The following is a 132,074-nucleotide window of genomic DNA, read 5'->3' as shown; positions in this document are numbered from 1 at the left end:
TCCTGGTCAGGGCTCATTTTGTTCTTCTAAGCTTTGTGAGAACAATTTAAATGTCTTTCTCTGTTCACCAACAGATTTGTATGAAGGTTCGCTAGAAACTCACAAGCAAGTGAGCCTTATTTAAACACAAAGGCTATGTTAGTGTGCAAGTCAGTCTGAATACGTCCAGAAAAGACAAGGTGATAACAAGTTACCTTCCAAGTCCACCCACATAGCTGGTCTCTGCTTTGTGCTCCCCTGTTAATCTATGTTAAGATCAGTACCTTAGCACACAGTGAATAATGGGTATGAATCTGTCTTCTGACACTCTGTGATGTGATCTTAATAAACCAGCGGCTGTTTCAACAGGGTCACCGAACCTCAAAAACCTCCATTCAAAATCTTGCAACTAGACGTGCAATTTCATGCCCAATGTAATCAGGGAGTAAAGTCACAGACGCTTGCTTGCTTTGAGAGCAAAAAAGGAATTCAAAGTACAGTGTTCAAAGCTACTGCTAAAAATGAGTTGTAACCTGTATTATAAAATATAAATAACAGCGAAAAGTCACTCAGAAATAAACAACACAGATTTTCCCTTAGATTGAATTAAGTTGTAGAGAAAAAGATTTGAGAAAGAATTACTTTATTCTTTATAACTATTTTATCAATTCAGCTGAAGCAGTATATTATTAAAGTTCAAAGGCCGTCATTCAGAATGCTACAGATCTGTGAAGATAGGTTTATGAGAGTGTAGGCAGCACAAAATGAAGTTTCTGATTTCATTCTCTTTTATTCTTAAATGTCTTCAAGCGTGAAAATAATAAATATATACAGTATTATTTATCTTAGGGGCTGGCATGAGCATCACGACTGGAATTCCTGAGCATCAGAAATCCGGCAAGTTGCTTGACTCAACTCAGCCATAGTGGTACCATGCATTGCTTTAATTTCTTAACTGGTAACAGAGCCTGAGAAGAAATATCAAAGCCAATTGCAGTGCTCCAGAAGCAATCTTTAGATACAGTGAGTCTGTGTTGAGTGGAGTATACATCCTAATAACAAAGCTGATAATAAGGGAAAACTGATGCTAACAATGCTGTAGTAGACCTCAAGGGAGAGAGTTGGCAAAATAGGTCAGGAGTGGATTTGGAAACAGCCCATTAGCTCTTTGAATGAGAGTTTGATTGCAGCCTATGTATAGATGACTAAGATGATACCACTTTCTGAAAGATAACACTGTACTACAGCTGTTTTGCATTGTGTTATATCTTAGGTGCTGGGGTCCTTTCTTCACAGAATCAGCATTTTAGTCATGTTTGCTTCATTGCTTTAATACCATAGCTGGCTGCCCTATTGTCTTTTACATTGAATATCTCATCCCAGGCAGCAATCTGGGTTTTTTCGTGTGCAGGGAATTTACCCCCCTGTACCACCCCCCCCCCCACCCCCCACCTCTCCTGATCCCAACCACCAGCTCAGGTGTGGATCCCTGACCATCCAACGGCTTGGAACATCCTCCTGACATGAAAGGTGCTATAACAAATGTAATTTGTTGTTGTTGTCAGCTCTTCAGAGACATGCTGTAATATTGGAACAGGCTCCTTTGGCTGGTCAACTGATTAAACATCAGCAAACCTCGTGCTTAGTATATTAGTTTCCTTTTAGAAACACCAGCTTTCTCTACTTGTACTAAATGAACCATATTTTCCTCATTTGAATGGTACTCTTCATTCCCTTCCACAATATTTTCCTTCCACTGGCAGGGTTTTTTTTGTAGGATTTAAATATGCAAAATGCTTTATCATCAGTATTCAATTCAAATTCCGTTTTATTATCTGAAAAAATGTTCCTTCTTTCAGAAATAGAAGTAATTATGTTTTGGGGGTATGATTAATTGTCATTTCAGACCAACATCTGAAAGCAACTGGGATGAGATTATTCAAACTGGAGGGTTTATAAAGCCAGAAGAGAGTAAGTTTGCATCCTATCAATCTGGATTTGCACCCCAGTCCAAAGCTATGAAGAGATCATGGCCTAACAACACAATGGATCCAATCCCCTAATGGATGTCAACAGCAATAGGAAAACTGAAAATTCAGCAAAGTCCCTCAGTCTCAATTTTTTATTTGATCAGCACGTGTTGTTCTCAGGCAGCTGCTGTTATTGGAAGTACAGTTTTTAATCAATTTCTTTGTGTTTTGGAATTTCTCTAGTAGCACTGATCGGTTGACAGGTTCATTCCTGGCGTATTCCCCTGCTTTCGCTATTATTGGAAAGGTCTCATCTGAGAAGGCTGGAAGATTAAAACATGCGCTAGGTTACTTTCAAAACCATAGCAGCTCTCAATGCAACTTCAGAAGTCAAAGGAAAGAAAATTCTTGTAAAATTTATGAAGACAGTGGCCCCAAAATGAGGTCAGCAATGATGAGAACTAAATTATTAATTTCTCATGCCCTTAAGGAGAGCCCTTTCTCCAGTATTATTACTGAAGCTTCTCAAAACGTTTCAGAAGTCAGCTGTAAGTTGTACTGAAATGTATTTGGAAAGTGCACTCGGGGATTGGAGGGAGAGGAGGTTTCTTTTCAGCCACAAATGATTATATTTAACGAAAAGCTGAAACCAATTCACTGAAGTATGATGAACCTGGATCTATATTTTCAGAAAGAACTATTGAAATTGATAAGTTGAAGATATTGGGTAGAGCATCTCTGAGCATCTAAGTAGCATTTTTTTCTCATTTAAAAAAAAGCCTCCAATGCTTAGGCTTTCAGTGTATAGCTAAAAAGAAAATTGATGGAAGCACTCACAGTGAGAAGATATATAAAGGGCTAATTTCTTCATCAATAATGACAGTAAATGGACAGCAATATTGTACAGATGTCTCCATGCAGACGTTATACAAGAACCTTACAACAGCACGCAGGCAAACCTTTGTGACTTGCCACAGCTTGATTTTTTTAATTTTATAATTAAATCTGCTTCAGGAGGTATAATTACAGTACTTTAGCCACTGCAAAAAAAAAACACAGCAGTATTTGTGTTCAATTCAAAGGCAAGGGCAAGAGTTTCAAGGTACTGCTGGCATTACTTTTCTTCAGCATTCACTTTCCGGCTTAAGTACAATACTTAGAAAATCCATAGCACAACTAGCAAATTATTAAAACTGTTCAAGCAGTGACTAAGTAATTTATTGTGACTATTCTCATTGAATTGTGACTTTTTTTTCTAGATATCTTAAAATCAAAGTAAAAGACAACACTATGGTTATATCATGCTGGAGCACCAGGGTCAGGATGCTTCAGGAAATGAGCATTTAGTGCCTATGATTCTGGACAGAGCAACTTGCTGACCTTGCCACGAGAGGGCAACGGAGGGTGGTATTGGTATTATTATTTCATAGGATAACAATAATACAATAATAATCCTTGCATTTATTATAGCGCCTTTCACATCAGGTGGACGTCTCAAATATCTAAGAATATATCTTCACAGATATACTGCAAAGTGCAGTGACTGTGCGTTTTGCGGGCGAATGCAGCAGCCAATTTACACAGCAAGGTCCCACAAATAGCCCTGACATGAATAACTAGTTCTACCTGGAGGGGATTGTTAGCCAGGACACACTGGAAAATAACCTCCCTTCTATTTTTGAAGAGTGCCATGGGATCTTTAACATCAATGTGGAGTCTTATAGCTCAGTGGTTAGAGCACTTGCCTCGCAAGTAAGAAATTTGGGTTTGATTCCCAGCAGGGTGAAATGTCGGGCAAGTTTCCAACCATTTCCTTCCTGACCTGATTTCCATTGTGATCAATGCTTTTGTTTCCTTTCCTTTTCCCACCAATAACTGGAATAAACTTTTGTGAGAAGGAAAGGGAAATGAGGAAAAAGTGAAAATGAACATCATTTGAGACTCTGAGATTTTTAATGAGAATATTGTGCTATAGAATTGCAGAATTATTGGATTTTTTGTTTGGGTTGAGGAATTACCCTAGTCATCTTTAATTGATGATAGATTATTTATGTAAATTGAAAATGTACATGGTTTGACTGATTTTCTTTCCACCCGCACACAGTGGGGTTCCTCTGCATTGCATCCAGTCTGTATTTAAGATTGCTTTCGAGAGTGGTCTGACAGGCCAGATGCTGGTGATAAATGCTTCTCTCACAAACACACTTGGCTGCTTGATGAAATTAACAATCTGTGTGCATGAACCACATTTTTATGTTTTTTNGCATAACTTAATTGTTAATTTTTGTCACCTAGGATCTGCTGAGTAAACAAGAAAACCTAGTTGCAATGGATGAAGAATTTGCTCGTACTAATCTTTTGCTCAGGTCTTACTAATGTAAGATGAATTCCAACATTCATAGTATTACAGTGTAAATGGCAATTGCCAAAACACAAACATTCATATAGTCAGCAGTGGAAAGATAGGTAGCGCAGTTAATATTTCTGTGCCGACACTTGCAGATAAACAGCAAGTTACTAGAATACAATTTGCAGACTCCATTGTGTTCATTTTTGCTCATGTGGAAAAATGGTAATCAGCCAGGAGTCATTGTCTCCCCTTCTTCCCTTTCAGTCTCTTTTTCTTTTGGTTCAACACAGAAACTCCCGGAGATATGCCATTCCAACAATCTATCTCGGGAATTTCCATTCGTAGTAGGGATGCATGGAATTCTTAGTTTGGTTTGGATACTCTTAAGCATGGTGATGGGTTTCCGCATGTATCAGATATCCAGCTGACCAAAAAAACAAAGTAGATCAGTTTAAATCTAGAATCTTTCCATACAAAATACACTGTCACTACACTCTACAGTGACTTTCAGTAAAACGCTTTAAGGCATTCTCCCGATGTGAATGGAATTATGTTAAATGGAAGCATTATTATTAACTTATCAGGTTTTGCCCTTGACAGGGCAGATTTAGGAAGAAAGGGTTGGGGTAAGAGAGAGAGAGCAGACTCTTGCCACATGCCCAAAACATAGGGAAGTAATCAGAAAAATAAACATAGCAGAGTTTGTCTTTATGTGTGTGTGTATCATCCTCTAGAAGCCATCATGGCAATACTCAAACAATGTTACTTAAACAAACCTTCTGATATGAGAATAGACATTTATATTGGGGCTGAGTGGATAAGAGAACAAGGAGAATAGCATGACTTCAGACAACAACAGCACAAGAAGGCCTCAGTGGCAGGCAGAGAGGATAGATTTTCCACAGTCAGTAAGATTGCTGCTCATTGTTAATAGAATTTGAATCAGTTTAGCCCTGCCCCTTTTTTGTAGTATATTTTAACACCAGGCAGTAATGGTTAGCAAGAAAATAGCAACCAGCCAAATAAAAACAAAGGGAACTTGAGTTTCTTGAAAACTTGCCCAGTTATTACTCTTCACCACTTTTGGAGGGTTAAACATCTGACAGGGGTAAGACCGTTTTAATCCGGACTTTATTATATTTTAATTGGAAAAGTCCTCCCAGAAAAAAATCTCTTACACCGTTGTGTTCTGACACAGGAAATCATTTCAAATGGCTATCAGGCAATGTCTAAGGCATTGTATAATTTATATGCAACCCAAAATTTATTCAGATCAAAATAAAATAAAACAGAAAAAGGAGGTTTATGATAAATGTCAGGTCCAAAGTACAGAAGATAATCAAATAGAATGTAGAAAGCACAGAGGAGAACTAAAAAGGGAAATAAGAGTGGCAAAGAGATTGTATGAGAAAAGATTAGCGGATAATATAAAAGGGAACCCTCAGGTATAAGCATATAAAGAATAAAAAGTTTGTCAAAGATAGGGTGGGGCCAATTAGTGACCAAAGAAGAAATCTTCTTGTGGAGGCAGAGGGCAGGGCTGACGTACTTTCCATCTGTCTTCACAAAAGAAGAGGATGCAGCCAATGCCACAGTATTGGAGGGGAAAGTAGAGAAATTGGATAGGATAAGAATAAACAGAGAGGAGGTACTAGAAAGGTTGACGTTGCTCAAGGTAGATAAGTCACCGGGTCCAGACGGGAAGCATTCTAGGTTACTGAGGTGCAAATAGCAGAGGCTCTGGCCAAAAATCTTTCAATCCTCCTTGGACACCGGGATGGTGGGAGAGGACTTGAGGGCTGCAAATGTTACTCCCCTGTATAAAAAGGCTATGGGGAGAGGCGGGGGAGTGGAATTGATTTGGATAGCTCTTCTAAAAGAGTTGGCACAGATACGATGGGCTGAATGGCCTCTTTCTGTGCTGCATAATTCCATGAGATTAGCATGGAATTATACAAGAGCTGTACAATTATACAAGTGCAAGAGCTGTACTAGAAACCAAATATAATTTGTCCTTAAAGGTGCTGTAACTAATGTTTCATGAAGCACATTTGTAACCTGATGAATTATTTGGCATATTTCTGCCCACGCTCTTTATCACACACAAGATGAGCATCAACAACACAAAAATTATAACAAATCAGGAACATCTCATGATATGGTGTAGACTCTTCAGATTTTGCTTTGTTTCTAAAATTCTTCACTTCAAGTAAATGCAAGGAAATTGGTAGCCATGAGGCAATCCTTCAGATAATAATAATAATAATCCTTGTATTTGATATAGCGCTTTTCACGTCGGAAGGACGTCCCAAAGCGCTTCACAGAACACACTGTAAAGTGAATTGACTGTATATTTGTGGGCGAACGCGGCAGCCAATTGTGCACATCAATGTCCCACAAACAATCATAGATTGAAAATGACCAATTTTATTTTTGGTTTTGGAGGGATTATTATTAGATGTGTGGAGTAAGGAAACTTGCCCAAGGTTTCGCCCTGTCTGGAATTGAACTCAGGACTCTCGCTTGCAAAGCGAGTGCTCTAACCACTGAGCTACAGGACTCCACCTGAGACGAAATGAGACGTAAAGCCAAGGTCTTGTCTGCCTGTTCAGGTAGATGTTAAAGATTTCATGGGATTATTCAAAAAGGGAAGAAAGTTTCACCCTGTGCCCAATCCAACATTCTCCAAATTGGTCATTCACATCATGACTGTTTGCGGTACATTGCTGTGCAGAAATTGACTGTTGCATTCACCTACAGAATGCACATACCACAATTTACAGTAGATCCTGAGAAGCGCATTGAGACATCCTCTGACGTGAAATGCCCTAAATCAAAATTCAAGAATTATTATAATTCATCTATTCCTAATCTTTTTTCCTCCCTCTATGAAAACCTTTGCTGTATTCCCCAACTTTGCTGCAACAGATTATATCCTTCAATGCGCTACGTCATCTAGATCCCAGGAACACCATTGTTAATAGGACATGATTTATGTGAACATCTCCTCTGTCTTCTACGAGCCATTTAAATCATGCTGTAGTGTAACACAGGAGGCAGTCCATTTTCTGGTTGGGAGGAAATGAAGGGCTATTTCTGGATACATGAAAAAAAATCAGTTTAAAATAAAAATCACAAACCTGAACCCTTTAGTTAATTGAAAAACGGATGTTTGCATGTTCTATTACCCACAGGAAAAGAGGTTCTTCAGGGCTCTACGTCAGCAATCTGTACACAAGTATTCAGGTACTCAAGTATGCACATCCCATCCCAACCTCAAATACTTGTTTTGCATTCTGAGAAGCTGCCTGCGTGAAGGTGCTATATAAATGCAAACTGTTGTTGTTGTTCTGAGAACCATCTACATTTACAAGACTAATTTTACTTTAAAAGAAGCCATGTTCCAAGGAGAATCATATTGATCTGAAGGAATGTGTCTCAAAAGAGTGTGTCAGCAATTTCAATATTTATAACATTAGTGGGCCTTGATGCTTGATCTTTCTGTCATAGTCCCACTGGTAAATAGTTTATTCCAAGAGAGAGGGAACGAGAGAACTATCTTACGGAAAAGAGGCCTTCAGATAATGTGGACTGTTAAATCAATAATGAGAGAAGTGATCAAGCACACTGCCAAGTCTTAGATATGTATTAAATGCAAAAGGCATGCTAATGTAATCTCTCATATAAACAACTTGTTATTTAGTAGCTCCTGACAAACGTTGCCTATGCTATGGAAGGCAGCTCATCGTGTTGCATAGTAAATACCCAGAGGTAACAGCAGGAACATCGCACACAATGATTCAAATCTGCACTTGATGTTTGTTTCTCTCAAAATACACATCACCTTTATTTTTCAAGTGAATCATTTTATTTTTTCTTAAAAATCAATGCAATCCCATTATGCAGCAAGAAGAAAAAAATACATTTCAGTCCATTATGCCCTCTGTTTCCAATAGATTACATTGGGTCTTGGAATTCGTATAGTCTAGGCTGACGTTCTAATGCATTGCGGAGGGTCAGGAGGGTGGGGAGAGTGTTCCGTTGTTGGAGATCCTGTCCTGAAAGTGAGGTCCCCTCTGCCTGTTCAATTGGACTTTAAAGATCCCATGGCACCATTCGAAAAGGGAAGGGAGTTTCTCCTGGCCAACAATCCCCCAAATTAAATTGATCACTCACTTCGTGGCTGTTTGTGGGACACAGCTGTGTGCAAATTGGCTGCCACAGTCGCCCGCAAATTCTGTCACTCCACTTTACAGTACATTGTGACGGCCTCCCTCCCTGAAAGGCGCTAAACCAAATGTAAGGATTATTATTCCTGAAGGAGGTGAAAAGCACAGGTGAAAATGCTGCAGAGGATAAAACTCTGGGATTTCTTCCCAACTCCTTGAAGGTTCTCGAGCAAAGATTTTGTGATACACTCCAGCATTATTCAACAGTAACACATTCTTTTCATAGAGAGTATTCTCAAGCTAAGAAATTGTTGGGGGAAAATTCCACCTGGTCTAGATTTATTTTGTTAATGTAAGATTTTAAAACAACCAGGATTTAGCAAATTGTTGAATTAAGCTTTAACCTTGAAGTTGATTTTCTGTAGTATTTTTTTAAAAAAATTACAGGAATGCAGCTTCACAACTGAAGCTGTTTCTAAGAATTTTACGAATTCTGGATGCTCTGAAATGCTGCATGAACACAGTAAATATAGACTGAAATGGCATTTCTTTCCCAGGAGTGTTCCATAGATCATTCATTGCATCAATGCGGTCTTTACTTATTTTCAGAATATTTAATCCAGTGCATCAACACTATTTCAAAGAAGCTAATCTGCAAGCCCTTTACCGTTTTACACAGCAAACCTTCTCTAGTACTCAATAGGAAGAAATCTGAAGAAATCTTCTAACCTCTAATATGCTTTTTTAATGAACTTTCTAGATACATTGAAATAAAATATAAAAGGGTTGGCATTTCCTCCCAAGTTGGGCAGTAAAATACTACGGAACTTGAACAGCCTGTACTTGATTACAAAGATTACAAAGAATGTATAGCTTGGAAACAGGCCACTCAGCCCAACCAGTCCATGCCAGGAGTCTTCAGACATCCTTATACCCCTCTCCCTCATGTGAAGGTCTAGCTTCCTCTTAATGCATCTATCAACTACCACTTCAGGCAGTGAATTCCACAATCTCACTACCCTCTGCGTGGAGTAGTTCCTCCTAAATTGTCCTTTACATCCTTTAGTCACTATCTTATATTTGTGCCCCCGGTTAATCCTCCTGCATTATATGGTGCATATCTATTCATCATTCTTCTGCTTGTAAACTGATAGGTTATTCGCCCCAACTAGTCTGATTTGGCCGAATGGCCTTGGGTGTCCAGCCATCTGCTATGAAGTGCTTTGAGATATCTTCCTGAGATGAAAGGAAGTATATAGATGCTTACCTTATTGCATTGTAACATTATGAGTGTGCACTCCAGGCTTTGCCTCTAGTGTGCTCATATTTAAATGAGGATTTGGCACCATTTTCCACATCAAATCAATGCAAAAAGTTCAGTTTAAATAGAACATTATAGTGTAGCTAACAGAACCCTTGCTCTCTCTGCTTATCAATCTCTCCTACACATTCATTAGGTGTTAGACAGTTTGAGGTATTTGGGCATATCCACAAACACAGCTATTTCACAGTCCTGCTCAGGAAGCTCTTACTTAATCTTTCTCTGTCATGAACAATTATATTCACATGTCCATAAGGACTCCCTTAATTGTTTACCTGGGCAATCAGACTTCAGCACCGTAATTAACTAGAACATTCTATAACTGAAGGAAATAATGAAGCAGCTTTCACCGGAACACTTATTAGTATTTTACCAACTCAAGCAAACTCTCCACAGTGCACAGTTTATTCAAATAAGATTTAAAGCCGTAGCTTATTGAAATTCTATTTAAAACGCTTATTATCTGGGAGTAGAAAATTTGTCAGAGGCAAGTTACTGCCATACATGTTCTGGTGAGATTGGAGAGAGTAGAGTATGAAAACAGGGAAATAAGGTTAGTTAATCAAACAATGTTGAAGTGATGTTGAATTTATGCAAAATCTCAGTTAGACCACATTTGGAGACTGTGTGCAGTTCTGGTCGCCATATTACAGGAAGGATGTTGTAATATTGGAGAGATATTAGGCATTCTGTGTTCTGTGGATTGATGAGACAATAGGTATGAGACATTGGGCTAAGCCTTTAAACGGCTGCAATTAGGCTGGTGACAGATGTTGCAGGCCTCATTTTAAACAACCTTGATGATAATCAGTAGATGACAATTTCACAGTCTGTTAGAGTCTGTTCAGCCTGAATGGCTTTGATGAAGGGTAATGTTTTGTAATTGCAGTTGAGTTTTACATACAGGACAGTACAAATGTGTTTGAAGTGTGGCGTGTTAGTATAATTTTAACACGTTCTCAATAATGCTTTTTTTTGGCCGGGGGGAAAAGCGAAATGCTGATGGTCTATAAAACACAATACATTTCAAAGTTCACGTGATACATCACCCAGACCCAATATCCCACCATAAAGCCATTGCTTATTACCATTGAGTGTGCCAAAGTTAGGAAATTCCATCAGCCAGCCTCTGGGTACAATATTGAAGCACTTTGAGACATCTCAAAGACATGATAAGGTGCTATATCAAATGCAAGGATGATTATTATATGATTATGATAATATTGAGCAATTGGTGTTTTTAGCTGTTTAAGATGAAAACTCTTTTCAGGTTCTTGGAACGCCTTGAAGCCAGTTTCCAAACGCTATTGACCAAAGTAAAATTCTATCAGCTGGAACATAATAGCACATCAAAGAAAGAGTCAACTGGGCAAAGATATGCACCATTGAAAGATCCATGGAGAAGGTTAAATGTAACTCCAGGTGCCTTTTCAATTAGAAACCAATTAGGTTATGCTCCAGGCAGAATGACACGTGTAAATCCATGTGGCTTTTCAACTGAAAACCAATTATGATAGGCTCCAGGGGAATGGGAAACTCTCCTCCATATGCACATTTAATTACAAATTATCAAAACTATACTGACCCACACTCACTCGATTTCAGAAGCACAATCAGGCTCCTTTATAGCTCTTCCCTCTTCTGGCATTACTAAAAAATGCAGGGATTCCTACACTCCATGGCAGAGGACATCAAGAATTTGTAGAGAAAGAGCAGTAGGTGGACATACCAACACTTAATTGCCATGGAATGGCACAAGTTTAATTCTCGACTCCCACACATGCAGTTTGTGCTATTGAAGAAGACGCCAATTGGAGACTTGTACCTTCCTTACAAGGGAGGTAGGATTGTGCTCACATACTTTATCCAGCTGGAAGGAAGCATGTTGCATTGACTGACCTGATTCGGGTTACTGCCTATTTTCTTGGGTTTCCCTCGGAGTGCAAAGCATGGCAAACAATAAAGTAAAATAATATTGCATTTGATATAGTGCCTTTCACATCAGGACTTCTCAAAGCACTTCACAGGATATAATGAAAAGTGCAGTTGGTGTGTATTTCATAGATGAACAGTCAATTTGCACAGAGCAATGCCCCATAAAGCGAATGACCAGTTTTATTTCTGGGATTGTTAGGTACTGGGAGCACCTTCCTTCTCTTTTCAAATAAATGGAGCGAGAAACCTGAATCCCTATCAAAACAAGGACTGTACCTAGGCTAAAGAAATTACAACATGGATTGTAATCAGGGGACTCACATTGGTTAGGCCACATTAAACAAGATAAAGATTTTTGGCATCTTTGGAATTGTGCCATTGTTCTCTCTGGCCAGTGCTTTCTCGTAGCGATTTCCCTGGCAGAATCTGGCAGCAATAACAATAATCTGAACTTTATCCTGCTTCATTGCCACTTCACACTGAACCTCTGGATATTAACACTGAGAAGCTCAGGCCACCTTTTGGTTTGGTTGTGAAACCAATAGCCGTACTGGAACACAACTTTCCCCAGTAAGCTGGTTATTCACCTACAAATCACAGTCACTATACTTTGCTTCACGCACAAAATATACAGTCAATTCACTTTACAGTATATTCTGTGAACCATTTTGAGATGTCTCAAAGACGTGATAAGGCGCTGTATTAAATGCAAGCATTATTATTACTATTTACAGTATATACTGTGAAGCACTTTAAGACATCCTCATGACATGAAAGGCACTGGATCAAATATAAAGATTATTATTAAATTAGTAATAGTAGTAGTCACTTTCTGCTGGAACCATTTAAGAACTGAGGGGAAACAGCTTCCAAATTAAAATGGAATTTGCAACTTTTCCAAAATTCTGCACAATCTTAAATTTTAAGACTAACTGTCAAGACTGAAAGCTAAGGCTCAAGCCTTCAAGAACCCACTGTACACAAGTTCACACCCAACCAATCTGCTACGCTCTGAGCCTTCCTTCAGTCAGGTATTAATTTAATTTTATTTCAGAAGCTTTCTGCAAAGTATATATATTGATAACTTCAAGCACCCATGAGGCAGAGCTATTCCTGGTCCTGAAGTTTAAAGACAGAATTCAATCTCAAAGAATGAAGCTGAAAGTATCTTACCCAATGTTAACTAAAGTAGTCCTGTTCACTGAGGTGTAACACTTCATTACAGCAGCTATTCTCACACATTTATCCAAAGTTAATCTGTACAGGATTAAAAGCAATATGAAGTGCTTTAAAGCACCGGGAAGCTATTAAGTGTGGATTGGAATATCTAAAACCCACCAATATGTCACGGACAGTCAATATCTATGAAAGATGTACATTCATTCTGCAAATTCAAGTTTAAATCATAACAACAGCGCTTCCATGTGACTGTAATTCTTGTGAAATAAAAAATAAACCAAAAGTATATTTTTGTTGCCCAGATGAGTTCTAGCCAAGCCTTATGTGATAGTACAGTCGCTTTGGTGATTATCATGAATATCTTTCTACTTCAGACGCTACAGCAATGGTCTGTCCTTGAACCCAAACTAAAATCCTGATGAAGAGTACAAGAGCATGGTCCTGCTGTTACAATGGGAGAATAAACCAAAAAGCACTGAACGTTGGAATTGTTGTGGACTCCACAACAAAATGGGAAAAGAGGGAAGGAAATAAGAAACGTAAAATAAGACTCCAAGCTGCTGTTAATTTGTCCATTTGGCTAATTTGTCTATTTGATTTCTGCAGGAACACTTTTAAAATGATCAAGACTTCACACAAGGCAAAGGTCTGTGTGAAGAAAGTCATGAAAAATGCCCAACTATCGAATTTATCAAAGAAGACGACTGAGTTACTCGAGTGAAATGCAATCAGTAACGGCAGATCAGCCCTTCGTAGAGCTGGTTATGTGTACTTGCACGAATTATATCACATTAAGTGGAGATCAGCTCAGCGATGCTTGGCTAGTAATCTGAGCCTGCACAGCACCAGTGTGCTGAGAGAAGATGGTTTAGCATCACGTTAAGTTTTACATAGAATTGCATAGAATAATACAGCACAGAAACGAGTCATTCGGCCCAATTAGCCCACACAATATATTCCATACAAACCCCTACTCCTCCTGTTCCCCTCTCCTACTCCTTTACCCTATTCCCTTCTCCTTTATATCTACCGATCATATTTCCTCTTAAATATATTGATGAGTTTGCCTTCACAAAGAGTCTTCACATGTGATAGTAATGACTATCATGCACTTGGAGTCATTTGGAGGATATGAGCACTATAAAAATGCAACTTTTTTCTTTCTTGAAGAAGATTTGTGCTGCTTATGTCTCAGCTTCAATTCCGTGGCAGATTTGCATGTCCTTCACAATTTAGACTCCAGTAGCCACCTGATACTCCACGCAGACTGACTACTCCAAGCACACTTGCTGCTGTATAAGGGAGTTTCCAGGTCTAACTAGGCTGCCAATTATGGCAGGATTTATCCACTGCAAAGTCAGAAATCTGACAAAGAAAAGCCACTGGGTTGAGATGATTTGTCCTAATTGGGCTGAGTAAGTGATCTACAACTACTTGATTTTTAAAATGGTTCATACTTAGTGGGCAGAGAAGAAGGGATTTAACTATGTATTCTGGTACTGGAAACTCAAATAGCAATTTGATCAATTGACCAACATTAACATTTATCCACAAAGTTGGAGGTGGTGTTCTTGTGAGGGTCTGCAGGATTACTGTATGTTAACCCACAAATTACACAATCATTTTACCGTAAAATCTTGTGAAGTGATTTGAGCCAAACCCTGGAGCGAAAGGTGCTATATCCAATACAAGGATTATTTTAATTAAAATGCATTGCAGCACATGTAACATAAGCTGCCTAGCAATACTGATTAAAGGCACTGCAGAGCCTTATTCTAGAAGATTCCTTCAAATTGAGTGTGGACATCAGCAGTTTCACAAACGTCGCCTTTATTTATAATAAAGCACTGACAGTGTTATCAAGAGTGGTGACACCAATGCTGCAACATCAGTTCCTAGTTCTGTAATTGTTTTGAGAATTGAAGGAATTGGAGTCACAAGATTGACTGTGTCAAATGATTGACATTTCTTGGCTCTCTGCACCAACTTCTTGTGGGAAATTGGACAGGCTCAATGAACCGATGGTTTACTCCTCCCTGAAAGCATTACTGTGTTACTGCTGTAAAGTGTTACATAACATATGATCTGGAAATGGTCCATCTACACAGTCCATTTATTTGGTAACTAACCTTTGACTATTTGTTTTGGTCAGCTGGGTGTCTGACACATGCGGAAACTCATCATCATGGTTATCACTATCCAAATCACACTGAGAGTATAACATGTATAACAACTACACAAGAAAATTCCCGTGTTTGGAATGGAACATGCTCTCTCTCTCTCTGCATCCTGCTTATCTAATTCCGAAAGTGCAGAAGGCATAGGTTGGCAAGAGCCAAGTTTGGGGGAATTGCTGCAGTTTAACCAGCTAAAACTGCATAACTGTGATTGCCTCGCTTCCTCCTTTGCCTCCTTCAAGGCCAGTCTCAAGACTCTCCTCTTCGAGCGTGCCTTCGGTCGCCCTCCCACTTCTCTGTCTTCCCTCACCCCTACCCCACGCTTGGATACTGACCCCTGACTGTCCTCCCGACGTGAAAGGCGCTCTATAAATGTAATTTTGTTCTGTTGTTGTTGTGATAGCATTGGCTGGCAAGCTTCCCACTGCTTAATATTTAATCATGGTATAGAAGCCATCAATATTACAGATAGAGATACAAGTAAGGATGGTCGAGGCAAGGACACAGGACTTATTTAAGAAATGGCTTGATGATGTAACGGAAGGATGGAAGGGTGAATATTCTGGAAGGATGAGATCAAATGGCTGAAGTCAGTCAGTCAACCGGGATGGTTGGCTTCATCCAAACTTCTCCTTGATCCTGGGAAAAATAATGGCAATTCCTTGAATGTCTGGATTGATTGTTCAAATATAGTCTGTAACTATCCCCTAGAACCTCTCTAACAGGTACTTAAAGAGTTCCTTATCGCAGCATCAATTGCTTTTGTTGGCACTCTGTATATAACCATTTTCTAAACTTCAGATTTACGAGAAGCTTTTTCATTTTAAACCTGTACTGTCTTGTTTAGTTAGTATCTAAACAGTCTGTTCACATCTAAGGAGCTCATCATTTTAAAAGCCTGGAATCAACTGCTATTTTAATCTTTTTCCCCCGTAGAAAAATACATATTCAATTCTGCTCATGATTTCAAAGCTCCAGATCTCAATTATCCTGGTTGACTAACTTCGTAAGTGATAAAAGTATTTTTTTTAAAAAAGGCTTATTAGGTTAAAGTGATCAGTGTTTTTGTGGAGCAGCAGCAACAATCGCAGCAGCAAGTAATTATGAAAACATTTATTAAATCATTTAATTCAGATGAAGAACCAATGCAAGGGATATTAACAACCTATTCAGCCTTCGATAGCTTTGTTATGTTAATACTCTGGATTTTCAATGTCTTTTTTTAAAAAATATTTCAGAAAGTTCAATGTGAACAAGTAAGAAAAACTTCTATCATAATGGGGCTGGTGATGCCATAGGGAGTGTTCATTCTGGCTCTATTCCAGCAACAGCAGGCTCTAGATACTATACTGAGCAGACAATGAGTACCAGAAGGCCATTAGAAAATGAGGAAACATCACTGCTAAACCATTTTGGGCATGATGCATACTACTCTGCTACAGACACTAGATCTGCCACACCAAAGACCTCTTCAATTTCTTAAACTCAAGACTTTTTAATCTTAGGATTAAAAAACAAAGATAAAATGAGTTGACGCAGCCAGATATAATCAACCTTGCAAACAGCTTTGCCACAAGCTTCAGTTTGTATAAAGACAAGTGAAATGGTTTTAAAAGACAAGCTACCACACCGGTTCTAGAGCAACCACCACAAAATTATATTTGTAAAGCGCTCTTCACATCAGGAGGATGTCCCAAGGTGCTGAACAGTCGGGGATCAGGACCCCAGTGTGGGTGGGCAGCATTGGAATGAGGGAGGGTAGGAGGGTGGCTGAAGGCACAGTCGTAAAGGAGGGTCTTGAGTTATACCTTGAAGAAGGCAAGGGAGGGAGCGAGGCAAAAGGATTGTGGAATGGAGTTCCAGATGGTGGGGGCAGAGAGGCTGAAAGCCCGGCCACCGATGTGGCGGGGGAGACATGGAGCAGGCGGTGCCTGCTGAGCGGAGGGAGTGGACAGGTTCATGGGGGTCAGTAGGTCAGAGATGTAGGAGGGGGCAAAGCCATGAAGGGTCTTGAAAGTGAGGATGAGGATTTTGAATTCTATCCCCTGAGGGATGGGGAGCAAGTGGAGCCAGACGAGGGTGGGGGTGATGGAGTCACGGAGCCTGATGCGGGAGAGGACATGAGCTGCAGAGTTCTGGATGACAGATTCTTACAGAAGGTAAGAAACAAATTCTCATTTAACTTCTAACACACAACGGAATTGTGTATTTGGCATCATCTAACTCAGCCCAGCCCTGGGAATTATAAAACTCGGTCCATCCCTAGTGTATATGTGTCAGGCTCACACTAGGCAGTGCCTTTATTGCGTGAACAACTAGCAGAGCTGTGAAACATCAGACTCCTTCTATACCTCAGGTTGAAGTAAACCTACCTGGAAGTGATACTTGGCAAACAAAAGTCATCTCAGCCAACAATGGAGTAAACATACATTGTGATTTAAAATCGCTTTAATGTCATTAGAAAGAGAAGAATACAGAGCTAAAGATCTGCACAAACATTACTACAGTGACAATACAATATTTAGTCAGGGAGGTTGTTTTTGCTCATGATGTCAGGCAGCTTAAAAGCAGTAATTAAAATTTGCATGGATATCAACTTCAATTTTAACTTAAGCAAGATACACAAAACATTGCCCACATCTTTAAAATTCACAACTTTACCTTGAGCCCTTGGATATCCTTGGATAAATGTATTATGTGAAGGAGGAGATCAAATAGGCAGAAAAACCTTCTTCATCCAAACCAATCTTATGATGACTTGATTGATATAGGAAGAGACTATTCAACTCATCCCTGTTGTTTATTTTCCATGCACTCTACTCTCACAATGAGGTGTAAAAAACTAGAAATATAGAAAAAACTCATTTTGATAAACGCACAACAAAATCTATGATTATTTACAAAGAATTGCAGCCCCAACATCTAAGTTTGTGTTGTCGATCATTAATATATAACATGACTACATTTAGATATTTGGTCTATTATCACAGTCCATCTCCATGCTTTACACTTACAAATACACAGTCACTACACTTCACAATAAAATCTTTTGTTTTACGTGTTTGCTTATTATTTTTTTACTTGTAGCACTATAAATTGCAAGGATTATTTACTTTTACTTGCACAGAGACATCCTCCCAACATGAAAGATACAATATCCGATGACATACCTCATGTCCTCATAAAAGTCATATTCTGACCATCGCAATATATGAACTTACGTTTCTTAAAACTGAAGGATCAAAAAATATAAACTATCAAGGATCAAAAAATATTCAGTCAATTAATTTTACAGTATATTCTGTGAAGCAGTTTGAGACGTTTCGAAGATGTGATAAGGCGCTATATCAAATGCAAGGATTATTATTATTATTATCCCTTTAAACGCTTACATCCCTGTCCAGAGCACATTCGGATTTGTCGCACAGCCCGATGTTGACTGTAAACTTTGAGCATTCTACAATATCCTCTTAGAGGTCATTAATAAATATTATGAACAGCTCTGTCTCGGGACTTGATCTGAAGGGAGCGTGCTGGTCACAGCTGTCGAATTAAAACCATTACCACCAATAACTGCCTTCTGTTTCCTGTTATCTGGCCAATTCACTCTCCAATTTAAAGCGTTTACAGCTTGCTCTCCACTGACACCAAATACCTTACAAATCCCATTATTGTTCTAATATCCTATGCCACAGAGTGCAGGGCACAGACAACAAGGGCACAAGCCAATGCTCTACTCCATAGAGCAGTTCATTAGCAGATTGACCTAATGGGTCACTGAGTCAATTAGTAGCAAAATGAATTTGAAAGAAATAATGGAGAAAGATTCTATTTGCAATCTCTCCTGCAAGAAGACTGCTCCCTATTCCCAGCTCATTCTAAATGCCTTCAGCGCTGTCAGCAGAAATGTTAATACTCCGCAAATGCCAAACCTTGAGAAAAGACAACAAACAGCTCGGCAATGCATTCCTCTTCACACCTTTAAACAATCTCTTGCGGCATACAAATATGTGCCTTTGGTGCAGCTTTGTCTAAATATTCTCCTGGGATCATGCAGGCTGTTTGTTTGACGACCGAGCAATGGCACAGTTTACACGGGGCAGGACCTCATACAGTTGTGGAGCGCTTTATAACTCACTTTCTGCAAAGGTGACACATTTTGCTCTGCAGAGACTGACTATCTGTTTACTCAGCATTATTGTATTTACATGAAAAGCGTTTGATTTGTACATTTGCAAAACAACACAGGAATTCAGCTTGATCCACTGTGCAGGCCAGGAAGCAGGCAAATCACATTACTGAATAGTCTGATGTGATGAAGCAAATGCTGAGGGTTAGGACACCTGTCCAAATTGACAGGTTGCACAACAAAACAGATGTTCAGTAACTCTAATAGAGTGTTCCTGAAACACGCCTTGTGTGTCAGCCTGGCTCAGTTGGTAGCAATCTCACTTCTGGGTCATCAAGGTTGTGGGTTCAAGACCTCTGCCGAGATTTTGAACTCACAGAGTTTAAGTTGACACTCCAATGTAGTGCTGGTGTGCATTTGTATTGTTGGAGGTGCTGTACTTCGGATGAGACCTCAAAACTGAGAACCCATCTACCTGTACAGGTGACTGTTAACGATCCCATGGCGCTTCTTGAAAAGAAAAAGGAGTCTCTCCTGGTGTTCTGGCCAAGAATCCACCAAATAAAATCACACCATGGATGTTTGTGGGACGTCACTGTTCATAAATTAGCTGCCCCGTTCGTTTACAAAATACACAATCTCTGTAATTTACAGTATATCCTGTGAAGCACTGTGAGATACCATTTCTGATCTGAAAGGTGGAACATCAAATGTTAGGAATATTATTATTATAAATCACTTTACAGATCAATTTTGTCACTATTTGTGGTATTTCAAGGGCTAATCCAGTGCTGAACTGGCATTGTATACTCCCATTTAGTAGCCAACATTGGTAAATTATGACATTCTCCAATTGACATGTTAATGAAAGGTAAGTCTGAACATTCAACAGAAACATTTTCTCTGCAATCTCTCTCTTTGATTAAAAATGCAATAAAAGATTTTTTCAAACCTGAAAGTTTATTAAACATGTGACGGATGCCAGGCATTTGTGCTTACATTGATCTGATTGCAAAGCATAATTCAGTAGATGATTCTTAATGATGCATCCCAGTGAAAAGAAAAATAGTTATTTTATCCAATTGCCCCAAAAGAACAAATTGGTGACTGAGTATATTCCTTTTAAGTGAGTGTTGCAATCCTCGTTATGATTCCTCTGACTAAATTGGTGTGTAATTGGAACAGTTTCATGCAAGTTTATCATAGGTTTGATCAGGTGTTAGTTAGCCTGGCTCGGTTGCTAGCATTCTCACCTCTGGAATTAGAAGGTTGTGGGTTCAAGCCTCATGCTGGACCTTTGAGCTCACCGTCTCAGCTGACACTCTCGTGCAATCCTGGGGGAGTCATTGTTGCAGGTGCTGTCCTTTGGATGAGCCATTAAATCAAGATGTTATCTGCCTGCTCAGTTAAATATCACCTGAAAACAGGCAGAAAAATCTAAGAAGATTACCAGTAAGAGTACAAATGCTTTTTATAATATTATGGAGCAATTCAAACAAATTCACATTCCCTTTGAGGGTTTTCCTCTGTGACGGGAAAAGCCTATCAAACAACACGCATATCACCTTAAAGCAATCTGCAAATATATTTATTAATATTCATAGAGAACTAATTAGAATCAGAGAATTATATAACAGGTCTGCCATACATTATAAGCTTTCACACCCTAGAGGTATTATTCCGTTATACCGGCAGATGGTTTGATCAGTGTCGAGAATATTGGCCAACTGAAATCCTGAATCAATGTATTATCTCTTTGAGATGTCCTTGACAGGCGCACTCAGGACCAGGATGATATCCATAACTGTTGTCCCCACAAACTATAGTAAGTTCCTGAAGTCAGGTGAGGGGTCTGACAGAAATTAAGCTTAGAACTTAACTCTGTGCAGCAACTCAAATCTGGTTTTAAAGAGAAGCCAAGGGTAAGGAAGAGGCTGTCTGCGCATCAGGTTGAGTTTCTTACAAAACACAACCTAATGATCCAAAGAAAAATAACTTTCTAAATAGGATGAGCAAAATGAGGCTAAGATATTAAATGTAAATATAAGATGTTATATCAAATACAAAGAACATTAAATCAGGCTCGCTTGTGATACCTTTCATGGTTATGGAATGGCCATCTCATTATTTCAGATTAGCCACAAGTGGCCATGGTCATGGTCAGAGATTGTCTGTCTGGGCAAGGGACCAGAGGGAGCCTGTGTAACTGTAAAACAGCAAGAGTTAGCAGTCTCCACGAACAGAGATGGGGAGAAAAAGTGGGGGGGGGAGGGGCAGAAATTGGCAAATACCCAATTTAATTTTAAAACATGCTCTGAAGGGAACTGATGTTGAAAGATCTGAACAAGACGTGGTATAATTGCACTTAATTACGGTGTAGTAAGTAGGTTACTTGGACAGCATTTTACTTTGGGTTTTATTCAAACAATACATCATGAGCATTTCTACTGTAGAAATCAATTACTGCAAACATCAGAAATGAAAAGAAGGTGGGTAATTAAGCCCCATTAACAGTTTGAGGACTGAACACCTGGGACTATGTGTTAGCGTGGGTGACCATCACTCTCAGATCTGAACATTGCAAGCATTTGACACTTTCTCATGTAATTAAAGTATATTAACTCAAATTACTTGCATTCTCTCTCTCTCCCCTATTAGGGAATGTTATGGAATTGATTTGTTATGGAATTGATCCATAGTCTCCAGTCATATAATGAAAGGTTACGTTATTGTCCAACACATTTGTTCATTTGCTTTTCGGTTTTTAAAATCTGTTTCAATTGTTCCTTTATTTTGCTTCTGCGAAAGATATCCAACTATCAGTCCGGGGAAGATAGCCAACTATTGCAATTTGTTACTGAGAGCAACACAATGCACGGTCACTGCACTTTACAGTATATCCTGTGAAGCACTTTGGGACATCCTCCGGACGTCAAAGGTTGTTCCAAATGTAAGGAGTATTATTATTCTTAACACAATTTGAGCCTCTCAAAGATATAAATAGAATTCAGTGCAAGTTGTTAATTTAAAAGTATTCAAAAATATTCAAACAAAACAATAATAAATTGATTATTTTCAATCTACGACTGTTTGTGGGACACTGCTGTGTGCAATTGGCTGCCACATTTCGTCCACAAATATGCAGTCAATTTACTTTAGAGCATATTCTGTGAAGCACTTTGAGACATCTAGAAGACGTGAAAAGCGCTATATCAAATGCAAGGATTATTATTATTATTATTAAAGGCTTTTCTTTGGACGAATTTGTAGGAGTACCAAATAACCATTTCTAATGTGAAAAATATTAAACCCAGGAATATTTAAAATATTAATATATATGATAATCAAAGGGACAGGCAGACCAGGCTAATAGCTGTAAGAAAAAATCCAATGAGTGACACAGACAATGCCTAAGACAATGTTAGTCACTGTTGAAATTGGCCCCATTATAATTGTGCAGCACCAAAGGATTTTTTCTTCAAAGATACAGTATTATATGCCAGATGATTTAAGAGATGTCAGATGTAGGAGATGTCAGATGTAGAGAAGAACTACAGGTAACTAAAGGGCTTGGAATATCAGAGTGTTACTTAATAACACACGTGGATTGGGGCCTTGTGCATAATAAACACTTTGAGACACTATATACATGAAGGGTGCTATATATATATAAGCAGTTTTTGTAATAAAATTTTATATTTTGAGCATTATACATAATAATACTTGCATTTGATATAGTCCCGTTCATATCAGGAGGACGTCCCAAAATACTTCACGATACCAAAGTATCTCCTCTTTATGATAAATAAACAAGTACGTTTCAAAAGACTGATCTAATTCGATATTCTGATGCATTTGTAAACCACTCGAGCTGAGCTCTGTGGAACAAGGATGCTATCAGTCTCCTTCAATTTAACGCTGCATTGAAACAATCTGCTAGATATCTATTACCTCACAAGCATAATTCATAACAAAAGATAACTGCTGAGTTAAGTCAAGATGACACACCAGAAAATAGAAACAAAGTGTGGAAAATGTAACATAGCACTTCGTGCCATTGTGAAGGAACGTCTCAGAACTCCTTTGATTTGCTTGTATTATTAATTGAGGATGAGTTTCACACGATGTGAAGTGCATTCACTTCTTTGTCTAATGCATTTCCACATAAGTCTGTTTATTATAACACCCTCGCCACAACATTTTTAATTAAAAAAGGCAATTCAGCGTTACTCCTTTGGCAAGGATAACATGACAAAAAAAAGGAAAAGTGTAAACATTTGAAAGTGTTACGATATTGTAGGCGAGCTGTTGGTCAGTTGTGTGATGATTCTCACAAGATCAGCTGGGATAAAGAACGCCCTTTGGCTCATCTGATCTCATCCTTCCAAAATACCCTTCCCACAATCCTCACATCAAGCTATTTTTTTTTGCAAGAGAATCTAGGGTTGGGTAACCTGTTCCAATTATTGGGTAAAGAAAAACTTCCTGGTGTCTGTCCTGTAATTCCCCTTTGTAATTCAAACCTGTGTCCCCTCTTATGTTCTACTGACACGGTGTATCTGAAAGTATTGCTAGGGGCTTACTTTACAACACATCAAATGTATTTAACACACAGTTTCCTTTTCATTCAGGCACCCGTTGATCGAGGAAACGAGATAATGATAATAGTAATAATGGTTCTTGCATTTGACGTAGTGCCTAATCACATCTTCGAGACATCTCAAAACACTTCACCTAATATACTGAAAAGTGAATTGACTGTATATTTTGTGAGCAAAACGCAGCAGCCAATTGCATACAGCAGTATCCCACAAACAGTCGTGGATTGAGTTACTAATATTTTTTTAAAAAGGGCTTATTATCCTTAGCAAAGCAATTTGACTAACAACTGGGTTTCTACTTACTGCTAGGTACAGAGAGGCATGTGGAGTAAGGAATCTTGCCTAACATTTCACCATAACCAGGAATCGAACCCAGGTCCTCTCGCTTGCAAGGCCTCTAATTAATATGCTATAGGACTCTACAAGGATGCGGAAGATCTCAGAATGGATCCACCTTGGCCAACTGAATGCTTGTGGCAGGTAGATATCCCTGGAGAGGCCTGTTCACATTAGTGTGCAGCTGGTGCATTCCTGCTGAACGAGAAACCATGCTGAATAATAATTGAAGCGAAAATTCAGGAAGTGCTCACATTCCCCATGTTAAATTGCTTATGGTTAAACTCAAATTGCTCACAAATTGCACAATTCTGCTGGGTTCGAGTTTCAATAGACAATTATTTATTTATGCTTTAAGTTTAAATGATGTAGGAATTACAAAGGTTCATAACAGAGGAATGAAAATGTAACACAATGCACTGCAGAAAAGAACTGGATAGGTTATCATATTCTGACCTTCCTCATCTGAATGCTGCGTTTAGTTGCACCAATTTGTCATTCACACGTTTGGGGGTGGGGAGGAGGGAGAGAGAGAGAGAAAAAAAGAGAGGGTCGATCATTGATAGAATTATTTCCATGAAATAAAATTCTTTGAATTGTTGCTGTAATACATTCCTTACGTTGTAAGGTTTGATACAGTTAACTTAACTGGTATTTATCAAAGCATAGGCTGAACTAGAATAGGCAGAGTCAAGTTTTCTTATGAAATTGGCCCTCTATTAAGTGCTGGAAACAAGGCTCAGTAATCATGTTGGTGGACTAAATTGAGCGCTTCTGTACCTCCAAACAGCTCCATGGCATTTGCAGATTAATGGATCTGGACATGTGCACACAACTTATGTGGCCTTGAAGGGACAATTCAAGATTATTGTTTGATTGAATAACTACAAGAGGACACTGTAGCCTGGAAGCAGGAGAGGAAGGAAGAAGCTAGTGTGTGTATGGGAAGGCAGGGGACCCACATTTGCTCATTTACTGGCATGCAATCCAATTAAAATTAGAAAACACACCCCTCTGAGGTGGGTCAGTTTCACATTGATGCCATTCCCCTGGACTGTTTGGAATAGAACCTATACACTGTATTTCAGGATGAATCAAAACTTTGTTTGCCACGACAAGAAGGGCTTTGAAGAACTCTTCGCTAACAGAGACCATTGTGAGTATTTAATGCCAGTCACAAATGAAACAAATCAGACTCGTGCATTAGGGGATGTTTTAGGGGACGATGCCAGATGACGACGATTCTTTGCATTGAGTTCCCCGGCACCACACAGGAGACAGGGAAACAATTACACATCACCTGCCAGCCATTCACATCAAGGACAAGGTGGCGAGTAACCAATCTACAACATGATCCACACACAGCATGCCTTAGAAAGTTATTTTGAAAGCTGGAAAGTAACCATAAAACTGGTTTGCAAGTTGTAAAATCCTGTTGGAAACAAACTGTCCACTCAGTAGAATTCAATACGACAACAGCTTGCGTCCACCAAAACCTTTGAATAAAGTTATTCTTTAAGAGTTGTGACAGCGAGGTCTTAAGTTCGGAAGATGCAGTGTGAAAAAGTCACGTTTAAAGACTTGGAAAGGCAGAGTTATTGAAACAAGCAGAGCAGTCTGGCGTCTACTGCCACCCCAACTGGTAGCAACCGAGGTAAGTAACTTCATGTGTTCAGCTTAGTGGCTCATCCCCATTCTTCACAGCAGCAGGAATGACAGCACCTTTTGTTTACTAACAAGATGGGACAACAGAATAAGTGAGAAAAAAGAAAGTTATTTACATATTGCTTCAAACCTCAAAAAAACTGGGCCGAATAAGGTGACAACTTGAGTCCACAGCAGTGTATGTCATTTTATTAAACTGTTACAAACGAAACTTTTTTTTTGTATCTCAGAACCACTTTGTACACTTGTTGGAGTGCAGATCTGCACAAACTGGACACTCACTGGTCTTCATGATGACTCTCCTATCACTCTGTTCTCCCGATAATGATACAGACTGGTTGAGTCCAGCTTTCCACACTGTTTAACAGCTTCAGCAAAGAGTTTAACCACCTGAAAACAAAATAAGAATAATAATCATCATTGCATTTGATATGGCACCTTTAAAGTCAAAGTGACGTCTCAAAGCACTTTTACTGTGAAGTGTGATGACAATTTTGTCGGCAAACACAGTAGTAATAATCCTTGCATTTTGATATAGCGCTTTTCACGTCAGGAGGACGTCCCAAAGCGCTTCACAGAACACACTGTAAAGTGAATTGACTGTATATTTGTGGGCGAACACGGCAGCCAATTGCACACAGCAATGTCCCACAAACAGTCGTAGATTGAAAATGACCAATTTATTATTGTTTTTGGAGGGATTATTATTAGGCTCTGTGTGGAATAAGGAAACTTGCCCAAGGTTTCGCCCTCTGCCTGGAATTGAACTCCGGTCTCTCGCTTGCAAAGCGAGTGCTCTAACCACTGAGCTACAGGACTCCACTAATCAATATGCATACAGCAATGTCGCACAAACAGCCATGAAGTGGCCAATTTTGTCTGGGGATTATTAGCCACCTAGAAAGTTCCTTCTCTTGTTACATAGTGCCATAGGATCTTTAATATCAACCTGAACAGCTAGATGGGACCTCAGTTTAACATCGCATCTAGAGGACAGCACCTCCAACAATGCATATCTCTCCTCAGCATTGCATTGAAGTGTCAGCCCAGACTGTGAGTTCACAGTCTCAACGTGGGGCTTGAACCCACAACCTTCTGACTTGGAGGCAAGTCTGAGCTAGGCTGTTGTCAGCTACACAAACCTATTTTGGAAGAAGAATAAATTCTTGGATGCACTATTCCTCCCCCTGAAATTAAGGTGCTTGACATCAAACTGATGTCCATGGTCAGAGAATGAATCACAAGGAATCATGATTTCAGACTTGATTCCTGTGTGCAGCATCCTCAATTATTTTTCTTTGTGAAAACAGAATGGTTTTCAATTCGGGCAAAATGCTGTGTTTTTGAGAATCGTTCTCAGATCTTACAGTTGGCAAAAATTGCTCATAAAAATCCACAAACTTCTTTTTAAAAAGGTAATGCCACTCAGGTCAAGCTCATTCAGAAAGGTGGAGAGCGTGCCTTATGACTCTGTAAGTAAACATCCCATTTAGAGTGAAACTAAGTGTATAGACTAGGAGATGTTCCTTGTATGATCATCTTTTGTGTTACTGATATCAATGAGTAAATGGGAGCAGCAATATAACTATTTTGTGCCTTTGGAATGGGAAGAAGAGGGAGGTGGGGAGTGGGGGAACCAGGCAGGGTTCATACTCCAGATAGTTATCCAGTAACCATACTCAAAAGTCTTATTGCGATATGGGGGTTGGGGGTATGACGTGTAAGGGAAGTTCATGGGCACAATTTCTGCATAATTTCGATGAAAACATAAGCTTATGTTTTTTTTTNACAGCTGCTGATTGACCCGCTCTGGATTTGCAGCATTTTCTGTAATTCTGTATTTTGGATTCCCAATAGTCCCCGCGCAAAGCACTGAACATCTGTGCAACTGTGGATAATCTTCTGGTTGGGAACAGGATTACAAAGTAAAGGGTAATCTTCAGTCTTTGCAGGGGGGTTGATCGAAAGGTGATGTGCTCCACAGCATTTCTACACTTCAATCTGGCAATAGCTGGAGTTTAGCTGAATTTTTATTATGTTGATCTCAGAATAATACTTGCATTTGATATATAATAATACTATTAACCATCCTTGCATTTGTAAAGCATCTTTTACGTCAGGAAGATATCAGCCATAAAGCAAATTAGAAACATTGTATCTGGGGGATTGTTGGTAAGGACATTGGGAGAAATTCCCTTCTCTTCTTGAATCGTGCCATGGGATCTTTGACATCCACCTGAACAAGTGTAGGTCCGCACCTCTGACAATGCAGCATGTCCTCAGCTGGACTGTTAGCCAGGACTGTGAGTTCTAAGTCAGGACATGGGGCTTGAACCCACAACCTTTTGACTCAGAGATGAAAGGACTAACAACTAAGCCAGGATGATACCGGTTATCAGAAGAGTATAACAAATGCTTTTACCTGGAAATTGGTAATGAGCGGCACTCCGTGATCTATGGCCATTCTTCTGATCAAGTAATTTTCTCTCACAAACTTGGTGTTGTTATTGGGTAGGTTTACCACAAGGTCAATGTCTCCATCGTGGATTAGTCTGCAAAGGGAGTGGAAAGGAATCAGCGGACATCATACATATTTTAAAAAAACCTGCTACAGAAAATGTATTAAAATATTTGGAAAGGAGTTACCAGATGCTAATCAGCAAAAATAGCCATCCTTCTTTTACTCTTTAATAAAGCAAAGGGAATATGGGACAAGCAGTAAACCCAGCTCAGAAGCATGGAGGGTTCAGGCTGGGACATAGGACCACACAAAATTATACAGTACATGTGACTGTGGAGATATTCAATAGTGACAACCTTAAAATTAATTAACTGAGGTGCTGGGAACCAGTGGAGCTCGAAGGGCAATAGCTGTGTTGGAGCTTGTGCGGGACAGAGTTTCAGGCCACAGAGTTCTGGAAAGGTTGGTTTGTGTAGATTAAGTCCAGGGATGAGAAGATTGGAGAACTTTATCCCAGAGATGATGAAGAAATGGATGAGTTTCAGAAGGTGGTCATGAAGAGGTGTAAGCAGCCAACATCCCAGGGATGGAAGAAGCCAGATCTGGGAACTGAGCAGATGTTTGACACCAGCTCAGGGTCAATTGGTAACAAGCAGCACACTGATCCAAGGCCAGAGAGCAGAGGTGCATGTGGCACTTAAGATACTTAAGCTACCACTTGAGGTTGTGTAGGTGTCAAGGAGTTGGCAAAGGGGGTAAAAGGGACAGTGAAGAGTGAAGAGAGAAGAATTCAAATGTTCAGAATTGCATGATAAGGCTGATATCGCAATGTAAATGTAAACATTATTATATGCACATACACTGTATGCATACGTATCCATATTTTAACACTAATTATCAATGTGGGAGACTATACTGTACTGTGGTAAATGTGTTACTGAATTGTTAAATAATTAAGACTTGGAATAAGTACTACAAGAAAAGTATTACAAAGTTTACTTAATCGTACATAGACATTCGTTAAAACCAATTAAGTGGGCACCATACGTTAAGGATAAAAACCCATAGAGGAAGCCAGCGTTCCACTGCAGTTCACAGCAGTAGAAGGAGGTTGTTGTGTACATTGAGAATGAGTAAGTATGCCTAGCTTTGGCGTCTATAAAAATGCGAGCATGTATTCTCTCCCCGGTAAAGTTAATTTCCAAGTGAACGAGACGGATTTATGCTGTTATTTAAACACATAAAAAGCAAGAGTTTGGTTCTGCTGACTTGTACTGCAGTGAAAGAGCAGATCTATGGCCATTTTACCAATAGACTCTCATGTACTGTGTGTTTCACAGAAATACAGTCAAGATCAGACCCCTGAAATTCCATCTGGCCTTAGCCTGTAAGTCAATTTTGTCTCAAAATTTAAAACAAGCAGAATTTTGGATAATTCTTATATCCAGTCTTAATTTGGAAGATAGTTTTCTCCAGTTAGAAAAGAACCTGCTTCCCAATTAAGGCAGGATTAAGGAATTTTCCACAATTTATTTACCCCAAATTCCACAATCTTAAAAATATTTTGTCTGAAAACTTAACACTAGAAGGAATTCAGGCCTCTAAAAGTACATGTAAACACTGAGAATTACTCAACGTGGCTCAGTATTTATACATACATATAATGAAACCAATGACTGTACACTTGCCGCACATTCAGCTTAATGATGGCAATTGTCTTACTATTTTCAGTTTACTCTAAGCTAATTTTATAGTTTTAAAAGATTCCTCTTCCATTTGCTGATCCTCAAACAAACAATAAATAAGATAAACAACTACTTATCCTAAGTCCCATAAGTATATGGTTAATATATAATCTTTGCATTTGATACAGTGCCTTGACTGGTGAAATAACCTGACTCAACATGTTAACATCAAACACAGGAGATGCAAATAATAATAATCCTTGCATTTGATATAGCGCGTTTCACGTCTTCTAGACCTCTCAAAGCACTTCACAGAATACGCTGTAAAGTGAATTGACTGTATATTTGTGGGCGAAACACAGCAGCCAATTGCGCACAGCAGCATCCCGCAAACAGTCGTGGATTGAAAATGACCAATTTATTATTGTTTTGTTCTTTTGGAGGGATTATTATTAGGTGTGTGGAATAAGGAAACTTGCTCAAGGTTTTGCCCTGCCTGGGATTGAACCCAGGTGTCTCGCTTGCAAGGCGAGTACTCTAGCCTCTTCCTCTGAACCTCAGGTGGAAACACAACCTATTTCAAAAACAACCGCAGCAGCTTGGATTAACGTAACGCCTTTCATATGGGGTAGCTTCTCAGAGTGACGAGTTATGGTAGAGATTAGTTAATGACTTCCAGTCTGAAATCAAGTTAATGGACAGTTTTTGTGATCTATAAAAATAATACTTAAGTATAATAACAATACTTATTATCTCATTATTAAGAATAATTATAATCAGGAAAGGCTGAACATGCTTGGACTCTTCTCTTGAAAAGAGGAGGTTAAGGGGTGACCTGCTAGAGGTCTTTAAAATGATGAAGGGTTTTGATAGGGTAGACATAGGGAAGACGTTTCCACTTGTGGGGGAGACCAAAACCAGGGGCCAACAATATAAAATAATCACAAATAGATCAAAAGGGGAAGTTGGAAGAAATGTCTTTACACAGAGAGTAGTGGGAATGTGGAACATGCTACCACAAGGAGTTGTTGAACCAAATAGCATAGATGTAATTAAGGGAAAGTGAGATAGGTACATGAAGGAGAAAGGAATAGAAGGTTATGCTTGAAGGCTTAGTTGAGGAAGGGCAGGCGGAGGCTCATGTGGAGCATAAACACGGTATAGATCAGTTAGGCTGAATGGTCTGTTTCTGTGCTGTATATTCTAGTGTAATATTATTATTATCTAATGATACAATCATAATCTCAGGGATGCTTCAGCATCAATCAAGGAGACCACAACCTCTAGCCTAGTCAGGCTCAGGAATCCTCCCAGACCAATGCCTTTAACCATAATTCTTTGCAACTTTGTCAAAGGTGTGACTTCCCGTTTAAAGCTCAGGTCCAAAACGCTGACTGTCCAGTGCCTTGGGATGTCCTCCCGATGTGAAAGGCGTTATACAAATGTAATTTTGTTGTTGTTGTATGTTCATTGGGTTTACATGATGGAGAAAGCACACATCGTAGTTCCCAGCAATAGTTTAAGGATTTCAGTAACATGTAGGCATCATTTTCCACATTATCTGTGTCCATCACCTCTATTTCTTAATAGGTCCACGGTTGCGACATGTCCCATTTTACCTTGTAGGACGAGTGGGTGTGGGGCACAGAAAGGCATTGGTGCCTTGAGCTTAGCTCAGTCGTGCGCTTCTGTCAGGTGCAACAGTTCTTCCTCATTCAGCATTTCCGACAAATACAACGTGACAGTAGAGGCTGACTGTATTCAGCCATCCTCATTTACCATTCATCTGGAGGCTGAGCAGCAGCATTTCCTGAGCAATAAGGGCACTACCCTCAGCCTGTATGACAGGAGCAGCTTGTCCATTTCCTTTGCATTCCCATCCAACGTGAACCGCTCCAGCTAAGTACAGTATCTCACCGCAATATGCCAGCATTCTCCGGATAAATATGTCGTGGGTGACAGTGAGTTACGATGTTCTATGCGTAGATATGAAAGACCCATCGCTCACACTTGGCACAGGAATGAGGGGAGCTTACTTACAATGATCTTTTACAAGAGTGAAAGCCATGGAATTCATTGTGACTAAATATTTTCTTTACATGAAGGGGGAGGGAGCGTGCGGGAGTAAAGCTCCTGGCAGTACAGCAAATAGCCCTCAAAATACATTCCGATGCACAGAACACCAATTCAGACATGAATCAGTTTCGCTTTCCAACCCCTATAATGTCAGTTCCCCAACTAATCACATGTTTACAGGAAAAAAAACCGAAATGGTGAAATTCCAAATGAAAGCAACGCACACCTTTGAGCAAAAATAAATAATTTTTCCTTGATGTTATACGGAGAAAAGGCAGCATTTCTGGCAGAGAGATGCTCCTGTCTTTCACTTTAGTTGAAATAACAGGGAGCACAATGATTGACATTGAAAATGATAAAAGAGAAGGAAGCTTTCTTGGATCAGGAGTGTACTTTAAATTGAATCAAATACACACAAAGAAAGGATCTGCCTCCTACACTCAACAAAGTAACTTCGACAACTTATTCTTGGAGGGGCAAGAAGACATAATAGTTTACAGTTATTAAAACGTCTCTCATCCTGGAAGTTACAAGGCAGATCTGACAGCAACTGGCACCATTACAGTGCTCTGTAGAATAACTACTCATTTCCTCGGATTTCCTGAATACACTCACAGCAAAAGACTAGCCTCAACTGCGAGTGCTATGGTTTAGTGATGGAAGTGAAGCCATGACAACATTCACTTCGATCTGATCACAATAATCATTTCTTAAAACCCAATGGTCCCAGAGTTATTTATTGGAGGGAGGGGGGCGGGGAGGGGGAGGGATTGCAAATTGTTTCAAATGCTCCACCTCAAACAAAACATTATTGGCATTTCAGACATTAGACAGTGCTGATTCAAAGCAGCAATCTGCTCAAAGGAGGGTCTGATGGTGCTAAAATCATGAATTCAAAGCTGGAGTTATTCTCTAGTGTCAGTGTTCCTGAGGTTAGTCTTTTCTTGTGGTCTTAGCCTTATTAACAACAGGATAGTGTTTCAGAGCGCTGCACAGTGGAGGGGTTAAATGCCAAGAAAGGGAAGGTGATGATAGATGCTGAAATTTAGAAATGGAATTTAAAAATCAACTAAAGAGTGGGCAAGGCAGAGGGATTGAGGCAGGGAGTTCCGGAGATTAGGGGTGACCATTGCCCATGAATTTTAACTACTCAGAATTTTGAAAAAATAATTCAGTCTTAATTAAACCAAATGACGACTGAATTCGAAAATGTTTCAAAATCAGAAACAGGCCATTTGGCCCTTCCAGTCCAGCCAGTGTTTATTCTCCACAGGAGTGCCCATCTTGGTCCCTATTCTCAGTCTCATATTCTGGCCCTTTTCTGCACAATCTTAAATCCTTAGATGGGGAAGGTCGATAGAGGGTGCCCAGCGCATGGAGAACTTTTCCAACAGTGAGCATCTTTAGGCGGGAAAAAAACCAATGGAAAACATGGCAATAAAAATAACCATTTTAAAATTGTATCAAAATGTATGTACATCTGAGTGTTTAATTTATTTTGCAGGCAAGATTGCACACCTTAAGTAAAGTCATTTTAGTTTATTTCTGAGCCATGCATGGTTGGACTTTTAAGTCTTGCAGCCTGTCCCTAGAAGCTTATGTAACATTTTGGCGCTGAGAGACAAGATGGTCTTTGATTGATAGCAGCACAACACATCAGAGGGGCTGTGAGCCGTACATTCAAGTCATTTTAGTATCACTTTTATTGTTACTGCTGCCATATAGCTCTGGTGGGCGGCTACAGTTGTAAATGAAGGTTCCACTAACATAATGATATTTAATGCTGAAAACTTCAGCTTTGGTGAGATAGCCACAAGGAAGGCAAACATTTTAAGAGGGATAGAGTATAAATCACATAGCATTGCTATATTACCCGCACATGATCATATAGCAACAACTTGTGTTTATATAGCACCCTTCACACTCAGTAGCATCCTGGAGGGCTTCACAGAGACCATTGTGTCTTAAAATATAAGGTGGTGTAGAATTGCCGAAATTCTTAATACAGTTTTAATTTGGAATCCACTTTTCTGTTCAAGCTGACCAGTGTTCCTGGTGAGAGCAGGCCTGGCGAACAGCCCCCGGTGAGAGCGGGAAAGTGGGTTGCACAGCTAGCTTTCAGAATCAGGAGCTGTACTGAGTGCAGTATCATTACATGCTTGCCTATTGCTATCAGCGTCATTACAATTGCTAGGCAAGACCTTTATTTATACAGCACTCTTTGTTTGAGCAAACCTTTTTGGCTGGCTCCCAAGTGGCGGATCTAATGAGGCACTGCCCTGGACTAATCCTCGAAATTATTTCATAAAGAAAATACATTTACATTATTGTCTCATTTCAGCAAAACTCGACGTTGAAAGGAGCTGCTGGAGTCTGGGAAGAACTGTTCTATCTATACATTAACGATACATACTATCAAAGCATAGGCTATCCAATAGTAACAGCAACATCCCACCCTGCGGAGCTGGGACACTGCCCAGTGGAATGAGAGAACACAGCCACCATGTCCAGCAACTCTTAATAATAATACTTCACAGGAGTTACTGTAAAATGTAGTGGTTGTAATTTGTAGGTGAATTTAGCAGCTAATTTTTGCACAACAATGTCCCACAAACAACCATCAAGTGAATTACTGGTGCCCTCAGTTATGTAGTGAACAACCAATGATTCTGTACTCCCTTCTCGTTTGGTTAATTGCATAACTGAGGCCACACTGTCCCCCAAGAACAGTGACGTGTCACACGTTTCCCACCCCCAGACCTGTCTCACCACCCCCAGACCCTTTCATCATTGCCACACTGTATCCAACAACTGGGTGACCACTCAAGCAGCCAAGGAACATCCAACCCATCAACTACACAGTCTCCACGCCATATTTACTTGCAGTATCATGGGTGTAACTCACCCTCTCAATGTTGAGTTCTACTACATACCAGTTATAGCACCAGCATCCTGCGAGTTGCATTATTTGTACCTTACCAGATAGAATCACTGGGATTGACAGAAGCTGACCAGCACTTACTTTCTAATGGAAGGAGCTGCGGAGCTATGATCATCTGTAGTTGGCCAGGATACCGGGGCTGTTGGCACATCATTGGCATTCAACCAGGCAGCTGTGCCTTCTGTAGCAAAAAGCTTTAACGAACAAGATGCATAGGTTAGAGAGTGTCAAACACTTTTGATTTTATTTAGACCATACAAATGGATTTGTTATAAGACTATCTGCTTGTCATGAGTTTTTTTTTACAGCTTCTCAAGGTATCTCTCTTTACTCCTCCCTTCTCTGATGCCAGCCTATTCACTGCGATCCCTGCTCTTCAAGATAAAAGTGCCAATTAGTGCCCGGAATTCGTCCGTGACTGTCAACTGTGTCATCAGTGGCTGGGAACCAGACCGTGTTCTCTCTTGCTGCCCAAGATTTAGCAGCTCATGTCCTTCTATCCAGAGACCCCGCAGATCACATACATGCACACACGCCAACCCAGTGAGACAAGTGAATCTGAATGACTGGCAGCCACCAGGCTCACTCCCCTAACATTATACCGTAGGTTGGCAAACATTCTGTATTAGCGACAGGTCTATGAGCAAAGGGTTTGGTCTTGAAGGGAAGACAGATTGTATGGCCATTGGAATATCATAGCCTTTGTCTGTAAAATGCACATATATTGGTACAGGTGGTTGTAACAGTGGCTTACCTACAGTAATTATAGGGTGAATAGTATTGAGGGAAGGGCACTGCTTACAGGAAATATACATGAACAGTGTTAAAGTACAGATTAATGAATAATAAGTAGCTCCATTGCTCCCACAGCCCATGCGCTTTACCTAGTCTGAGTCAGGAGTTATTGATTTGTTTGCATAACATGCACAGGTTGTGTAAATGTCACCTAAATGCCGTGTCAGTGAAGAAGGAGTCATCCCGATTGATCCACAGCATGTGTTGTGTAAAACCCCAGACCGTGTGTTAAGAAGCTGAACTGCCCATTTCATTTTAGAAAAGGGAATCAAGACTTACCTTATATCCCTGCTCATGCAACTGCTGAGCACTGTCGAGGAATTTTGCTCGGAATGAATTCTGGAAAAGAACAGAAATGCAACATGAGAACCTAATTTACACCAATGACACCCAATTTATACAGTAATGGTGTTCCTGAAATTGCTACCCCTAATCTCGGAGCGCTGAACAATAGCAGAGTTTGACGCCGAGCTGGGGAGAAAGGAGAAGTGACCATAAGCACGGTCGAAAGGAAAGTCTCAAGTTACGATGGCATTCAATATTCAGGCAAGAGCTTTGGAATTTGTCAGTAAAAGGTTACTGACAAGTAGTAAAAGCAGGTTCCACTAGGATGGGAGACTTTCTTAGAATAAATGTGTAAGGGCGTCAGTGGATGCACACTTATGTGTTAAGAGGTACTTTGCGATTAGGTGAAACATTCCTCTAATGCTGAATAGCTTTCTGTTGGTTTATAAACATTGTAATTGCAAATGAGCTAAATGTTAACATCCTGCATATTTTGAGTCTAAAGGATCAGCCTATAAATATCTCTTCCTGCAGTTGCTTCTGCACTGGAATAGAGTGTAATTAGGAACGCTGCACTGTACAGCATCTCCTATTCCAGTAATGATTCACTTTTGTATCTGTCAGACTCGTGTGTTCAAAGGGTTCCAGGCATCCAGCTAAATGCTTCAATTGAAGTACATTGCTCCTATTAACAACTTCACTACAGAGATACTATATAGGTGGCTAATAAGTGGTATTTCTAATGGGATTTCCTGAAGGAGAAATTGAGTGGGGACTTCTTCCAGCAACAAAAAATGAGTCAGGCAGCCCTATAGCTCAGAAAGATCACATCAGAGTGACATTCCATCACTTGGATATATATCAAATGTAAGGATTATTATTACCACTATTATTATGAACCCTGTTAGAAATCATCGCATATTACAGCCCAGTGACTCTCACAGCAGATTATTGCATCTGACCAAGGCAGAGAATCATTTCTCAAATAAACAAATAAAAGGGGAGGGCAGTACACCTCCATCCACAGGGAGAGAGGATGTGAAAGCACTTCATCATACAAAGCTAATGGCCTTTGTTTTACAAAAATAAATGGCACTTAATAAAGGTCAGCTTGTTTTGCAGTAAAAGATTTTAACTCTTGCTGTGTGATTTAACTCTGTCCAAGGAATCCAGCCACTGCCACCATTTGTACAGCTGTTTATAACCCAAGGTTCCAAGTCCCAATCGTTTTACACAGACACTATCCATTGAGCTCTCAGGTTTCATCCTGGGACGTGCTGAGTTTGGTGAACTCAACTAGGGCAGAAGTGGGACTAGTTACAATTAGCCTCAGAGCCCCTGGACTACAGAGAATAAAAAACAAATTACACTTCTGTAGCCCCTTCACGTCAGAAAGATATCTAACACACACAATTGGCCATGTGACTGCCCAGTGTCCAGCGCTGGAAAAAGCATGTGTGTGGATGCAGGACAAGATCAAGATCAGGGTGGGCTGTGATTCCCCCTGTAGTTGAATAGCTTGTCAACACTAGATACACGTTACAAATGGCTACTTAGGAAAATAGTAAAACAGGAACATGGAGGCCATTCAGCCCATCAAGCCTATTCCACCAACTTATTGAATCTTGGCAGACCCTTTCGCGAAACCCCTTTAATATGACTATTATCCAAGTCTGTCTGTCTCTCTGTTAAACATTCCTATTGATTCTGGCTCTACAGCTTTCTGGGGCACAGGGTTCCACCCAGGACAGACGTACCAGATAAATGTGAGTGCCTGTGTATGCTACACCTACAAGAGACACAATGTACAGAATTGGGAAGAAAAAAGAAAATGCAGGGAAATATCATCTGCAGTACTGCTCATGATAGAGGAAGGGAACACAGATGAGTATTGGCATTTGTGATTGAACAAATGGTTCACTTTCTAAGCTGTAGCACTTCATGCTTTGGGGTTATATATTTCTATTAACAAATGATGAGGCAGTATGACATTCACAATGAATCTTCAAACAAGTTTCTTATAAGAAATTACCGCTGTCAGTCTGGTTACAAATGGAACATCAAAGGGGGGTTGAAAGCTATGTCAAGGATGTGTTGCAAGAACATTAGTAAAAAAAAGCAGCACCTTGGCATTCAAGCCAGGGATGGGAGCTGAGGGGATGGGGAGGGGAAAAATGACTGAAGCATGCTCAGAGATAGGTTGTGAGACAGACCTTGAAAGAGGCGAGGGAGGAAGGGAATCGGATGGAGTTCCAGAGAATGGATGCAGTTAGGCTGAAAGCCTGCCACTGATGGTGGAGCACGTAGGGTGGGGGACCGAAAGCAGTCTGGTGGCTCGCTGAGCAAAGTGAGCGTTCTTTCCTTCCACAATGCTAAAGGCAGTCTAACTGACTGAAGCTTCCAGGTATACATGCATTCTTTATGTCTCTTTAGGTTTGAAGACATACTTCTCCAAGTGTGCCAAAAGTCACCTCCCCCACGCTCCTTGCACGGAGTCCAACACCACCACTGTACAGAGCTCTGCAATGCAGCATGAAGGATGCTATAGAAATACAAGATGCTGCTGTTGTTGTCCCTCATCTAAGGGGATCCGAAGCTCAATCCACTCTTACCATGTTGTTTCACTTATTCACACACATTAGCAATAAACAAGGTGCTGATGCTTTTCTGTGTGAGGGGTTTAACCCAATGCTAAAAAAAAAAGGATTCTGCTTGCAGGCAAATATTCTCCTACACAGTAATTCATATCACTTGGCCCCTCATATAAAATATAATCTTTTGAAAGTTACACTAAAAAAACTTGCAACTGACACAGAACCTTTCACGTCTGGAGCCCATGAACTGGCACTTCACTGGATTTACTGTCAGGTGTGACGACTGTGAATTTTGATGGCTTCGTACCAGCTAGGTTTGTGAGCTGTATCTATCCAGTGTCACACACAAAACTGCAGGTTTTCCCACATAAGGGAAGCCTGCAGTGGGAACTTTTGAATTTCCTATTTGGTTACATTCTCTCGTTATTTTCCACCATGGCCACCATCTATATTAGAAATTAGAGGATGTTCCACCTGCAGCGAGTGCACCAGACACTGAACGCTGGCAGCAGATCACAGCTTCAGATGGTGACTGAGTAACTCTCAGCACAGAACGCATTATAAATAGAAAAAACACCTGGCTTGGAGCACGAGAACAAACTGCGACTCTAATCCTCCTCCAAGAGAGATGGTCATGCAGCTTACAGTGTCATCAGAACGGCAGCACCTTGCTTGCCGCTGAGGCAGGACATTATCCAAACTTTAGTATTCTAGGCCATTGTTTCAGCCTGGCTCAGGGTGGAAGCATTGTCACCTCTATGTCAGAAGGCAGTGGATTCAAGTCCCACAGCAGGGCTTTAAGCTCACGGAGGCTAGGCTGACACTCCTATGTGCTGCATTGTTGGAGGTGCTGTATTTTGGATGAGATGTTAAACTGAAGTCCCATCTGCCTGTTCAGATTTTAAAGATCCCATGGCATTACTTGAAGAGAAGAGAGTTTCTCACCATCTCCTGGCCAATATAAAAATATTTTTATATTGGCCAGGAGATAAAATAAAATTGGTTACTCGCTTCATGGCTGTTTGTGATACATTGCTACGCACAATTGGGCTGTCTCATTCGCCTACTGTAAGTAAAATCCTATGAAGAGTTTCGAGGCATCCTGTCGACATGAAAGGCACTATAACCAATTGCAAGGATTAGTATTATAATTCAATAATTACTGTTTGATAATGGAAATGAAACAATGCAACCAATAATGAGCACAGTCGAAGGTTTTAATGTGTCAGTTTGAATCTCCTGCAGCTGCCGTATCTATTGTGATGAATTTAGGATTGAAAATTTTGTTTTGGTCAAAGGTGCAAATTTCTCTTCTACTTTCTAAATACATTTTCAGAAAATTCTTGAGCTCATTAAGTGATGGCAATGATAGAGCGTGGAATGTGTTCCATCCAATGTCAGCACAACATACTCCCAGGTCAGGCCATGTTGCGTGAAGCTCTCTACACCCCATCTCAGTAATATTCTTCAACATTTCCCACAATTACCATCCTAGTCACATTCAACCGTTACTGCTCAAGAACAATTAATATCATAATTATGGTCTTTTGTCTCAGTGCCTTGTGTACAATAAAATGTGGAATTGATAATGTACAACTGATTTCACACAGGAGCCTTTCAGTCAGCAGAGATGTGATTTTCAACCATTCAATCCAGCTTGGACTCAAACCAAGGCTACAGGTGAAAGGATTGTGCTCAAATCCATTGGACTTCCAGCCTTCCTTCAAAACTGCTCCTCGAAAGAAACCCATCATGGAAATTCCTGCACAAAGGCTGAATCACTTGAACTACAGTGCCTTTGCCATGCTAGCTCCCCACTGAAGCTATCTAATCCCTGCTCTTTACCCAATAGGCTTTTACATCTTCCTGTCTGACAATGTCTTCTTGATCTCATTTTGATTCACTTTCTCTCTGTACGTTCACCTCCACAATGGTAGTCAGTTCTAGCTATGGTTCAGTTGTAATAGGAGGATGTCTCTGTTTTTCTAATCTACTGATGACCTTTCCAAACACATTTGTGCGGAATTGTTCATATTAATCTCATCCAACTGCAAATTTTGCCCAATATTTAAAATGAATGGCTCAAACGAGACCCTTTTGGTCACAATCCTGCGTGGGACAATTCACCAAACGGAAATCGTTCTTAATGGTTCAAGTCCTTTCAAGTGCACAGTTGTCTAGACTAGGTTTCCAGTTTAAAATTGCTGTTACCTGCCACAAAACCTCTGCTATTTCAACAACTGTACCAAATTATCGTGAATTAAATAATAAATGCTTAATCTTCTGGGAACTTGTTCCAGTAAAATCAAAAGCAGAAAGAACCTATGCAAGAGAAAATTATTACCAATGTTCCTGTAAAACCCTGCTGAGAATAAAGTGGATTAAATAAATGACTCTCTTAAAGTCAAACGTTAAATGGTGTGGGGGTGGTAATTTTAAAATTACTACGCCAATAAATCATGTGCAACATAAAGCTATGTAAATGTCTCCTCCCTGAGGGGCAATATTTTCTGCCAACTTGATGCAAAAAGTCTCATGAGGACTTGTCAATGTCGAGTTTCCTGGCTATGATCATGGATCTAAGTTGGTGAGAATGGTGCTTGATCCAGGATCAGGAGTTAGGAACCTTCCCTAGCTTTGGGTGGGGAGGGGAGATCAGAAAGATGACCGAAAGCATGGTCAAACATTTAAGTCTGAAGGCAGTCGAAAGGAGGGCAATGAAGTTTTCTAAATATTCTTTTGACGCCTGATCCCCACCCAAAAAACCCACTGTCTGGTCAGTCGTTAACCAATCGAGTTAGCAGATTTGTTATGGTACCTGAATTCCGATCAGAATTCCTTTCTGAGGTAACTTGAAACCGGTGGACAGCATTGCCTTCAGGAAAGCAGAATAAATATTTGGCCCAAAACACGCAACCTGAAAGAAAAATAAAAGCAGACAAATTTGTTACACTTGCTGCAATTTAATATATTAAACACATCAACAACTTTTTTTTAAAAAAATACAATGGCTAATTGTATTCTGTCCAGTTCCCTTGGGGAGCAGATCATAGCAAATGTTTGGAACAGCATGTTTGTTTTTTCCAATTGCTTTCAGGCTAATAAGCAAAAGGGCAATTGTCTCTATGGAGATTAATGGAGTGTCAAGAGGTTGGCACCTCTCCAGTGGATGCCATCTCGCAGCGTAGAATGGGGTCTGCATCCCTCAGTCGTGGCCAGGAGAACATGGGAGCCTGCCAACACACAAAAAAGGCACTTTTAGAATGCATTTGCAAAGATTTCTAAAGAATTTAATTGGTATAAAACATTTCGAAAAGGAGATGCGTGCAGAGGTATTTACAAACAGGAACAGATTCTTAAACAGCAGTGCCCTCTGTGGGTTAGAAACAGAAATCTCTGTCCATCTGTGTATGTGTCTCTCACACATTTATTTTTTTCTCTAGATCTACACAATTTCCTGACGAGACACATTTCTGGGAAGGGGCGGGGGTGGGGAGGTGAGAAACGATCATGAGCAGTTAGAACCATTTACAAGATGATTTAAAATGGAGTGCTCCCTAAATATAAATTATATTTAAAAATGACTGCAAAGGCCTCAAACATAGTGAAAGCACTAAAGTTGCAGTAGGACACTATTCCACGCACATGCAAGTTGACTCACCCCAAACCCAACTGAATGAAACACTATTCTAACTATAAATGTTAGTCAGTCAGGTGACAGCAATTCAGTTTTCTTATCACCTCCACTTTCTGCATCGAATACTGAAACTTTTAAAAATTGTTTTGCCATTAATCATTTTGATTCATTACGGTCGAGACTCCTTGAATTTTTGTCATCCCCCCCAATCGAACACTTCACCAGATTCATCTGTGTAGATCAGACACTGCAGGTGTTATCAGTCTCAATCACAGGCAAAGTGCTACAGGCTGACAGTCCTAGTCACTTCAGCAGCAAATCCTTTCTGGCCTCGCTATTACATTTGCTTCACTGCAGCGTAAAGCGCTCATGATAACATCACTATACAGAGCATGAAAAATGGAAAAATACTTTGCACTTTTATAACCTGAATTTATGATTTATGCTGTGGCTTCAAGTGTTAGAGGATTGATTATTTTCCACTGTTAGAATCTTTGTTATTATACTCTTTGCTAAACAGCCATTTCAATCAATGGTTTGCTAAGTCCGTTCTTTAATTTAGTTTGCGTTCACTACTGCACTATGCAATTTTTTTCCCCTTGTTCGATTATGCTGTAATAAAAGCAAATCAACAAAGCTACCAACTCTTCAGTAAAACTTACTGGTAAAAAGGAAAACATTGAATTACAGCGCGGAAGAGAAATTCCCCCCTAGATCTAATTTAAGGGCAGATAATTTCCTTTGCTTTTTCTTGTCTTGTGATTAGTTTTCTTTTCCATTATTAGTTTGTTTGCTGACAATTACACCCTATACATTTATACGTCCATCACAAAGAATAGATAATGTATACACTCATCGATGCAGCAGTCCCCTACATAGTCTACCAGGAACAAACAGGAGCTGGATATAGTTTTAGATTGAAACTTTAGTTGAGAAAAGTGACAGATTAAACTAGCAGCAGAAGGTGATCAAAAACACGATCGAAGAGGAGGGTCTTGAGATGGGTCATGAAGGAGGTAAGGGAGGAGGCAAAGCTGAGAGATTGCGGGATGGAGTGACAGAGCGTCCATCCACCAATGTTGGGGTGGGTGAAGAGGAGAATGTGAAGCAGGCCGGAGCCCGCTGAGCGGAGGGAGCGGGCAGGATGGTAGGGGGTTAGGAGTTTGCAGAGGTAGGGGGGAGCGAGGCCACAGAGGGTTTTGAAGATGAGGACCAGGATCTTGAACTGTATCTTCTGTGTGATAGCCAGTAGAGTTGGGTGAGGATGGGGGTGATACTGTCACGGAGCCTGTCAAGGCAAGGAGTACAAGGAGACAGAGGGAGCCCTGGTCGCAGATGGACAGAATGTCATTTGTCACTTAGACCAGGGCTGTTTCTGTGCTGTGGGGGGCACGGAAACCTGATTGGAGGGGTTCGTGAAGGGAGAGGTGGGAGAGGAAGGAGCGAAACTGGAAAGCAACGACTCATTCCAGGACCTTGGAGAGGAAAGGGAGGTTGGAGATGGGGCAGTAGTTTGAGGGCAGGAATAGGTCCAGGGAGGGTTTTTTTTTTGAGGATAGGAGTGATGACGGACATTTTTAAAAGGGGTGGGAATGGTACCAGTGGACAGAGAGAGATTTATGATGTCTGTGAGTAGAGGGGCAAGGAGGTATAGCTGAGAGGTAAGGAGAGGGGTAGGGAGGGGTCAAGGGAGCAGTTGGTCAGTTTCATGCGGGTTATAGTGGTGGTGAGAGAGGAGTTGGAGACAGGTTCGAAGATGTGGAGGGAGGGATGGATAGGGGCCAGGGTGTGAGGGGGAGATGTGGAGGGGTAGTAGATGGAAGGGCAGAGGCAGCTGAGTAGATCCCCTTGACTTTGGATTCAAGGAAGGTCAGCATCGCCTCACAGTTGGCATTGGAGGTGAGGACTAGCGAGGTGTGAGAGGGTGGCCGGAGGAGCCGGTTGGTGATGGAGAAGAGGAGCCTGGGGTTGTCCTTGGCCTCCAAGATTGTCTTGGACTAGAACGATGATTTAGCAGAGGCGAGGGCGGAGTGGTAAGATTTGATAAGGTCCAGCCAGAACTGCCGATGGACCGTTAAGCTTGATTTAAGCCAGGTGCATTCAGCAGCACGGACCTGTGCTTTAAGGGAGAGGAGGTGCCTTTCACAAGTAGGAGACAGTTCAGGAAGTGAGGGGAGCAAGGGAATTGAGAGTGATGGAGAGGGAGTGTGGAGGAGAGTGACCGAGGAGGATTGGTCATTGTGGGGGGAGTTGACTCCAAGGCAGTGGAGAGGGAGGCAGGGGGAGATTTTTTTCCAGAAATTACAATATTAACGATAATCCTTGCATTTGAAATACAGCCTTTAACATCAGGACGATGACTTGAAGCATTTCAGAGGATTTACTGTGTATTTTGTAGGTAACTGTAAAGTGAATTTTATTTGGGGGGGGGGGATTGTTGGCCAGTACAACAGGAGAAACTCCCTTCTCTTTTCAAATAGCACCATGGGATTGTTAACTTCCACCTGAATAGGTAGACAGGATCTCAGTTTATTGTCTCATCCAAAGGACAACACTGTTAATAACGCAGCACTACACTGGAGTGTTAGCATAGACTGAGTTTAAAGTTCCAACATAGGGCTTAATAACAATGTTTTAAATGAGATGAGAATGCAATTGACTGAGCCAGGCTGACACCCTGATTCCAGACAATAGACAGTGTATGCGGCAATGCTGTTAACACCTTCCTGAACCTATACTGACTAAATGTCTCAAAAGAGCAAGGAGGACACTGGCTCTTGTGTACACCCTCACTATTTGTATACAAATGAAGATCTGCTGGAGACCATCAACTGGCTTACGATTAAAAACTAGTTAACCTTTGGAAGTCAGTGACATGTATTAAATGGGAAAATGAACCCCATGTCCTCAACAGAAGGTGTAACTTAAGAATCGCTGTCGGCCTTTAATCAATAGGTTCCGACAGAAAGGAAGAGCAGACGTGCAAAGGATTGTTCGTTCCATCCTTCCAAGTACATCAACAAAGACGAATGACTCACAGTGAAATCTGTAGGTTCCACTTGACCATTTGTCCCTGTAGAATTCCCCACTGCTTGGGCAATTTTACGGTCACTAGCCCATCTGCTACTTGACAATAATGTTAATTGCGTTCGACCCGCGATTCAGCTTGATAATTAAGATGATAGTCGATGGGAACAAGGATGCAATATTGCATTCACTGAATTCATTCTGGTGTTGGCCCTCCCATCTCAATAGGTGTTCTTCCTAAGAGCTCAAATCCTTCTGAAATCAAGCGTGCTTTATAGTGAATAACAATCCTTCCATTTGATATAGCACCTTATTACGTCATTGAGATGTCTCAAAGCGCTTCACAGCATATTCCGTAAAGTGGTGTGACTCGGTTTATTATGTGGGCAAACTCGGCAGCCAATTTGTGTGCAGTAATGTCCCACAAACAGCCATGGAGTGAGTGACTAATTTTATTTGGGGGATCGTTTGTTGGCCAGGACACCATGAGAAATGCCCTTCATAAATAAATATAAAAGCAAAATGCAAAATCTCACTTGAAACACAAACTCCAAAACAATATTACTCTGGGGATGGACAAGAAGTGAATGCAGCTGAGACAAGCATCAGTACTGAGGTCAGGCTCTATTCTTGGCCGATACTTGAACTCAAAAGTTCAGAAACAATTTATCCTTCTCATAGCAAGGTCTTTCTTGCTCAGTCGGAAGCAGTCTGTAACTCACACCTGCCTAATCACACGTTAATGACTTGGTCATTAATGCAGCAACTGAGATCCTCTTGATCCCAAGAAAACCTTTGACACAGTAAGTGGAAGAAACTGCCCTCTGGCATCAAGGTTATGGGGACAGGGATTCCATCGCAATTTAGTTACAGTACATACAACATCAACATGGTATCTCACTAATCAGTGGGGGAAGCCCATACTGTCATGATACCATCTATGAAAGGAAATCTGGAAAATCAAACCAACTCAAAAAAGCATTGCTTTCTGATGTCACTTAACTTAGTTTAGCTTTCCATGGGGTAGATATTTTACCTGGATCTAGATTTACTGTATTTTCTTAGCATTTCAGAGTGTCCAGGATTTAGCAAATCCTTAAATGCAATCTGATATCTTAAAGTTGTTTTTTTTAAAACTTCTTTCAAGAACTACTGACTTCAAAAATAAGACTGAATTCAACAACTTGCCAATCCGCATGCTCTAAAATTGTAAGAAAATAAGAGTAAATCTAAATTACATTTTATTTCAGTTGAAATCAATTGTTACTCTGGACTTAAAAGCAAATAATAATCCTTGTATTTGATTTAGCACATCAGGAAGACATCTCCAAGCACTTCACAGGATTTACTGTAATGTATGGTTTCTGTGCATTTGTAGGCAAAAACAGCAGACAATTTGTACACAGGAATGTCCCAACATCAGCCATGAAGTGAAGAACCAATCTTATCGCTCTTGAGCAGCTTGAACACCTTAAAAGTTGCTGTTTTATCGCCTATTCAGATGGTGTTAAAGATCCCATAACATTTCAAAAGCTTAAGGAGTTTCCCCTGGTGTCCTGTTCAACAAGCTCCCAGTTAAAATTAGTCATTCACTTCAAGGCTGGTTGAGGAACATTGCTGTGCACAAATTGGCTGATGTGCCACCCATCAAAATACACTCACTACACATTGCATTAAATTCCATGAAGAGCTTTGAATCATCCTCCCAATATGAAAGTCACTATATCAAACGCAAGAATAATTTTTTTTAGCTCCCATAACCTGCTCACACAAAGGTGAATTCAGCAGTTTGCAAATCCAAATGGCATATATATATATACACACACACACATACTACATATACTATGTAATATATATACACACAATAATATATGTAATATACTATAATATATATAATATATATTGAAGACAAAAGTAACATGCAATACCATGAAAATAACCTGGACACCTCAACACAAAATCTGAACAAGGCAGATGCTTTAACTTCCTGCTTTGCAATGCTGGCCTGAGGCCAAATCTTACAGAAGGTGGAGATGCACTCAATAAAAAGGAGATCGACTCTATTCAATCTACGTTTATATAGTGCAAACAGAGTCATAATGAAGTTGCATTAATAACTCATCAGTCTCAATCACCGAGAGACCTATCCTGAGAAAGTAAATGGGATTGTAGTATGGATGCATATTTGTCAGACACATGACAATGTTTCTGTCATAGTCAAGGTCAATTGAGCAGTCCGTGAAGCTGGTCACGATGAGATATTTTTGCATTTCTTTATCATGATTCAACACAGCATTCTCATCAGCTTTACTGACTTGTCATATCAAATGTCATACCAAGTGATAAAGCACCACTGGCTTCATCACACTGCTAGTTACATAACCTCCATCCAACACAAGCCTCCTGAAGTCCAAATATCGCTTAAAAAAAAAACACAGCTATCATTAACGGCTGCTGTATTTTTAAATGGACAGACCAGGGCATATTATAAACCGGCCCTGAGAAATTCCGAGATTCCACTAGCCGGCAAGTCTGTTTTGCTTTAAAATGCAAAATTGTGCAGAATTGTGGAAATTTCTTAAACTTGGTTTGTTTTCTTAAAGACTTTTTTTTATATATATATATACACACACAACACTTGAAAAGGGTGTCCTGGCCAACAATGCTCCCACGTAAAAAAAAGATAATTTGTTTCATGACTATTTGTGGGATATTGCTATGCACAAATGAGCTACCTACAAATACAGTCCACTTCACAGTAAATCCTCTGAAACACTTTGAGACATCCTCCTGACATGAAAAGTGCTATACCAAATGCAAAGATATTTTTTTAAGAGGTTAGTGATAGATTAGAGGTTGGTGATGGACTTGCCATTTGAACCTTTTTTATTGTATATTAATGGTTAATTCTCTGTTACATTAACATGATCAACAATTCAGGATACCTTGATGCCCACGTAGTCTGTAGGAATAAAAGGGTTCTCCAGTGATGGCAGGCAGGACTCATCCAGGCTTTCTCCGACCATCACTCTTGTGGCCACGTTGATGAGATCGACACCAATAGTCTTTGAGACGAAGGGACAGGACCTGGATGCCCTGAGGTTACACTCGATCACCTGACAACCACAACACATGCAGAAGTTAGTAACAAATTAGTAGTAACTAGACTTAACTCAGCATGATTTCATGTTTTCAAAGGCTAGACACACAAGTGACCCCTTGGATGTTGAACCTCACTGGATGGATACACTGTACAGTCTTTTAGCCTGACTAACAAGTGCAGAACGATGAGAGATGTGCAATCACCGGGATTCTATGAGTCAGATTCTCCCAATTATATCAAAAGGGGAGGGGCTAGGGAGAAATCTGTCCCAGATTTATTAAGTTAGGATGATGGGAGATGTACTTCCCGATGGAACACAGATCACATTCTACAAAGCAGCTGTGCAATTCGGTCAATTCTATGCAAAACTTTTACAGTTCCAAAAAAAAACTAATTCTGAATTGCAGTCACACTCAAAACACTGATTTCACTATTTAGTCAAAGAAAGTTTCAATTATTTGGGCTTCACTGTGCACTGCTCTGGATGTATTTGGGATTGATGTGTATACTTAATGATTTAAATGCTAGTCAGAAGAACTGTCACATCTGAACAAGCAATTCAATCTGAACCTCACAAGAAGCCCAAAAGTTATAACCATTATTTTTTTGTGTTCATCAAGTTGAGGATTGTCAGTTCTGGGTGACTAGAGCACTTTTTATATGTAATCGAGTGCTTATGTTTCATAGTCAATATAGCATGGATTAGATTCTACTAATCTACTACAACAATACATTAACCCCAAATACAGAAGAGGTTTACTGCCTCCTGATGATTCTGACATTAACTTCCCAAATTACTCATTTTTGAAAACTCGCTGATTAAAACTGACAATGTAATGTCACCGAGTATCCAATTATCCAGACTCATTGCCTTTTGAATTTTTGCAGCAAACAGAGATCTTCACTTCCAGTGTGTGTGTGTGGGTGTCGGGAGGACTTCTCAAAGAGCCTCACAGTGAAGGACGGGTAATCAAGCTGGAAATGAAAGCTAAGGGGGTGGGGGGAGAAAGATGACAGAATTAGCTGTCAAAGACATGCGACTTGAAAGAGGGGAGGAAGTGTGATGGAGGCACTCTGGAATCGAGTTCCACAGAACTGGGAAGGGGCGCAAAAGGCAGGGGGACATGAAGCAGGCCTGTGTTTGCTAATAAATTGCTAATAATGCTGGTTTCAGAAAGACTGATGGGTGCCTGTAAATACCTAGTTATACAGTGTTGCTCCACTGATCATATTTTTCAGTTACAAGTATGTGTTCAGCCATTTACCTTGAAAGAGGTTATTTAATAGCTATATGATCACAGATCCCATGAATATATCAAACAGGTGATTTGTATTAGTAACAGTCAAGTACGTCAAAAGCGCACCACCGTTGAGTTTTCACTGAATTTTAATTTAAGGGTTCAGAGATCCAATGTTTTGAGCCCTGTATAAAGTCTGTATGTTTGCCATTAAATATTAACTATTATTAGATCATAGTAGCGTGGTGTAGCAGGATGTGCATTTGCACTGGTGATTTCCCCAGATAGGATGTTCTCAGTCTCGGCCATCCTTTCCAGAATGAGCAGAGGCGAGGCAGTCTCCTCTGGGAAAGGAAGGAGAGGAAGATCGGAGGATGAACAACCCAGCACTGCTCCTCTACACTCAGTGGTTGTAGAGCAAGCGAGAGAGACACACAGAGAGAGAGCAGGGCAGGCAGGGCTCTGGGTTTGCTTGACTGCCTCTCAGCCAGGAAACCATGTGTGAGAATCAAGCTGGCAACAGAAACACTGTATTGCCAGTCAGGGATTTTATTTATATATAATTTGTATTCAAACATTGTCGATTTGAATTCCATACTCCGCAGTCAGTAAAACCATGTTATAGGGATCGAAAGTGCACATTTCGTCTAGTTGGTACAATCATTGATCTCAGCGGTGTGCCGAGAGCGATTTCCCCCATTATAAAGCCACACTGGGAAGGTCAGTAACTTTACCGAATGGTACAAATTGATCTCCTCCCCCAACCCACTCCCCCCCCCACCACCAGTTATTCTGTGTGTAAACTGATGTCACTTTGTTAAACCAAATTAGCATTTCATCTCTGAGCATTGTGCGTGTGAGCTAGTGGAAGCGGCCATTCTCCCAGCTATTCGATCACTGCACAGTCACTCATGAAATGTCACTTACACATTTCATACTGAGCAACAGAGCTTCAGTTAAAACTGCCTGAAGCGTTTCAAGGCCTGACAAGAATGATTTATTGCAGCCTTTGCATCAAACCACCGCTTTATCGGGTTGTGTAAAGTCACCAAACATGAAAACTGAAGATCAGACAGAAACATTAGAAGCCAGATATAGAAACACAGCCTCTCACCAGTCTGCAACATGAAGTGCAGATGGAATATTTAATCTCAGCGTTTCAGATTTTAAAAAAACGCGACTGACGGGAAAATTGGTTATTGTGTGCTGTTGATGACCTGTGAGCTAGATCCAAGCCTTGATCAGGCTAGAAAAAGTAGGTACAAAAAGGCAGTAAATTGCAACTATCACAGGAACATCAGTACTGAAAATAAAAAAGCTGATCCCAAATAGTCATATTATTTCTTTCACTGCATTACTCTTTCACCGCTCGTTTTAATTGCTGTGAATGTTTCTCTCTTCTTTCATAGTCACCTGATAGGAGCTCACAGTGCTCACTTTCTTCCAAACACCTGGGTTGTCGAGGTATTTCATTTATTGTGAATTGTGAGGGAAAAGATGCAACAGAGAAATTTGTAATCTTGTGTAATGCGCTTCAATGGAACATCAGTTTTTTTTAAAATATCATGTTCAATTTTCTTTCCTGTCATATTGTTTTAATAATGACTTTCAAAAGAGAATTGGATATATACTTGAAAAGGAAAAAATTGCAAGACTGTGGGGAAAGAGCAGGGAAGTGGGACTAATTGGATAGCTCTTTCAAAGAGTCGGCACAATGGGCCAAATGGCCCCAGCAGCCAAAAGGTTGGACCACCATGACTTAAGACTTAAAATAAGGTAAAGAGGGAGCTTTACAATTCAATACAAATGGACTAATAAGTAAAGATGCTATGATCAGAGGTAGGAATAGCTGAACAATAACTAAAAACACAGAAACCAGTAACACAAGCAAAGGGAATGATCACCAACTGGGTTATTGGATCCTTTTAAACATCAAACTAAAATAAGACACATTACGAGTTTTCAAATAAATAATCAACACAAAGTTGCTTACCATTACATCGTTTCCTTTGACAAGAAACTGGACGTTAAATGGGCCAGAAATCTCAAACGCTTTGGATATTTTCTTCGTAGCTATTTTCACCTGAACAAGAAGAGCGTTTAAATAAACGTCCAATTTTCATCTACAGAATTCTAACCTGTATTGAAATATACTGCAGCGTGAGAAGGTGACACTGTAATCATTGGGTTTTTAAGATTGTTTTACTGTGCGGGTTGAAGTTTGTAATGATGAGATGATATGATCTCACCAATGCCAGACATGCTCTACCGTGCTCAGAGTGAATGGGAATGCTTCCTCCTACACCCTCCCCCTCCAATAAGTTGTATTTTGTAGGTGATCAAGGTTGTTTTTGGAGCCTGCACCAGTCAAAGTCCTGTCATGAACCTCCAAAGATTTCCTCTCGTTACCTATGATATCGTACAAAGTTAAATACCACTGCAACCCTCAATAAGGCTTGATTTGTTTACATACTCATATCACATGCAAAACACAGGCATCAAACATATTTCTAGTTCGTTGCTCCTAAAACTGTTCTTAACTGAATCTGCCTCTCCCGGTGCTGCTGATGGATCTGATCCAAACACTGGAGAGTGTACTACAGTAAACTGCTGTTAAACTACTTGCTCTTAAGTAGAGTAACCAACCAGCAAAGCAGAACAGTACTTTCTTCCAACAGAAACCAGGAAACTTATTGTGAGCTACTGAAACAGAACCTGCTGAAACAATGGGCGATTAAATAATTTGGAGGATTTGTTAGGCTATTATTGGTTAATGGAGCAAAATACCATTTACAAAGATACAAGGTTATCTCATACACCAGTTATTGTGCAGGTACAAGGCCACTTCTTGATGACCATGTGCCACAGAACCCAGTTATGTTGACTGCGTACATTTGCAACTTTACGCCATAACTTGGTTATGGATTATATTCCCTAGAGCTGAGGAGGTTAAGGAGCAATGTGGCTGAGGCATTTTTAGAAAAAAATGATAAGAATTGACAAGTTAGATCAGGAAATGACCCTTCACTCCAGTGTGGGATCCGAAGGTAGGGGATACAAACTTTACAGTACAACTGAGACTGTCATGAATGAAATCGGGAAGGCTTGCGAGAATGTAGAATTCACTGCCTCCGATAGGTGCAGATTCGAGTGGAATGTTTGCAAAAAGTGTTGGAAACTGGGATTAAAATGTACACCATGTGCGAGAGAATGATGAAATAGTCTTGACAGACCAAATCGGCTGTAGTATAACAGGAGTATCAGATCGCTGAGGGGAACAAACTGCAGATGACAACTGGAAGCTTGTACAATGTTTAAATGCAATTCAAGTGCAACAAAATATGCATAGCAGTTCCACAAGCTGTCATTATGTGCGTGTGTTTGTTTTATATATATTAAAATATTTAAATATAATATTTAACAACATGCATTTATATAGCGCTCCTCACACAGGTTAGAGTCCCAGAGCACTTAAATATATATACACATATATATTACATAATATAAATAATATATAATAATATATATATGGATGGGGTTGTGCAAAAATAATCCTGATCGCCTTAGCATGAAAACACTGTCCAAATAATGACCTAAAGATGAATAAAGGAGATGGGTTTCCTGACCTTCTCTATTGCTCCTTGGCTAATGGTCTGTGCCGGGAGGATCAGTGTCGCATCTCCAGAATGAACACCAGCATCTTCCACATGTTCTGTGATAGCATGAGCCACAACCTGGCATATGCGGAAACAAAAAGTCCAAGTTACCAACAAATACAAATCTGCACAAAAGATCACAATATGGATTTTACATTACGAAAAGTGAAATGCTTCTCACAGATTGCTGCACAGCAGGACTCTCAGTCTCTTATGTAAGCTGTTCTTTTGTGCCTTGCTAAACACTAATTGATTTTTTGAGCTCCTTCATTGTGTCATTTGATTGTGGACAGATTTCCCAGCTTTGTAATGAAATTGCTTTGTCCTATCTAAATTACCTATGGTTTCCATGGAAACTTAGTTGGTCAATGAGATAAAGCTTTCAGTCTTTTATTTTCTGCCTTTCCCTCCATCCCACAATCAGCAGACACAGCTTCACAATTACAATTTACAGAAGTGGCCTCAGCATCAACCCATCTCAGACAGCTATTACTAGTGGGTTTGGGTGTCTGCTTGGCTCAGATACTATCGCTCTCGTCCCCGAGTGAGAAGGTTGTGAATTCAAACCCCACATCGGAAGTTTCAACTCAACAACAACATGCATTTATATAGCGCCCCTCACGCAGGGTCATGTCCTAGGGCACTTGGTTTAGCATAAGGTAACACTCCAATACAGTGTTGGAGGAGCGCTGCATTGCCAGAACTACTGTCCTTCAGATGAGACTTTAAACCGAGTTCCTGTCTGTTACTATTTGAAAAGAGACTGTCTCCTGGTGTCCTGGCCAATAATCCCCCAAATAAAATTGGTCATTCAATTCATGAATGTTTAGGGGACATTGTCATATGCAGGTTTGGCTGCTGTATTTACCTACAAAATATACAGCCACTACACTTTACAGTATATTCTGAGAATCGCTTTCAGATGCCTCCTGATGTGAAATGCAACACCCCTTAGCTGGAATGTCAAGCTAGACTATAAACTCAAAGTCCGAACACGGGACTTGAACCACAAACTACTGACTCAGAGGTCAGTGTACTACAGCTCAGCCAGGGCAACAACATCTCACCAAATCCCTCAAACCTCTCCTTACAGCATTTCAATTGTGATCAGTTCCACTGAATCATCATCATCCACTGAAATGGACTGTATTGTGTCATTCAAACATTTTTGTAGCACAGTTGCCCAAAACCTGAAGTAGAATGAAGACCACACTTCTGGGCACCACAATTTTGGAGAGGGTGCAAAGGAGATTTACCAGGATGGTACCAGGAATGAGGGACTTCAGTTATGAGAGGCTCGAGAAGCTAGAATTATTCTCCTTGGAGCAGAGAAGTTTAAGGAGCCAATTTAATAGAGATGTTCAAAATTATGAGGGGATTTGAAAGGATAAACAGAGAGAAACTGTTTCCACTGGCAGGTGGGTCGGTAACTAGAGAACACAGATTTAAAATAGTTGGCAAAAGAACCAGAGGGGAGGCGAGAATAATTGTTTTTAAAACACAGCGAGTTATTCGGATCTGGAATGCATTGCCTAAAAGGGTAGTGGAAGCTGATTTGCTAACAACTCAAGAGAAGTAGATAAATATTTGGGGAGGGTAAATTTGCATGGCTATGGGGAGAGAGCAGAGGAGTGGGATTGATTTGGATAGCTCTTTCAAAGAGCTAGCATGGACACAATGGGCTGAATGGCCTCCTTCTGTGTTTATGTAACTCCATGAAGATGCAAGACACAATTCAAGTTCCCAGGAAAGTAAATGAAACAACCTAAGATTCAAAACTAGATGGGACACATTTATATGGTTATGAGGTTGCACTGCTTGATTCCACCCAAACCAGTTGTCCTGTGGTTGTGTTCAAAAATAGAACATTACTGAATCAAAGATTACACCTACCCTCCCATCCTTCGACACTGCATCCACTTCTACTTCTCTGGCTCCTTCGATGAATTTGGTGATAACAACTGGATATTCCTGCATGAAAGAGAAAACAAGTTAGTCTAAGGCAAGTTAATTTCTCTGATATTTCACACCAATAGCAATTCTCAGAGAGGAATCAGAAACCCCACAAGTGACAAATCATTTCTCAGTGAGAAATAAATAAATCTTTATTGCTTTAAAGATTGTAAAGGCAAAAGCTCTGACAGTTCAGTAAGTTTATCCAGGAAGTGAATAAGCTGTAACAGACTGGCAGAGTCCCAGATTTGATGACTGCTCTGTGTCCAATGCCTTGGGACGTCCTCCTGACGTGAAAGGTGCTATATAAATGTAATTTGTTGTTGTTGCTGCTTAACTAATCTCAACCGTGGTGACACTTGCTGCAATTAATCTCAGTGGCTCCGAGTTGGGGAGCGACAAACTAGCCACAGTTCCCATTTCTGATGCTAACTAATAATAAAAATAATAATCCTTGTATTTGATATTGTGCCTTTTATGCCGAGAACATCTCAAAGCACTTCTCAATGTTCCGTGAAGCGTCGTGACTGTGTATTTGTAGACACTGGGGGAAACCCACTTCTCTTTTTCAAAAGGGATCTTTAACATCACCTGAACTGGAAGATGGGACATCAGTTTTTTTTGTTTCATCTGAAGGAAAGCATTTCATTGCTCACCTCAGCCTAGACTCTGAGCTCAATGTCAGAGGCAAGAGTTAGAAACCAGTACTGAAAAGAGCCAACAAATGGAACCTGACTTGCTAGTGATATCCCCAATTATCAAATATCTAGCCGACACTCATTGTTAAGGCTAATATATAAATAGTGGCCACTCGGGGAAGATGCTGAAGAGTGTTTAAGGCCTGTCAAACTGTATCCCTCACACCAGAAGCAAAGGAGAAGGAAAAACTGGGCAGGAGAGAGGAAAATTTGCAAGAAAGAACCAAATAGCATTGCAAGGGCAAGCCCAGAAAAGAAAAGTAGCAAATTTCCATTTTTAGCCTTTAGGGACAAGATGGTACAATCAATCTTTGCACAAAGCAAGATCGGGTGATAAAAAGCATTATTATCAACATAATCTAAAACTGGTTGTGGTCTGAAGCCTTACTTTATGTGTTCAGCACTCATTATTTTTAAAAGGTGGACCTTAGAGAAAGCATAGCAAATGGGAAGTCCTGTCTGTATGTGCGTGTGGGCCCAATTGAAATCCCCTTTCCTCGCGATACGACAAAACAATCATTCGTCTCCTAAAACCATACGTGGCTGATGGCACTTCAAAAAGCATCCATCCCGCTGTGTGTGACTGTAGATCAATTCCTGTTGTGGTGCATTCTCAATTCAAGGTGACTCGTTTCCATGGGTACATCATTTTGCCCAGGAGGCACCTTATTACAGCAATAAAGCAAACCAAATTTGTCATACAGACAAGGGGACTAATTTACTCCATTTTCAAGGCTAGTAGTTTGTGAAATGTACACTAGCACTTAATTAGAGCTCTCGGAGGGCAAGACAAGCGTGTCTCTACCAATGAATCAATTGGCAGACAGAGAACTCTGGGCATATTCTTCTTCTTGGATTTTTTTTAAAAAAACTGGAAAGGAACATGTGTATGAATCAGAAGGGCAGATAAGCACATTTCTGCACAGCACTAACAAACATGCAGGTTGAATAACAAGCCATTCTGGGTATTTTTATTTTGTTGCATTTCCTCCTCCTTCCCCACTTCTCATCTGTTGTCCTAGGTTTGGACAATGCGTCAGGCCTTTCCACAGCGCCACTGAAATGCAGACAACATGGCTGCAATGAGTAACCTGCTGGAAGATGTACTTCAGTGTCCTGGACATAATAGCCTTCAAGCAAGACGGGCTGAAGAATTTATTCTCATTCGTCACCCACCCAGATAACAGGGGCCAAAAATTTCTCATGGTCTTAGCCTTATGACCATGGTACGATTGTACGTAATGTTGTATAATTCTTAATGCCCTCTTAATTTGGATCAGCTTTGAATTTAGGAACTTTCCTTTAGTGCAGTTATGATTGGAACTGAGAGATAGTGAAGCTAGTCCCTGTTCTCTGGCACTAACTGTTAGGGAAGTTTCACTTGGTACGATCACACTGCTAGCATCATATTGCATTCCTCCCACCATTCCAATTTCCTCCCCCCTCCTCTCTCCTGAAGTCATCGCGTGCAGTTCTAAGGGCATCAATCATCTTCCAATCCCTCATCCAAGTGAACATTCTTCATATGCAACCACAAATAGTGAGTGTTATTCAGCTATTAAACCGCAAGAGTTGAAATCAAGAACAAAGCAACAAATTACTTTTGTATAGTGCCTTTCATGTCAGGAGAATGTCCCAAAGTCAGGCCCAATCCCCTCCTCCCTGGGAACACAGGTACACATTTATCTGCTTTTAAGGTCCACACACCCACCATGTATTTAAGCAAATCATTAGAGGTCCTGCCATTACTTTTACACATCTGCAAAATTAATTGCTGAGAATGTAACAACTAACAGCCTTTAACCCACCAGCTATTAATGGTCAACTAGCGGAGTGGTCATTTGTCGACATTAGCCAAGCTACTGCATTAACTGCGTTGACAAAACCAAGAATTTACTCAAATAAAAGCTGCACAGGACACATCTTAGATGGGGTCCCTAAAGTCTGAAGGAAAAGGTTGATTTCAACCTTTCACCCTCTCGCTTCTTCCTTTTGTCAAATGCATTACAAGAGAAAGAAAGTAAGAGAGAGAGAGAGAATTTTAGTTAGCAAAACAGCTTTACTAAAGCAAGCAGTAGACTATTTAATCTGGAAGATGCGTATTAAAAGGTGCAGATGAAAATGATTAGCCAATACATTTCAAAAGTGCTTCAGATTGCACTTCTGACAAGAGCAAGCCTGCAATTTGTTGCTGGTGAAGAGAGAATCAATAGAGCAGCTGCAGGAAGAGTCGACTCCCGGCTGCTGACAACAGCAGAAATGGCTTTACAGAGATCAGCATTGCGATAAGAACAATCAATATCAAAAACACAAGACCAACATGGAGTAAAGCGTTAAGATACCTGAGAAACACGGGCTGCCTCAGCCAAGAATCTCTTCATCTCCTCCTCTCCATGTGCCACGTTCATGGCTGAACCACTGGAGGGGAGGGCAAAAAATAAAGATCATGAATAGCAACCTTTTGAACACCTGCTGGAACTAAAACTTGTCGCTGGGTTCAGTCAGTGAGTGTGGTCTTTATACATACACCTTACTGACGCTATTGAAGTCACAAGAGAAGGAATGAAGAGCGAACAACATAGAGACTGCTCAAATAAAATTTACTTCCCAGCATTAGAGGCAGAGGAGGAGTTACCAAGTACACTGAGATATCACACCAGTGTACAAGTGGGATCACGTTTGTCGATTGTCCTACTTGAATATAAACCATCCTTTCTTATACTTTACAGCGCTTCAATGTATGGAGTACTTTGGCCTGAAGTTTCGTCCAAGCAAGTCATTACTTAAGCGGCAACTTGCATTCTGCACAGAATTGATCATCCCTGCTTCCCGCCCCCCCCCCCTCCCTCACTTCCATCAGTAACACCTGATTCAGAAGGGCATTCAGACGCCAATCTCTCAATTAATGCGAGAGAAGAAAAACTGTTCAGCAACTAGAAAACTGTGATAAAAATGAAATGCGACTTATACAGATGCTACATTCTGATTCTCATTTGTTTCCTTATATTTATAGACACTACTCCACTATGTAATAATAATAATCCTTGCATTCGATATTGTGCTTCACAGAATATACTGTAAAGTGAATTGACTGTATATTTGTGGGCAAAACGCAGCAGCTAATTGCGCACAGCAGTGTCCCACAAACATTACCTTAGGACGTAAGAAGGCCTCAGTAAACAGGGGTAACCCACAGTCTCTCCAAACGACAGGGCATCATCCTAGCAAAAGAAAACAGTCAGTAGATACAAGGACCCCATTGGTCTAAATGTAACATGACGGAAGAGGAATCAATTTAGTAAAGTTTGGAGTAAAACAAGACTGTGTTTTTTCTTGCCCTGGCCAGTTTTGCAACTTCAATCACAATCACAGATTTCTTTAAATACAGATTTAAAAAATGCTCCCAAACTGGCAGGTTTTGTTGATTAATAGTAATTTAACTTGCTTCTGAGACAGCTTACTTGAATAATAAATTGAACACGCCTGAGAAAATGACTTGCTGGTGATAAAAAATTGTGCAATTTTCAACTCAAACTAAATTGTATGTGGTTCTTGTTATTACTACTACACCAACTTCTATTCGGCGATCCAAGTTGATGTTTTTCGATAAAGATTGTCAAATTGAAGAAAAAAAAGTCACCAGCAACTATTACCTGTGGTGGATTTTAGTTTAAGAGCAGGCATGAAATATCAGTTTTCTAAATATAAGTGTGTAATTGCTTAAAAATGTTGTGCCAGAAGTAAGATCTTAATGATTTTCAATCTCTCACTTGTCCAGAAGTTGTCTATTGGTATTAAATCAGAATGATACTGTAAACCTTACAGGTAAGTATTTGTAGCAGAAAATTACTATGTTTAAATAGAGAGAAATCAAGGGCACTGCTAATAACAGCCTGGCTCAACGGCAGGACTTGGAGGGACAGACCAGTCACTGGGAGCTGGATTCTTCCCACTCAGCTCCTGTTAAGCCTGCAAGTCAAAGTCCTAATGGATTTTCAACCAGTGCATTAGTACTTGTTGAAAGTCTTAATGGCCCACCTGGACAAGCAGTGGAAAGTTTGCCAAATAATGCTCTTAAGGCAAACTACGTGGTTTTATTTGGTTAAATATCAGGAGTACCCACAACGCACACTCTGAAGTCTCCAAGCCTTAGCTCTTGCCATTCTGTGCTTAATACCCTGTGGAATTGGATAAGCAAGGTGTCTCTCTCCAGGGCAAGAGTACATATTCCATTCGTGACACAAGGTAATTTCCACTTGTAGGCAGCAAGAGCAACCTAAGAATTCCCCGTCTCTTAGTTTTGGCACAGTCAAACCAAAAGTTTGAAAAGCAAGCAGAACAACACAGACAGTAAAGGGATACCATGTTGTGGTCCGGATTAGAATACCTTTCTCAATTTGGCAGCAGACTCCACGTGGAAAATCGGTTTGACCTTTGTCGTTTTTATTCAAGTGGTGATCAATATTCATTGATCAGGTAATAATAATAATAATCCTTGAATTTGATATAGCGCTTTTCACGTCAGGAGGACGTCCCAAAGCGCTTCACAGAACACACTGTAAAGTGTAAAGTAAAGACTGTATATTTGTGGGTGAACGCGGCAGCCAATTGCGCATAGCAATGTCCTACAAACGGTTATGGATTGAAAATGACCAATTTATTATTGTTTTGTTTTTTTGGAGGGATCATTATTAGGCGTGTGGAGTAAGGAAACTTGCCCAAGGTTTCGCCCTCTGCCTGGAATTGAACTCAGGTCTCTCGCTTGCAAGGCGAGTGCTCTAACCACTGAGCTACAGGACTCCAAGTTTGATCTAAATTTGATTTGATCTAAATCAATACAAGTATTGATTTAGATGGGAGTTGGCTGTATTAATATAACCTTTTTTCAATATAATCAGCCCTAGTAGGGCAACATATTTTCCCGTTCAAACACTACCAAAAGTTGTGGCTTGTTTTACCAAGGTGTTGACTGCAGTCCACGGTGCCTGGTTAATATTCAGTTCGTCTAGAACGGCCGAGAAGACGGAACGATCCTCCGCCCGGTCAATCTGGATAGGATTTGTGCCCAGAATATTCACTCCACATTTAGACAACGGAACCGCCAGGTTGTTGGGAATCTGTCCGCCCACAGAGATAATGGAACCAGTGCAGCCCTGAAAGAGAAAAAAAATTAACATCCCAAATTAACTGATGCAAACTAGCAGGGTCTGCTTAGAGGTGACAACGGTTAAGACTAATGGTACAATTCTAGAAGGACAGAACTAATGGGTAGTGTATTGCAGCTATCAATAAATGTTCAGTTCTGCCGCACATACAGGCAAGGTGCATAAGCGAAGGGCCTCACATTTGCCTCAATCTAAGATTCTGTGTGCTTCAAATGTACAGATAACTAAAAGTGGAGTACGTTGATCTTTACAGTAAGACAAGGAGCAGGTTTGTCCAGGAATGAGTGTAGATTTCAACAGATATATTATTGGCTCGAGGTGGTGCAGAGTTAGCCAATAATGAATGTTAAAGTGCACATGTATTAAAGAGAATGGAGAAGGTTTAATACCCACATTTATGTATGGCACAAGGCAAACCGGGTGAGTTGAAACCTCGATAGAAATGTACACCCGTAGCATTAAGCGGTATTTTAACATTTGTGATAACCACACTAATATACAGTCAATTCACTTTACAATCTATTCTGTGAAGCACTTTGTGATGTCTAGAAGACATGAAAAGCGCCATATCAAACGCAAGGATTATTATTATTATTATTATCTGGATAATAGCTAATTGAGAGGCAGTGAAAATGTGCCCTTCCGACCAAAGGCAGTCGAGCAGCCAGCTGGACTGTTGTTGCCCTGCAGATTGTCTTTAATGTAAAAATCATCAGGATACAGGACTACTCAGCCCTCTACGGCCATACTCCAAGGCAAGTGCACCACTAACACCACGTTAACTAAAAACGTTGATGCAGATTTGATTGTGAGACAATCAAAGAAGAGGACATAGGTTTAGAATTGCAAAGGGCAATTTCACAACAGCTATCAGCAAGTACTTCTTTACCCAGAGAGTAGTTAGTGACTGTAATAGGGAAGGGTGGTTGAGGCCAGGATGCTGGGACTCATTTAATGCTGTGATGGCAGGACGGTAGGGAGGATATTCTGGAAGGATGAGATCAAATTCGCTTAAAGGCCCTTTTTCATCCAAACCTCTCTCGTGATCTTGTGAATTCACAACAAAGCGTTACGGTTTCATTCTCAATGTCCAAAGCAATTTTGTAAGATCTTTTACCCCAAAACCTTCCTTTAAAGTTCTACCCCACTAAAAGCAAAGCTACAAGCCCACTCTGATGTGAAATTCTCAGTCTGGTTTGGATACTCTTAAACACGTTGATTTCTGCACGACACCTAACTGACCAAAAAGAAGTGGTTTAATTTAGGCTTGAAACGTTCAGCCCAATCTCCCAGAGTAGACCTTTCTTTTCGATCGCGCATTTGGTCACCTTCCTCCCCCTCCCCCTGGCTCTGTCCCGGGATCTGTTACTGTAAAGCACTCTGAGACTCCATCCTGCATGGAGGGCGCTATGTAAATACAAGTTGTTGTTGTTGACATAACCTCATGAGTCATTTAGTCTTCAGCAGTCACTCAAATATTTATCCTCCCCCACCACCCAAAAAAACTTAAAAAATGAACTGGATGAATTTAGCAAAAGGCTTTAATAGATGGTTTACCAACCTTATGGGGTTAGACATTATTAATCAGGTTGAATAATTCATGGGAAGTCCAGCTATGTTGTGAATTTGTGAACATTCAGGCTGAACCAACAACAGCCCCGTCCTTGAATTTCTTAGCTTGTTTGCCAGTTTTGGGAAACGGAGCTACATAATTAATGAACGTGGGGAATTAAGCTGAAAGTTTCAAAGAAAGTTTCCTTAAAAAAAAACTAAAAGTAAGCAATGCGGAACAAGGATCCAATTGACGTACATCTCTGCAGATGCTGAGGCTCTGCAACTGAGAGGTTCTTCAGAGAAACAAACCTACAGTACAGTAGAATATGCCTCCTGCCAATCCTCTTCAAATCTTCAAACAATGGATTTTGCATGAAATTCCCACAGTGTGGTCAGTCCAGAAACTGAGGCTGGAACATGAGGATTTCCTATTCCAAGGTCCAAACTCAAGACCTAGTCTCAAAGCCCATTGAAGCTGGAATTCTGTCAATGGGTCTTAATTTCACAAATATTTCACTGGAACACTGCTGTAGGCCTGATCAGTAAAAACAGTGGTTGTTTTAGCTAAGTCTTTTTAAAGGAAAACCTATTTTTAGAGATCAGTAATAACCTAGAGCCCAATGTCACCTAGCCAGTCAACTGAAATGATTTAGATTGATCTTTCCATCAAAAAATCTCCCGTTTGCTTTAGTGACTTAACCTTCTCACCTAACCTGACTAGGGAATAAACCTGGAATATGGGAAAAGCATGTTGTGTACGCAGAATCAGAAATCTGCTACCAGAGGGTAAATACCATTAATGTAGTTGGAGTCCTGTGTTTCAGATGGGGCTATGGTGCTGTCAGAGAAGAGCAAAGGAACGAAAACTGTGATGTGAGAAAGGGTCTGAAAGAAGAAACAATTTCTTCTTCAGAGCTGGAATTTCTCACCTCCTGCTGGTAAATGTCCAGGATCCTTTCCAGCGAGAGTTCCTCAAAGTAAAGCCTGTCGCACTCATCAAAGTCCGTGCTTACTGTCTCTGGATTGTGGTTGACGACCACTGTCTTCTTTTGAAGATGTCGTAGGGTTCGAATGCTGGAGACGGCGCACCAATCAAACTCCACACTGCTTCCTGCAGAGACAATCCAGTCTTTATGGCAAAGCAAGCAATCCCTTTCAAAATACAGGCAGTGGGAACCTATCACACTTCAGTGGCAATGGTCACCCTCACACCAAAGGGTCACCCTTTAAAAATTCCCCATTTCTCCCCAACCCCCCCCATATCACACAATGCAAAATGCCATGTGATTGATATAGACTTGTCCAAAGTTACTTATAAAAAGTCAACTAATTTGCATCATGGTTCGAACACTACCTTGTAGTCAAGTCACATTCTATTCCCAAACCTTACACTACACCGGGAGCATTGCAGCCACATCAAGGGCACCCAGGTTGGACCTCTCCTCCTTTTTTATGATCAGATCTGAAAGGCACTGGAGGAAACAAAGCTCGGCTGGGTGGGGGGGTGTATGTTGTTCGCTGTCTCATCTTTGTAAGGGGTCAAGCCACTGTCAACAGAAAAATTCCACTTCGCTCCATGGTTACTCTTTTTGAATACTGCCACAAACCTGCTTCATAGTTGAGGCTGAATTCTGCAATTTGCCAAATTCTGCCCATTCTGAATTCCAAAGAAAATGCACACTCAGATTGGATCACTCCTCTTCCATGCTATTATTCATTATTATTTTTACTTTTTAAATGATTGTGATTATTCCAATTCTTTGCTTTTCGTTTCCTCTTCTAATTAATCGTAGTGGTGGCTGTAAACCTTCTTCACACTTCAAACCTTTCTCTAGCTGGTAGACACTGGCTTTGCCCCTCGACCATCAATATGGATCCCTGTCCAGATCTTCTCCACGGTGATGTTCGTAAACAAGAAGAGACAGCACTTTATATTACTTCCACAATCTACGGTACTATCTCAGACCGCTGGGGGAATAGCTTGTAACCAAGGGGGAATAGCTTGTCACTGTATTAGGAAATCCCATTTTAAAGACATAGCATAGTTTCTAAAAAAAACACAGTAGTAATTTGCAGCAGGTACCATCCCTGTCAGCTGTAAAAAAAATAGATATTTGTACAAACATGGCTATTCTGGGGCATGCATTTGGCATCTCTCTGCCCTCATTTTAATTGTTCCTTCATCTAGCATTTGCTGACTGATCCTTTCTTTCAATTTCATTCTGTGCACATGGTGCCGGTCTACTCATGAAGCATTTGAGATGCCCAATAAACTCCATTACTGAGAGTTCCCTGTCAGGACTAAATTCTACTTCACTTTGTCTATTAACAGCCAGACAATGGAATTTGCAAATAAAAGCACTCAAGTTAGTTAATGCAGTGACCAACACAGAGTAGAGGTGTCTGCCTCTGGAGATATTAGCTATGGTTTCATTCACAGAGCAAATTTAGGCAAAGTCCTAAGAGAGTTCAAACTATGTGCTACACGGTGCCTGGGGGAACCAAGGAGCAAGCATGATCTAGACTGAATGGGTTTTCCTTGTTCCAGACATTAGATTCTTATTCATCAAATCAGCCCAGAAAAGAGCACAAGGGAAGAATCTTTCTGCACCTTAGGGAAGGGGGAATATTAAGTCCATATTTCATCCGGTTCCAGTTTCCCCACCTTAGGCACCTACCTGAAGATCCCCATGTATTTCAATAGCTAAATTGTTTGTGCAGAAGCAAGTATTTGTACAAGCAAGTATATGATTAACACAAATGGAGGAAATTAAGTTGGGCTTAAGCTACCGCTCAAGAAATTGGTAAATTCTTCTGGCCACATTAAAATGCAAAATAAAAAAAAACATTCAACTCCCTTTGGTGTCACAAATCGATTGGAAGCTTTGAACTGAACACCCCCAGGATGCTGTTACTTCACATGTAGGTTTGTACTGCAATTTGCTTTGCTTGTGCAATCAATAAAAGCTGACCCCCGCACGGATTTCTATGAATAAAAAGCACAACAAACAGATGCGGTTCAATAATGCAGTTGTTTTAAAAATTCAGTCAAATTGGGGCTGACAAGTCAGCTTGCATTCCTGAGGGGGTATGCTTTAAAATTGGCTCAATTGTGCATGTGCACCCTGGATACTGCAGCTTTCAGTACTATGCAAATATATGTTGGATTGGGCTGCAGGGACAAGTACTTCTGTTGCTTGGTGTGTTCTGAGTTTTGAAGGAAGCTGGACCATTCATTCCATGAGCCCAATGAAACTTGGATCTTCTCATGTCAAGCTCACGTCCTCAAAATAGATAGTGGTGAAACCATGGAATATTTACTCCACAGAAGAAGGAACATTTGGCCCATTGTGTCTGGTTATCTGTGCTGGTTCTTTGAAAGATCAATCCATTCAGTTCCACTTATCTGTCCCATACCCCTGCAAATTACTCCTAAATCTTATCTAGTTCCCTCTTAAAAGCAGGACATTCCACATCTTGAAAATATTGTATTAAAAAATTCCTCCTAAGCTCACCCTCTTCCTAATTATCGTAAATTAATTTCCTCTAGTTGCTGAACAGTGAAGGTAATTTTGACTATCAAAACCTCTCACGAATTTAGGGACCTCTCTCAGGCCTTTCTTCAATGTTACGTTGCCTTATCACATCGTCGAGATGTCTCAAACGCTTCACAGGATTATACTGTAAAGTGAATTGACTATGTGTTTTGTGGGGGATAGCGGTAGCTAATTTGTGCACAGAAATTTCCCACGAACAACCTCTGGAGTGAGTGACCAATTCTTTCGGGAGAGATTTGTTGGCAAGACACCGGGAGAAACACCTTTCTCTTTTCGAATAATGCCATGGGATTTTTAACATCCACCTAAACAGGCAGACGGGACCTTGGTGTAACGTCTAATCTGAAACACGGCACCTCTGACAATGCAACACATCCCCAGTGCTGCATTGGAGGGCTGCTTAGACTATGTGATTCCAAGTCCCGACATGGTGCTTGAACCCAAACCTTCTGACTCAGGAGGCAAGAGTGTGCCAGGCTTCTCTATTTCAGGGAAAAGATGACCAGTTCTTCCACTCTCTGCTCATAGATCATAAGATTGCTTCAGATGAAGAAGGCCTTTCAGTCTATCTGATCTAATTTCTTCAGAACATCTATCCTCCTGTACTCCCATCAGGCTGTTTTTCAGTGTCCTGGCCTCAACCATCCTTCCTAACAACCTATTCCAGTCATTAATTACCCTTTGGGTAAAGAAAAACTTCCTGGTATCAGTCCTGAAATTGCCCATTGCAACTCTAACCCTATGGCCTCTTGTTATACTGTCTTGGTGCATCGTAAAGTTTTGCGTTTCCTTGTTCAACCTCATTAAAAATTTGATGAGATTGTAACATTCTCATTGTTGAGCTGATGCACTTCTCACAAAAACAGTAAACACTGACTTAAAGGAAGCCCGCTGGGTAATTCAGTTAGAGGGCAATGGCTTCCAAGAAACAATTGTTAGTTGCAATGTATTGTGAAGAGTACTGCAGTACAAGTTCTTCATTAGTTAAAGAGCCATAGCACAGTGCTGCCAACCAGTAAAGCACAGTGCAGGTTTTTTTGTGCAAATCTTTTTACCATTGCACTTTATAGATCAGCACGCTTTTAATTAATTATTATCTGCTCTTCTCATATTTTCATGTCAACTCAGATGAAAGCACTCTGTGAATGGGTGCAGTTCAGCACTGAACATATGAGAAAAGGAAAGCGTCTGTGCTCATGAAGGTGAGCGAGGTCAGTGTTGAATAATGGGATATTTTCTCACTCTTGGCATCCAGTGTCAGCATCAAGCAATTCTGGGTCAGGGACAGCACGGGCCACTGGTCGGAACTGACAATCTCACTCAGAGAGGCCAAAAGGGTATTGGGTGTCACAAAAGAAAAAAAACTTCACACACGAGTGCTGTAAGAGATGCTCTTCAGGGCTTGGGCTAAGTCACGGTGGGCAAGAGAAAGAGAGAGAGAGTAGAAAGCAATCTTTATCTGTGTCTGATCTAACAGTGCTTGATGCCAGTACAGAAGTAAAACAAAACTGTTCTATTCCATCACTGATATCTACTAAAATTTATGAGCACAAAATGCTCACTTTTTCCAAAGCTCAGACCACTACACTACCAAGTAATGAAGGTATTTGTGCCTGCCGCCCCATCTACCATGAGGGTAATAATTTCTTCAAAAAAAAATTGGCCGGTCACTTCAATCCACGACTGTTTGTGGGACACTGCCGTGCCTAATTGGCTGCCGCGTTTCGCCCACAAAATATGCAGTCAATTCACTTTACAGTCTATTCTGTCAAGCGCTTTGAAACATCTCAAAGACGTGATAAGGCACTGTATCAAATGCAAGGATTATTATTATCAGATGTTTGTCTATGCATTTGCAGTGCAAGCTGCAGTGGCCAAAGTGCAAAGCCACTACTAGTAGCCATGATTGAGGTGATTTTAAAGCAGGTCCTCTCAACAGCAGGCCCCTATCTGACTGCATTTTTTAAAAAAAAACTGTTACTGAACCAACTCTCCTCGTTGTAAAATCCTCACTGAATTCTGAAAGGACTGACCTTTTCCACTCTTGTGTGCCAAAAGCCTATGTGAACATGGTAATTAATATATCTTAACTCATCCAAATCTTGCATGATCCTATTCATTCAATTGGATTGAGAGTTTCATTCCATAGTTTTTCCCCCCCCTATCTTCTAGAAGTAGTGACTTATGATGGAGTATGGCTACCGTTAGCTACACTGGTAAGCTGCCTGCTGCTTGTACAGCTAAGACCACTGAAGTTTGGTTTGCAGGATTAACAGGCACCACACTGGTAAAAACTCCAAATACTGCTGAAAGTAACGGAGTTGAAACGAATCATATACCGAACATTATACATTTTTTATATATAGTAAATTTACCAATGTGGTATGGTCCACATCCAAGCACCATCACTCCATGGTCATTGAAATTTAAGTCATGCTCCTAGAACAGAAGGAAGAGAATTTATTTGCTTTTTGGGTTCGGAAAGGTTCAGCGGAAACAGCAAGTGTTTTCCATTGCAAAGACTCACCAGTCCATGGTATGTAGAATAAAGGTAATTGGTTATAGCGGGATACTCTGCAGCCAGTGTATCAATCTGTTAAACAATCAAAATAAGATGGGTGTCAGGTGAGCTGTACTCACAAAAAAAACGAGGTCATTGAGAAACAAATGGATTGAATACTTTTCCTCTGCATTTGTGTTTTCCTCAGAGCAGTTAACATGGCTAAGGAGCACCTTGTGAATGATGGTGCCAAATGCATTGCATACCTGACGTACTCCCTCTCGTATATAAAGCTAATTGTGTCTGTGCTGGATCTATGAAAAAGTTGTCCATTCAGTCCTACTCTCTTGCCCTTTTCCCTATACAAATGGCCAACCTGTCAGGAAGCACACCCACCCACCCAAAAATATAACATTTGCATGAGTCTAAGTAAATCTGTGTTCGATTGGGAGTGTGTTTACAGTTTTTTTCTTGATTAGTATTTCTTGATTTATGCCAGAAAATCAAGAAATATTTAACCAAGATCATTTATTTTGTTGGCCAACCATAAAGGTTGGGCTACCACTGCCCTGTACCCTTTTAGATGCTTATCTAATTCCCTCTTAAAAGCTTCCCTTAACCACGTGTGCGTGCACAAACACAGGCACGCACACAAACACACCAATAGTTCCTACAAGTGACTTACCTGTTTAACTTGTGGTAAAATATTCTTCTGCATTCGAAGCTCTCGGGTTTCTAACTCATTTAGGCCGATGCAATTCCCGATCTGCTTGTCTGAAAATCCATCCTGCTTGGCTTTTAGAAACAGCTCATCGGGGATTGTTTTACTAATGAAAGAAGGTCCACAGTGGGTTATCATACACAACCTTTACACAGACACTGCAGCACAAACAGCAGCTGTGTAATTAACAAGTCTCTCAAGCCAGCACGCTCTGAAGCTTCTACTTCACTTCAGCAACACAGGCTTCGACAGACACTGCCTGGCTCACCAAGATCCATTTCAGTTCTGTTACCTTGAATAATGTTAGCGAATATTACAGGGGGAAGGGGCAAAAAACAGGGAGGGTTCAGCAATAACAGTGGATACGAGGTGAGAAAATAATATGGTTCACTTCTTGTTCTGGTTTGTTCAATTTTTGCGTTTTACAATATATTTTTCTACAAAGTCTTTATCCTCTGCGTGCATCTCTACTGGCAACGCATCATTCCAGACCAGAAGTATAGATGAGGAACTGATCCTAGGCCTCAGGGATGTCAGTCTTAAACTGGTTGCCAATGTCTGTGGCTTTGTCCTAATGAGGCCTATTCCGATCCTAATGAGCAGGTTACCATTCCTCTACTCAGCATGAATTACGAACTCCACCTCATATTGTGACCATGGCTTATTGCCGTACTAATTAGGTAAGGAGAATGTGTTCCTTCAGGGAGAAAGTACACATTCAATTTCCTTGTATAGGTGGGATGAATGGAACTCTGTTTGGTTTGGATACTCTTAAGCATGGTGATGGGTTTCAGCATTTATCAAACACCCAGCTGATCCAAAAGAAAATGCCATTGTACCACTTGCCTACAAACATACACTACCATTTACAGTATATTGAGTTAAGCACTTTGACACATCCTCCTGACGTGAAAGGAGCTATAACAAATTACCACACTTCCATACGTCAACACTCTTGCTAACATGCCGCACAATCCACTTAAACTTGTTTTTTTGTTGTGTTATTTTACTCAAAGTGAGGATTATTAGTGCTTTGAAATGCTGAGAAACCAAAATTTCAATCTAACAGTACTTCACCTAATCTGGGAGTGTGTTCATGTTAACTACTGTAAAGTTCTCTCACTTCTGTACCTACTACTCCTTCACCACAACAGCTATTTGCACTTACGTGATGTCTTTCACGCAGAATAGCATCTCGGAGCACTCAACCGCAACTTCAAGGAGAATCCCTAATGCGCCACTGTGACATTTCTTTTTCCTCCACCAGACATCTTAGCTTTTCAGGGTGAGATTGCCAAAATAGAGGCAGTTTTGCACGGTGATCCCATGCTCCTATGAACTGGGTCAAGACTGCTCGATCTCAGTTCATCTAGTTCCTTTACAACTAATAGACAAAAGAGCTTTTTAACCCTATGAGTTGAAAATCCAGATCCCATCAGAAAAACATCAACGTTCAAACCCACTTCACCATCATGCTCTTATGCTCAGCAAGTTATATTTCCATATTTGCTTCTTAAAATACTCCAAATAGTACCTTACATTTACAAAAGGATTCATTTTGCATATGGTGCAAGACAGTCTCCTACAAGCGATGAGACAGCCCGACAGAGTCGTGTCAATTTGCTTTGACCACTCACCCACCCACCTCCAAAATGCCCAAGTGAAATTTCTGTTACCAAAACTAAAATCGCCACTACAGGGGTGTAAGGCTGCAGTAAATAGTCTAAATTATAGTGGCTGTCTGCAGAAGGCTTACTTGAACTAGAGATCACTGTAAATGGTTCACTCCATATCAGATAGTAGTTAGATCTTACTGAAATAAATCAATGAGAAGGGCTTACATGCATTTTCCTATGGTGTAAGGAGAGGCTGTTATATCCTATGCATGTAAACAACTCCAATGTAATGCAAATGATTCCAGAGACTCCAAGCCGTCAGTCACTATGTGCTCCAGAGTCCCAACGACAATGCTTGCAAGCTTATTTGCTGTTCAGCAAGTGTGCAATATGCTCCAACTGTCAGCACATTACATCAGTGTAAGCCAGTGGAATGGGCGCTTGTGTTTCTGCTGCTTTTGCAAAGAATTGATATGAAATAATGACAGCCCCAGGTGGAGGAGATGAAAATGCCATCATGTTTACACATGACAATACTCCTAATAACGCTGCAATTCCCGACAAAATCTCATCCAAATTAGTAAACCATCAACTTGATTCATCATGGGTTATCGAACTGCTTCACACAGTTACTTACCTTTCCCATAAACCCCAATAACTAACAGAAAGCCTCCCTGTTGAGGATAAAGCTAATCTTGCATTGATATATGTATTTGATTACACAAGTGTAGTAGTCTAGTAAGATACAATCCAATTGTTTTTCTTTGGGAGGGTTTGTTAGGCTCTCGTGCTCTGGGCCATGCCCCCAGCTGTGGTTGAAAGGTAGAGTGAGTGATGGATGTGTAGTCAGGGTTCCTTTCTGACTGGGTCTCTCTTCAGACAGGGACAGGCAGGAGGAAGCGATTGCAATTTTGCAAACAACCTGTCAGCAGTAATAATAATAATAATAATCCTTGCATTTGATATAGCGCTTTTCACGTCGGGAGGACGTCCCAAAGTGCTTTACAGAACACACTGTAAAGTGAATTGACTGTATATTTGTGGGCGAACGCGGCAGCCAATTGCGCACAGCAATGTCCCACAAACAATCGTAGATTGAAAATGACCAATTTTATTATTGTTTTTGGTTTTAGAGGGATTATTATTAAGCATGTGGAGTAAGGAAACTGGCCCAAGGTTTCTCCCTGCCTGGAATTGAACTCAGGTCTCTCGCTTGCAAAGCGAGTGCTCTAACCACTGAGCTACAGGACTCCACGTAAGCAGATAAGTCTTCCACAGTACCACATTGCTTACTGGTCACCACTGCAAAACCGGAGCACCAATAAAACTGTCCGCACAACAAATAGGCTCTTCTATTTCATCCCCTTTTCCTTATGATGCACCAACTATAGCCGTGAGTGTAGGCAGGCATCCTGGATCCAGGCCTCTCCCTACGTAAGCTCTGAAAAGCCAGGCTGGGTGGGCTGCCCTGCAGCCAAGCTAGGTCCTCTACTTAGCCACTCTCTACTGTAACATGCGCTGAGCGCACTATACTTTTGTAGAACTGTGCTTCATCCCTGCTCTTGATTCCTAGAAAAAAATATGCAAACCCCAGCCAACCAGCAGACAAGAGAACAAAACTCTGCTTACACAGAGCTGTGTGCATTTTGGAGACAGAGCCTGGATCAGCACAGGCGCTAGACTGTTTGTGGGACATTGCTGTGCGCAATTGGCTGCCGCGTTCGCCCACAAATATACAGTCAATTCACTTTACAGTGTGTGCTGTGAAGCGCTTTGGGACGTCCTCCCGACGTGAAAAGCGCTATATCAAATGCAAGGATTATTATTATTATTATTATTATAGATAGTATCTCAGTTGAAGTAATTTTTAGGCCTGTACACAGTTTGGAGGCTTACATTATTTTCTTAAAACTCCCCTGCCACCCTCTGGCAAGCTGCGAGTACTGCACAGAGCTCAGCAGACAAACACCTCCACTTTGGTTCTGCAATTTCAGATTAGGTCTCTGATCGCTGAGCGAGTAAATGTGCCAAACAGCATTTGTTTATACACATCAAGAAAGTTCCAGTTATAACAACAACTTGCATTTATACCATGCCTTTCCACGTCGTGAGGACGTCCCAAGGCGCTGTCTACTTAGCGACTCTCTACTGTAGCTCGAGCTGAGAACACAATACCATTGTAGAACTATGCTTCATCCCTGCTTTTCATTCCCAGAAAAGAATCTACAAACTCTAATCTACCTTCTCTTGTGCTGAGTTAGCTGATCTTAACTAGGATGACAAAGGAGGCACAGAAATTACCTTAAGGTTCCCTAGCTATAGAGTGTGTGAAAAAAAATGCAAAAAAAAAAGTAGTTTCCTCCCTTACAAAGACATCTTTTGGCAGGTGGAACAACATACAACAGCAACTGCAAAATGATGATACATAAAATATAATCCTAAATACTAGCATGGAAGACAATTCATGACTGAATCCGTAAAGGCATTGTCCCCAAGGCATAAAACAGTTCCTGGCTGCACAGCCAGAAGCAGAGATAAACATCAGCACTAGACTCAAGCATCGCACAGAAGTGAGGTGATGTTTTGCACAAATAGCAGAGTTGGAAAAATGCACTGCACATTAGGATTGCTAGTTGGGTAGCTCACACGGATTAAACCTTTGCTTCTCCATTTCTTTCTTGAATCCCAACAATCCTAAATGTAGCAAGCAACATTGACAAGAAAGCAAAATCTTTCTGTGAACAGTGCCACCAACTTACAGACGAACGTATCTTACCGTTGTCAGGAAGCTAGAGACAACGTTAAAGATTTACCAAATGTACCTTGGAATTCAGTGTTTAGCACAATAAAAGGCAACAAAACTTGGGCAAATAAAAAAACAGATGCAGCAAAAGGATATTAACTGCTGGCTCTGTGAAAAAGTTGTCTTTACTGCATTTACTTAAGTTATTGAAACATAATGAAACTGATCTTGTTTACTGCCATTTAAGTATGCACTAAGTGGACAGGCTGCTTGGCTCGCGTCTCCCATTTCCCAAACAGCGTTAGTTTCAGGGAAAGGGATCACCTCCACCCTGAATACCCTCACCACTGTGATTGTGAAGAACAAGCCCGTCATCTATGACACATCATACACAGTTCAATAATAAATGATAAAAGGAAATGGGATAAATTCCATTTAATGAGGGGAATTTCAACTGTGAAGATGACCTAGGAAATCCATTACAGCATTGCAAGATGTCTGCTGCATAACAATTAGCCACGGTACTGAACTTTTTACATATTACATTCTCCACTTGGTTAGCTTTCATTTCTATTCGGCGGCAGCTCACGCTGAACTAACACTAAGCGTGTCTCCCATTTGATTTTTTGCTGTAACGCGGAAACTAGTCGTTAAAAGACAGAGCCATTCGTTAATCAAATTATTTAAATGGACGATTGTGTTATTGAGCTGTTTATTTGCTTAACTGAAGGAAAGGCATAATGGGAGACAAAAGGCATTTAAAAGTGTATTCGGATTAAAATAGAAGGGGGGAGTGAGAGGGACAGTAGCAGAACTCCTTTCACGACAGTGTGGGAAGACTATCATAGCTCATATAAGCCGGCATGTTGTGCTGCACAGATCAAGGGCTCCTCAACTTGCACACTAGCTACAATACTGGCCTTTTACTTAACAGCTTTGACTTTCCATCAATACGCCGGGAAATTTAGCACAGTGATTTAACAGGATTTCCACACCATACAGCACAAGCCAAGTTTGAGAAAGAAAATTCTTGGCATTCAAAACTGCTGTGCCATTGCTCAAGCTCTTGATTGCCACATCGCTTTGAAGAATAGGGTTTACATTATTCATCAATTACGAGAATAGACACTGCTGGGTGGAGTGGCTTATAACTTTATACTGAAGATAGTTCATGTAAAATCCCTCAGAAGCATTTATTCATGTCTGGGCAAGTTTCTGAGTTTCTGAGATGGGGGATCGTGATCAAGGAATGAGGAAAAATGGTCATCTGACAGCAACCAAGCTTGAATTGTCTCCCTCATTAGTTGCTTGTGAAGTAATGCAAAGGTCAGGCAGAAGCCCATGTGTAGGTCTTCCCATTCTCCCACTGCAGGAGAAAGCTTTGGAGCCCCATAAACAATGGGGAAGGAATTCCTCACTATATTTTCTTAGCATTTCTATTTTTTTTAAGATATTGTAGAGGCTTGAAGGGCTATGGAGATGAGGCAGGACAGTGCGACTGAATGGACATCTTGCTCTGAAAGCTGGGGCAGACTGAGGGGCCACATGGTCTCCTTCTGTGCTGTAAACTTCTATCATTCTATGACCTCAGAAACCAGAATTTGACAAAATTCTAAGTTTCTGAAATCATAGAATGATAGAAATTTACAGCACTGGAGGAAATACAGCCTAAATTTTGAAGCTGCTTTTCTGCAAGTTCTTTTAACACATTATGCATAATTTGAGGTAATTGATGGTTCAAACTAAAGTGTAAATGACATAAGTGGAAGAAATAATACAAATGTTTCTTTACAGACAAATTGCCCATCAGTGCTGCACCTCGAGTCAAGTCATACAAGACATCCTGTTGTATCAATAAAACAGGATGTCCACTTTCCAGATATAAAATTCTAACACAAGCTTGGATTCCCAACCTTGGCATGTAGGTCACTTTGGAAAAACAATTGTATACATGCTGTCTTTTATATTTTCTGATAAAGAACCATAGAAATTTACAGCACAGCAGAAGGTCATTCGGTCCATTGTGTCTGTACTGGTTCTTTGAAAGAAAAAAACATTTATTTGCCTTTGTCCCCCGCACCCCTTATAAAATATATATTCCAGTAAAGTCCTCTCTTTTTGTAAGAAATTGTACTTACTAAAGAATTTTTGCCACATCATTCATAAGTTTGAAAAAAAATCAGGAATGTCCAGGATGAATCATTCCTTGAATTACGATGCCCTCAGAGCATTGTTACCTGGTGTACTTGCTCAATTCGATTTCCATCTCCACTATTCGCTTGAGTTTGTAAAGGAACCACTTGTCTATTGCAGTCAGTTTGTAAATCTCATTCACTGAGATCCCACTGTGTAATGCCTGCAGCAAAGAGAAAAGTAGACACCATAAAATGAATAACTTTGTGAATATTAATTGCAAAATTCAGATCACGTGCAACCAGTAACATTAAAGGAGGGAATAAAAAACTATTAGGGGATACATTCATCGGAACAAAAGGGAACACAAGGTTAAAGAAAATGTTGGGTGTATTTTCTGAATACATTGAATATTCAATGAGAACATTTTAGAAAGCCTTAAATGTAATACAATGAGCATCAAGGCATTCACTGCTGATAAAATATTCACTGCTCAGTCCTGGCACACATTTGTTTGTATAAATATTGCAGTGTCTGGTGTTTTGGCTCTTCAGAGCGTGATAAGTTTGTCATGTTTATCTCAATTCATGTGCTAGTTATCTCATGAGCTTTTCAGATCCCGATACGCTGTGATGTGAATTGCTCGCAACAATAATAATTTTTGTTTCTGTAGCTCTATAAAATTAAATCACTGCTTTGATTTTTTTTGTTTCTTAACTGCAGTCTGTCCTCCACAGTGCCTTGTATTCTATGCAATTCAAGTGCAAGATTGGAAAGTGAATAAAGGAACATTATGGAATAATAAATCCAGAGCAAGAGATGTACTGTCAGCTCTTCCAGATCAGAAGCTGTGATTTTTGTTTTTGGTCAACCGGGTGTCTGACACATGGGGAAACCCCTCACCTTGTTGCTTCCATACAGATACCAGTCCCTTTCATGCAAAACCCTTTCAAGTGGCAAAGCAAGTCAAAAATCAACTGGCTTCCTCTTCCCACCCGTTCTCTTTAATTCACGAATGCCTGAATCAAGTGCTTGGCCACTTGTTCACAATACTAGCATCAAATTCCATTAAAGAAAAATAACTAGTTCTGAATCTTTATTAATAATAAATAATAATCCTTGCATTTGATACAGTGCCTTATCACATCTTCGAGACATCTCAAAGCGCTTCACACAATATACTGTAAAGTGAATTGACAATATATTTTGTGGTCACGGGGCCACTGTTACAGTTATTACAAGTTCAGGGGCACTGTAATGTAGCTCTCATGAGATGCTATCCCATCTAGCGCTGCAGAGAAATCAGCCAGATCTGACTAAGAGCACTTGATGCTGTTACAAGGAACATTTTGGATTCACACATTCTTGCTAACCCTAGCCTCTATCAATGACAAAACAGTAACACGGACAATTTCAAAATTCAGTGTTGCAAAATGATTGCAGGATAAGCTGGGGAAATGTTAACCGGTCTCAGAACATTGAGACTGTTTTATGGGCATACAATCCTGATAAGTAGCCATGCACCCAACAACAATATCAGGAGCACATCCCAAAGCATTTCGCATTGCTCACTGGGAACACGAGCTGAGGGAAAGAAGGAGATGAGGAGCGAGGGGAATGTAATCAAAAGTATGGTTGAAGACTAATCTTTTAAGGTGAGTTTTGAAGGCAGGGAGTAGGGGGTAAGGAGAGACAACTAAACAAACTTCACTTCATCCAGATATCATTCAGAAAAAAATCCAACTTGACTTGCTTTGAAACCCCGGTGAGAGAATGACAGCATTAATTTGGAATATGGATGGTTTACTGAGACGGGGCCAACACAATTAATTTTTCCATTGTAGTAATCTTTTATAACAGCAATCTTTGCTAAAATGCCTGTTCAGGAGGACATTAAAGATCCTTTGGTAGAAGTTTCTCCCTGTGTCCAATCCCCCAGATAAAATTGGTCATTCACTTTGTGACTGTTTGTGGGTCACTGTTGGTCGCAAATTGACTATCGAATTCCCCTACAAATTCAGTCACTGCACCTTACAATAAATCACGTTAAGCACTCTGAGATGTCCACCTGACGTGAAAGGTACTATATCAAATTCAAGGATTATTTTTATTATTTAAAATCCAGGCTCCTTCATTCAAACGTGTTGAGACAAAGCACGGGAGTTCAGTAATGCTTGTTGAGATTTTAAGTGGGTAAATTTAATGCCAGTGCTTTTTTTTAAAAAAAGAGACCTTTCTCCAACCATCCCCTCACTTCCTAACAGAGTAACAATTCCCCTCGTAAGTAAAGCAAGAGACCAGTAACAAAATCCTACCACAGTCCGATATGCACCAAGGGTCATAATGCCTTTACGACCTGTCATTGTGAAGTAGAAATCCTGTCTCTGCTGCAAATTGGAGTCATAACCTGGCTGATCTCCTGTCTAATTTCTTGGGAGGATTCCACGTGAACATCACCACATTTCCTACATGCATAAGAGGAGCATAATGCAATGACTATGATAAAGCTGCGGGTGGGGGGGAGGTTAAATATTTCTGTCTCATTTACTCTTCCCAGGCCCGCTGCACACACTTGAATGAGAAGTGAAAAGCTATTAAGTAACCGGCCTTGATTTAGTCTAAGTGAATGATGTGAATGAGAAAAAAAATGCATTCCGTGCATCACAGACCCTAAGTAGATAATGCCCACTTTGCTCGACTTTCATAGCTATTAATTATTTCCTCATTGTTCGTTCCCCCGTCACACACCATTCCAAATGTTCAGAATAGCATTGGTAACAGAGTAGCATTGCCTCTTTTCATTCTGCATTTCAAAAGCTAAAATGCTCAACACATTCATCGCTCTGAAATGCGTCTGTCACTTTGGAATGCTTACAGCTGTATTTTCTAATACTGTAACTTTTCTTTTCGGCCACCGAAATATAACTATTATAAATGGAGATGGGCAACTTTACTCAAATGCTGTATTCTCTCCTCTCTCCCCCACCCTTCATCCAGCGAATGTTTAAGCTAGCAGGCACCTCAGAGTTCATCACTGCTCAGTTATTACCATGGCCCTTTGCGTTTCATCTCTTTAAAATCTTGCGCGTAGTGAAGCATGCCTTTAAGCATGCAGTGCAGTGACACTGCACCACTGGCGTGTGGCAAATTCTCACTCACAGCCTGGCTACCCATAGGGACCAAAAGGTTGCACTTTTAAAGCATTCAATTAAAAAGAAAGCAAAGTCAGCTTGGGCTGTTCACAAGCACCTGCTATTGCAGCTGTCTCCAGAATGGCTAGGGACTGGTATGGACATTAGTGCTTTGCAGGAAATGCTCACTCACCCTTGAAGACACACAGTCAAGGCTGTGATAGGACTTGAGGCAAGAATATGGCATGCAAATGGGTGGAAATTTATCTAAAAGCCTTTCGAATGGAAAGATGGTGGGGGAGGGGGAGGCAGACTGTTTCTTCCGACAAAGCAACAAATCAAAGAAATAAAACTTTGTTCGCCCATATCCTGCCCAGATTTGAATATCTGCAAGCCACGTGTGAAAGATCTATAGTAATGTCAAGGTATTTGCAATCTTTGGATTCGAGTCTCCACACCACTCACTCAATTATCCACTTTCAAGAGAGGAAACATTAAACCATTTTGCACAAAGGCAATTGGAATTCTAAAGTGATGTGATTGTCCCCAGAAGAGTGCACTGACCCTTCGGCATTCAGAGCACAGAGCAGTGTAATCGCAAAAATAGAGGATGGATTGCGCATGGATCAGGACTTCCGTAGAATAGAATCAAATGCCTGGCTGAATCAAATTATTATTATTATTAAATGCCAGTGGATCAACTTGAAGATTCTCGACCTTGCTTTTACAACCCTCCACAGTCTCGCCCCACGCTACTTCTGCAAACTTACTGCCCCAGCCTATCCGCCTCTATGCGAAAACTCGCTCACTTCATGGCCCCTGCTCAACCTGTCCCCATCATTGTTGGGCATGCTTTCAGCCATTCTGTTCCCGCTCTCTGAATAACTACGCTTTTGATTATCTCTTGCCTCTCCTCCTTCCTCAGCCCCCTCCAGCCCCAGCTCAAACTCCCAATCAATTTTGTGAAATGCTTTGAGAACGTTGAGAACAGGGAATTGCAGTCAAGTGTAGAGACTGTAGGCAGATGTGACAGTCAACCTGTGCCCTGCACGATTCACAAACAACCAGGAATTGAGTGATCAATTTATCTGTAGGATTAGGATCAGGATACCAGCTGGGTGGGAGTTTCGGAAGAAGAGAGCCTCCCTTCTCTTTTCAACTAAGATCATGAAATGGTTACCATCCATCTGAACCTGGGTTTTAGTGTTTCATTTGAGAATGGCACCACTGACAACAAAGGGCATATTGGCAGCTGAGAGCAATGGGTCCTTAATTGTAAAGGAAATTAAAAGCACTGATTAGACAGGAGATGAAATGAAGAGCACTGATTAAGCAGGTTATGAAGCCTTCGTAAGCTCCAGCCCACAATACTTTGCAGTGGTAGCACATGGGTGTGCGTGTGCACATTTATTTATAATTGCCCGCAGAACAATTTCCTTACCTCAGCTGTGCGGTCAGGAAGGAGGCATTAAACCAGGAAAGGAGACAAAAAGAGAATGAATTAGAAGAGGTCAAGTCACCTGGTTCAGCTCTCTCGTAGGTCCCAGAGGCCAATTATTTATTACTTTGTCTGTCAGGGTTGCACTAGCTTACCCTAACACTGCTGGGGCAACCTCTCCCAGTTAAAGGCCCAAATTCTGGGAACAGGAGGCAGGACATTCGGGGGTAATTGGGAGCACAAAACTACTGGATCCTCAGCCTATCTACATTAGTTAACTGAAAAAAAATCATGGAGAAAGGTTATAGAATTAATTTTGAAAAAAAGGCTTGTAAACTGTTAAGATTGTTAGAGGTAGAATTTCATTATCAGCAATTTCACTGAGCCAAATACCACTACTTTACTTGCTCAATACAATACCGTTTCAATTTATACACGCACCTTTCATGTCTGCCATGCCCTCAAACCAGGAGAGTGGAGAAAAACAATCACCAAAAGCACAATCAAACAGATAGCTCTTAAGAAGTGTTACAATCCCAGGATTTTGGGAGCATTAGTGCCATACAATCCCAGGATCCCAATGTCATACCATCCTGGGATCCCGCATGGTAATGGTGCTCCAAAAACTCCGGGATTGCAACCCCTAGTCTTAAGACAGGTTTTAACAGTGGGGAGGGAGAGGTAGAATCAGAGGGATTTGGGGATAGAGTCCTACAGAGATGGTGAACAAAATGGCTGACAGCTCGCCCACTGATGTTGGGGCAAATCCGACAGGGGAACCAAAAGCAGGCCAGTGTTTGCTGAATTCCATCCCATTTCCAACTTTGGTAAACTAATGTGATTGCCCACTGTTAAAACCCTTTGACAAATGCACTGTGGCAAGCGTTTCAGTGTTATAAAGTGATGCAGCTTGTAACATCACCCTGAACTTTTAACATCTTTTCTGTGAAACGTCCTGGAATATAGCGCCTGCATTCAAAACAGCAAACACGGTCCTCTGTCACAGTGACTCATTGTTCTGCGAAAGTGCATCAACTTCCCTGGTGGGAAGAAGCTCATCATAGAATAATAATCCTTGCATTTGATATGGCACCTTTTCACATTGTCAGAGCATCTCAAAAATCTTCACAGGATTTCAATCTAAACTGCATTGATTATGTACTTGTAGGCAAGCATGGCAGTCAATTTACACATGAAGTGAATGACCAATTTTATCTGGGTGATTGTTGGCCAGGACTGGGAGAAACTCCATTCTCAAATCATCATGGAAACTTTAACGCCCACCTGAACAGGCAAAGGGGACCTCAGGTTAACCTCTCGTCCAAGCCTGCAGTGCTCCACAAGCATTGCACTGGAGTGTCAACCTAGAATATAAGCTCAAAGTCCTGATGTAGGGCTTGAACACAACCTTCTGACACAGATGCGAGATTGCTACTGATTAAGCCAGGCTAACACCCTAGATATAAACACACGAGTAAGGGTGGGAATGTTACCCTTGGAATTTTTCTTAACATTTTCTTACAATAAACAAGAACTGTTAGAAATCCTCATTCGCTCCAATGCCATTTGTGCACTGTGCCAGCTGACTGCAATGCAGTAGGGACCAATAGCTTCTCTCAGGTCTGTGGTGTAATGAAGTCAGAAAGCATTTCTTCACACAGGCTTGTGAACATTGCTGGTCTGGCTCCTAGAAAGAACTTGGGATTGTCATGGAAAATGATTTGTGGGGGGCAGAAAAAATAAAACCAGCATGCATTTAGAAACTTTATTGGGCTTAAATAAAACTTCTGAACTAGGTTACGCGGGGTAATTGGTAGGCATTGGGAGCCATTCACAAGACACTCGGGAAATTTCCTGATTTCCCATATACCCAGCCCTGCTTGTGAAGTTCTGGAGTGCTTGTGTCCTATCACTCTGCTACACCTGCAAATGCAGCATGAACACTGACACCCATCCTTTCCAAGTTAATCTTAAACATCCTGCAACAATTCTTTCTCTTGGAAAGACAGCGAACAGACAAAATGTTAAAGCTGCAACTCAGAAGGAAACTCAGTCCTGAATGTGTTAAAGGCTAAAGCCTTTAATGAAAGGGAAGGGTGCGGGAGGAAAAATAAAAAAAAAACTTTATTGACTTAATTAGAGCTAAAATGTATTCAAACTGATTAAAAATTGATTAAAGAAGCATTTGATCAAATGGTGCTGTCAAAATAACATTCTATCACAGCAACTCTTCATTAATGTCAAATAGAACTAAATACTTAATATAGCGTTTTAAACAGATAAGTACAGAATTTTCTTTGGTGTTCTAAAAAATATCTAACCCATTTGTTCATAAAGGTTTTTTATATGTGTGCGCATGCAAGTATGAGAAAGCATTCAGAGAAAGAAAGGAGACAGTATAGTATGTGTGAGTGTGAGAGAGAGAGAGAGAGAGATGGGCGAATGTGACAAAAATAAAGTGAAACAGAAGAGAATGTTGGAGAAAAAAAAGGAGAAAATGAATAGGAAAAAGTGTGTGAGAGAGAAATAAAAGGTACTGACTCTTGCCTGGTTATGTAGTACAATACAATTCACATCTGTATAGTGTCTTTCATGTCTGGAGACTGTCTCACAGCGCTTTATGATCCATGGGTATTGATAGTCCTCAAATATCTTGCCAACGTGGCCAGTCTACAAGTATGAGCTTAACTCCTTGAAGAGCACCACATTTCAGGAGTGGAGAAGGTGTATTCACCTATGCTGAAAAATAGTCATAGTCCTCTGTAACCAATTTAGTTACGATTGCAGCACAGAGGTGCCTGGTCAATTTCTATTCAGCCTTCCTCTCCCGTAAGTTTCCTTTATGCAAGGTACGCAAGTAAAACAATAAACTTGGATTGACCACAAACCTAGAACAAGGGTATCCGTTGAAGACATTTCCAGTACCCTCATAACTTCTTTACCCCAGAGTATGGGAAGTGAGCAAGAGAGCAATGATTGGACCAGGTGTCTCATACCTGTTTAAGTAATTTGAGATGTTCATGGTAAAACGAAGGGTACTATGTTAAATGCAACGTTTAGTTGTGTGGTGAAAATTACTGAATGGTAGTTCCGTTCTATGGTTATATTCAAAAAATGTAAGATCCAGAAATGGTTAGCCTTCAGCAATAATATCCATATCACATACTAACATCCCTCCCCCCAGAAAAAAATATTCAGTGAATAGAATAAGACTGGAACTAGTCTAGATTAGCACTATTGGGGCACGTAAAAGGCACACGTCAACAAGACATAATGTGGACCTGGAACAGCAGTCGAACAGGAAGCAAAACTGGGAATCAGATAATTACACAATTCAAGAGAAGAGGGTGAAGCTTTATAGAATTTTAAAAAATTGCATCTGTACATCTGGAGCCTATATTTACTTATAAAGTATTAACTTGCAAGCAATTGGTACACAAAAGGTCGGCACTTTTAGGAAATATCAATGAAAAACAAAAGTAAAATTGCAGCATTAACATATGTTTCTTTGTGACACAGGCTAGGAGAAGTATTTATGCCAAATGACCATTGTATTTAGTAAAATCAATTACCTTTGCCAGAGAGTAGATTCGATTGATAGAAGGAACAGCCAGATCTTTCTGAAGATCAATGTCCTCAGACCAGGATTTCTTCATTGGAAGACGAGGCACAAAGCCCTCTACTGATGGGTGGCACATTCGGAGGGCTTTCTGGAAACTTTCCTCAAAGGTGCGTCCTATTGCCATCACCTGAGTAACGAACGCAGAAACCCAAGGGTTATTATTTGAGCAAAATAGGTCCATATCCGACTACCTTTATTAGATATGTCTCTTTATGCTTTAGTTTTCAAAGTATAAGGAACACGAAGAATGAAGTACTTCAGAAAACCAGCTTCAAAGTTAAGACTGAATAGCTGTCTTGTTTTATTAGTGATTCAAAGTGTGCTTATATTCGCTCAATTTTGCATAATCGGAATCACAAATAAAATAAATCTAGACCCAACTAGAAGTTCTCCTTCATAATATTCCTTAATGTACAATTTACAAGCAAATGCCTGTTATCCTGTACCAGAATATCCAAAGAAGTTACTAAATAAGCTTTTTTTTCTAAAAACAATTTGACAAATGAGGATTTTTTTTGCTTTGAAATGGATGGACGGACAGACCTATAGAGTCTCCCAAAAGACACAGAATAAATATTACAGGACATGCCTAAAGCCATAAATTCAAACAGCCAACTCACCTCCCCCACACTTTTCATGGAGCTACCAATCTCCCGAGAGGTTCCGTGGAATCGGTCAAGATCCCACCGTGGAATTTTAGTTACAATATAATCCAGGCTAGGCTCAAAGCAGGCAGTTGTCTTCCCCGAAACAGCATTCTTAATATCAGGCAGCGGAATTCCCAGGGCCAGCTTGGCGGCAACAAAGGCCAAAGGATACCTGAAGAGAAAGAGCATGGCTGAAGAAAATAATGGTCATCTACAAATATGCAGTTACTACACCTTACAGTAAATGCTGTGAATTGGTCATATAGAAAACTCCAATCATGGCTGAAAACTACATAGTCTCCGAATTACCTACAAGGGAGCAGTTTTCTTTTAGAAACTACAATATTCAGAGTCTTAAATAATAATAACCCTTGCATTTGATGTAGCGCCTTATCACGGCCTTGAGACATCTCAAAAGCGCTTCACGTATATTATATAATAATCCTCCATTTTCTCCATTAGACAGTACATTTATCAGCAGCCATAAAACTTGTGTCTTTGCACTCTTACCCAGTTGCTTTGGAGGCGAGGGCGGAGCTGCGAGACAGCCGAGCATTAACCTCAATAATGCAGTATTCCAGTGAGGTCGGGTGCAGAGCGTACTGAATATTGCACTCGCCTACGATGCCCAGGTGACGCACCACCTTGATGGCTGTCTCACGCAGCATGTGATATTCTTCATTGGAAAGGGTCTGACTGGGAGCAACAACCACCGAGTCACCTAATACATAAAACAGACACATAACATAAGAAGAATTCAAACTGCAGGCACTGAGAACAGAAATAGTTTTGAGTAGAGAGGGCTTTTTTAAAAAAAAAAATAGAAAAATTTAAATTGTATGCAATTTTTCTCCCTCCCTCCCGCTTCTCCCAACAAGACCTTAGTTTGATTGCTTCCCCATGGCTGATACAGCCCACGGTGACTGAGGTCAATACTAGTGTTTACTGTCACCTTGAAGAGATCAACTGAGTCATGGGAGACCAGAATCTAATCTAAGACTTTCCTTGTCTATGTGCCTATTTCAAACAAGGCAATGGCTTTACCAAGTCAATCGTTAAGAAGCTGCAAACAGACTTATTTAAAACTATCAGGATATTCAAAGATTCACTGAAAAATTCACACAACAAATGACATTTATATAGTGCCTTTCACGTCAGGAGATCGACCCAAGGCGGCGGACAGTCAGGGATCTGCACCTGAGTTGGTGGTTGGGATTAGGAGAGGTGGAGAGTGGGAAGGCTAGGGGTATGAGGGTGACTGAAGGCACGGTCGAAGAGGATGGTCTTGAGAGTGGTCTTGAAGCAGGCAAGAGAGGTGGCGAGGTGGAGGGACTCACACAGCAGCACAGCCAGGTAAGTATTGAAGGGAAAAGGCTTTGTCATGTTCTATAACTGCAACTGCAAATGGTTTACCCGTATGGATTCCTAAGGGATCGAAGTTCTCCATGTTGCAAACGGTGACGCAGTTGTCTGAAGCATCCCTCACCACTTCATACTCGACCTCCTTCCAACCCAACAGCGATTGCTCAACAAGGATTTGATTGGTCATAGCAAAAGCCTGGAGGAGAAAAGACATACAAAAAAAGTGATAACAATAATCTCGCTTTTGATATAGCTCCTTATCACATTATCGACACATCTCAAAGCACTTCACAGGATTTACTGTAAATTACAGGGATTTTGTAGGAAGCTAGAAACATTGCACTGCCTTTCAGAAGACAATTAAAAAGCACCAGAGTGGTCCTTGTTCATTATTGTGCTCAATTTTTAATAACAAGTGGGTAAGACGCTAGGGCATGAAGGGATTTAGAGGTGATGATCTTGAAGTCAATCCATCAGGAGATAGTAGACTCTAACAAGGACTAGAGTGATGGGCGTGCAGAGTCTGGTATGGGTGACAACTAGTTTATGGATGGTGGAGCTAGGGAGGCTCTGCTCTTTCCATGTACCGTTTTTATGAGTTAGGAGCAACAACAAATAAAGGACTTTTAATGCTATGGCGAAGCACTTGAATTGAAAGAAGGAAAATTTAGTTTACTATCTAACTTGTCAATTCCCTTTACGATTTCAAAGATTACTCCTTAACCATTTCAGCTCCAGGGAACGTAGCCCAAATCTACACAGCCTTTCACCAAACGATTTGAGACGTTCACCCGACGTGAAAGGCGATATATAAATGTAAATTGTATTGTATTAAATCCAAGTCCCTTCACCCCAAGAAACAAGGATGCTGTAGTTTGAGCCACTTCAACAAAATATTTTTTGGAGGGCATATACTCAAAGGCATAAAGTAAATGCTTTAACTACAACAAAAATAACTTATATAAATCAGATCTTTTCCATTTGGTAACAAATATGGATAGTCTGCTGGACTTCCACTGTGTGATCGAGACAATGTTTTGTAATTGTTGAGTCCAGCAGCAAGCTCAATGCTGATCCCGACCAGTCATCAAACTTATAGTTTGGGATTTCATATCACAGAGGTTGCTCACAGACGAGGAGATACTGTGTGCGAGTGCCATTATGCTGAATGTGGGGAATTCATCATGGAAAGTGAGGCTACATTAAACCAGCCACAAATCAGTATGGATCAGTGATCCTTCAAGAACGTGAAGCTTGGTGTAAATCACTTCTATGGCTTCCTATTTTGTAACCATATTTTCAAGTGCTCAAGATTTTCCAATGTCAGGTTTTTATGGAAAGGATTAGGAAAAAAAGTCAGGAATTTACAGAAAGTGCAGCATTATACAAACGACAAAAAAGTTTGGGAGGAGAGAGAAACTCCAGTGATCTAAAGCTCCAGTCCACTGATCTTGAACAGCGATAAACAGCATTAGCTATGTTTCAGTACTGTGTTCTTTCTGCAGTATTTCAGCTTCATGAGGAAGCTTGGAGCTAGAGTAGCGGTACACCAGGCTGTCTGAAAACAGGCTGAATGGCTTCCCCATTCCAATGGACACATTTCTACCACTGATTCCTTTCAAAACAAGAGATGGGTCACTTTTACACCATATTGTTTCATAGCAACAGATCATATTCAAAGACTAGCCCCCCCCTCCCCCAATCCCTGGCAGTGGTGGCCCGTGTGAGGAGGTTATGTAAGCTAGCCTCCCCCCCCTCGGTTTCTTTTTGCTATCAGGATGGAATTCCAACCCCTTAGTGCTTGTAGCCTCAAAAACGGGCTGAGATATTAGCACAATTTGTTTTTTTTAGCGTCCCCTTATATAAAGCGGGAGCCGCCACTACTATGCTGAGTTAACCGAAATCAATCCAGTCAGCAGTTGAGGTGCTTACAATTTGCTTCAATGCCCCAGTTATGTAGCCAGGGTTTCTGCTTTTGATCACTATCCACGGACCCCTCTTGAAAGGTCATGCATGTAAGGACGTTGTGTGATTAAATTATAGGGCTTGGCTGTGAAATCAGGTTTGGCTGTGTCCACTATGGTCAAATAACTTGCCAACATTCACTGTCATGAATCACATATCAATAATTATCATTTGAGGAAAGCACATGTTGAACTGAAGTACAGTGGAAAGAAAAAAGAATCAAATAGTAATTAAAGAGTGGGTCAGGTTGCCAGAAAGGGTGGTTGAAACCAGGGTAATGCATTCATTCAAAAATCAGCTTGACGCTGTGACAGCAAGATGATAGGGTGTACATTCTAGAGGGATGAGATCAGATGGGCTGCAGGGCTTTCTTCAGTCAAACTCATCTTGTGAATCTTCAGGAGTGGAGGTGGAGAGAAAATGTGGGGAAAATAGTCTGGACAAAAACAATCCGAGTTACTCTCGAAACCTTTAAAAATGCCTATGACTAGTCAATCACTCTTCAATGGCCAAATAGAACACATGTGTGTGGACTCACTAATAGCTTGTATAGAGTCACAATCACATCCTAAAACTAATAGCCTACAGATATACTCAAGAATTCAGTTGTGACTGAAGAAATGTCATTTCACTAATAGATTATCCAGCTACTTTTCCTTCCTAATGCACATGCGCACAGTATATACACACATGTGTATATATATATAATGTATACTATACATATATGTATGTATATACACACATTATATACACACACACAAACTACTTTTAGTAAGTTTACCCCAAGTGCCAAATTAAAAACTTAACAAGAAGTAATAGATTTTTCAAAATAATGTACAAGGTTTTCATAGAACGAGACCCAGATCTTGGCTCAGATTTCGTGCTTGTCCTATTTTCAGAATGTATTTTGGGATTGCTTGGAAGAGCTCCCAGCAGAAGCAGTGAGGTTCACTGAAGCATATAAACCAATCCATCACAGGCACCTGTCATACAGAAATCTTGTGAACCTCTTAAAAACTTCTGGATCTTCTGTTTACATATTGGTCTCTTGCCCTGAGACTAAAAAAAACTGAATTTGCACAATACCAGCAAAAGGATTGGTGGGGCAAAATGTGTTGCCTGGTTCACTTGAGAGTTCAGTAATACTTGAAAAATGATGGTTATTGCAAATATATTTGTTCCTATCACCAAGCAAGGTGGCATTCAGCCCAAATGTGACAGCTGGCTGTTGCAGTTTATAGATTAAATACAATCATCACTAACTGTAGAGGAAGTACTGGATAATTGTTCATACTCATGTAAAAATTGTGGCATAGAGACAGTTTACTGATTGAGGGCGGTACTAATTTTTTCGTGAATCGCTCAGTATATTTTATGTTCATTTAATGTAAGCTTATATCACTGCCGTATATCGTGGTATTTGTTCAAAACTACTCTTGGGCCAAAAGCACAAGTGCACGGCTGACCAAGTCACAATGCAAAAAAAGTGTGTCAAGCTTTCTTCAAAGAAATGCAATTGGGTAAATTCAATGACTATACTTTTACCCTCCTAGGGCGGAAGAGGAGTTGAGGAGTGCCTCTCTAGAGGTGAATTGCCTCTAGAATCACCCGCTCAGCAAATAATTCAATGGTTTTCTTCTGGTGTCCTCATCATTAATCCTCTCCCAAACAAAACTCACCTCATGGCTCTTTGTGAGAATATAAATGGTTTACGGAAACAGACCAACACAATTAAATTATCTTTTGGATGCCTGTTTAGGAGGACATTAAAGATCTCCACTATTCAAAAATATGGGAGTTTCTTCCAGTGTCAAGGCCAATAATCCCATATAAAATTGATCACTCGCTTTATGGCCATTTCTGGGACATTGCTGCATGCAAATCGGTTTATCTACAAAATACAATCTCTACATTTTACAGTTTATCATATGAAGTGCTTCCAAATATCCTCCTGATAAGGCATTATCAAACGTGAGGGTTATATATATTATTACACAACCTCAATCTTACAAAACATTGCAATTCAAAGCTCTATGGTGCCGATGGAGGGCGAAACAGAACTGGATATGATGTACATTGATCCACTGCCCAACTTGTTAGCCCAAGTTGCTAACCTTGTAACAGTATTCAAGTAAAAGGTGGGCGGTAACAGTAGCTCCAGCGTGTAGAACTTGATGTGCAAGGGGTTTATTAGTGAGACTAAGTGTTCAGCTGATGCCCTTCCCCCAGTCAAATGTCCATTCATACACATTTGCAGAGGGAATTCACAACACTCTGGATTCTGCAGCTCCTTAACTAAACCCTTTCATTCTTCAAATGATTTGTGAGCGAGACTGGGGCTGATCACATCGGGCTCCAGTGTTCTGCATTTCTATAATAGCAGCTTAGTATCATTACCACCCTAAGTCCTGCTTACTGATAAATAAACACCAACATGGGCAATGTGTGCCAGTTGAAACCAGGATGACTTTCAGTGTGGCACGTTCCCAGCCAACAACTCTGAGATCAATGCAATTTCATGCCAATTATCACCCGTACAACGTTCCATTACTCACATGGTTTCTGGGCTAATGAACAAAAATATGCCCCATTATAAAGAGCTTTTCTGAACTCACTTACCTTCTCAGCAATTTCCTGGAGTTTTTCTTTGTTGTCACACAGACCTGACCCAAGACCTCCGAGTGCATAAGCTGACCGCACCATGACAGGGTATCCGATTTTCTCAGCTGCCACAAAGGCATCTTCCAACTGTGTGTTCGAACAACAATGGTTTGGCATTTATTCATTCTGGGGCGGAAATGCCTTCAGTACTTTCTGGTATACTTTAGCTTGTGCTGAATTTCTGCAAATCTGCTAACGATTCTCCATAATGTAATGGGGATGTTAGTTCCAAGGGATATAACAAACCCAGTATAAACATGGGATGAAATGGGATGCAAGGGAGAGAATGCTTTCCCTTTCAAAGCATCTTCTTGAATCACACAAGAAACTCGCGGCCACAAAACATGTAGCCTACATGCGTGATAGGATTGCTGTGGCAAACTATAGGGGTTTAAAATCATGTGGAGATCAACACTCGTGTCTAACATGTTCCAAAAGACACAGAGGTTTGTGAGGCTACTGATTCAATGGGATGTAGAGGAATTTATTGGAGAAAACATTGTTACCAGTGTCAGTGGGTTATTGGGGGCCAAATGGTGGTGAGAACATGAGCACTTTTCAGAAACAACTATTTATGATAATATTGATGCTTGCATTCAATAAAGCACCCATTACAATGTAGGCTGACACTCCAATACAGTGCTGTGGGTGCACTGCTGGAGATGCTGTCTTTCGAGTCTGACGTCAAACCATCAAACCAAGGTTTAGTCTGTCTGCTCATCTACTCAAACACAGCAGATGGTGGTAAGACAGCCATCAACGGGATCATTAACTACTGAAAAAAAAGTGCTGATGATCAAACATTTTGTATTAATGTGACAAGATTAGGGTTATTTAGATCTCTACAGTGACGTAAAGCGAATATTTTATTATTAGGACATCTGCAGTAAATCTCATCTCATCCTATACAAATTGACAACTTTTAAAGGTCATCCATCACCCAATGATGATTCATTGATATAGCTCATTCTCTCACCCACTTGTTTATGAACCTCATTGATGACTTGCACCTCAAGGCGTCAGCTCTTGAATCACCAATGAAAAGATATTGGATATTTTGAGAGTGCATCTGTGAGGGAAGCTCACACGTTTCCCCATAGCATTCACTTTCATTTGAAAAACAGCTTGACGGTGTTATTGGGGGAAATAGTAGAGTGGGCGTTCTGAAAGGATAAAATCAAATGGGCCAAAGGGCCTTCTTCATCCAAATTAATCGTGTGATCTTGTAAGGATAGAAGGGAACAAGTGGGTAACAGCTCAAGCTACTCTCCTGCATTTTCTAAATGCCATTTATTAAGAGTATATGTTAGAGACGTGGAAGCAGGTGGCTTGATCTGTTAAGCAGTGGTGTGCAAGGGTATAAAAAGGAGAAATCAGAGCAGAGGGTTCAGCAGTTGCTCAGCCGTGTCTCACCGTCTCCACTGCGAAACTTGGAGCAATTTTCTCGTTGATCTCCACCAGTTTGTCAGCAAACAGCTGCCTGTCCTCAGTGGCCATGATAGAGGTGATGGGTGTTCCCAGCACTTTCACACCATATTCCTGCAGGATCCCTCGCTTGTGCAGCTCCACCCCTGAGGAAGAAACGCAGCAGGTCAACAACTCCTGAGCTAGATTGACAGCACATCAAGGTGACAGATTCTGCTAGTCAGTAAAAACCTGTCGACCTTCTAGGTATTGCAATTATGACACTTTCCACATTATAACTCACGTGTGCCCTCCTCCCAGAACATATCCCTCACAAGGGAAAATAAAAGATTAAAATGCAATAATACAGCTGTGGTGCAGGGAAATCAGTCACCTCACTGTTGCCTTTTGATCCCTGGAGATTTAAAGGCAGATTAGCTTTACCAGAGGAGTCTTTGGAGAAGCTTACCAAGGGCAACATTGTCTCATCTTTCACTTTGCGTTTGCGATTTCTTCACTCAGTTTAGTTGGGGACAAAGCTTGAGGGTGCGGGGGAAACAGTCAGACTGTTGAACAGGATAAGACAAGTATCGGGGAGAGTTCAAGAACTTTTACCAGTTTACAAAACCCAGGGAAAGCTTTAACATCAGAGCAATGCAACTGACATTAGTGTAATCCTTGCATTTGATGTAGTGCCTCAGCACATCATCGAGCCATCCCAAAGCACTTCACAGGATTTACTGTGAAGTACATTTGGAAGCTAACTCTGCAGCTAATTTGCGAACGACAATTTTCTGCTCACAAAGAGCCGTGAAGTTTAGAGCAGCAACTCCAGCAGATTAGCATGCATAGCCTGTAAATGTAAATCGTTTGACATTTCTTCACTGAGGAATAAATCTCTGGAATTTCCGTGGGATTCATGGAATTCTCAGTCATGTTTGGATACTCTTAAGCACAGTGATGGGTTTCCGCATGTGTTAAGACACCCGACTGACCCTAAAAAATGAATTGATACTTTCCCTCTAAGTAACTTACCGCAGTTCAAGGCTGTCTGTCCACCCATGGATAACAGGATGCCATCAGGCTTTTCTGCTTTAATAATGTCAATCACAAAGTCTGGAGTAACTGGCAAGAAATAAACCGTATCTGCCTGCTTGGTGCCCACCTCATTCGTCTGCACGGATGCAATGTTTGGATTCATTAACACAGTTTTTAGGTTTTCTTCCTAAAAGAGAAATCAATTTTTTTTAAAAAATGAGTATTTTCATTATAATAATACTTACATTTATATAGCACCTTATCACATCGCCAAAATGACTCAAATTGCTTTACAATATTTGCTGCAAAGTGATTTGTATGTATTTTGTAGGTGAACACAGTAGCCAATTTGCTCACAGCAATGTTCCAGAAATAGCCATGAAGTGAATGAACAATTTTATCTGAGATATTGTTGGCCATGACACCGGAGGAAACTCCCTTTTCTTTTCAAGGTATTCCATAAAATCTTTAACATTCACCCATAGAAGCAGATGGGACCTCAGTTTAACATCTCGTCTGAAATACGGAACCTCTGACATTACAGAGCTCCCACAGAACTGCATGGAGTATCAGCCTTGACTGTGAGTTCAAAGTCGTAACATGGGGCTTGGCCTCATAATCTTCTGAGTCAGAGGTAAGAGTACTACCAACTGAGCCAGGTTGACTCTTACACTTGTGAAACACTCCAATTAATGGCAAAAAATGGTCATGGATTCACATCAGTTATCATGTCACCTGATTGACATTAGATTAGACCCTTGTAATTCACTCCCAGACTACCAGTCTTTCAGCACAAGGTAGAGCAGAAAAGTGACACAGGTAGCAGTATTAACTGGTACCTTAGTGGTTTTACGAGACATTTTCAAAAGCCAGCCTTCAACAAAGGTTTTATGCTGTCTGAAGAAAACCTTGGATTACAGACATTTTTTCATGGCAGGTGCTTTGTTGAGAATACTGAGTGGCAAAGAGATGGGAAGAATTCAAGCAAACCACATGGATTATTTTGAACTTCATTAACTGAATATCCTGGATCAGTGAAGCATAGATCAGAAGACTCACCTTCAATGCTTTGATAGCCTGGGATCCAGAGTAGTCAAACTCTCCAGCCTGACCAATTGAGAGCCCTCCTGAGCCGAGCACAAGGATTTTGGAAACCTGAAACCAGCAAAATAAAATAATAACCCTTGCATTTGATTTAGCACTTCATCACATTGTCAAGATGTCTCAAAGTGTTTCACAGGATACTGAAAAGTAATAATAATCATTTCATTTAACAGAAGTGTAGTGACTGCGTATTTTGTAGCAAAAGAAAACATGAAGGAATTGTTGGGATAGAGAAAGTAACAAGTGCAGTACAATAGAGTCATCAATAAGCTATGAAAGCGTGTAAGAAACAAATTGATAAAATAGGTCAATAGGAAGTAAACTATTCACACCCAAGTAAAACCTGACGCGGTTTTATTGGGTTCAAGGTATTGCATAATGGTGAATTACTGAAGTAATAAAATTCTACAGTGGCTGCAATATAGTGCTCAACCAGTTATGTGTCAGAATATGCCACAGAGTCAATTAAGGCATAAAATAGAGGGTCTGAAGCAGAAGGGCATATTGAAAAGCTGTGTTGGAATGTAGGAAAATAGCAAAGAATAAAACTAGCTGATCAGCTAATCAGTATGTCCTGAACCTACACACTAAGCTTTCAGAATCAAGTTGATCCTCGTTGCAATCTCTGTTGTCAGGCTCTTGAGACAAGCGAGTCCAAAGCTAATGATGTTTTTTCGCTTCCACCACAGCTTGACAGCAAGTTCCAGCTTCTCACCACTGTCATTAATGACAGGCCAGCCAGCCTGGTTCATTAGCAGAACTTGGAGAAGCAGACCAGTCTTGGGGGCTGGGATTTTCCTCACTCAACTCCTGTTAACATTGCAAGTCAAAGCCCTAATGGTTAGAGTGGGCAAGCAAAGAGAAGTTTACTTTGCTTATTCAGTGCTCTGCAACAATCAGGTTCATCTCGAATAGTATCCCAGTGCATACTCTGGGATACCCAAGACTTGGCTCTTGCCGGCTTGCTTCTAAACTGTCACAAGGATTAGGTTTATAGAATGAGGACATCTATAATAATAATAATAATAATAATAATCCTTGCATTTGATATAGCGCTTTTCACGTCAGGAGGACGTCCCAAAGCGCTTCACAGAACACACTGTAAAGTGAATTGACTGTATATTTGTGGGCGAACGCGGCAGCCAATTGCGCACAGCAATGTCCCACAAACAGTCGTAGATTGAAAATGACCAATTTATTATTGTTTTGGGTTTTGGAGGGATTATTATTAGGCGTGTGGAGTAAGGAAACTTGCCCAAGGTTTCGCCCTGCATGGAATTGAACTCAGGTCTCTCGCTTGCAAAGCGAGTGCTCTAACCAGTGAGCTACAGGACTCCACAGGACTCTCTCTGGAGAGAGACGGTGCACTCTATATCATACAAACTGAAAACATACCCATGTGGACAGTGGTTTGGTTTAGAGACTCTTAAGCACGGTGGTGAGTGTCTAGGTGTGAACTTACACAATTGACCAAAATAAACAGGATCAGAAAACCAACCTTCAGCCTCTCAGGGGGAAGAGGAACCTTAGGCATGACTGAAGCGATGGTGGTGCCTTTGCCTCTCTTTATGAGTGAAATAAAAGCGTCGAACAGGAACTGGAAGAGAATGAAGCTGCATTAGACACAGGCAATCGATAACAAACACAGGTTCCCTTGACATCACGGCAGCCAGTGTACAGCACGCTTGGTGATAAGGAAAAAACATCAAGGAGCCAATGACCACCTTAGAATGCTACAGCAAAGATTAAGGCATTGAGGTCATTGCTTGTGTTTATATTCCGCATAAGCCTCCACCCCTACAAATCCCCTCTCACATACTCCTCTATTCCCTTCTCCCTCACATAGGCATCAAGTTTCCTCTTAAATACACTGATGTTTTCTGCTTCAACCACAGCTCCCGACAGTGAGATCTATATTCTCACCACCCTGTTGGGGTTTGTGTATAAGGGCTGGCATACTGCAGAGCAGATGGGAGGGATGCTGAGTGTAGTTGAGGGACTTGCTCAATGGAGATCAAGCATTTCCCTAGGTTACTATTATTTGCATAAATTACTTAGAGATAGAGAGAGAGAAAGAAAAAGGATAAAATAACTGTATAAAAATTATGTCAAAGAAAAGTGATGGCACTGTGGCCACACCTGTTGGTGCAGTTATCAAGATGGCAATTAATGCTCCAAAAACAGCACTGTCATCAGCTAGGTTCCCATGTACCTGCAGCTTTGCTCCAACTCAGAGATGTAGAATAACCTTAGCTCTGCTCGACTGGTACCGGCCTCCTGTTCATCCCTTGCACCCTCCGTCCCACCATCAGAGGTCGTGCTTTCAGCCACTACGCCCCAAAACTCTGGAACACTTTCCCTCAATTCCTCCGCCTTACCCACCTCTCCCCACTTTCAGGTCCAGCCAGAAAACTTTCCTCTTCTACCGTGCTTACAGCCACCTCCCCCCGGCTCGGAGTCAGGCTCCGCCACTATTAAGCACTCTGAGATGCCACCCTACATGGAGGGCGCTATAAAAGTACAAAGTCTTGTTGTTGTAGTAATAATTTACAACTTGCACCAATAGGGATAATTACAAAGAAATCAAGCCCAGTGTTTATTTGAAAATCAGAACCCAATTGCAAATTTCTGCACCAAGAAATTGCCCTGCAAATCAACTAAGACTGTGTTTATGGAAAAGCACTGTCACACGGGATTAATCTGTGCAGAAGATGGCACAGTATGTGAGCTCAGGTGGGGGGTGCAAGTTGGGAGAAGGGCCAGCTTGCCAAGAGTCTCTCTGTGCGTTGCAATGTGTAGAGCCTGCACATCCTGGATTTTACTTACTTCGGTATCCGTTGGGCCTCCCTTAGCCTCCGGATGAAACTGGGCAGTAAAGATCGGTTTGGTCTCATGCACAATTCCCTGAAACAAAGCCAAAATGTAAGTCATTATTATTTTCATTTAAAAGTTGTTTTTTTATTATTTTACTTTAATTTTATTTAAAAACGCAAGTCACGTCTTTTCCCCCCTTTCCCCTGATCACACCATTCAAGAGTGAATCCCTTGCTCCAATCTCTACCATTATTGTTCTGAAGCTACTATAGATAGGCCACCCCTAACCTCTAGAATTCCCTTCCCCATCTCACCCTTTCCCCATCTGTCTTTAAATCCTGCCTTAAAACCTACCTCTATGACTGTGCCTGTAAATACTTCTCCCACCCACCACCACCCCCTCTCCTTTACTTGGTGTCAAACCCTGCCTTTAGAAAGCACTTTTACGTGAAGCGGGCTATGTAAACACAAATTGTTATGAAATATTACACGCAGCCCAGGGATGACTCTTTCTCACTATCTTTCTCTCACCACACCTGCCAGCCCCATTCTTTTCCCCCTTACCTGCCTTTGTAAAGTGCTATGAGACATTACATGAAAGGCACTATATAAAGGCAAGTTATTATGATTGTTTTCTTTCCCTTCCTCAGCTTTGCTCAATACCTCTCCTGCTGACAAACTTGCAAGAACATACAATGGACTCGGAATATGAAATGGCGCCATATTAATCATTAGGTCGCTAAATCCCTCTACTTTTTCTTTCATTTTCTCCCTTTTTCGGGGATGCATCTCCTGCAATCAGCAAGGTGATGGGCAAACTTCTCCCAGATCTCATGATTTAGCCCAGCAAATAATAAAAAAATGTAGCTTCTCAGATTGCCCTCTTCTTTCATCAAACTCATGTGCAGCAGGGCTCTCAATCCAGATTCCCGCTGCACTGGATGGAGAGCAGCTTGCCCAGAATTTTTTAATAAAACTCCCAGCAAAGGGCCTAGTTTTGTTTCCAAAGCCCTGTGTCTAAAGCAGGCACCACCTATCTGGTTTGGGTCAGAAATTGACAAGAGGTTCAAATCACAATCATACAGTCAATTCACTTTACAGTGTGTTCTGTGAAGCGCTTTGGGACGTCCTCCCGACGTGAAAAGCGCTATATCAAATGCAAGGATTATTATTATTATTATTAAATCAGCTGCTTATACACCATCCAGTCCGATGGGAATCTAACTAGCACACATATCAGTAAGGAGATGATGAAACGCTCACAATCTTTACTCCCAAACTATGGCTGGATGAAAAACTTGTCGCAGTTAATAACCAAATTTGTGTTCATTAAAATAAAACGCTGTTAATTCAAATGCAAAACATCAGCTGCTGCAATTCAAATCCTGGCACAAAGTTCCAGTGGAACACGCACAGCATTCATATTTCAATGACTCCCACTTCCTGAAAAGGTTTAGGTTAATACCAGATAATAGCAGGGAGGAAAAAAAAACACTGCTATCTCCAATAAGTGCTTCATGCCCTTGAAAAAGTTCCAAAGAAGTTCTGAATTTAGAAGTGTCAGGACGTTATCAAGCACATTCATCCTCCCTTTTCATTTAACTCAACTTATGATCCTTACGCTGTGTAATTTCTTTGGCACTGAAGCTCCACAGAATGAAAATCATTCCCTGTACGCTCAGATTTATTATTCAAGGAAACAGCACTTGATGGAATACAAGGATTTATATCACCCACCAGCGCCAAGTCTCAAACCTGTAGGTTGCTCTCAATGATTTGCTGTCAGAAATAATGCTGTATTAAATGCTCCACTGAGAAGGAAGAACATGCAATGGAGAGGGGAAAAAAATACACACGGCAGAATTTGATTATTTTAAAAAGCAGTAAATCAACTTTAATAAATGTTACTGTCAGATTGAACATTTACATCCTTTTATTTTGTAACTCGCACCTTCTGCTAAGGTTGGTTTCACAACACGAAGTCTGCAGCAAATGGATCAGTTTTACAGAAACTGGTCCTTAAGGTGATATTTCCATGTTGCTAAATGCAGATTACCATCCCATGTCCTCACTCATTGTATAAACCATCCCCTAAATACATTACATTTCTGTGTAAAATGCTGATTTTGAAACTAAATTTTGATATAGCACCTTTCACATCAAGAAGTATTCCTCTTCGACCCCTTTCTACAGTCAACACCCCCCCACTCCTACCTGCCCACCTTTTCTCTGCCTTGGAGTCAAGCTATGCCATTATTAAGTGCTCAGAGAAGCAACACCTCAAAGCGCTTCACTGGTTTACTGTAAAGTGTACCAACTGCATTTTTGTGGGCAAAATTTGCATCTATTTACAACAGTGCCCATTATTTTTAATGCATTAAGAAATTGTTCTCAATTGAGGGTATCTCATAGATAGAACATTCTTACACAGACAGACTCCAAACTAGTGCAGAATGGTCCCTCTGTAAAACTTTTAAAAGATAATACATTGTTGTTCATTCTCTAGGTCTCCTTTACCTCATTGGTTTCATCATTGGCGTTCACAAACATTGGCTTCCATCCTTCTGGCAGCGTTGAACTGTCAATGGCGTATCCGTGGTTCTGAGCGGTGATGAAAGCCTGTCCGTTCATGACATTCACCACTGGTTGGTTCTGTCCCCTGTCCAGAGAAACACACAATTAGCATAGAAAGCACCTCGTAAATTCAGGCAGCAACCTTAAGCGTATGCTAACACCGCCCCCCCACTTTCCTCCAATGTTTTTTTNCTATCAAATAAACCAGCTCAGCAGCTACTGCACTTAAAAAGGGCAGAAGGTCTTAATTTGACAAGGCACACATGAGCAGAAATTCCACCTGGGTCTGTTTATATAGCACTTTGGAACTGCCAGAATTTGGCAAATTGTTGAATTTAGTCTACGGTTTGAAATTGTTTTTCAGTAGCTTTTAAAAGAATTTGCTAAATTCTGGACTTTTTAACATGCTCTATAAATGGAGTAAATCTGGACCCATGTGGATAAAGTGCAATGCACAATCCAGACTATGGCTTGCACTACCTTGTGCTCTTATAGTTAGGTGGGCTTCAGGGGTGAATCATTATCAGTGCAGTTTTCCCTCCTCTATTGAATGTAAGGATTTATGATGCACTGTTCAACAAATGCCAGTGACCATTAGGCATTCTTAATAATGATCCTTGCAATTTATTACACTACCTATAACAAGAACACTCAACATTTTGGTGAAGTGATTTGTGTTGCATACAGTGAGATCTCGAAAACAACCATGAATGGAATGACCAATTTAACTGAAAGTTGTTGGCCAGGAAACCAGGAAAAACTCTTTCCAAATAGCAGGATCTTTAATATCCACCTGAACAGGCAGACAGCATCTCAGTTTAACATCTCATTCAAAGGACATCTCCAGCAATGCAGTGCTATTCCACACTACTGAACTTTTGGGGGATCAGTCAGATGCCTAACTCATGTGGAAACCCAACACCATGCTTAAGAGTATCCAAATCAGACAGTGCCACACATGTATACCACTTACATATGAAATTTCCCTTCATTAGCACTTTCCCCCCCTTGAAGGGCTGCATATTCCAGGGAGTATTAGGTACAGGTTTGCATGATTCATGGTCTTGGGACCCAAGTGTGTGCCTTGATGTACTCCTGGAGTTTAGCCAATTAACACCACATTGCTGATAATTGAGGGCACTGTCTGGCAATTTTTCCACTGCTTATTCAGTGAGGACAGCCCTACTCATTAGGATTTGGGTTGCAGGGTTAGCAAGGAAGGTCAAGTGGGGAGGATCCCTGAATCAGGACAGTGCTAGTTTAAACAATGCGAGAACCGAAAATTAAAACTTGTATAAAATTAACGAAAAATTCAATTGCCACCATATCTGAGCACTTTCAGGACGTGGCTTAAAATTAATTTAGTGATAAGGAAAGAGAATTTTCACCAACCACAAAAGGATTGTCCAGGAACCATATAAGAACATAAGATCTAGGAGCAGCAGTAGGCCATTTGGCCCCTCGAGCCTTCCCCGTCATTTAATAAGATCAGGACTGATCTTCTAATCTAATTCCATTTACCTGCCCTAACCCCATATCCTTATGTTTTTTTTAAAAAAATCTTTTGATCTCAGTCTTGAATATGTTTAATGACTGAGCATCCACAGCCTTCTGGGGTAGAGAATTCCAAAAATTCACTACCCTCTGAGTGAAGAAATAGTATTGCTGGCTGCATGCTAGTCAGGTACACAGGTCAGAGTTCCTGTTGGCAATTCTCCACTAAATCTCTGCCATTTCCTCAGTTTTGGTTGATATTATTTTAAGAATGAAGGGCTGTGGATGGTGTACTGGCTCAACACCCTGTCCTTTCACCTCTGGGAGTTCAGTTTTGATTTCACTTCAGATGGATGAGATGAAAGCCATCTGGGACTCCGGAATTGAGGTTTCTCCCTCCGAGACTAATTTAAAGCATTCTTCTATCCTGTCCTCTGGCAAAGTTTGCTCTTTTCTACTGTGGCTGAGTCTCCAAATTGTGCTTTTGGACCTTTGGCCAGTGATGCAACTTGCATTTTTTACAACAAAGTGTCATTAATCTGAAAACCAAACTTCTCAGATTGATGACATTTAGTTTATCACAGTATTCAACAATTCTGCCACCTCTCTCTGCAATAATACACAGAGCAACCTTCCTGTTCTAGGTAGTTATAAAGGTATCTATAATAATAATCCTTTCATTTGATATAGCGCTTTTCATGTCTTCTAGACATCTCAAAGCGCTTCACAGAATATACTGTAAAGTGAATTGACTGTATATATTTGTGGGCGAAACGCGGTAGCCAATTGTGCACAGCAGTGTCCCACAAACAGTCATGGATTGAGTAACCAAATTATTATTGTGTTTTTTTCATGAGGGATTATTATTAGGTGTGTGGAGTAAGGATACTTGCCCAAGGTTTCACCCTGCTGGGAATCGAACCCTGGTATCTCACTTACGAGGTGAGTGCTCTAACCACTGAGCTTCAGGACTCCGTCTACAGACGTGCAAAGCGCTTTAATATCCAGCAACTAGAATATCATTTGCATGCATCCCAGAGAGACCTACAAATATGTGATCGGAAGATTTCATAACCAAATTTTCAGGCATTTATCATGATAAATACCTGAAAAGGAATAAACCCCAAGAGTATGGGAAGGGCAGGAATAATGGGACTGAAAGGATTCTTCTCACCTGTTTCCCATAGGCAATTTGTAGCAGTTTGCACCCACAGCTAATGCAGTCAGTTGGTTCCCCATACAGATACCAAACACTGGCTCTGTTCGATCACTTGCCAATACCTAAACCGAACACAAAAATACATAAGTAACATGCTCACAGGATAAAAGAGCAGCTTATTGTCTTCTTCATTTCATGTCCAGTGTTTAACAAAATGATGCATCCTGATACAATCTGAGAAATGCAACACAAGCAAATTATGGTATTAAAAATGACTTTATTTCGATTGGTCATCTGTTGCTTAGATAGAATGGCATAAAGATCCTACCTTCCGCACGTTTGCAATCAGAGGCTGCGCCAAAGTGGGATTTCCTGGGCCGTTGGAAAGGAAGAGTCCATCATATTCCATCTTACTAAAATCGTGGTCCCATGGAACTAAATGAAGCTCAACTCCTCGCTGCAAATGATGGATTTACCATTGAGTGAACAATAATACTTGCATTTGATATAGTGCATTTGATATAGTGCACATCCTTGAGACGCCTCAAAGAGCTTCACAGAATATACTGTAAAGTGAATTGACTGAATATTTTGTAGACGAAATGCAGCAGCCAATTGCATACAGCAGTGTCCCAGAAACAGTCATGGATTGAAGTGACCATTTTATTATTTTTTTAAGGAATTATTAACCCTGGCAAAGCGATCTGCTAATCAACTAACAACCAGGTTCTTAATTACTGCTTGGTAAACAGTGGCGTGTGGAGTAAGGAAATTTGCCCAATATTTCACCCTGCCAGGAATCGAATCCAGGTCTCTCGCTTGTGAGGCAAGTGCTCTAACCAGTGAGCTACAGGACTCCACATAAGGCGTTTCAACAACAACAACAAAATTATATTTGTAAAGCGGCTTTCACGTCGGGAGGACATCAGGGTTTCAGGGTAGGGGAGGCACCTACGTACTAAGTTTGATAGCCGATAGTGGGTCATCTATAAGCCCTACCATCTCCTACCAAAAAGGAAGCTGTACAAAAATAGAATATGAAACTCCAGTATTAAACAACCATTTGTATTTACAACCAAAATGTCCTATTATAAAGATATATTGAAAAGATCACCATTGTCTCACGCACACCACACTCACACACACCATTCTTCCACGACAATTATGAATGTTTCCAATTCCTCCAAAAAAAAACTAGACAGGCTTCTCGAGATTAAAAGGACTCAGGATTATTCAAAGATGAGATGGACGTATTAAAGAAAGGGAAGTTGGTAGATTCAGAGGGGCCTATGATCCACTTGCCTGAAGCTGTTATTGTGTTACTAATGCAAAAAAAGGAATCCTTTTGCTTATGTGGAGAAAGTGGGCATGAAGTTAAGCCTAGAAACAGATACATAATTACCTTCACAAGAAGTCGAATAATATTATGCTTTATACCACAGTCAACTGCAACAATTTTGATTGGATTCCCTTTTCCAAAGACTTTAATTTCCTGTTGAATAAATAAGATAGATTTATTAGACGCATAGCACCCTTTTACTTAAGTAGAATGTTCACTGCCAATAGATAAGATATATCCCCACTGGCTTATTTTGCAAGTCATTCTTCTTCTTAGGACATGCTGTATATTTGCATGTGACATTGAACACATTGACGATTAGAATGTGCTACACCATCCTGAGAGTGGCTGTTAAGGTTCTCCTTTCACACTTGTGTGGTTTGGGGCTCGAGTTCCAGAGCACTGCACCTATCACGTCTATGATTCAATTTGTCAACTAATGCGTTTGGAATAAACTTATTTCCAGCTCTTTCCCTTCATCCCTAAATGTTTCACTGCTCAGGTGCTTATTCATCTACAATGATCTTGATGACGGCTGCCAATATTATAAGATCAGCCCTCATAACTAAAGGTAAGAATAAATAAATCTTAAGGAAAGCAAATATAGGTGGAAATAGTTACAAAATTGTGATCAATGTGTCGCAAGACTGCATTGCTGATCATAAGAACATACTTCCAGCTATGTATAATACTTACTTTGGTTGATATTTCTGCCATCAGATTCCGCAAGTTGGGGTCTACAAAATCTACAGGATCACCTTCAAACTCAATTTTTCCAAGAATCGTACCCTGCGAAGAGAAACAAAAAATACAACGTAAAGCACTTTTTCTGACTCAAATTGGCCGTGTGGGTTTCCAACAGGTACGAGTACAGTTACCTTATCTCTGACAATCTTTGTGAGCATTCTCGTGTCTATTCCATAGAGGGCTGGGATCTGTTCAATGAGAAAACATAGTTTGTAAATTTTGCAATTTGTCAGATCCCACCTTACCTTTCCCACTGCCCAAGTCTTAACTTCTCCAAATTCTAGCTAGTGCCCCCCAGACGCAGGTCCAGTCATCCTAGTTTCTACCATTTTGGGGGGCAGGGGGTATCAGTTTGGCTTAGATCTCTCTTTTGAGTCAGAAAGTGGGATTCAAGTCCCACGACAAGGCTTTGACCTCACAGTCTAGGCTGACATTCCAAAACATTGGAAGCAGTGTCCTTTGGATGGAACATTACACCAAGGTCCTATTCAGGTGGATGTTAAACACCCCTTGGCACTATTCAAAAAGAAAAGTCTCCTATAGTTCTGGCTAACAATCCCTTTCATGGATGTTTTGGGACACTGCTGTGGGTAAATTGGCTCCAGCACCTTGGGATGTCCTCCTGACGTGAAAGGCGCTCAACAAATAATAATAATAATAATAATAATAATCCTTGCATTTGATATAGCGCTTTTCACGTCAGGAGGACGTCCCAAAGCCCTTCACAGAACACACTGTAAAGTGAATTGACTGTATATTTGTGGGCGAACGCGGCAGCCAATTGCGCACAGCAATGTCCCACAAACAGTCGTAGATTGAAAATGACCAATTTAATTATTGTTTTGGGTTTTTTGGAGGGATTATTATTAGGCGTGTGGAGTAAGGAAACTTGCCCAAGGTTTCGCCCTGCCTGGAATTGAACTCAGATCTCTCACTTGCAAAGCGAGTGCTCTAACCACTGAGCTACAGGACTCCACAAAATGTAATTTTGTTGTTGTTGTGGTTGCCATGTTCATCTACAAATATACGTTAACTACGTTTTACAATAAATCATGCAAATTACTGTGAGATTCTAAGCAACATCCATACCTTTTCTTCTTGTAGCCACTGACTGAGGGATTTGACCGAATTCCAGTGACTATATTCATGGCTGTAATCTTGAACTAACAATCCAGATACCTAATAAAATAATAATAAAACAAATTATTTTCAGTATTTTCTCACGTTCTTTCCTTCCATTCCCTAAAGTGAATTTCCGTGCACATCGAAGTGACAGACATCAGTGAATGGAATGGATTGCTTTTCCACTCAGTCACCCAGAGTCAGCAACAAACACTTCTAGCGTAGGTCTAACATGGCCAGAATGCTTGGCAGGTCACACTGAGTTGTGGAATGGTAGAACCCACAAGTTTCAATTTTGTTCATTGTATTGGAGAAACCAGGCACCAAGTTAGATGACAGTCATTTCTCCTTGGGAGGGAGTATTTTGTTTTTAGAAAAAAAACTTCAGTTAACCTGAGGGAACAAATTATGCCTGGTCACTCTGATAACCTAGCTAAAGAAGTTCCCCAGAGAGAGATGCTGGCAGAATCCTAGAAGGCAGGTCTTTGCCTGTTCTCTTGATCAGTGAATATTACATGGCGTTCGGGAACCTAAAATAGAGGCTGCATTGAAATGAAGCAGCATTTAAAGGTTTTAGATTCCTGCAAACACGATTAATTCCACTACTGCAGGTTCAATGCATGTACTGACCTTTCTCTGGTGCTGAGCTAACAAGCTGTTGACAAATCATGAGTACATCAACTACCTGATAATGCAAATGCCATTAACAGTATTGTTCTATAGCCGATGCCAATGCGGGAGAGAAAGAGATCATTAAGTGACAGGCCACTTGTCCTCTATTCATCCACTCTTTTTTTTCCCCTACTTTACTTATACTCAGTGATGGTGCATTATCATACTTCAATCCTTGCTTGGTTACCAATTGATATCTTAACAGACATGGCAAATGACAAATCAAATTGTTTATCAAAGGCTTCAACATCAAACAGATCTGTGAACGTGAATGATTAAATAGCAGAAGACAATACCTGGATGAATTCAGATTCTATGTATTTCATTAAGCCTAATCCATCCAATTCCTTTGTATTTGGGACCCCATAGTTGCCTGCCATGGGGTATGTGAGAATCAGGATTTGTCCTCGATAGCTCGGGTCCGTCAAGGCTTCTGGGTAGCTTTAAAAGCAAAGTACAACAAATTACAGCTATCAATTGCGTAAACACTCCTTTTATTTCTAGGATAAAAGGGGAAGCAAAAGCAGGTGTGGGGGAGCAGGGAGAGAGAAAGAGAGAGAGAAAGAAGCGCAACTAGAAGTCAATAGATTAACACCATGGGGATGTCACACCAACTATAGAAAGCAAGGCAAGGGATAATGCTGAAGAATAGAATGCCAAGGAGTGGAGGGAGACATGGAATACTACACACTCTTATCTCCATAAACTGCTTTAACGTGTTATCTTAAGTAAAAGATAAAAGTGCAAGCTGTTGTTGATTTATTGATCGGTAAATAACAAATGATGGTTTGCTCATGTGTCTTGTACTTGGGGGTAAGCTGACCTAGTTTACAGATCCTCTTCTAAACCAACAAATAAATCGACTCCTCACTGGTTATACCAGTCTAAAACACCACCAAATACCACAACATTCTCTTAAAAATTAAGATTGCACAGAATTGTGCGAAGTTCTTCAAGTTAATCTTACTTTAGAAGTCAGCTCTTTTTTAAGGGAATAGTGGCATGGCATTGTTACAGGAGGTAATCTTTCTGCCATTCTGCACTTACCCGACCAATCCTGTGTTGAAGACTACTTCACCTGCAGTTGACTGAGGGTGCCCAAAGGACAATCCTTTCATTTTTGTCCCATCATCGAGAATCAAATGTGCTGTCTGTGCCTAAAGAGACAGTAATTTGTTCAGTTATCTCATATCATGCACTGACTACTCCGACTATAAAAGCATCATGATAATGGAAGAATTGCAGCACAATTTTCAACGTTCTTCCTAAAAGCATCTGCATTACCTGATGGGGAAAGATGGGCCATATCATCATGGTTTGCAAAACAATAATCCAAATTAGGACCTTATGCCAAAATGCGCACAAAATATACAGTCAATTCACTTCACATTTTGTTCTGTGAAGCTCTTTGAGACGTCTCGAAGATGTGATAAGGCATTATATCAAATTTAAGGATTATTAAAACCTAAGTTGAACTGGTTCATCAATGTCACCAGTGATTTATTTTTAAAAATTGAAAATGCAAAGGTAACCAAGACGTTAATCTAAGGTTATTATGTAATTTTATTCTGAAATTCTTTACAACAGTTAAGAATTGTAGAAAAAAAAACGACTATCCAGAATATATTATCTGAAGAACAGTTTACATTTTGGGCACGAGAGCCATGAATATTTTCATGGGCATAAACCATCAACGGATACCAGATTTTTGTTCTAAAACCTCCTCCTAAATTCAGTCTTAATTTGGAATTAAGAACTGTGGATTTACATTCCATTCTCATGATGTCAAAAAGACAGGAGGATACAGGGGAAAGGTTAATGGCGCTATTCTCTGTCACTGTGTTTTAGTGATTTAACTTATTTCTTTATTCAGTTAATCCTTCTTTTCATGTTCAAAATTAATTGTTCCAAGGTATCACCTGACCGCACTGGCTGCAGTATATCCAAATTTCTATGTCTGCAATTTTTGAGTAAAAAAGTTTCTTGTCTCATCTTGCCTGAACAACAGATGTATTTGAATCATGAGAAGACAGAGAAACAGAGTAAGAAAAGCGCCTTAAGCACTTCCTTCCAAATGCTGTGTAAAATCTACCCTATTACATACTCTGCACCACCACACTATCTCTTGTGTGTAGAATTCCTGATCTCCAATGTGCAGGTTAAAATTCTGGTATATCCATCACTCCCCCCACTTAACACTAATCAATCCCGGTCTGCTTTCTGTGATAGATGATATGTGTGCATACCATCCACCCTCTCTATAATAATCCTTGCATTTGATATAGCGCTTTTCACGTCTTCTAGACGTCTCAAAGTGCTTCACAGAATATGCTGTAAAGTGAATTGACTGTATATTTGTGGAAGAAACGCGGCAGACAATTGCGCACAGCAGTGTCCCACAAACAGTCATGGATTGAAAATGAGCAATTTATTATTATTGTTTTTTGTTTTGGAGGGATTATTATTAGGCGTGTGGAGTAAGGAAACTTGCCCAAGGTTTCACCCTGCCTGGAATTGAATCCAGGTGTCTCGCTTGCAAGGCGAGTGCTTTAACCACTGAGCTACAGGACTCCACTATGGTCCCAGCACCACAGCAACCAGTTTTCCCACTTATCATATACCATATATCCTCCAACACATTTCCCAAGAATATTTATCCAGTTCTTCAGTAAATACTTATTCCAATTTGGAGTTAATCAATGCAGGTTTAGCTGCTCTTGATTAGGGTCTGTTCTGTATAAAGGGTGACCTAATTACAATGCAACTGGGCTTTGTGCAGGAAGTCAACCAGAAGCTAGTCAGTACCAGAAGCCACCACACTTCCAGTGTAGTGTGTGCCCTGAGTACATCTGCTCTGTGAGTAAAGCCGCTAAACTGGAGTGCATTATAACAAAGTGACCCAGTATCAGTTACTGTTTGTGAAACTGGTTCAGTCACAATTCAGCTTGTTAATTTCAAACCCTTGTGTTCTCCAATTCTACTCTCAGGCTCAAAGACAAATGCTTAAAGCTACATCACTCATTAACTCAGCATTATAAATATCTGGATCACCTCTTCCTAGTTTAAGTTAGTTTCAGTTACAGTCAAATGTGGTGAGGTGCCATAGTGATCAGGAGAATTCCTTTCCCCTCCCCCCCATATATTGCAAACAACTTCAAATGTAAAACAACTTTAAATTAGCAATAATCAAATTGAAAGTTAAAGATACACACACAAAATTTAACCTTAATCTAGTGCCACCCATATTTTAGCTTGCTCCTCTACACAAATTAAATCCAATAAAACTGGTTATACCTCTTGAAAGTAAAGAGTATACCCTCTAATGTACACACTAAAATTCCTTAAATCCAATTTCAGAAAGGCATCTCCTATTATCCCTGTGTGAAGAATTCCTCCAACTTGTGGTCTCTGGATAACAGCCAATTTGAGGAAATGTTGTGTGGAGGGGAGCTCACTTGCAGCTTGTTTGAGACTTCCCAAGCTCATAACACTCGAACCCTCACACTCATCAGAAACAGAGAACTTCCATTTCATCAGTTAAGCGAGCAAACTGAAAAGCCTAGTGCCCCAATCCTCTCCACCATCTATTCTTTCCTGTGAAAAGAACTTGAGCAGTTACACAGTACTTTGCTTTATTTTTCAAAAGATCATGATTATTGATGTCTCATGCAGATGTAATCAGGGAAGATCATGGTGTCCTGGCTCAACAATCACATGCCACCCACCCCCAAAAAGATTGGCCATTCACTGGATGACTGTTCCTGGGACATTTTTGATTACAAATTGGGTGCTGTGTTTGCTCACAAAACACACAGCCACTGATTGCGCTTTACAATCTATCATGTGAAACATTTTGGGATATCCTCCCAACGTGAAAGGTACTGTATCCCATTTAAAGATTATTATTATATGGCCTACGTATGTGCTGATAGGAAATATAGAATTACATAGAATCTACCAAAACAAGCTATTCAGCCCAACTAGTCTGTGTCAATGTTTAAGCTCTACATGAACCTCTACCTACCCTATGTCCCCTCCTTAGCTTCCCCCATACCCCTCGAGTCCTTTCTCTCTCATATATGTATATATGCAAGTTTACAACAAATTGCATTTATATGGCACCGATCTTAAACCATGTACCATTTCTGAGCCAAGGAGCAAACAGAACTCTTCCAATTTGGATCCATAACTTAGGGATGTAAGAGAAACTCATGATAATAATAATAATAATAATATTCCCTTTTGCATTTGTTATAGCGCCTTATCACGCCTTCTAGACTTTTCAAAGCACCTCACAAAATATATTGTAAAGTGAATTGACTAATATTTGTGGGCAAAACGTGACACCCAATTGATAACTCGATAATCCTGCTAACACTCCAAGAGTTATCCAGTGATGATTCAAGCTTATGTATAAATGCATATAGATGTGGCTGAGATATTGACAGCATGATGCCAAATGATAGTTGCAAGTTAAGCCAGGGGTGAGTTATCAGGAGTTTACTGTACAATGTAAACTCACCACTGCATTTTGTTCTTTCCTAAAGACACATCTCCCCTTAACTTTTCAATTTGACAAGATTAGGAAATTGGAAAGTATTAACCAGAGCCAACTATTTAGAAGATATTGACATTGCTTAAGTCAAGGTCAGTTGCAGGAACATCATTGACGTAATCACACCTAATGTCCATTGAACATCTACCATTTTCAGTGATACATCACAAGGCCAAAAAACAAGAGGGCATTGCCCGAGGTCACAACTTGATCTGTGTTGCAAAGACTGACTACCTTGCAAACTTATCAACAAAATGCAAAGCTGCAATGCAAAATCTAATCAGCGGAACAAGTGAACTGCTATCTATAAAGACAACTGTAGTTGCACAACTTATTTTTATAGCTAAAAAGTGAAAAAGAAGCTCTCCGTTTGCAGAGGAGGGGAAGAGAATGGGGTCAGTAGGTACATCATATCCAATAATACGGAAATTAATTTGGGGAAAGTGGGGATTCTGGAAACTGTTAGACTTGCTACTGTTTTTAACGAATCTTACCCATGCCGATTATTTCATTCCCTAGGGCTAAGGCTGTAATAAACATTATGATACATCAATGGTAACAATGCCTTTCAAAGGGTTTCCATTTATAGAATCATAGAATAATAATAATAATAATAATAATAATCCTTGCATTTGATATAGCGCTTTTCACGTCGGGAGGACGTCCCAAAGCGCTCCTTGCATTTGATATAGAGCTTTTCACGTCTTCTAGACGTCTCAAAATGCTTCACAGAATAGACTATAAAGTAAATTGTATATTGTAAGACTGTATATTTGTGGGCAAAATGCAGCAGCCAATTGCGCACTGCAGTGTCCCACAAACAGTTGTGGATTGAAATGACCAATTATTATCTTTTTTTGAGGGATTATTATCAGGCGTGTGGAGTAAGAAAACTTGTCTAAGGTCTCACCCTGCCGGGAATCAAACCCAGGTCTCTCGCTCACAGCAAGAAGGAGGCCATTTGGCCCATTGTGCCTGTGCGTTTCTTTGGAAGAGCTACCCAATCAGTCCCACTCCCACACCCTTTCCCCATCCTCCTGCAAATTTATCCTTTTCAAGTATCTATCTAATTCCCTTTGGAAAGTTGTTATTGATTCATTGAATTATTGAATATTGAATTAGTAGTCTACCCTGGGATTTATAGGTTTTGTAAAAAAAGTTTTAAAAGTTATTTGGGGGGGGAATTACATTTTTTCCTGATTTAAAATATTTAAACAGTTTTTTTAAAATGAGTTTTTTTGGGTAAAAAATAGTTGCAGTTTTAAAAGTTTTTATTTGGTGGGGGGGGCAAAAAATTGATTTCCAAACGTGCCCTCTCTTCCTCTTGTTCTAGTAAGGTTGGCTAGTTTTGCCCTAAACGGTAGAGCGCTCCAGTCTTGCCCCTGAAATCCCCCCCCCCCCCCCCGAGTGGGTGAATGGGTGAGTGGGTGAGTACGTGGATGGGTGGGTGAGTAAGTGGGTGGGTGGATGGGTGAGTGAATGAATGAGTGAGTAAGTGGGTGAGTAAGTGGGTGGGTGGATGGGTGGGTGAGTAAGTGGGTGAGTGAGTGGGTGGGTGAGTAAGTAAGTGAGTGAGTGCGTGAGTGAGTGAGTGAATGAGTGAGTGAGTGAGCTGAGATTTCTGAGTCGGCACATTCCACTCGCCCAGCACAACACAGACACAACACAGCCTCAGCCACAGGGCACAACCTCAAGCGTATTTTGTCGCTCTGTTGATTTGGCACATTAACCAGGTCCTAATGCGGAAATGGAAGCTAAATGGTGTTCATTTGGTGGGGGATGGGGAGAAAAAAAAGTATTTGCCTGCAAATACAAGGTCCGATCATCTTCCTGTGTTATTGACTTCAGAGACAAGTTAAAGCAAGAAGTTCTTTGCAAGCGAGAGACCCGAGTTCAATTCCAGGCAGGTCAGGGCGAAACCTTGGGCAAGTTTCCTTACTCCACACGCCTAATAATAATCCCTCCAAAAATAAATCAATAATAAATTGGTCATTTTCAATCTACGACTGTTTGTGGGACATTGCTGTGTGCAATTGGCTGCCGCGTTCGCCCACAAATATACAGTCAATTCACTTTACAGTGTGTTCTGTGAAGCGCTTTGGGACGTCCTCCCGACGTGAAAAGCGCTATATCAAATGCAAGGATTATTATTATTATTATTATTATTATTAAAGCACTCGAGAAAAGTCCCCAAAATACAAGGCTTAGAGCCTGGGTCAATCCTACAAACCAAATGTCATCGGATTCCCCTGGACTCTGCTCAACAAACCCAAAGAAAACTATTTATAACATGTTGCACAGATCCCAGACAGCCCAACCACACAGACCTGCAAAGACAAGTTCATTTCAGTGGGTGGGGAGGAGGAGGAGAAGGAAAATAGACTTCCCAAAATGTGGATTAAACACTTGTCAATATCACATCAATCAGCTAAAGGCTCCACACATCCAGATCGAGAGATATATATAAAAAAGTTGACAGTAACTGCAATCACATTTATAACATAATTACCATCACAGTTCTCAATCACACATTTCTTTCCTTCTTTCTCTTCGTTTTAGTCGTAAAGCTTCGAACCCACAAACGTAAAGGAATTATTATGATTACAATTATAATAATTTTTTTTATTTACCTTGACACTGAACAATCTGACTCCAGAGCTGCTCAGACTCCACACGGGACGTTGCACTTTATTGCAAACTGCGAGACCCTGTTTGAGGGATTTGAACAAGTTGCACACAGTCAGGATCTTAGTCATCTTCAGATTTTTTTTTGGGGGGGTATTATTATTATTGCTTGATTTTCTTTAGTAGTATTTTTTGTAATGGGTTAGGGGGAGAATAATAATTCCCTTTCTTCTTCTTCTTCTTTCCCCCCCAACACCACCAGCAATAATAATAATTGCTGCAAAACAAAATACAACAGCCACACAGCTGTGCCCAGTGCTTCAAGGGATGAGTCGCCTTTCTTTTGTAGCAGTGACTGACTGTGTTTGATGACCTGGTTGATGTTGTGGCTGAAGTTAATGGTTTGCAGGCATCGACCTCGTGTCTTGGGTTAATTCACTTCGGTTCGATTTGTGGGAGTCTCTCTTTCTCTCCCTCCCTCCCTCTTTCTCTCTCTCTCTCTCTTTTTTTGGAAAGTGATGAAATCGTATCAGCTGCTTACAGCACATCAGTCAGTAGGTTGAGTCTTCTGGGGGATGTGTTCATCTAACTGTCAGCACAGTAGTTCACCCAATCCCACAGCTCTCCTCGTTGGAAGTCTCCAACCTTTCAAGCTAAATTTTAATGATAACCCCCCCCCCCAAAAAAAAATTCACATCAATTTTTTTTTGGGGGGCGTGGGGGGAAAGAGAAAAAAAAAACACTATATGTACAACAGTCCCTTTAAACACAAATCCTGATACTCCAGTGGCATTTGACCCACGAGATATACAGTCACTTTATTCTGCGAAGCGCTTTGAGACGTCTCGAAGACGTGATAAGGTGCTGTATCAAATGCAAGGATTATTATGCTTTATCAATATGTATCAAAAAGCTTTTAGATCAATAATGCACCATCGACTTCCTTCTCAATATTTTGAACACTATTACCTGCAATTGTTTTTCTTTTTTAATTCCTATGCCTCCCTTCCCCCCCCCCCGTATTATGGTTTTAAAACAATCCCCCAAATAAAATTGGTCTCGGTAACTGTGGGATACTGCTGTGGGCAAAACTGGCTGGTAATTTCCACTCACAAGGTACACAATCACATCATTTTACAGTACATCCTATGAAGGAAACTCTAAGACATCTTGATGATTTGATAATGCTCCATACCAAATGCAAGGATTATTATTATTATCATACTATAAAAATTAAATCTAACGAATTGTTTTCAGTATCCTACAGTCGCACTTTTTCAGAAGAAAATCAAGGTGAAAATTAAACATTGTAGGAAACTCAGAAAAAAAAGTCTGGTCAAAAAAATTTACTTCTAACTCTTTGCCCTGCCTGGGAATCAAACTCAGGTCATCTCGCTTGAGAAGCGAGAGTTCTAATCAACATGCTATGGGTCTTCCAAGCATGAAGCATTTGAAATAATAATAATAATAATAATCCTTGCATTTGATATAGCGCTTTTCACGTAGGGAGGACGTCCCAAAGCGCTTCACAGAACACACTGTAAAGTGAATTGACTGTATATTTGTGGGCGAACGCGGCAGCCAATTGCAAACAGCAATGTCCCACAAACAGTCGTAGATTGAAAATGACCAATTTATTATTGTTTTTGGTTTTATGCAGGATTATTATTAGGCGTGTGGAGTAAGGAAACTTGCCCAAGGTTTCGCCCTCTGCCTGGAATTGAACTCAGGTCTCTCGCTTGCAAAGCGAGTGCTCTAACCACTGAGCTACAGGACTCAATCAAGGTATAAGATTCCTGACACAAAATATTTAATGATAATAATAATCCTTAAATTTGATATATTATATTTCATGACAGGGGAAGTCTCAAAGCACTTTGTACGATTATAGTGTAGTGACTGTGTATTTGTAAGCGAATGGGCCAAGGATTCCGGAAGGATGAGATCAAATTTGCAGAAAGACCTTCTTTGTTTGAACCTACTTTTGTGATTTTGGGATCTTAACTGATCAAAGGTCATCAGTCACACTGTGGAGAGGAATTTCCGATGGGGAGGAGGGATTAGTCAGATTGTGTGTGTGTGCGCAAGCATTCACTTACTTCTAAATAACAAATCTTTGGCTAGTCTTATAATAATTTAGAAAAATTTACCTTTATTTTACTTGTGTTTTTTAGAAAGATGCTTTCAAAGAGTTGCTGGTTTTGCAAGGTCATAATCTATCAGTTGATACAAAGGTGAACAACCACAATGGTCTTTAAAGCTAAGTGGGGTAATGGCACTTAATTTTATCTTAATTAGCATTTAATTATCTCCGCAGTTAGAGCTGTTTGTTGTCCTTCAAATTTAAGCAATTGATGGGGGTTTGTAACTCATTCATTTGGGTTTGTACTACCTGTTTTTGTAGCAAAAAATACACATGTCCCATGCTAAATGGTGGAAACGTGGAGACCTGTAGCTCAGTGGTTAGAGCACGCGCCTCGCAAGCGAGAGATCTGGGTTTGATTCCCGGCAGGGCGAAACATTGGGCAAGTTTCCTTACTCCACATGCCTGATAATAATCCTTCAAGAAAAAATAAACAACAATAAAATTGGTCACTTCTATCCATGACTGTTATGTGCATGTGGGATACTGCTGTGTGCAATTTGCTGCCACGTTTCGCCCACAAATATACAGTCAATTCACTTTACAGTATATTCTGTCAAGCACTTTGAGGTGTCTAGAAGACATGAAAAGAGCAATATCTGGGAGATAATGTTTCAATATTTGACTTCCATAAAATTGATAACGATAGTTTATTTAGACCAAAATAAAAATGAAAGAAAAAACATCTTATCTTCAATAAATCATGACTTTTGTTCCTGCTTGAAAGCCACTTGCACTGTTTTTTTCTTCCATCCTAAGCAAATTTTGTCCAGATTTGCTCTATTTTCTGAACATTTCAGAATGTGCTAAATTGGTCAAAATTGTCAAATTCAGTCTTAACTTTGGAGGAAGTTTTCTGAGGTTCTTAAAAGAGAAGTGTTGTGGTTCTGTGCCCGGCTTACATCTTATTAGCAAAATATTGCTTGTAACCAGATATTGGAAAGTACTGTGTCACAGTACTCAGCAATAATACAATGTCCCGTAAACAGCCATGGGATGAGTGACCATTTTTAACTGGGGGATTATTAACTTGGACACCAGGAGAAACTCTTCTTTTGATATCCTAGAGGAGCCTTTCTTCTTCATGCTTTCTTATCTACTATGATACAACATTGATTTAATAACAATAATCAAATTAAATCTGACAACTCCCATAAGAATTGGTAAGTGTAAATCTGAAAATAAGATTTCCACAAGACTTTGCTGTAGTGTTAACATTTTATAAGTTTTAAAAAAAGGATTTTAATTAATTAAACACAGTTCAGTTGATTAACCATGATGTTAAAGGCAAGATTAATTTTTTATTACTTGTTAATTCTCCAGACTGTCCCTGATGTGTAACAAAAGACAATGTTTGGTACCACTGAGTGAATAATACAATTAAAAACAAAGAAATTTGTAAGTAATTAGTGATGAGCACTGGGTATCCACTCAGGGAAATCTAGCTATTGTGATTTAAAATGAAATTTTAACAATAAATGTCATATGGAAGAAGACTTAATTTCTACTACGCTTTTGATGGTGAAAGTTATTTGTCAACATATATAATTTGGTTGTTAGCCTCTTAGCCTCACCATCTCATTCCATTCATGCTGGAGCCTGGCACCTATAGAAGATCATGAGAGAGGTTCAGGTGAAGAAAAACCTTTGGCCCATTTGATCTCATTCTCCCAGAATACCCAACCCGTTGAATAATAATAATAACAACAATAATAGTAATCCTTGCATTTGATATAGCACTTTTCACGACTTCTAGACATCTCAAAGCACTTCACAGAATAGACTGTAAAGTGAATTGACTATATTTGTGGGAGAAATGCGGCAGCCAATTGCGCACAGCAGTGTCCTACAAACAGTCGTGGATTGAAATGACCAATTTATTATTAGGTTTTTTTCTTGAGGGATTATTATCAGGCATGTGGAGTAAGGAAACTTGCTCAAGATTTCACTCTGCTGGGAATCAAACCCAGGTCTCTCGCTTGCAAAGCGTGCGCTCTAACCAATGAGCTACAAACTCTCAGTACAGCATTGAGCTGTTTCCTAAAGGAGTCTATATCCTGGTCTCAACCACCCTTCCTAGTAATCCTTATTTGCCCTTCGTGTATACCTTCTCATATATGACCTGAAACAACAACAACAAAATTACATTTGTAAAGCGTCTGTCAAGTCGGGAGGATGTCCCAAGGCGTTGGACAGACAGAGTTTCGGATCTGAACTGGAGTTTGGGATCAGGGAGGGTGGAGGGCAGGGGGGGAAGCAAAGAGATCGAAAGCACAGTTGAAAAGGAGGGTCTTCAGATGGGTCTTGAAGGAGGCAAGGGAGGGGACAAGGTAGAGGGACTGTGGGACGGAGTTCCAGAGATTGGGGGCAGAGTGGTAGAAGGCCTGCCCACCAATAGTGGGGTGAGCGAGGAGGGGCGGGGGGGGAGGGTGCGGGGCGTGTGGAGCAGGCCGGAGTCCACTGAGCAGAGGGAGTGAGCAGGATGGTAGTAGGTCACAGAGGTAGGGGCAAGCAAGACCAAGGAGGGCTTTGAAGGTGAGAACCAGGATCTTGAACTGTATCCTCTGTGTGATGGGAAGTCAGTGGAGTCAGGCGAGGATGGGGTGATAGGGTCACGGAGCCCAGTGCAGGAGAGGGCACCGGCTGCAGAGTTCTGGATGATCTGCAGCCTGTGGAGGGAGGAGTTGGGGAGGCTGACAGGCAAGGAGTTTGCATAATGAAGCCTCGATGTAACGAAAGCGTGTATGAGGATTTTGGCAGCCTGCGGTGTGAGAAGGTGGTGAACCTGGGCAATGTTGCAGAGGTGGGGGAAAGCAGAATGCGTCATGGCATGGATGTGGGGTAGTAAGGATAGTTGAGGTGTGGAGGCGTTGACAGGAAACTGCACTTTACCACCCTGAACCTTTGCCCTCTTGTTTGACATCACTGCAAAATGGACATCTTAAGAACTTGAAAGGGGCTGTTTTTAAAAAAATAAAATAAAAGAGACAATCTTGTCACCTTTCTTACATTTCTGGACTTTTACAACAACAAGTTTGCATTTATCCAGCCATCTTTCGTGTAGGAGAATGCATTAAAGTATTTTACAGACTGGTAGCCCAAGCTGGGTGGAAGAGGTGTAGGGAGGAAATGGCTAAAGGTACAGTCAAAGAGATGGGTTAATGGATAGAATTTGAAAGCAGAGAGTGAGAGAACAAGTCACAGGGATTTCGGAAGTGAGTTCCAGAGAACGGGGGCAATCGGCTGCCCACCGAGGGTGAGGAGAAATAAGTGAGAGATATGAAGCAGGCTAGATTTGATGGAGTTTTACCTAAGGAAGCATGTGTTTCTAAATTTACCTTATATCTGCTCTTAGAATAAATAACTAGGTTAAAGATCCTGATTTACATAGCTGTAATTTACAATGACTCAACACTTCCTCACCCTGAAGTTATCCTACACCAGTGATGACAGTCCTGTGTATATTAGCCTCTTCTTCTAGTAATTCTTCATCTGTTTTATAAATGTTTGCACAAAGTCCAGAATCAAACTACTACACATAAATGCATCCATTTACTGTAGGTGTACCCAACTGACTGGTGAGAGTTATTGATCACTACAAGTATTTACCTTGCACCCAGGCTCTGTCACTTACCATGTATGAACTTACCTGGTGTTTGTGAAGGACTTTGTCTGAAGACTAGCAGAAAGGTGTGTAAGCATCAACAAACAAATAGTTTGTGTACATTAATATACAATGAGTGTGTATATTTTACCATACGATCAGTGAGCAACTATATGATATCTTGTTACTGTTTTCAACAATAAACTTGCTGAAAACAGGAGACATACTATATATTGTAAGATATCAAGTTCCTTCAATTAAGGGTGATAAATCTATTTATGCTTCTTCATCATCCAAAACTCTGCCGCTCGCATTCTCACCTGCACCAAACTACGTTCCCCGATCACCCCAGTCCTTGCCATACTGCACTGGCTGCCTATCCCAGAGAGGATTGATTTCAAGATCCTCACCCTTGTATTCAAATCCCTCCACTCCTCTGCACCCCCATACCTGTCTGATCTCCTCTCTCCTCAAAACAGTACCCGTTGCTTTCGATCATCCGGGTCTGGCCTCCTCCTCGTCCCCCGAGTCCTCCGCTCCACCCTCGGTGGCCGTGCCTTCAGCCACTATGCCTCGAAGCTCTGGAATTCCCTTCCTCACTCCCTTCGCCTCACCCCCTCTTCCTACTTTCAGGTCCCTTCTGAAGATCTTTCTTTTCGACTGTGCCTTTGGTCACCTTCCCCTGGCTCAGGCCCGGGATTCCTTACTATGAAGCGCTCTGAGACGCCGTCCGGCATGTAGGGTGCTATATAAATCCAAGTGGTTGTTGTTGTTCATATTAAGATGTTGTTTCTGAGCTTGCTTCAGCCTTCTATGAACAATATTAAGATATTCAGACCAACAATCCTCTACCTTATAAGATCATATCATGCCTTTAATTCCATTTCACCAACTTTTCTCTATAATCTGCAATATCCCTACTTCTCTCATACCTAACACTCACCGTTTTAAATATTCCAATTGATTTACCTCTTATTGGAAATAGGATTGGAAATTGAGTACATTCAGATCATATCATAGAATTAAGAACTCTTTAAGAGAGATGCTTAAGGATTATTTGCCTGATAACCAAGATAGTTAAGTACTTTGAGACACTGCCCTATGTGGGGGGAGTGTATAAATGAAAGTTGTTGTAGAAATTGTAAAAGACCTCAGAATAGCAGTTTTAGGCGATTTACCCAGTGTCGTGACATTTCATTATATAAGAAGGTTTATTGGACTATGACTATCAACAGCAAAACAATTGTCAACATGGAAGAAGTCAAGAGGACACATTTATAAGTAGATGCAATTTGATTTATTCAGAATGTATTCCTTACAAAGGTTTGTGTAGGTCTTTTGACAGTACATATCCTTGTGCCTTGGGTGAGGATAAGATCGGATTCAATGGTGATGCCCACGATGATCTTATAGGCTATTAGTTACCACTGTATAGACTCACACATGATGGATTGGACACTTAAAGAGTTAGCCCAAAGAACAATACGGCAGAATGACCGACACCTTCAGAAGGTGAGAGAAGAAGCAAGGGGGTCTTTGGGATTCATTATTTGAAGAAACGTTCCTAGACATTTCTAGGTTATTTGATAAGAGGCAACTCTTTAAAAACACAGAGAGATATTGATGCTGCACAGAATATTTTCTGTGTTTCGCCCACAAAACATAGTCAATTGACTTTACAGTATATCCTGTGAAGCGCTTTGAGACGTCGAGAAGACGTGATAAGGCGCTATACCAAATGCGAGGATTATTATTATTAATATCGGTAAACTGAGAATTTGGATTTACAAATTTATAAATGAATTTAAGAATTTTACAAAACTCTGAGTGATTTTAAAGCAGAATGCTATTAGAGTCTAAGACCAGGTGGAATATCAAGCCAAATGAAAAATCAGACTCAGATCATATGATTAGGTAAACACAGAAGTTGCTGGGAACACGCAGCAGGTCAGGCTGCATCTATGGATAAATACTGCCTGATCTGCTGCATGATCCCAGCGACTTCTGTTTTTATTCAGATTTATTGTCATATGACTAGGTGTTGGATTCAATAAAACTCTATGAAAACACTGAAACACTGGTACAGCCTTCAAAGCTGTAACACGTCTCCCTCCTGCACAATTATCGGTGCAATTAAATTTTTGTTGAAGTTGGAAAAGATTGTTTTTTGTAATCGTTTACACATGTAAAGATAACGTTCTAAAAAATGTTATCTGATACCGATAGCTAGGTCAGTCTTGTTGCCATATCAGTTTGAACGAGAGGGCGCACATGAAGTCACTGAAACTGATGTTGAAACTGTGTGCATAGAGGGTAATGATGAAGATTGGGAAACTTGGCCAAAATGTTCCCCAAATTATATGATCTGAGATGTTTGATTTTTCATTCATGTTATTTACCATAGATAGTTGACCTGAAATTCTACCTGGTCTTAGACTCTAACAGTCTAAATCTAGCACTCTAACAGCATTTTGCCCACAAAATATACAGTTAATTTACTTTACAGTATATATATACATGTAGAGTCATAACTTATGTAGAAATACACTGAGCAACAATTAAATTGAAGCATATTTACAATTTATACATTCTATTGGCCACTGAAAGGTCAATCTCAGAAAATGATAAACAGCAGGAAGGGAAGGGAGTTTTTCTCCAATGTCCTGGCCAACAAACTTCCAGATAAAATTGATCACTCAATTTATGACTGTTTGTGAGACATTGCTGTGCCCATTGGCTGTCACGTTCGCCTACAAATCCTGTGAAGCACTTTGACATGTCCTTCTAACTTTACATCAAATATGAGGATTATGTTTATCTAGCCACAGGAAAATTGTTTCACCATCATCGGTGTAGATTTGTGGTCCACAGCCGATCCCAAGTTATGTTGATTAGTATCGTGATTGATGATAAAAGTAACCATTTCACGCAGCAGGTCGACATTCACTTTGCAGTTCACACTTGACAACAAAGTGATTGGATGTTAAAGGATTCCATAGTTCAAGTGTACAGCCATTGCTTTGCCTTTGCACAAGATAATTGTTTACTTCGAGACATGATAAAGTGCTATATCAAAATGCAATATAGATGTGGTAACTCACAGCAATTCAGCCCAGGATTTCATCACTATACATTTTGTTCCTTTGTCCTCAGAAACCCTTCTCCCTCATCAGTGGAGAGCTGTTGACTCCAAAATATGAGCACTGAAAGGCAATAGCTTTGCCCAGCTCCATCTATTAAGTCAGACACCAATGATGGTGAAACAATTCTCCTGTGGCTAAATAAACATAATACTCATATTTGATGTAAGGTTAGAAGGACGTGTCAAAGTGCTTCACAGGAATTATTGCAAAGTGAAGCGACTGTGTATTTTGTAGGCGAACGTCAGTCAGTGTGCACAGCAATGTCTCACAAACAGTCATGAATTGAATGATCAATTTTATCTGGAAGTTTGTTGGCCAGGACATTGGAGAAAAACTCCCTTCTCTTCTCGTGTAATGCCATGAGATTTTTAATGTCCACCAGAACAGGCAGAAGAGATCTCCATTTCATTCGATGAGAGGTACCTCCAACAGTGCTGTGCTCTGTCAGCACTGTCTGCGAGTTTAAAGTCCCAATGCTGGGCTTGTTCCTGCAGCTTTCTGACTCAGAAGCGAGAGTGCTACCAACTGAGCCAGGCTGACGATGTGGTTGCATTGATGAGCAGCAGAAGCAGACTCATTTGGCTAAAAATTCAGTGTTACATATATTGCCTTTGGTAGTGTTGGCCACAAATGAGATTTCCCATTATATAGTAAGTCAACATTGAGTGGAATGTTTAATCAATTTTTACATCAATATCAGGTATTAGAACAGATAATCAATGCTGTTACAAATAGCGCATAAAGACTTCTCTCTCCACCCATACATCTCATTAAGGGTTTGGTGAGTAACAATTACCATCAGCGCTTCAATGTACAAGTTTAAAGGCAAGTTAAATTATTCATCCAACCAACACTAAGGTCACCACGCAGACTCCATGTTGACTGAGTTTCTTTATGCATTACCTTGCACATCAAGGGGCTCCTTGCCCTTTGGCAGTTGAGTAGATCCTGAAGCTCATGATCCCAGTAGAAAGAAAATCACTACGAGCAATGCCAGAAGTTTTAGCTAACCTCCCCTTTAAGTTTTTTGTGTGACTAACATTTGTGCCTCCCTTTGCTGACTCACTGACCAGTTGAAATGATAATCTATTACTATTTCAATAACTGGAGTGAATCTCATAATGTCAGGGGGCACTGTTAGCCCACAAAATATACAATCAATTCACTTTACAGTCTATTCTGTGAAGCGCTTTGAGACGTCTCGAAGAAGTGATAAGAGGCTATATCAAATGCAAGGATCATTATTATATCTCTGAAGTTACCTGATTTGTGTTTGTGGCAACAGAGAGGATAATATTAGCAATGATATGTCTTCTCTGTGATGACAGCAACCTTTTCCATTCACCACCATACTGGATAGCTATATAACTCCCATTAAGTCAAATGTATTAGAATACATGATTTTTTAATGCTCCACGATAAACATTGACCTAAAAGTTGTTATTTTTCCATGACAGAACTTGTGTGTTATGAACCATTGTGTCAAGGACTCTCTGCTTACTCTTTAAACTGTAATCTGTTTACACATGTTCTTGAATATTACAAAGTCAACCAAGTTAAACTTTAAAGCATCTATTCATTTGACGGATGCTTCCACAATCACAAAGCAAAGTATCGTTCAGCATTATATTGTGAATATGAATCAATTTAATAATGAAATGCAGATGCATCCTTTCGGAAATTCACCAATTGGGAATATAGTAATAAAAATAATTAACTATAATGTTAAGCAACAAAATAGTTACAAAAATAAAATTAAGGATAAATATGTGTTGTAAAACAGATGTGATATTTAGCCTGGCAAGCACATTCAATGTGTCAAGAACAATTATTCAGAATCTGCAGACATTGAAAGGAATTGTTGCTTAGCTGACTGAAGTTACATGAATTCTAAAAAGAAACGTACTGCAGTGAAAGAGATCCATATTTGTTATGTACAGAACAGCTCTTCCTATGGATTAGCTCACATCAGCTGAGATGGGTTTTGTTCAGTTTGGAACCAGAATTGAAACCCAGCGCCTGAAAAATAAAAATCTGGATTCACTGCCACTTTGTGCGTTGTCTTGGCTCATTTCAGGAAATTTAGGAAACCTGAAAAAGAAAAGGGAATTCCTCCCAGCGTTTTAGCCAACAATCCCCCAAATTAAATTGGTCCTTTGCTTCATGGCTGTTTATGGGATATTGGGCATAATTGGACTGCCACAGTTGCCTTCAAATACACAGTAAATCCTGTGAAGCACTTTCAAACATTCACAGAAGGTGAAAGGTGCTATACCAAAAGCAAATATTATTATTATTATTATTATTACTGGCTGTTCTCCTGGACGAAGTTTACACTGAAATTATTCCTTGCCTCAATCTAACTCAATCTTAATTTAATACTTCATATTTATGTTTATTTATGAGGTAGATATTTGGACTATAGGGCACAAAGGCTTTTGAATAATTACATGACATTAACCACATCCCAAAGATGACTACAGCACAAAAGAGATCCAGATAAACAAAGCCATTTCATTCCATTCTTCCAAAATACCTAACCTACATTATTCCCATTGTAACATCGGGCTGCTTCTTAAACGAGTCCAGTCCTGAGCTTCACCAATCTTACTAGTAATCGTTCCAGACTGTTAAAACAAGAAAACGATCTACTGCTACTTAATTTACTGCTGCTAGTAGGTTAAATTATCTGCTAAACTATCCGCTAAGAGGGACTTACTTGATTTTGTCAATTAACTATTGAAATGAACTGCTTGATCCATAGAAATTAATGTGATTCTTGGGTGTAAAAATTCTGTTTAGCGTTAAGTGCAGCACATTTAGACGATGTGTGACTATAATGGAAAAGCCAATTAGAAGCTGACATCACCAAAAGTGCTGTGCATAATGCCGAATGGAACTTTTATCCATTAGTCGGAAACAGCAGAAATTTGAGACTTGGGGAAAAAAAAGGCCTGAATGAGGCCATGAGTCTGAGTTTGTTTTAGTGAAGCATTACATTAAATTTAAACATGCCTCTTTTGGAAGCAAAACAGCATTGCCTTGCAAGAGAGGGTCATTGAAAGCAATCATTGGTGAAAATGTCAATAGCGTCTCTAGTGTTGTTAAAAATTTGAAAGGTTTTGCAGAAAACATATTAATGATTTGAAAATATGGCTCAAGTTAGCACACAATCACAAAAAAAAGTGCACTTTGATTGTGAAACTGAGTTGTAAGGCTCTCAGTTTGTAGAATCAAAGAAAATATACCACAGAAAAAGTCCATTTAGCCTGATGAGTCTTTGCTTCATTACATCCCCATTTGGCTAAGCAAAACTATTATTAAACTCTTTGAGGTGCAAATAGATCCTGAGTCTTCTGGGTTGTAATGAACGTTATGGATATTATGTAACACTTTACGATTATTCATTAAATCTTGTGTTCTTTAAGTTTTGGAAAGAATATTAAATATAGTGCATCCGTAGCACTCAGTGAGCTTGCATTAAATATATTATTTATGACTTCTGGAAGTCGTATTAAAAGAAATGTACCAAGCATATCAAGGAGAATAAAAAAATGTTTCCTCATCTTACACACCCAGGTCCTTTAAGTTGCTGAAAAGTAAGGCAAAGATCAGGAAGATTGTGATAAGTTGCTAGCAAGAGGCAGCACAACTGTATCAATACCACAACCTCTGCACATAGGCGATCTGCAGTCTGATTCACACTGTGCTCATGAATCATGGGCAAATGTCAATTCAGTGCATCCACAGATCCATACAAGGCTGTGGAGTTCTGTAGGTCAGTGGCTAGAGCATTTGCCTTACAAGTGAGAGACCTGGGTTCGATTCCCAGCAGGGCAAAATGTTGTGCAAGTTTCCTTACAACACACGCCTCTGCTTACCTAGCAGTAAGTAGTCGATTGGCGGATCGCTTTTCCGGGGATAATAATTCCTTCAAAAAAATAATAATAATAAATTGGTCACTTGCGGGACACTGCTGTGCGCAATCGATTGCTGCGTTTCGCCCACAAAATATAGAGTCAATTCACTTTACAGTATATTCTTTTGAAGCACTTTGAGATGTATTGGAAGAGGTGATAAGGCGCTATCTCAAACAAGTATTATTATGATCAGGCAGAGTGACCATAACAGGCATAGAGACATATCAGTTAGCCTAAGAAGGGCGCTGGCTTCCACCGTTTCACCCACACACATCCAGATTCATTGGGCATCAAAATCAAAACATGACACTGTGCCTTATAGTTTCAACAGATACTCGTAACAAATGTGAATAACATTATGTAGTTTGGCACTGTAGTTAATCTGCCTACCACAGTGTTGAGAAACCAACAATGCTTTTGCTTGTAGGTCTACAATATATCTTTTCGCAGCTCTTTTTTTAAATCCTCTTCCAAAGATTTGAGTTTAGAGAATAAATGGACAGCCCTTGACACAATTGTGCTTATCACGTAATCTCTGCCCTGGAAGAATAACGACTTTAAAGTCAAAAAATTTCAACTTCTATGCAGTAAATCTGAGACTTTACCCTTTTACGTGTGGTTTAATGGAGATGTGGGGGATGGAGGGTAATCTTTACTGGCATCCAGTATGGAAGTGAATTAGACAGATCACTGTTATCAGCACTTGCTTATCCTTGTGGTCATCAAAAAAAATGAGTTACAAGAGTGGGATTCAGAGGCATAAATAGATTAGAAGTGACCTACATGTTCAAGATATAACAAAAATTATGATTTTCTGTGTGAAACTGCTACGTATGACATCAATAATGTTATAAATTGACACAACTGGGCTGGATCATTTCCAAAGCGTGCAAGTACTATCATTACGACACAAATCCGATAAGCAATTGACAAAGACAGAGTCCATGACAACAAGAACACCAACTTGCACTTATATAGCACCCTCCACGCAGGATAGCGTCTCAGAACACTTGACAGTGGTGGAGTCTGACGCCGAGCCGGTAGGAGAGAGGTGGCCGTAAGCACAGTCAAAGAGGAAGGTTTTCAGGCAGGACTTGAAAAAGAAGAGTGAGGGGCAAGGCAAAGGGACTGAGCGAGAGCGTTCCAGAGTTTCAGGGCGTAGTGGTTGAAAGTGGAACCTCTGATTGTGGGGTAGAGGGGGCAAGGGACGAGCAGGAGGCCGGTGCCAGTCGAGCAGAGGTGGTGGTGGTGGATTGGAGAGTGAGGCGGTCGGAGGATAGGGAGATGCCAGAGATTGAAGGAATTTGAAGCCAATCTGTTCAGTGATGAGGAACCAGTGGAGCCTGGCCAAAACAGGTGAGATGTGGGTTCGGAGCTTGGCCCAGCTAAGAATGTGTGCGGCAGAGTTCTGAATGAACTGGATCTTGTGAATGGTGGAGCTGGGGAAACCAGTGAGGAGGACGTTTGAGTAATCTAAGTGGGAGGTGACAAACACATGCACGAGGGTTTCGACTGCATTTAGGGTAAGGTAAGGTCAGAGGCGGGCAATGTGGCGGAGGTGGAATAAGGCGGTCCTGGTCAGGGATCGGATGTGGGGGAGGAAGGACAGCTGGGGGTCGAACCTAGATTGCACACTGGTTTAGTGAGTCTGAGGGAGAACCCAGGGAGGTTGAGGAGTTTAGATCCGCAGCAGTGAAGACTTTGATGGGAGCCAAGGAGTATGGCTTCCATCTTGTCCATATTCAGCTGCAAGAAGTTTGCACTCATCCTGGCCCTGATGTCTGCCTGACAAGCTAACAGAACATCGGTGGACTTGGAGTTGGTATTCGAGGAGGCAAAAGTAAACTTGTGTGTCATCCACATACATGTGGAAGTTTACCCCGTGTCTGCGGATGACATCACCCAGAGGGAGCATATAGATAAAAAAAAGAAGAGGGCCAAGGATGGAGCCCTGGGGTACCCCGCAGGTGACCAGGTGGGGGCGGGAGGAGAAACCATTTGCTGAGATAAAATGGAGGCAGTTGGTTAAGGTACCTAAGGTAATGTTGTCTTTTTTTAAGCAATTTTTGAAGGCCTCTTTTCAAAGCAAATTATTTTGCTACACTAGTATTCATTCATTGAGATATCCCCACAGGAGACAGCATGTCAATTTCAATAGGACAGTTGATTGTCATCAATTGACAGCTCTTCACTGTAGTGCTAATGTCCGTCGACCTTTCGTGTTCAATGAGCAGAGTAAATAGGCACAAAGTATCTAACTGAAAGGCAAGTAAATATCAGGCTGTAAAATCTATTCAACTGCAAAACTCATGTCCCTGTCGCAATTGGATATCTGCCAGTCTGTCAACTGTCCATCACACTCCCCACTCTCTGTCGCACTCTTCTGTTTACACGTCCCTGCTATCCTCAAGAGAAGGTCACAGCATTATCATTCACAGTTTAAAAGCAAGTGAAGGTTGAGTGTGATCATGATTTCCAATGGTGATATTTTTGAATTTTTTTGTATGGTAAACTGGTACTTGTATAAACTAATCGTTCAATCGGGCACCAAAAAATGTTTCGATAAGCCCTCGGTTAGGGAGCATAAAATGGTTAGGCCTGAGCTGGAGTTTTGTGTCCAATTCTGGGCACCACACTTTAGGAAGGATGTCAGGGCCTTGAAGAGGATGCAAAGATTTACCAGAATGAGAGATGAGGGACTTCAATGATGTGAAGAGATGAGGGGGCTGGAATTAGAGCAAAGATGGTTAATGGGAGATTTAATAAAGGTATTCAAAATTATGAGGGGTTTTGATAGAGTAAATAGGGATAAACTATTTCCTTTGGCGAATGTGTCAGTAACCAGAGGACACAGATTTATGATAATTGGCAAAAGTACCAGAGGAGAGACGAGGAGATATCTCTTTACCCAGAGAGTTGTTAAAATCTGAAATACATTGCCTGAAAGAGTGATGGAAGCAGATTTGATAGGAGCAGATTCGATAGGGAATTGGATAGGTATTTGAAAAGGAAAGATTTGCAAGGCTATGGGGTAAGAGCGGAGGAACAAAGGCTACAAGTTGGGTAACTCTTTCAAAGAGCCCGCACAGGCACAATGGGCCGAATGGCCTCCTTCTGTGCTGTAAGATTCTATAACACTATTTCAGGTGCTTATTACTGACCATTTGTGTTTCATGATCTTTATATACAATGGCTGAGGACTTGGGATCTATGAGGAATGCATGCAACCGGGCTGAGCCGTACCTTGTGCTCAGGTCCAACAGACCTGATTCTCTTCTGAAGTCAAGTTCCAATTATAAAGCAAGAAAAATATTAATGAAACCATGAAACTAAACTGTCCCAGCACTAAAATTACACATGGCTGGCGTATTCAACCTTATGGTCTGGGTTGAATTAGGCAGCTTTGAATCTTGCTCTGTGCTGAGTTGGCTGATCTCACCGGGGGAGCTACAATTAGGCTCAGTGGCCCTGGGTTTGGGAGCAGACCATTTTCAGTCAAGGTTCCCGCTTGTGATTGCTATCTGGAGGTACGAGTAAGGAGGTGCGTATGTGGAGTCATAAACGGTCAGGAATAAACACCTGAAAAAAACACATAAGGATGTGGACATCAGGAGAATTTGCCAATTCTGGTCATTGCACGAAGTTTCAACATCAGTATTTTCACATGAGCCCTCTGATACAAGATGATATAGCAATGGACTGACCCCTGCTATCCGTATTAGATAACTTTTAAGAATGTTATCTCTACATGCATAAATGATTAGAAAACCAACAATCTATTCAAACCACAACAAAAATTTAATAGCACCAGCAATTGTGCAGCAGGAAGAGCTTTACAGCTGTGAGGAATTTTAAGCTATTGTTTTTCAAATTGTTATATAAATTGATTTAATGTGAAGTTAAAATCTGAACAAATAATCCAAGCTCTCTGATTTAACTTACACTTGTTCTTTGTTTTACTACGAAGTGTAGAGTGAGTGAGAGCAATGGTGCAGATTTTTTTAATTAAAATATTTTCAATTGATATCTCTTTTACCATTAGATACAATATCCATTCAACAATTTACATTTATATAGTTTTTTTACATCTGGAGGACATCTCAAAGCACTTCACGCAACTGATTAAGTGCCCGAGCTGGGGAGAGGGGTTATTCACCATATAATATCAGTAAGGGGTTTGGTTTTCTGGGAGGATCAGATCAAATGCACTGAAGTGCCTTCTCTACCTGAACCTCGCTTGTCATCTTGTAAACAGCCCTACGTATCCTCACACATCATGTCACTGTCAACCATGTAATGTAATAAATAGCTCCACTTGTGAGGAAACAAAACACTCATAATTTTTGGTACTGTTCCTGATTGTTCATTTTCACCTACTTGTTTAACAAGTATTGTGGACAGATGCTCATATGTATGAGACATATGTCTAACATGTTAAGATAGTCGTTTGTAGAAGTGAAATGTTTATTGAACTCTTGCAGGATTGGTTTAGTCATAACATCATACACGCTCAAGTCAATGTGTGTGAAGACATTAACTTTTCCAAAACGAAAATCACCACTTTAGGTACAGATTCATTGAGATTCAAACTTTATGGGGGAAAAACAGCAGCCAATTGCGCAGAGCAGAGTCCCACAAACAGTCATGGATTGAATGACTAAATTATAATTAAAAATTTTTTTTTTTTGAAGGGATTATTACCACTGGAAAATTGATCCATCAATCTACTACCAATGGGTTCCTACTGACTGCTAGGTAAACAGAAGTGTGTGGAGTAATGAAACTTGCCTAAGGTTTCACCCTGCCCAGGAATTGAACCCAGTTCTCTCGCTTGCGAGGCGAGTGTTCTAAACACTACAGGATGAATTAACTCTGCGTGAGAAGGAAATGGAATTACAGTCTATCAATGCCTTATTCACACTATTATTCAGAACATCCCCCTGCATTTAGTATCATACAGCAATGTCATTGAACTTAATGTTCTTTGTATTTAGAATCGGTTATGATCACAAAATAGAAACTTTTCCCGGCTTCTTAACTAACACTGCAGCATTGACGAGCGTTGCTTTCTTGTTGCTATTTCCTCAAGCCTCTATCACTGTGCACCTGAACACACTGTCCCACTTCACAACCCATTCACATTTCACCTGGTGGCAACAAAATATTGTAGGGTTGGTCAATTTAACATTACTACATCTCAGTAACAGGGAAGAATAAATATGTTATGACTGAACCAATCCTACAAGAGTTCAATAAATATTTCACTTCTACAAACTCCATAAAGAAACCAAACCGACAAGCATCTCCATAGAAGGATAAATACTGGTGTGCTCCACTTTGTAACTTCAGGTTGAGGTTTCACAATGGCTCCAAAACAAAAGTGATATTGACTCTCACTTTAGTATTACCCTGACTCAGTTGGTAGCACTCTTCCCCTCTGACTCAGAAGGTAGTGAGTTCAAGCCCTATGATGGGACTCAGAACCTATATAGTTTAAGATGACACTCCAATGCTGTACTGCGGGTGTGTTGCATTGTGAGAGTTGCCATCCTTGAATTGAGACATTAAACGAAAGCTGCCTATTCAGGTGGACATTAAAGATTTCATGGCATTCTTCGAAAAGGGAATGGAGGTTCTCCTGGTGTCCTGGCCAACAATCCTCCAAATAAAATTGGTTACTCACATCATGGCCGTTTGTGGGATATTGCTGTGCGCAAGTTAGCTGCGCGTTCACACACAAAATACAAAATACACACATGCACACCAGCTTTTTCAGATATCTTGTGAACCACTTTAAGACATCTGAACGCTATACTAATGCTGTATTAAATGCTGCATTAAA

The 132,074-nt window shown here is 40.5% G+C and overlaps 1 protein-coding gene across 2 annotated transcripts; it reads right to left on the bottom strand.

Moving 5' to 3' along the window:
* Positions 1-24,465: 24,465 nt before the first annotated feature.
* Positions 24,466-113,785, bottom strand: cps1 (carbamoyl-phosphate synthase 1, mitochondrial). 2 transcript variants are annotated; one of them, XM_007900136.2, is made up of 39 exons: positions 113,428-113,785; positions 107,290-107,399; positions 106,539-106,683; positions 105,538-105,627; positions 104,580-104,636; positions 104,398-104,490; positions 103,765-103,854; positions 102,691-102,819; positions 102,378-102,484; positions 99,653-99,794; positions 97,148-97,225; positions 95,820-95,918; positions 94,277-94,372; positions 93,215-93,404; positions 92,189-92,346; positions 90,734-90,862; positions 86,201-86,345; positions 85,298-85,508; positions 84,761-84,959; positions 84,091-84,267; positions 76,054-76,172; positions 69,422-69,563; positions 68,764-68,829; positions 68,612-68,675; positions 63,609-63,790; positions 60,919-61,113; positions 59,114-59,181; positions 58,303-58,378; positions 55,203-55,280; positions 53,280-53,387; positions 51,647-51,736; positions 48,258-48,428; positions 41,807-41,881; positions 41,467-41,565; positions 36,049-36,108; positions 35,056-35,168; positions 28,234-28,363; positions 26,094-26,201; positions 24,466-25,878 (listed from the first exon to the last, which is right to left on the bottom strand). In XM_007900136.2, exons 1-38 carry the CDS (start codon positions 113,551-113,553, stop codon positions 26,100-26,102), a joined length of 4,509 nt encoding a protein of 1,502 aa, XP_007898327.1. In that variant the 5' UTR covers positions 113,554-113,785; the 3' UTR covers positions 24,466-25,878; positions 26,094-26,099. The 2 variants fall into 2 exon arrangements, with proteins under 2 accessions (XP_007898327.1, XP_007898326.1); XM_007900135.2 differs by lacking the exon at positions 24,466-25,878 and having other exon boundaries at positions 25,985-26,201.
* Between the last annotated feature and the right edge of the window lie 18,289 nt (positions 113,786-132,074).

This window comes from Callorhinchus milii, unplaced genomic scaffold, assembly GCF_018977255.1.
Source record: "Callorhinchus milii isolate IMCB2004 unplaced genomic scaffold, IMCB_Cmil_1.0 Scaffold6, whole genome shotgun sequence".
Classification (NCBI taxonomy): domain Eukaryota; kingdom Metazoa; phylum Chordata; class Chondrichthyes; order Chimaeriformes; family Callorhinchidae; genus Callorhinchus; species Callorhinchus milii.
This window is presented reverse-complemented; position numbering and strand designations above follow the sequence as displayed.

Bases quoted from the DNA above. Each gene is read 5' to 3' on its own strand.
- cps1 (XM_007900136.2), bottom strand. From the start codon at position 113,553: ATGACTAAGATCCTGACTGTGTGCAACTTGTTCAAATCCCTCAAACAG. The intron at 90,863-92,188 runs GTGAGACACGGC...TCGAACACACAG, and splicing joins CAAGTTTCGCAGTGGAGACG to TTGGAAGATGCCTTTGTGGC. The intron at 68,676-68,763 runs GTGAGTCTTTGC...CTTCTGTTCTAG, and splicing joins ATTCTACATACCATGGACTG to GAGCATGACTTAAATTTCAA.